The sequence below is a fragment of the Ischnura elegans genome, chromosome 2 (genome assembly GCF_921293095.1).
Source record: "Ischnura elegans chromosome 2, ioIscEleg1.1, whole genome shotgun sequence".
NCBI lineage: Eukaryota > Metazoa > Arthropoda > Insecta > Odonata > Coenagrionidae > Ischnura > Ischnura elegans.
In genome coordinates this window covers 9,528,199-9,645,162 of record NC_060247.1, presented here as the reverse complement: position 1 = coordinate 9,645,162, position 116,964 = coordinate 9,528,199, and the positions used below count along the sequence as shown (strand labels likewise).

At 39.1% G+C, this 116,964-nt stretch overlaps 1 protein-coding gene across 1 annotated transcript; it reads right to left on the bottom strand.

Moving 5' to 3' along the window:
- Positions 1–32,931: 32,931 nt before the first annotated feature.
- On the bottom strand, positions 32,932–96,952 carry LOC124173966. The gene is made up of 7 exons (XM_046553129.1): positions 96,887–96,952; positions 91,897–92,004; positions 43,769–43,918; positions 40,119–40,399; positions 36,942–37,027; positions 35,936–36,028; positions 32,932–34,435 (listed from the first exon to the last, which is right to left on the bottom strand). The coding sequence occupies exons 1-7, from the start codon at positions 96,950–96,952 to the stop codon at positions 34,299–34,301; spliced, it is 921 nt and encodes a 306-aa protein (XP_046409085.1). The 3' UTR covers positions 32,932–34,298.
- Positions 96,953–116,964: the final 20,012 nt, after the last annotated feature.

Sequence of the window (116,964 nt, the reverse complement as noted above, 5' to 3'; positions counted from 1 at the left end):
TAACACCCCCTGCCACACGCCTTTTAGGCGACTTGCGGGGTATTATGTAGATGAGGTTGAGTATCTATTTCGTAAAAATTCAAAAATTAAGGGAAAGGAAAAATCTGATGCTTCATTATGTTGAAAAAGCATCGGGTTCTATACTGTGCGCAGAAGTTCAAGATTTTCGAAGTTTTTGAAAACATACGAGCCTCCAATGGAAGTTTATTTCGTCATTGAGCGGAGTACATCTCACCATATTGGTCCTAAGGATGTAGTAGAGTGCATTAGATAAAAAGCAACTGGCACACTTCAGGAATTATCAATGGTTATTATACTTGGAGGGACTTTTTTTGCCCTCGAACAAATTTTTTTTGCATTCCATGAGGAATTTTCACTTAAGTTTCTGCTACTAAAGTTAAATACTACCCTTTATCACATAAAAAATATGCAATAACGGGTTGTTACTTTAGGTTTGAGAAAAAGAATTCATTTCAGAGCCAGTCCTACCAGAACTACCCCAATTTCTACCCCTGATAACAACAGCATAAAATGTGCGAATGCCGTGTAGTAGCGAATAAATAAGGTTAGTCGAATACTGAAAGTGAGAACAACATTTTTTATCGTTAGTTTAGAAATATCTTGCGTCCTTTTATGCCCCGTTTAAACTAAGTTTGAGAATATTTCTCTCTTTCTAACCTTAAGAAATGGCTGAATATAACATTGCTTTCAATATGCAGAAGCCATACATCTAGTACGTAGTAAATGCCTCTGCTATAAAGGCCGTTTTACACGGGGCACGGAATTGCGCAGGTTAGAACAGCATTAATTTCTAAAATGGCGTGGAATTGTGCGAATGCATGAACGAAATTAGAACAGGGGCTATTTTGCCATCTCACGTGAACGTGAACGCATTCTTGCATGTTTTCCAGTAATTCACCGCTTTACACGACGCAATTTTGACTGCGCCTTTGTACACACGTCAGATTGTGCAAGTACGTGCCGTGTGTAAAACGGCCTTAAGAAAAGAGAACCTAATGTTCTCAAAAATAAGGTTGAAAATACGATCCAATAATTGTAGTCCGGTGTTAGAAACAAAGAGATATGGAAAAATAACGAACATATGCGTGGGCGGAATGAAATAGGAAGAAGCTGGAGAGTCCTGATAATTTTGTAGTACCTACAATGGAGAATCATAACATTTGCTCCTCCGAGGTCAAAAAAGTATAGCGTTAGCCAAGAAAATATGTACTATGGGGGGAAAAAAGTATCCCAACAAAGTTAGTGCCGCCACTATCGCTCCGTGGGATAGTGGGTTTCCTTTCCAGTGGGTTGTTATTCTTTGGTCAGCGAGGTAAATTCAAACAAGGCAAACAATTTCCTATCTTCGTCGTCCGAATACGTGACCGACTACTGAGTCTCCCGCAACCCAGAGCTTGACTCGCGATGAACTCCGTGGAATTGAGGCGCATTCGACGGCATCATGTGCGCACATTGGGAACGCTCCTCTGAATTGTCCTTCGCCTATCTCAACGAAACGACAAAAATCACTACGGACTATAGCAAGCCTTCTCTTACGGTAAACAAGACAGTAAACGAGAAATTTCTATGGGCCACGTATTTGAATGCAGTTGATTTTGAGGGAGTTTCAGCTTTTCCGGAAGGACCGACGAGAACATTTCCAGAACGCGTTTTTCTTTCGATCGAGAAGGATATGTTCCTATCTTGATTTAAGATGCCTTTGTCAGCAGACGAAAGTGGGAAAAATAGTCAGCTTGTTGGAGGCAGGCTTAACAGTGGCGGAAACATAGCGAAGGATGAATAAAAATTGAAGTACCGTGTACTACCATAGCCACCTAGAATACAAAGCCTGTTCACTAGCCTCTCAAATTGTGATGACGTCACGTACGGAAGTGCTATCGTTGCTACCACGCCATTGCGAGTTTGTTTGGTTTGTTGAGACGCCCACAGGCAGAAAACTTGTGTGTTTGGTTGTGTTGGTGGAGTTTTTGCATAATTATAGTGACGATATTGGTTTGTGGATTATTTTATTCATCTTATAAACCAATATTCTACTCTACGATAAAATGCCTAATACTTGCGTCGTGCCTGGATGCAAGGGCAATTATCGGAGTGGGCCAAAAGTGCAAGTGTTCAGCTTTCCGAAAGACCCTGAGCTACACAGAAAGTGGCTGCATGCAATAAGAAAAAAGGATTTCACATCTACCAAAAATAATAAGGTATGTATTATTTATTCCTAGTTTCCCCGAACGTAATTATGAATGATATTTTCCACTGAAAAGCTACGGATGGACTCATCAACAAGTTATTCCTAATGTGTATCATTTTTGTGACGGTATTGATATATTTACCTTCAATTGTCGTAATTAATATAATTACTAGGCTTATTTCTGAGCAAATCTCATTTCCGAGTGGACATTACAAAATGATTTTTTAAATATAAGTTTTAATTACACCACTACTAGTTATCCAAGTAGCAAAATCTTATGTAAAAATTATTTTAAAATATATTGCGAGGACATTTTAAAATGATTTTAACATAATTTTGAAAACATATTAGCTTTCTCTGTTTCAACGTTACAAATCTTTTTTTCGCCATTTCAAAATGATTTTAACATAAGTTTAAAATATGTTTACTCTTGTATGAGCTATGAAATATAGATTTTAAAATATGTTGTAACTAATTCAGCCTCTTTTAAAAATGATTAATTGCTATGTTAATATGATATAAGTAAACACTTGTTTGAAATTTCGAACTGTGCCAGGAACAGTAAAAAAAATTTCCCACCTAACAATTATCCTAGCGTCAACAGACATGAATTTTTTTAAGGAAGTGGTACATGCATCGTGAGAATTACAGAATCTACTTATCTGCGTGCTTTCACGGAGATCCCTCCATTGCCATGAATATCTTCACATCTTAGAAATCAGATGTCAGAGTTTGGATTAGAAACTAACCTATGTTTAGAATCCACATACTCAGACCTTATCCGTTTTTACTATGCAATAAAGCACATATTGAGAGTGTTTTCAGGTGTTCCTTGATTGCATTCTCGGATCGTTCAATGTCCATGTTTTGATGATATGCCTTCATTTTGGGATAATTTTTCCAGAAATTCATTATTTTAAATTTCTAGAAATATTACGGAAAACTGCCAAAAAATACAGTTTTGTGGATTTCAAGATGGCGAAATTCAAACTCACTTTTGAAAAAAGGGATTCATTTTTGGTAGACAAAGTCTCCAAAATCATCTGTATTAGGTACTTGTTTTATGTAAAGCTACTTGTCAGTTATCCACAATCACCTCCAAGGAATGAGAATTTTAATACTGGTTTATTTTATCACACTGGTATGACTAAGATTATATGTACCAATGAAAATTTATATGAGCGTTTTAAAATGATTTCAAAATAATGACCTAATTATTTCAAAATTATGTTAAAATGATTTTACCATTATGTTAAAATGATTAGAAAATAATTATCAAATTATTTCAAAATTATTTTATAATGTCTGTAAAATAATTTTGAAATAGTTTTAAAATAATGTTCACATAATTATTTTTCTGCGAAATTAAAAAAGGAACATTTTTGGCAAAAATAAGCCATTACTTCCTGCATATCCAAGAATATACTATCAACAAAATGAGATCAAATGGTATAAGCCTTAAAAAGAGCAACGCCTAATACATTATTTTAAAATTATTTTAAAATCTTGAAAAAGTCATGAATTTAGCCATCTTATGATATTTTGATTTTAAAATCATTTGAAATAATTTTAAAATCATTTTTCAATATTCTTTTGCTACTTGGGAACGTTACATTCAGTATCTCTATATATGCAATAGAAAGTCAAAAATCCTGTTAGTTAAAACACTTATAACTCGAAAACGGCTGCTCCGATTTTAATGTTATTAGGTTCTTTGGTCTCGTCTCAGTCCCGGATAACATATAGAACATTAAAAATAGGAAAAGTCCGCTAAAGAATTTCATCTTTTTCTTAGGGATATGCTTTTAGGAGATAGTAACACAGCAATAATTGATAAGTTGGTCAAAAGTACTAATTAAATTATTTGTTTTGTTTCTACCATTTTAATAGCTGAACTTCGTAAGTGTTTGTAAACAAATATCCGAGCAATTGTTGACAATCGGTAATGTCCGTGTTCCTGACGTGGAATCGAGCAGTTTCATATCACTTCCTCGTAATTTTTTGCAAATTAGTCTCATCGGAAGGTGAGCTCATAATTATTTAAAGCCCTTGGATGTACCTGGCTTGCCAAGGCACGGCTTACAGCTAAATGTAGGTTCTTTGTTCATGATCTTTCGAAACCTAAACCAACAAAAACTATCCAGTGGAACACGTTTGGTGATTAGAAAAATTGAAAATGAATATGATTCACGCGACTTTGCTCAAAGGAAAACTCAAAGATGAGGAAGTTGTCATTCCGAAGATTCCATAATCCTAAATTATATGCCCTTTTGAGCTTAAGCGTATTCAATTTCCAATTCGTGTTGCATTCGTGATAACGATTTACAAATCGCAAGGCCAGTCTTTCAGTTTTTATGATGTTTGTACTCATGTGTTAATGAAAACCCATGATTTTCTCATGGCCAATTAAATGTGGTATGTTTACGAGTCGGTAACCCATCCGCTGTATTTCTTCCTTCGCCTCAAGGGCGCAGTTAGGAATTAAGGATAGGGGGGGTTTTAGGCGCAGCTAATACTGGGGGTCTGTAGGGTACAGAAAACCCGCCAAGGTAAGAGAGAAGTGTGAGGGCCCTCCCTCAGGCATTTTTTAGGATAAATGGTTCAAAATGGTGCGTTTTGCGGCGTGTGAATAGTTAAATTTGTTTTGTTTGTGACTGAACCGCCCCCCTAATATTGGTAACAAAATTTTTTATAAAAAATTCTCTGAGCTCTTGGGGAGGTTTTATCCCCAAAAACCCTCCTCGCTGCGTCACAGCTTTTCTTCGCTATATTTCTTTAGCTTTATCCGTTTTATCTTACGCCTGATAATAAAACAAAAACTGTTGTTTATCAGAAGGTGCTTGACGCAAGACATTAAACCCGAATGTGTAGGGCACACCGTGGTGCGTTTACGCATGCAAAACGTTTACGCAGTGCATTTTTTCCAAACAGAGATACTATAACTGGCGCGCCTAAAGTCATTTGATACGAATGCTGCTTCATAGGGGCTTTTCCTACACGATTTTGTGCATAAGTAAAGCGTCAGTCTATCGTTGAGTTAACCTGCCCCGTGAACGGGCCAAGTTTACGCAACATACTTAGGCCTAAAAACATTTTTTACAGTTAATAACACAAATAGCTAACAACTAAATGCGTGTAATTTTTATTTCATTAACTGCTTTATAAAACCACAATTCCCAAAATGTCTTCAATTAAAACGTTAGAAATTCATTGAAAATAATCCGCGTAAACGTGCTCAGATTCACCCTATGTAGATTCAATAAAGAAAATGTCTTTTTGACAAGCAATTTTGATACTCATTTAGGTAGTTTTGTTGAAATTGTATTCTTCTTTTATTGTAATAAATCAAATATGATTAAAATAGCTCAGCCGCTCTTGGTTTATAAATGGTGTAACTGAACTGTAAGTTCATTGATTGTTAGGCGGAACGAAGTTCGCCGGGTCAGTTAGTTTAATGTTTTGTGCTAAATAGCTCTTACGATTCCCAAAACCATTGAAAGTCATGCGGGAAATACTTTAGAATCACGTAACCTCGCTAAAAATGTTTGCTCTCCACTCGATATTCACCCTGCTATTATTGATTTCTCTCTGATGTATAAATTCTTATCCATGAAACGCCATTTCCAGTACATGTATTCACGAGAGTAATGTTCATTTAATGCCTAAAACAAGCGCTTTCGCCGGCGCCGTGATTGGTTGTGAGATGGATCACATAGGCCTAAAATTGGCAATTATTTGTAATTTTCCTGTCTAAAGGCCTGGTTACACGGTACATTAGAATGTACAAGAATCTGTACATTTTTCTGAATGGTTTTCTGAACAGATTCTTGTACATTCTCATGGACAAGATCCACGAGTAGGTGGTTACACGGTACATTTTTTCGGACATTTTTTAATGCGCAACAAATTATTTCAACTTCAAATATAAACCAATGGGGAACATGCAAACTTTTTTAAAAGTACTAGAATAATAAGATCCTTACCTCAAATGTACTTGCCGAAAATTTCGCGGATGAATAATGTTTTATAGCTGAGATATGAGTCTTTAAAAATAATCTTCATCGACTGTTTGAAAACACGTGACGGAGCGTGCGCGCGTTACATCACGGCCTGGAATCCACTGATGACAGACTGAGGAAGTGGATAGAAAAACTGTCTATTTAGGGACTCAAACGCAAATTTGGCGAATATAATTGCTGCTTTAACGTCAAACTTCGGATTGTGAATATATTGGGTTGCCAAGGCGTCGTTGAAATAAATAAAGGCGATTGTTTGGGGAGCTTTGGAAAGATTAAATTAAAATAAGTTGATTGCAGATTGTGATCTACGTTACACACCTACATCATTTGCTTAATGCAGTAAGTATATTGTAGCATGGACCTTCAATAGAAAAACGTGTGAAAACCATATAAATAGTGTATCCTATAAAACCATATAAAGTGCCCCGACGTCTAGTACCTCTATTTACTCGCCGGAGAAGTTTTTTGCTTGTGTTCAAAGGGACAAAAATAAGAGTAATGAGTGGTTGATGATCCACAGAATGGAGTCAAATACATTTTCTATATTGTCAACGGGATATCCTCAACGTAAGTACACTATTAAATCAGGGTTACCGCAGGATTTTATCAAGTTACGTATTTCACTTTGTAAACAACTCTATAAATGTACCTATCATTCTACCCATTGTAGGATCAAATTATAAGGAAAGTGGCTGTTTACGAGAATAAATACTGATTACGGTGAAAAATAAGGAATGTAATGGGCGGCCGGCCTCTCGTCACAAGGAGCCCCTAACAAGGAATATTCTCAAAGTGTCTTTCGCCGATATCGTTAAAATTTTGTTGGATAGTAGTGTTCCATAATAAAAGCACATTTTCAAAATTTCTCGTGCCCTTAAGCCTTGTGATATAATAAACAGGACATAATAAAGGCAGTTGAATTTTAGATTTGAAAGCGAGTGTGTCGTGATTTCTCTCCATCCTTCTCCTGTGAATCGGCGCACGCTACAGGAATATACGAGAAATATGAGGCTTTTGGCAAGGTAAATTCAATATTTATTACTGCGATGCCCATAACGTTCGCTGCATGTCAACGCAACACCTAAAATTTCGACTCGCTTTGCAGTCGGTCTCGATTCAAAAACAGGAACTTGAGTAAATACAGCGTAAATAGTACTTGAATCTTATTTCTTTTCCTATCACATGCTTTTTATGACCTTTTAACGATCATTTGGATCTCAATCTTGGACAATTCTCGCGGTTCATACATTCAGCGCCTTTCCATCTGATCCTTCATTTTACCCATCCCCTTTTCTTGTGATCCATTCTTTCGCTACCTATATCCAATCAGTGAGATATCCAAGTCAAGCAAGATCATATCAAATCGAAATAACTATCGGGGCCGTACGTAAACAAAGAAGTCGCCTATACAAGCCAGATGAAATGAATGTGTCGTTTTCGTATTCTGCCACCAGGTGACTCTGAGTTCAAATTGTATGATTGTCTGAATGAAATTAGAGCAGGCGTTCAGAAATTCATACATGCTTACATTTTGCGTGGTTACACGGTGCATTTTCGCGTTCATTCTGAGATTCAGACATTCTCACATTTCCTTGTACATTCTCATGTACCGTGTAACCAGGCCTTTATAATATATTTTGCATGTAATCTAGGCAATGTGTAAAGCGTGAGCAATGTTGTGTTAATCGTCAGCGGCACGCCCACCTGAGCCTCGGCTTCATCCCACTTATTGTTTTCACCAGGTAGCTCGCTTTAACGCCACCCCTACCGTCATGTGCTTGCTGACAGCCCGAGACGTTCTCCAATATTCACGCTCATCATTCCCAGATGCTTTTCTTCATATTAAATTATTTTCAGACAATCTTTTAAAGTACTCACTTGTTTCTTCGGAAGGGCCTTGGTCCTAAGACGGATAAAAGTAAAACCAATGAAAATGAAACCTGGCTTTATTAAACCCACACGGAAAACACTCGCTAATTTGAATTCAACCCACCCTGGAAAGTACGGAACCACTCGTGCAAGGTGAAGTTAGGAACTGATGCTATCGCGTGCGTCTTCCGCAAAACATACTGTAGATGGTAAAGCATAAACATATGTCTGTCCTAAAGAGAAGACAACTAACAAATTCTCTTCTAATTTGTGTAGCGCCAAATGGGTAAATGAATTCGGAGTGTTAGTAGAGAGAAACAAAATATCCTGAGAAGATATGCCTTGCTCAGTAACTCTGACAAGTGAGACTCATAGTATAACATAGTATATATGACACAACACTATGGAGCCTCGGCAGAATTTCATAAAAATGCTTAAGTTCAACGTTCTACCTTTTTTGCGCCGATAGTAGTTGGTTTCAGTTCCCATCCCTAAAGATTCACTCTTGTAATTTATTTTATGTGATTCAAATACGCCAATTAACTGGACGGCTATATAATTATTACACTATTCACGGCAAAGGCAAGTTCATGAGTAATAATTTAGGTAAAAGTTGGCGTTCTATTGGCTGGAGACAGCTGAATGCCCAGCGCAGGACGACTTCCCGTCCGAGTACCGTAGCAACTTCCCTGGCACTTCTCTGAGTGACGTCACAAAGCAGTGAACAGGCCTTGTATTCTAGGTGGCTATGGTACTACTCGGAGAAACGCAACAGGGAGGGTAATGAGGCATTGAAAAATCGGAAAAGACCTCCACCTGATCTCCATCTGAGAAGTGACCGATTAGGACCGAGGTGTACAACCGGAGATGTAGATACCGATGTGTAATACATCGAAGTGCAGCTGACATTTCGAGTTTAATAAAGGAGGAGGAGAGATATTGTACCAAGTGAAGTGTGAATTCATTGGAGTATATTTTTCGTCCTTTTTTCCTCCATTATTTTTTTCCACAACACAGATGTTTATTTTACCCTTAAATATTGCCACAAGTATTTAGACTGCAAAATGTCATGCATTGTTTTTATTTTACAAAATTTGTTTTAAAATAAATCGGAAAGAAAGTGAGATATCAAATTGCAGAAAATAAATGTTTTTTCCACTGGCTAGGAAGAAATTAAATTTTAATTTTGTTTTATGATTTATGGAACTTACCTCGAAAAATTGTGTGTCGTCAATTAAATTTGTAGCAATCATGTGCATATCATTGTGAAAATTTTCAGCCGCAATTGACGCACTAAAACCTTTAAAATTGATAATTGTTTAGGTATCACTGGTCAACATAGATTTAGTTCAAGTGACGTTGTTGAGTGATCTTCGACGTATTTTTCCCCGTGTAGCATATTTGAGCCCGAAGGTCTTTTTTTTAGAGTAGAGAGTAGGAAAGGATGTAGATATAATGGCGGGTTGATAAATAAAAGGGTAAATTCAGATGATTTCACAGGCAAAAGTTCTTCCAGAAATGAGAATAGAGTGAAAGAAAGAAAAATCAGTCTTTCATAATCAGTATTACCAATTTATAATAATACAGATTATAACTTTAAGCATGAGAAACGTCAGTTGAGTCATAATTTCAAAGGCAGCAAGGTTAAAGTAGGGTAGACAATAAAATCTGCAGTTCCATGAAGTAGGGATATAGAGCCTAAGAATAGCTTAATCGACAAAAGCGAATCAGAAATAGTCCCGAATCGCAATAATACTAGTTAATAATAGTTAGTAATAACCTTGGCATTAGTTAATGGCCATAGTTTAAGGAATTAAAGTCGCGAATTCTACCATTTTATTCATGGAACGAAGTTAAATGTTAATATGGGAACAAATAGTTGACTAACAGATGAAGATTTAGACGGTCAAATCTTCCCAAAATCGTTCAAAGTTTATCGAAAGGATTGAATTAATCGAACTGGAGTATTTATAGCTGTAAAGAATTCAATCGTCTGATAAGCGGAAACCTTAACTGAGACCAGCGTCCAATCTGTGTGGTGTACAATTGAATATCTTAAATCTAAAAATATATTAGTAGCTAGTACTAAAGAGCATCCAACACAGATTTTACATCAAAGTTAGATTTTGAAACCCAAATAAACAGCATAGCATCCAAGTATCCTGAAAGAAACTTGATTTTAGGTGGAGATTTCAACGCACCTTCTAAGGATTAGGAGATGTATAGCTTCATTCCTGGTGGGGGGATTAATTGATTTGCGAGGCGTCATTACACGTTTTTATATAAAATTTATTGTTACAAATAGCATCCGTACCCAACAGAGGAGACAGTATTCTTGATTTATTAGCGACAAGTATACCTCATCAGGTAATAAACGTGAGAACCGCCGAAGGAATAAGTGACCATAGGGTAGTAACTTCAAAGGTTTCTCTAAATTCCACTGAAATGTTCAAGAAAGAACATAAAGTTTTCCTTTTTAAGAGCTGATTCTGATGGGTTTTTAGAGTCATCTGAAAAATGCTTTCCCCGCGTTATAAGTAATTACTTGAACCTAAGATTATTACAATTACAAAATTTTACGATTTCATTAGTAGCTTCCTATCCAGAATAGCGTAAAAATATTATGTGACAATAAATGAAGGCATTAGAGAAAATTAGTATTAGAGAGAGATAGGGTAGGATTTTGTGGAAAGGTTAATCGGAAAGGTTATTTTTGAGCCTTATTTATATCAGTGCAGCGTCAAGGAAAGCATTTTCTAGATATATGAGAGAACTTCACTGCAATTTAAAATTTACAAGCTTTACACCTGACATTCTCACTTTTCACAGTATTTTTTTATTATGAAAATCTAATTTTCATTGACTTTTATCTTGTTTTTAAAAGCCAGAATTGAGAAAAAAAATCTATTTCCGTGCATGCAATTTCCTAAAAATTTTCGAAGAGGACTACAGAATTCTCCGGTAAGGACTGCCCCACCATCTCAGCCCTTCTCAAGGGCTCCCCAATCTACCCAGACCGCCCCTGGATTCGTCAAGCTTTCTTGGAAATATTTGTGGATGGCATAGCAAGAGAGAGGTACTACTCCGCATACGAAATGCCATACCCTTAATGTGTAACGAGTATATAAGATTCGGCGCAGAAATACTGTGTACGTTAAATTAATAGAATACAAATAAAATCCGCGCAGTTAAAAAATACTGCTAAATCCGTAGCGAAAGCGATATACAAATTATCACAAATAAATTAGAATTGAAGCCGTTAGAGATTCAAAGGCTACGCTAATGGCTTATATTGTTTGAGCAATTAAAAATAAATATCATTTAGAGTAACATAAAGAACATAAAAAAAACCTCTTTATCATTTCATGACCAAGAGAAACCATAAACGAAGAAAGATGTTTTGCCTAGCGGAAAGGTGTAATAATTAGTTTTTTCCCGAGTTAAAAAGGACTAAAATAGGTGATAGGTGGTACTTTGTACACACATTTGGGGTCATGCGCCGCTATCGGCGACGCATGTTGATAACCGGGGCAATATGGATATTCTTGATCTCTGTGTGACAAAAAATATCCACCGACTTTCTACTCCCAAAGTAATTGATGATCTTTCAAGCGACCACTTCCCGATCCAAACGCATATTTGGGTGCACCTGAAGAGTTCTTTCCCTCACCTTCAGAGAAAACCAATTGGCAATTTTTTGTCAGTCATTCAAATGATTCCTTCTCCAAAATTCCTATCCCAACCAAAGCCACCCCTGATGCAATTGACGCGCATGTCAAGTTAATTACATCAAAACTCCAAGACGCTCATGCCCTGGCTTCCCTTCCGTACTTCCGTCCACCGGACAATCCAAATACCTTACCGCAACATATCCTAGAACTCATGAAGGAACGCAATCGAATGCGTAGACGATGGATTCGGAGACATGACGTTACTGACAGAAGACTTTACAATTTCCTTCCGCTCGCGTGAGGCAAGAAATTGGCCGACATCGTAGGGAATTATGGATGAACAAAATTAATTCTCTTTCTGTTGACGACAACTCCATTTAGAAGTTGGCGCGTTCCCTGACAAAAAAAGGGCCTATTCAGGTTCCTTTGCGACAAAATGACATGTTCATCCATGACGCTAAAGACAAAGCAGAGATCTTAGCTGACGCCTTTCAGGCCACAATGACGCTAAAAGCTGATTGGTCGGTGACTGACGACGACCAAGAAGTAGAAATAGAGTATTCTGCACTTGCAAATACTCCTACTCGTCCATTCATTCGTGCGACTGAGACTGAGGGCCGTATTCTTAGTCGACCCTACATATCCGTCCCTACATAACAAAAGGCCCCTACATGCGTTTCTCAGTCGACCCTACATAAGTGGTGGGGGGTGATTCCGTCGTCAACTTCTCTGAGATGACGAATTCTCATTGAAATTCAAAATCAATTGAAGTCAACAGAAAAAGCGCGCGTAACGCATTCAGAAATGTATGAGATAATTCTTTAGGAAATATCGTGGCTGAAAATTATCATGATCTGGTGGCTAATCTAATTAAATCGTTCCAAAAAATGGGCTGCAATATAAATTTAAAAATTTATTTTCTCGACTCACACCTTGCCTTTTTCCACCAAAACTCAGCGCTGTTAGAGATGAACACAGCGTTTCAACCAAGATATTTTACATTTGGAAAAATAGCACCAAGGAAATTTCAGCAACATGTTAGCAGATTACTAATGGAAACTGAATAGGGACTTACCAGATGCTAAATATACGAGAAAATCCTATGAAAGTACAATTTTTTCACATTTTTTTAAAATCACGATATATTTGCTTAAATATCCTTGAACCCTTATTTAATTCGGTTTTCCTAAAGAAACTAGACGTGATATAAAACATCTGAGCCCAAATTTGGAATCAGGACGAAAAGCACCTCTAGGATCACCCAACAACATCTCTAGGACAGAAGAAAGAGTTTTTTTGTTGACCAGTTTATTTAGATTAATTCCTGATGATCAAAATCGCTCCTCGCCATTGCTGCCTTGCAGATTACGTCTATCGAATATTTACCCCGTAAATTTTCAGAGAAGAGAAAACGAGGAAGTGGAGATGGCCTTTAAGTGAATTTTATTATGAGTGCAAGAGTAGTTGCAAAGAAGGAACGGAAAGGAGGGTTAGAGGGAGATAGCGGGTAAAAGGAAGGCAAAATTCCTTAGGATATCGAATGCGCCAACATTCTAGAGAGGAGTACGAAATACGCTCGGGCCTCGGTTGGAGGCAGGCAAATTCACCGTCACGACCTTGGTGGCTGAAAAAAGACCGTATTTGAATTTCCCTCGTCTTATTCCAAGGATTATATACCGTTAGAAAGGGAATCCATTCTTCTGCGAAGCGATGGTGGCGGCACAAACTTTGTTGGGATACTTTTTTCCCCCATAGTACATTTAAGAAAACTCTTGTAGTAAACATCAGCGGTAGGCAATGTTGAAAGGAGGAAGAATTTCCTGAAACATTTTAAATGCCGTGTGCCGACGCATGGGTGCGAGATACTTAGGAAGAGTGAAATGGCCTAACTATAAGCAGACATCTATAGAAAGAACCTTCTCACTACACTGAATCCTCAACTGATTTTCTAACTAAATGCATTCGGAACAAGTGAACGATTACGTAAGCAGCCGCGACTACAACTTAAACCATACTATATATACCAATGCAAAAACACGTCCACCGCTGTTGGCGATGCGAACTCATCGAAGGTTAATAGCTTTTCAGCAAAATTCTGCAAGACAAGCCCATTAAGAGTATTTTATAAGGTTAAAAGTTAACGAATAATTGCACGATAATAAAAAATAAGTAACATTGAGACAGAAATGTGTTAGTTTTACAAATGAACGAACCTCTTGCCCCAAAAATTAACAGTAGCGAAATGATTAAGGACAACCATTAACTAAGTGCCAACGTACCTAGAAGATCGCTCGTCAGGCATATTCAGAAGATGCTATTAACTCATAACAAATACTCTAGTGTGAGTAAAATTCTAGAAGCTACTAAGAGGTCAAATGGAAATTTTTGAAACATAAAATAATAACGTGCAAGGGAAATTTTTTAAATATCTTACTCAAAACATCTAAACGCACGAAGGTCTCAGTATCTTCTCTGGTATTTGATTTTTAATAATAAAATTCTCGGAGGAACAACCCAAGAAAAATAAAATTGTTTCGCCGTTGACTTAAGTATTCAGCCCCGTGTATTTAAAAAAATTGTTTCGATTTGAAGTAAAGATTAAGGATACCCTTTTCTATGGCAAAAACATTTTGGGATTTAACAAAACAGAGTGTTGTATAGTATTGAAATAAAGAAATTAGCTTACCATCCATTCCGCACGATCTCCTCCCAATGTAGAAGAATCCCAAGATATGTCACTCGTAAAATGGCACGCCTTTTTCACCCGGACTCGATTTACTGAGATGAAGAAAAAGACACACATCAATATAAAGCTTTCAACACGCAAAAGGCGAGAGTAGAAAATCCATAAAAGCTGAATAACGAAATGTTATCATAGCAGCATTCGGCTCTAACGATGACTACATTAGAAGTGAAATTGGTGAAATGTGATAGTTCATCCACTTGCTAATTCATTCATATGTTCTTATTGATTGACGATTACTAAGGCCAAATAAGTCAACAGCCAAGAAGGGAAAATTAAAGAAGGAATAAAGTCTTGGTTGGTTGAAGTCAGAGGGAGTGGCCGAATAATTGTGAAGTAAGCACTTGCTGACTACACCGAGGACAGGCGTCTATTTCAACTCTCAAAGCGAAATATTAACAAAGGAGTCACGGTACTCCCTGCATAACATCGTGTGACTGGTAAAACCCAGGTAGGGCAATATGCGGTCAAATGGTTTCACGAAAGGTGAAACTTTTATCTTGGTGACAAGGCCCCGAAAAATGACATCAGAATATTCTCGCGGCAATGGTTACGAAGACGCGAAAACTTGATCGCAATCGCTTTCAACCAGGGGCCGTATTCTGTATTTCGTCGGTGCCGCACCGGTCGGTTTCCCTTTCAAGCCCACCGACTGGACATCAAACCGTACCGACAACGGATTCCGCACCGACGACGACACTTTCAGCGATTCTGTAAGGTCGTCGGTTTCAAACCAGTCGGTACGGTTCCCCTTCCTTCCCAAACAGGGAAAATCCGAATATATCCGAAGTTTCACGTGTCTCCACCAATGAAAGAAGGGTAAAGACAAGTGAAGACTCATTGGCACAGTTTGTTGTCGTCATTCTCAATCTTTTTATTTGCGGAAATTACGACTTATTGCTAGATTAAGATAAACGATATTGGATAAGTTGTTGACAATGCTTATATAATGTGTGGTAGTAATGCTGTACCTACAGAATCGAAGGAAACAATATTACAACATCACAATAAAGTTTGTATGTGATGGAGATTGTTGTTGCTGGAATGAATTATTGAAACTATCCTTGAGATCGTAGTTTCTTTTTTTAAATATTGGTTCCGTATAATGCTATTTATTCATGATTTGGTAATATAGTTGTCATTAAGTAAGTTCCGTATAAATGTTATCAACGGAATGTTATGCCATTGGCACCGTAGCAGACGAAAATATGGAACGTGAACGTAGGATTCAAATGCAAATGTAATATTAGAGGAACAAGTTAGGAAATTGTTATAAAAATATGGAGCTGGGTGCAATTAAAAGAAGTGTAATGACGAGGAAGTAAATAAATTGTGATTGGGTGAAATACATATGTATAAGTTGCGCATTCCAAGTGAGAGAAAATGATAATATTGCGGTAAACCTCATACTTATTAACAAATATCTTCTTTTATCGTCAAGGGAATCAATGGCTGACGATGAAATGAAATATAGTTGCCCGTTACAAATGAAAGAAACTGATACCGTTGTGGCAAACTTCATACTTAAATAAAAAGATCTTATTTCTATGCCGAGAGAAACGCCAAATTGATGATTGAGTGAAATAACAGTCGCCTATTCAGAGTGATATAAAGTGATAACATTGCGGCAAAACTCATATTTAATCAAAAATATCTTTTTTATGTCAAAGGAGCAAAAAAATGATGATAGAGAGAAATAAAGCCTATTACAAGCGAGTGAAAAGTGCGGTAACATAAATGAGAGAAAGTCATTATATGTTAGCAAACCTCATTTTTATTAACCATTATCTTATATTTCTGTCAAGGTAATTAATATAGATGATGACACAGTGAATTATAGAGGCGTATTCGGAGGGGCAGGAAAAGATAACATTGGAGAAAACCTCATTATTTACTCGGTGATGAGGTAAAAACAAAATAAAACGTACAATGCGCACCGGGGAATTCATGAAACCCACTAGTCGGTGGCCGTACCGACACCTCTTTGCTGTCGGTACGGCTACCGACGATCTCCCGTCCTCTCGTCGGTGCCGCACCGACCGGGTTCGTACAGAATCGCACGACTTCTTATCGGGAGTCGGTGTGACGTCGCACCCGACGAATCGGTGCCGCACCGATCGGTTTGGAGTTACAGAATACGGCCCCAGCACCGGAATAGAAATCAATGTATGTTAGCTGTTCTCAAATCTCTTGAGAAATCACCCAAGTTGCACGTTCGAATGGCCTTGCGGAAAGCACTTCGTCGACGGTTCACAAATACTCAAATCAAGTAAAATTAATTAGAATCCACCGTAGTGACAAAATGACTAATGGATTGCGTCAAGGGACAATTCGCCATCATCTGATAACGTGCGGCATACTGATAATATTAATATTAATAGATTACCAGGCATCGTATTCGTATTTCGTTTCACAATTACAATCGAACTCGTGGTTAAGGGACGTATTGTAAAAATATCCCCATTACCCTCGTATATTCGGCAGGAATAATGATGATATCACAAAAACACTTCCTTCAAACCTTGAGGCTCTTTGTAAAGGGTAAAACAAGGTCTTGGGCAGAATAGAGCTCGATAAATTGGTGAACTACCGAAAATTATCGAGATTAATTGCAGCAAAATTACTGACATGACAAACATCAAAATGAAGCAGTAACGACATAGATATGAAACAGGGACACGATTACTTATACAAAGCGATTACTTACCTCGTGACTATAAGCCGGCTAACAACGAACTGAGAGAGATCGAAAGTCCCGAATATTTGAAAACTTTAAAAGTCATGTGATTGGATATCGCCTTTGACGTCACTAAAAATAAGTCCGATATGTTTCTATGTAAACAATAAAAATAGAGTTTCAGTATTAAATGAATAAGTATAATTTCATTGAAATTAATTTTAAAATGTTGTGTTTTATATAATTTGATTTTTAATAATTATTTTTTTCAAACAGCTATTTTCAGGTTGCGCGGCAAAACTGGAACGCCACCTGCTGTCAGGAGACCATGACTCATTCTCTTGTGCTGTTTGGAAGCGTTAAGCGTAACAAATTCTACTATACCTAGAGACCACCGTCCGTAACTTCGTCAACATCGGTGTGAAGCCCAAAGGATAAACGGTTTAGGGTGTGACTATTTTGTGCTGGCGAAATTTGAAAGGAGTGAAAAAATGTGTGCCTGTGGGATTTGAGTTAGATCACCTGGTGCAAACAGAAGCTTCCTCGGACTAATTTCAAGTGATTTGAGTGAGTGAGTAAAGTATTGTTAATGTGCATTTTTATTGCCACCATGGTTTTCGTTCGATTACTCAGTGCGAAGGTTGTCGGCAAATTGTCATAAAAGTGCAACAATATGATAGATTGAGGGGCATTTTATGATGCAGTTTCACTAAGTAAGCAATTGTCTAAAATATTCCTCAAGATGTTAGGTCGGTGAAAACTAATATTCCTTCAAACTTTGGGACTCTCCGATTAGGGGCTAAATCAGGGGGAGGGGGGCGGGGGTATTGTAGAGCACGACCCACAGGGTCAGGGGGGTTTGAATCTCCCTCAGGGAAAATATGAGCATTTTTATCTGTAGAAATCACATTTTATGCTTATTTTGAAATCGAAATTATGCAATCGATGGGTCGTCGGGAAACTGGTTTTGCTAAAAAAATATTGATAGAGTAGAATGAATTTTTTTTTCGGTTAATATTTTTTCTAAAACTAATTGGCTTGTGGGGCATGCACCTCCTGAGCCCCCCCTGGCTACACCACTGTATCCGATACATTCTGAGGAATTAAAAAAAAATCTTTTCAGTGTCTCTCACGTATTATGTGTATTTTACATCAAACCACTTCTATGCCGTTTTACCGTGCAATTATCCTAAGGTACTTACATTCAGGGGCGCAGCTAGGAATTAAGGCTGGGGGGGGGGGGGGGGTTTAGGTGCAACTAATACCGGGGTGTGTGGGGGCATGGAATACCCACCAGGATGAACAGTAGGTGCAAGATTGATAAATTGCGGAATTTTAAGATAAATGGTTCAAAATGATGTGTTTTACATCTTTCTGATGGGTATTTTATCAATTCTTACGCTATTATATTAGTAAAATCAATCCAATTAAGTAAAATGGATTAAACTTAAAATTTATTTGAGCTCTGGGGGGGGGGGGTTTATCCCCCAAAACCCCCCTCGCTGCGCCACTGCTTGCATTGGCTCTGCTTTGCTGCTTAAAGAGAATAAAAGGGGGAGATCTGGTGCGGACGTGCGTACGGAGCAGAAATCGTGATTAATAAGTGAGTGTACAACTCCTATGAATTATAAGTACCGTCATCTTAAATCAGCAATTCGAAGGTTGGTTTCACGCATTTGACTTCGCTCTCCCATCAGCAATTCTTTCCATATTTACATCTATATCCGATCCAACCATGGTGTCGAGGCATTGAGTCAGTGATGACATTAATTATACTCGTATTTTCGTAAACCCCACTCACTCACTCCTGTGGCCATTCGAAACCTAGAAGGTCTTTGGCCTCACCTACTAGGCGCCTCCACATTCTACGCTCGCCTGCCACATCCAGCTGGCCTCCTATCTTTCTCACATCCTTCTTAACTGCATCGCCCTAGCGCATTCTTGGTCTTCTTACCGGTCTTTTGCCTTCCAGAACTTGTTTCACCGTAGTGTCCTCGCTTCTTCTATGGAGGTGGCCCAGCCATCTTATTCTCTTGCTTTTAATTAGTCCCACGATATCTGGTCCTTTGTATAGGTTTCTCAACTCTTATTCTTCCTAATTCTCCATCTTTCTCCTTCCTTCATTGGGCCGAATATTCTTCTTAATACCTTGTTTTAAAAAATTATGAGCTTCTTTTGTGCAACTTTTGTAAACGCCCATGCTTCAGAGCCATATAATCATATTGGCATGACTATGGTTTTATATATTCCAAGTTTTGTTTTATTTGACAAGATTTTATTTTTAAAATAGTTTTTACCGGAAATGGAAGATTTTCAAATTATGCATAAAAATGTTGCTGTGTGACGTCTCAGAATAGCCAGCTATGACATACTATGCCTCGGGATTTGTACCTTTTCACTTTCAAGAACGCCTAACCTTCCTTTTCCCTTTCCTCTTGGTCGAAAACATCCTGGTTCTACTTCCATAATATATAAGAGCACGGTGGAGACGCTATGGACACACTCACTCGCTGGACTCTACTCAGTCACCAGTAGACTCGCCAAAGGTCAGTCAATAATGTAGCCGTCAGTTGGGGTAGAAGCGCGGGCCGTATGGCCCGTGCGACCGAAGCGCCTCGCTATCCACCCGTGTCATCACCAGCAGATCCTCTCCTTCCCGAGACTTTTGGTAATATCCTAAATTTGAGCAATTCTGGACGCACAAATTCATCATTACTTCGTGCCTTTTGCTTGAATGTATTTGGAAACTGGGATTTTAAAGTAGAATAAACTTTGGGTAAAAACCTTTAAACATTTGTGTGTGATTACTCGCTTCCCGACACCGAGGGCAAGAACCCACGCAATTTAAAGCGATCCGCGACTTCGAGGTGGCGGGCCGTACTACCTATTACACAGCGACTATCCGACCGATTTTCATCCTGCCACGACCTTAAGTTCTCCGAAGTCATTCATGAGGAGCAGTTTGAGCCCCCACCTCCAAACTTTTCTTTAAACCTACATTAACCGACGACCGCAACCCTGAATGAATAACCTTATCTCCAATCCTCTCTATTTTTCGAGCCGATTACATTTGTTTAAACTACCATAGAGCATCGCCAATTCGAATTGTTACGGGACCAAGTCCACATTATCAAAAACCATGGATATACAAATAGAGCCGAAAGAGATCGTTTGATACCTTTGAATACAAAAAAAAACTTTGAAAAAAGAAATTTAATTTCGCTACGGTTCTTTCGTTGCACTATTTTGTCAGGTTATTTTCCTTTCAGCCATTTCATACAGACTTGTTCCACAGTATTTCATTGAATATTACTATATCGGTATGTAGGCATGTACTTTAAAGTCACTTCACTTTATGTTCCGCTATATTGGAATCCAATCCAGTTTCAACAGTCTTATGTTTTGACATCCAGATGAATAATGCTCCACACTAATTCTTACCCTGAAGGTGTAGTTACTAAAATAGAAATTAAGAAATCTCCTGGTGGTTTCCTTCAAAGAAAACGAAAGGCATTGATTGCGATTCCTTACCCACCATTAGTGTATTCATAATATACAAATTATTTGGTTTTATAATTCCCAGTTTAAACGAATGTTAATGGTCAATTTTGACCTCATTTGAAAAAAGGCCAGATTGAAGGTCATGTGATGCCACTCCACGTGACATCACAGGGACCTAGATTCTATACGAGTAGACAGGAGTTTTACATCGTGTGAGATTACCAATGCATGCATGAGGCACAGAGATCAGGAAAACATTTCTTAATAATCACCTATTAAAACTGCCTATGGTCGGAAAGTTTCCTTCGCTTGGTAGGGTATTAATAATCCTTATTTAAGCCAAGCGCTTCCTGCTAGCTGGGTACTCTACGCTACCGCCATTCTCGGCAGCAAGTAGCCAGCATCGCAGCAGCGTTCATAGCCTCGCACCTAGGTAGCCTCACACAGCAACAGCCAGACGTCACACGGGATTTTCCCAGCATTCAAACTTAGCCGTCTCGTTTTCGCGCGCTTGAAAATTTTCACTTTTCATTTAATCGCGAAAAATAGATATCGTAATTTATAAATCTAAATGCGTGAAATACGAACTCCAGGAGTAATAATCTTTCGATTTAGGCAAAAAAAATAGTAGGAAACCAACTTATTGGCGAAGCAACCTTCGAACACTACATTATACATTTTAGATTTTTATATTTATAACACGAAATTTGAAACTTTTAGGTTGGGTTTAGTTTTAGTTGGTTTTAGGAGTGTTGATGCCATATTTCCTATTATTTTACGCCGGCCTCGGTGGCGGTGGGGTCTTCGCATGCCAAACCGAGGGTCGCGGGTTCGAGTCCCACCTGAGTGGGCTGCCCCTGTCATGGGTGTTTGTGATCGTCCGACATTGTTGTTTGTTAAATTCCCCCGCTGCGCTGAAAGGGCTTTAAATGCGCTTTTTTCGGGGTTTTGAAGATATTATATACGCCTTATAATTATAGGATATATAGAAAAAATTTATCAACAATACTCAACTACTATCAACAATTTTCAGCCTGCTGAATACGATTAGAATTTGATCGAAACCAACCCATCATGCATTAGAAGAATTTCATTTGGTAAAATCCACATATTCTGTATTTAGGACAGTGCTTCGTATTATTCCCCTGTTATAAAGTCGCGACAAAAATTCAAATGCTTTTTACCATTTAAATAATCTACTACATCTTGTAAACATCACCAGATATTGACGAACAAGAAAAAAAATTATGAAATTTGTTTGCTTCAATGAATGCTTCAAAAGACTTTCCGATGCTGCGAAATTTCCGCGTTACTATCCGCGATTTCTCCCAACATACTTCCATTTCTTTCAATGAGAGACCAGACCTAGATCGCAAGTTTAAAATTACCTTAAGAAAGTTATAGAAAAGAACCCTTAGCACCTGTCCATCACATGGCAGCTTAGAACCAGCAATTTGTTTCTCAAAATGACCAATTAAGAATATTTGGTCGGTGTTTCTAGTTTCCATTTCCAAATCCTATCCAGCAGTCCACTCCACTCCAAGCTCCACCTTAGCAGCCGCCTTCAAATCCAAGTAAATCTCTGGATCTTATACTGTAAACGTACATACAAACTGTCCGGTTTGCATAAAACATCTCCTGTGCCCATTATAATGTTTACTTCATTTACAGCTTATTGCCCTAATAACATCATTTGAATCTATTACTGAACAGTTCTAACTAGATAATGCTTTTTTATCTTGTTCTGCGCTGAAGTGTTTCATTGTTATCGGCAAGTTGGATTTCTCGTAATATTCAATTTTTCCTAAAGCCATTACTTTGTTTCACTCCTTGGTTTAACGTCCTAGTTTTTCGTTCTTATGATAACATGAATTCAGGAGGAAATTTTTGCTTCTACTCTGCCAACCGAATTGTAAGCAAGTGTATCGTAGGACCTTAAGGTGGACAGAAAATATCCCACTAAAAACCGTCAAAGGCTCCGCTCCGCGGCGTCATACAACGACCTTTTTCGCATTCGAATCCTTGGGGTTATGCATCGCAATGTAAAGAAGTTATACCGATCTTAGCTGGTATCTTTATAAGAGGTCTTTGTGTATGAGTCTCAGGAAAATAACTCACTTTTTCGAGTTTTGAACTCTTTTAATAAAAGCATGGTCCCCGATCGTATCCAAAGAAAACTAAATTAACTCCAATGAAACGTGCACTTACCTCGCATGGAAATCTTCCATTTTCTTTACCATAGAGCCTTTGAGGATCGATGTCTTGAAGTACAGCTTAAAAACGGCGAATGCTGAGCGTTAAAATCCATACAGTTTCTATGTATTATTATCTCCTTTCACCATAAAAATAACTCCTATTTTATTTAATTACACTCTAAATGGTACTTCACTCACAAGAACACAGGTTCTTAAAGACTTAGGTTTTTTTCTTGACCAGTCACTTACTTTTAACTATCATATAAGGGAAATTGCATCCAAGCCTTTTCGTATGCTTGGTTTCATTGTTCGACTGGCAAAAAAGACTAAGGATATTAGCATATTAAGGACCCTATATTCTTCCGTAATACAACCTACCCTTGAATTTAACTCTATTATCTGGTCTCCCTGTATAAAAAACCAAATTAACCATGTAGACAGAGTTCAAAAGAAGTTCCTAAGGGTAGTCAATTTTTATGCTGGTCTTCCTACTATTGGTGTTCCATATAAGCAGACACTGGAAATTTTAGACTTGCACCCATTAAGAGTCCGCCGCTAGCTTGCTGATCTACTATTTCTCTACAGACTATGTAATAACAAAATCAATAGTCCATTCCTTATACATCTTTTATCCTTCGATACTACCCTCAATTTCACGAGGAAAACCAAACTTTCTATTTAAAAATTTTCTGTAGAAACTTCACATTCAATGCACTCATTATCAGACTTCTGCGCACATATAACTTACTTAGTGGAACCAGTAGTAGATATTCACTTTGACTCTGTTTTTATCTTTAAAAAAATGTCTGGCTAAATTGATGTCTTAATATTCCATCTCTTTTAGTTAAATAATTTGAGTGTATTTTTTATCCATGCTCTTGATCATTTTTTGGTAATGATATATTTTATATTTCCTAACGTGATTTTAATCATATGCTATTTTATAATTTTTATATTGATCTCATGTTACCTTTTGCTACCCTTTACTTTTTTAACGTGTTAAATAATGCTTATTAATGTTTATATGCTTCTTACACATACTTAATTATGTAACACTATGCCTATATGCTTATTAATGTAACTTATATAATGTATATGCTTTTTCTGTACATTGGGTTAACACCCGTAAGAACAAACAATTATGACTATGATAACCTTACCGCGTCGCGGCTAATCCAGCTCCCGATGCGCGGAGACGAACCCTGCTGCGCGATCGAAAAATCAATTTAATATCCGGCGTCGCTAACTTTTTTCGAAGTGAAACTGTATATATACCTCGAAAACTCTTCAACTAATTCTCTGATATAAGATACTTCACGTGACCTTGCCGAAAACCCATTTGAAACTCTAAATAAACATTAAATTTTGTCGAAAAACAGTGTCCGACATTTTGTAACTACATGGTAAGAATTTATCGAATATATTCGTTAAGATTACGGAAACTAAAAGAAAAAATGCCATAATAACAGGTTATATATTTTTTTATTCCGTAAGAATCCACCTTTAACTAATCACCATCTACTTCATTTGGAAGATTTTCAGAGAAAATAGAAGATGGGCATTTTTATGGAAATTTGCTCACGTTTTTCCATCTCTGTAACGAGTCAGAATCATGTCAAATCAGGTAAATTTCCATAAATTTCGATAATGCTTGAGTTAAAATGCGTAATTTCAAATTTCTATCTCAAAAACAGCCATTTTGCAATTTTGTCCGGCTTTTTTTGTATTGCCGCCCAGTGTGCGTTGTCGGAAAAAATGAGAGCGTTATTAGGAAGCCTGAGAAGAACGTTCTCAAGCAGGGGCGCAGCTAGGAATTAAGGTTGGGGGGGTTTGTGTGCAGCTAATACCGGGGTGTGTGAGGGTATGGAGTACCCACCAGGAGAAGCGGTAGGTGCGAGATTAATAAATTGCGGAATTGGTTCAAAATGGTGAGTTTTACGGCTTTATGAGGGATATTTTATTAATCCTTACACTATTCTATTAGTAATATCAATACAATTAAGTAAAATGGATTAAACTTAAAAATTTCTCGGAGCTCTAGGGGGGGGGGCGGGTTTATCCCCCAAAACCCCCCCTCGCTGCGCCACTGCTCTCAAGGCCTAATCAATAGGGTGGTTTCCAATTATTGTTTTATTGCCTAAATCGAAAGATTATTCCTGTAGTACGCATTTCACACTTTTAGATTTTTAAATGACGATATCTATTTTTTCGCGATTAAATGAAAAGTGAAAATTTTCAAGCCCGCGAAAACGGGACGGCTAAGTATGAATGCCGGGAAAAACCCGTGTGACGTCATTCTAGTTCCGGCTGCCGCCGTGTGAGGTCACCTAGGTGAGAGGCTATGAGCGCCGCTACGATGCAGGGTGCTAACAGGTAGCGCTTGGCTTAAATGAGGATTATTAATATCCTTTCAAACGAAAGAAACTTTCCGTCCATAGGCAATTTTAATAGGTGATTATCAAGGTTCTTAGACGGTAAGGTTGCCTCATTCGTAACTGCGCATGCGCCAGCAGAAGTCCCGTTACGTCACTGTAGACCCTGCATCCCAGCAGATCCTAGCCATTTCATTGTTTGCACGCTAGAAATTGAGAGAGAATATGTTCCTGAGACCTTGCGCCGCCTTGTGTTTAACGCGAATCTGAACACATTTCCTGCAATTTCACTGGAAATCGTCTTTGTAATCCACTACTCATAAGACGAACTTTTTGTGGGTGAAGAGCGCCATTAATCGTCGGATATGCCAGGCTGCCGTTGCACTGAGGCAACGTCCCTAGTAGCACAAAAAGGATTATATCTGTATATTTTTAAGATTTCGAAATACATCCGTATACATATTTGCAAATCTGTATATCATACATATTTTATACATGTCTGATGATCCATGGTTACACCATAAGGATATTAATTGTATATTTTAAAGATTCTGGTATACATCATATACAGATACACATATCTGTATTATATATATATTTATCATATATTTTAAAATCTCTGCTTCTCTTTCAAACATCCCCACACAGCACAAGAACTCGCGTACATAATGTATTTACCAAGGAAATTGATGTATACTATACATAATGTATTTTGTAACGTATTATTGCTGTATTACAGCGTTATTATATGTAGGGATTTACATTATGTATATTGGTGTATCCATACCGGCATAAACCTTTGAGTTCATATTAGCGACTAAAAATATTAATGTAACATATAGATGAGTATACTGCCGAGGAAAATTATATTTGTGGATTAATATTCACTCTGAAAACCAATAATTGCCTAGTTGCACATTATCGGTTTTAATGAGTCCACTCATAAGATCATCTTTGAGCGAAGTAGTGATATCCTTGAAACTCCTACGTTGTTTACGAGTGTATTTACGTTACGTTTCACCACTTTATAGGGATTTTTGTGGTGTAAGTTGTTGAAAATTGAAGTTTCTGAGGATAGTGAATTTTCCTTTATTCTTGAATTTCATTCGCTGGGCTTAAGAAACGTGTGTTTGTGAGACATTTTTGTTAAAAACGCCTTTCATGTGTTCAGTACCGGGGTGCGAAGAAAACTCCAGAGTGGACCCAAAGTTTAAGGTTTTAGCTTTCCAAAATATCTTGAGTTGGAGATCAAGTGGATTCGGGCGATCAGAAGAGACAATTTCACCTCCACGAAAAACAGTAAGGTATGTACCCTTTCACGCTGTAATTATTTGGATGTAATTTCTAGCTAGATGTGGCTTGGGGATGTTGATGAATGTCTCCAATACTAAAAGTGGTGGTTTAAAATATTGTAGCGGCAATTCGACTGAAAATTCTTCTATTTTAGTTGTTTTTTGTATTATTTCGTTCAGTAAACGTGTGGTTGAAGGAGTTAGTTGGAATTATAATTCAGCAGCCAAGTTTATGGTATCGAATATTATTTCTTAGCTTGCCCTTTGGTGTGTTATGCGTCTGAAACTCAGTACTCAGTTAAAAATACTTATTTAACTTAGATTTGAAAAGCTGTTTGAATTATTTACGCCCTAAGTTATATACTAGGGTATTTTCGATGAGGCTTCCTGAGTCATTGTATTTTTGGCGTAGTACCGTATATTACGGGGGAAAGCACATACCTTTTAAGGTATTCATGCTTTCGAATTAATTTGAGCTTATGTATCATTTCGCAAGACCAGTGATACTCAATTAATAAGTTGCATGGAAAGCAATGCTGAGACATTCATTGAGTCTCGTCAGAAACTTCTATACTATTAGTGTGTATGAACCGCCGTGAATGGAAATATGCGTTTTTCTCTTACAATCGTGAGTGGTGCAATGAACCGGAATTTAACTGTGTCCGGCTTTTATCAGCTCAAATTATCTTATGCTTATATCTAGTTTTTTTATAAAAAAATCATTGAGGTATATAGTTATCTCCTGTATTTACCAGCCAAGTCATTAGATATATTTCTCATTCAGAAATGCCTTAAATTGAAAATGAAATGACTAAGTAATTTACTTGGTATTCTCTTATTTATTAATTTTAGGTGTGTGAGCTGCACTTCACATCGATTGATATCAGAAAAGAATCTGTGGCCTTGCACGAGAAGATGGGGAGATAATTCGTGTTGAATTAAAGGTGCCGAGACTGGAGGAAGGTGCCATTTCTTCAGTTACCAAACTATCATTCAGAAGACAGAAAGACAGTGGTATTAGTGACGTATAGAACTATGGTGGATGTGGATTTTTTTTAAGTGGATGATGTGACAATAGACATTCGTTGGAGAAACTATTGAAGATAGTATGGCTTCTGTCAATGCACTTAAAAATAATTTTTGTTCAAAGAGAATGACAGTATTTGTTTCAGCAAAGTATTTCATGGTAACAAGAGAGGATTGCAGCTATTATTGTGATTGAATAATGAAAATAAAAAATATGTATTTTAATTGTTTTTTTCTTTCCTGCCACTAAAATTCATTATGGTGATGTCCTCATGCATGCTAAGAGCTGAGAGATTAAGAGACATCATATTCTTTTTACATATTTTTATGCTGGTGGTTTGGCAGGACTTTCAAATTTTTATTAGATTGATACATCTACTGAAGTGACATTGAAACTTTTGCTCATCCCATACAATATTTCAAATACATATCCGCCTGGGACTGGTACGTTTTAGTAGCTGAGGTTGGACTAGTAGTTGAGGTTTGGATTGATCTTTGCTTTTGCTGGCATAGTGGAAGTACAATCCTTTCAGACATATTTAGTTGAAAATATTATTTTTCTCGCGAATTTTACATTGTCAATAGTTCTTTGTGGCAAGTATAGTCTCTCTCTATTATCTCGTAGGTATATGGAGGGTTAATATATATTATCTTATTATATTATGGATTATATTTTGAATATATATTATGGAGGGTTATATTATGTCGCATATTTAATCTGTATAAAATCCATATTATTGCAGCAGATATAATACGTATAATATCTAGATATTATATGCGTGGGAGAGGACATTTGCATGGATTTTATACAGATATAATCTGTATACAGTGTATACAATGATACGTATTATATCTAGATATAATCCTTTTTGTGCTACTAGGGGTGCTCCAACAGCTTGTCGAAAACGAAGAAAGCTGGACGGAATGTCTCATATCACAGGCGGATGCTTAAATTGAAAAGTCTTTTTATTGTATATATTAACTAATCGAATCATTGACCGTGTCTCGCCCCCCACACATGTGAAGAAAGTGTTGAAAGTGAATCGGTCAGACAAACTAAGTGGATATGCTAAAGAGTTCGTAATCAAGAACTTAGATGCCCCTATTGCATTGGAAAATCTGGACTTCTTCCCTTTTAAGGCAAATTGAACTTAATATTTTGCGCACTCATTCATGCAGGGACTATTTTGCAAATTCATTGTTTAACTCGTATGCTATGAGTAACATCGTGTACCAATGGTAAGATATCAGGTAAACAAATTTCTAGTACTAAGTCTATAAATTTGAGTCCTTTCGCATGCCTTTGAGACCTAAGAATAGTCATCTTGGTCAATGAAATTCAGACTTTTTTCTATCTCGATTTTTTAAACATTGAAACCCCATGAGGCAAATTGAAATTTTTGGTTTGGACCCGCATTGTGAGGTCAAAAGGTCAAAATTGTAAAATTTTGCTTACACTCAACAAAACTTAGGACCTTTTCCCATAAGTACATATGCCAATTTTCATGAACATTGCTCGATGAAAAGTTACTAAAATTACAGGTCAAAAATGACACACGACCCTTGGGACAATCTGTATTTTCAAAGCCCGGCGAGGAATGAAAACGAGCATAATTTCTATTTAAAAAGTTGCAGAACTGTAATTTTTTGAAGCAACTAATTTGGTTTTTGTGTATTTTCCTCCAAGCCATATTAATCTAAGTTTAAATTATAATGCGGAAGTAGCAAGGAAAACAGTGTTTTGAGAGTTACAGGAAGGAAGTGTGGACACGGAATCAACTCGCACACCTTCCCATTTCATCACTTCATCAGGAAATTATGGCGTCTGAATACACGAATTTATCTTTTTTTAAATCTTATCATCATTATTTTCATAAATCGGCCTTCAATTTCAAATTCGGCTAATAGTGTTCGATAGAGGGTAAATTCAAGAACTCGCTGCGGTAAGCAGTTACGCCCGCGGAAAGGCTAGAATTTGAAATGGCGCTGGAAGTTGGGTCTTCAGTGGCGTCAAGCCAATGGGAGCCCGAGTCGCGAATGAGGCAACCTTTACTCTAAGAACCTTGGGTGATTATTATGATTTGTTTCCCTGAGATCTTTGCCTCATGCATGCATTTGTAATCTCAGACGATGTAAAACTCCTGACTGCTCGTATAGCATCTGGGTCCCTACGACGTCATGTGGAGTGGCATCGCTTGGGCGCCAATCCGGCCTTTTTCAAATGAGGTTGAAATTGACCATTGTCATTCGTCTAAACTGGGATTTCTAAAACCAAATAATTTGTATGTTATGAATACTGTAATGGTGCGTAATGAATCGCAATCAATGCCTTTCGTTTTCTTTGATGGAGGAAACTACCCCATTACGTTAACAATATATATGGCGGCACTAGCGTAATCAGAGCTCGTAGGAGAAATAGTTACTCTTGGGCATCCTAAAAGTTAGAGTTCAGATATCTCATCGGTGGAAATAATTTCCTTGTCATTCATTCAATGCATCGCATAGAAGTGCGGAACGAAATTCCCGCTATTGCGACCGTTTTTTATGCCCCCTCGGGGCATTAGATCCTCTTTTATTAAAAAAATGCTGTCATCTGCGCTTCTTATTTCTTCCTTATCCTTGGTTGTTATTGCGTGTGGCCGTCACCTCTTAGTTGTACGGTTGATATGGGGCGATGGTTATCTGCTAGGGATCTTTTGCTAAATAAAGACGATTTACGGAATATTTGCCGGAAATCCCGTGATTTGTGGGGCAAAATCCTTTCTTATGGATAAAACGAAATCCCGTTTATAACAGAATAGAGAGAGGGATCCCTGACATTCGATATAAGCGAGTTTTACTGTATTGTGTATTAATTGCGTCATTTCGAACTACTTAAAGGCATAAAAAATTTTAGGAGCCACAGAAATATGTTCAGTATTTTTTCAGTCGTTGGCAAGTTTTTTACTTACAGCCTCAGACCCGTATCGTAAATGCCTCTCATAAATATAGTAAATATATCTATGCATGATCAATAGAAAAACCAAGCGCTTATTGAAAAAAGAAAGTAAGCTCCATTGAAGCAGCCTCTCGAGAAAGGCATGCAGTTTTCCCGATGTTCCTTAAATAACCGATGAAGTATCTTGTAATCGTTCTTCGATACGCATAATGGAAATTCTAAGTTCCGTTAAAGAAAATTGGGAATAGTATTGATTCAGCAACCTAGTCCTCTGGAAGTGAGGCGTTAGCAAGCCACTACCGCTTGTCTTTTCAAGGTCCTTTCCTTAGCCGTACAGGATTGAATGGTTTTTGGGAAGAGGAGGAAGGGGCAACCCATTATAAATATCGCAACTCAAAACGGCCTTTTCCGACGGCTTCAGAACTTTTTTTGAAAGGCATGCTGGGAAGAAGGCCCTGGCTAAACGCCCGCAGTCAGTGGCGTAACTCTGGGGGGGGGGGGGGGGGGGGAGGGATGAGGGGATAGTACCCCCCAAAGCATCAGAGAAATAAAAAAGTTTTTTAAAAATATTGCCTCGTTTTGAAATATAATAATTGCATCTGCTTAAATTTAAATTTTTAGTGCCAAAATGATGTAAAATGTATATTCAGGCTTGTCATTTTTCAAAAACTTTCCCGCCCCAGGCCATCTCATCCCCCCCAAAGCATATTCCCAGTTACACCACTGCCCAGTCGAGTCTTTGTTGTCCTTTTTCAGCGGAGTCATGGTTCTGTGGCATTGCCTAATTGGCATCAATTCAGGACTTCAAAAAATTCTGGCTCCTGGGTGCTAAAATTTTTCTGTCTAGGACTATCCATTCTATACACGGACGATCAAAGGACGGGATGCTTTCGACATCCGATTTGATAGCGCACAGTGGGGCATTTCACATGCTCCTCAAGGGGTAGAGATCAACCGTCAAGACTCCCCGATATGAGGGAATGACAGCACTTGCTCGAGTATATTCAGTTTTCGAACCATTCGCAAAGATGGGAAGGAAGGCTGGGTAATAGCAAAGAACTACCCAAATGAGGCATTGATTGCAGGGGTGGATTTGGGGTGGAGGGTCATGACCAACAGTGGTTTTCTGAACCCCCCTGGACCCAGTTCATGACTCCCCCTGAAATTTGATGCTGAATCTGCCCTTGATGGATTGTTGGTAAACTGGACTGGTTGCTTTGGATTGCTCACACCAGGTATCGACCAAATATGCATGTGCAAAATACACTCGGTGCTGTATGGGAATGCAAGAAAATACATAATAACTATGGATGGTCGGATCGGATACCTTGGATCCAAATATTCGCGGATATTGCCCTTCATCAGATACATCGGATCCAAAGTCGCAGAGGACATTGGATCTGGATTCGAGGTTACGTAGCAGAATTTCAGCCGTGGAAAATAAAAAAAGGCAAAATACGACTGACACATAGTGTGACTCTTTCCAAGAGATTGAGCAATCATTGGGGAAATCTCAGTGTCGTAGGATAATAACTACAAAAAAATTAATTACGCCGCAGATTTCAGAAAACCACCCTCAGCCGTCCATCAGCCCGTGCTTTTGTTGTTCTTTTTCCAAAATCACACAGACCATAAATCATTGTCTTCATTAGGTGGGGGTCCAAAACCAGGGGGGGAATTTTTAAACAACAGAGTACAAAGTAGAGGGTTTCAAACTAATTTTAACACCCTTCATAATCGAAAAAACTTCATTTTTCAAAAATCTATTGTAAATTCATGATTTTTCAATATTTTGATTCCTTTTATGAAGGAAAGTACTTGAATAATTATGTACTTCGTATAATAGCAGAAATATGAAAATGCATTAGAATCTGAAAATATTCAATCCGAAAGATCCGGCTCCAAAAATCAAGGATCCAATCCGAATCCGGATCCGAAAAAAATCCTGTATCAGTCCATCCCTAATAATAACATTTTCAGTCTCAGCTCCTTTAGATAACGTCGCCCATGTTATATAGCTAGAATAGCTAGAATATTCTCCGTCCGTGGTCACCGAAGTTTGATACTTTGTTCCATTAAGCCTCTCCAACTGTTTCGGCTAGCCGTATTTCAGTTGATGTGATGCATCAGGGGAGAAATAGTGTGTAAGTCGATTCTGTGCTTAAAGTTCCCAGACGATGGGTGTATTAAGTATTTTGGCACAAAATTGTTCATGAAGAGAAATTTTAATCGTGATATGGGCTCTCGTAAGAACTTGCAAGGAATACAATATCCCATTTGTGGAGGGAAAAAAATCCTATTCAGAGGCAGTGAACCAGGTACGTATGATGCACAACTTTTAAGTGTACATAAGGAAAAATAACTGTAAAAATATTTCCCTAGGTTTCTCATGGTATGTTATGTCTGCATTAACAGAGAATTACTTTCAAAATTTTTATTATGCATTTGTTACAGGCATTGGTTTTCATCAATTTCATTCGCCTATAAGCTTTAATGGCAAGGGATAATTAATTTGTCTACGAGGCTAGTGCCCGCAGAATGGGCAAATTTCCCTTGCATACAGAAGATGAGTTAAAAGAAAAAAGTTGTGGGTCCCTAGAATGGCATGTTGAGACCGTAGGCACCAAATTTGCACTTGGTTTGACAAATAATTAAAAATTTGCTTGGTTATAATCAAGTAACAGCAGCAGAGAACCAACAAATGAATATTATCACTTCAACAAATCTCAGAACAAATTTTAAGGCTGTAATCGGCTTAATTTAGTTGGTGAGCACAACAGATTCAAGGGGGTGTTGATTTAATGGGCTAGCTATCAAAGCTCTCCAAGCATGTCCAAAAGATTTTTCCACAGCGTAATACTCAATCCAATAAAAAATGCAAGGTCCAAAGGTTTAGACCATGTACTTAAACTTTTCTTGGGTTTCCGCATGGGTAAGATATTCAAAGAGTGCCGACGGTTTGGGTTCCGACTTGTCACTCATTCCCTAGGCTACATAGGTACCATGAGAACCATACCGTGCAATAGGTTTAGACCATGCATCACATATATGGATGAGAAAAGAGGTAGATGTAGAGTATGCAAAACATCTGCCACTCTGATGAATTTTACAAAGTGCAAGGAATACCTATTTAAGAAATTAAGAAAATACTTCCAAGACTTTCATAAAAAATAAAAAGTATAAATTTCCTGTCTTTGATGCTATTACAAGATATGTAATAACTAAATGCAATTTTGAACCTTCAAAGAGACATACTGAAATTAAGTCATAATTAATCTCACACACCATTTCTTCATAGATAATGTGCAAATTTACGTGGAAATATTTATGCAGGCGAAGAGAGAAAAAAAGAAGACAACTTTCAACATAGATTATTCCAGAAGATGAGTTTGGAAAGTAATAATTTTGACATAACAGCATTAAGATGCAATACATGTACTACCTACATACTTTTAAGATGAGAAAAATTAAAAAGAGTTTTTTGTTTTACTGCTCACCATTCTTTCTCACCAATGAATGGTGAGTTGTGGTCTGGGAGTCATGACTTCTTCATCACATTCGTATGACATGTAATTAATAGACATCAACTTTCCATAAATAACTTATTATTATAAGTTCACAGTCACTGATCCACAAGTATGAAAATTCTGGCCATTAAAATTACATTATATTTTTCAATGCCATAGAACTTCCAGGCTGCCACCTTTGGAAAGTCTCTTGCAGTGTTTCCTGCAGGTTACTCATTAGAAATTCCCCGGTGGAAGCAGCAACAGAGGTGTAGAAGTCCTAGCTAGTTGTGCACTTTGACTGATTTGTCCTCTTTAGAAAGACTTTAGGAAGGTCATTTCTTCTTATGCTATCCAAAGCATATTCCAACGTTCTTTTAGATGGTACACGGTTAGCAGTAAGAACCAAAATTTGCACTGGAAATAAAAACATACATTTAAGATATAAATGTTTACTCCATCATTAATTGCAAAATTGAAATAGCATAAGTCACAATAGCACTGAATTACATTGCATACTCAGGTCCCTATTGAACAAAATTCAAGATTTGATTTAAAACAAGGAGTTGAAGGAGTCATTTAGATTCTTCGGTAAAAGCCAGTTTGTACACAATTTGAGGTAAGTTATCTAATACCTGCCTGTGGATAACCAATAAGTCAAAGGAAATAAGTTGGTGTTCTAGATTGGTATCATGTTCTGCAAGTATATATATGTATTGTGAATCAGTTTTTTGCTACTATGGGAGCCACAGAGGATTACAAGAAACTTAAATACCCAGGTATGCAAAGTGTAGGAAAACTGGTCTGGAAGAGGTGATGAAGGACAAAAAAGAGAGGTCAGCAATATGCATACAAGGAAAGATGACGAGGGTAGGATTCCCAAAGCACAATTGGAACATCCATTAGATATGACTCTCGGCTGAATTACATATTGTGAAGTGAAGCAAAGTGAAAGTAGAAAAATACATACAGTACATAGTGATCTCATGAGAAAAGTCTATTCTATGTAGATACTTCACAGGGGCATAGCCAGGAATTTCGTTCGGGGGGTGGAGTTCCAAAACAAGGGGGGAAAAGTTTTGAAAAATGGGGTAATAAGTAATGGGTTTTAAACTAATTTTAACCCTTTTCATATTCGAAAAAAACTAATTTGTTAAATATTTTGTAAATTCAGGATTTTTCAGTATTTTTTTTATGAGGAAAAATTATGTATTGAGAATTATATTTTGGGGGGGGTCTGGACCCCCTGAACCCCCCCCCCCTGGCTATGCCACTGGTACTTCAAATGGTGGTGACCAGAATATATTGACTTTTGCTTATTGACTAACGTGCATTCTCTTCCTCCACAGCATTTGCATACAGACAGCAAACACAACAACCATGGTTGTTGCAACCACAACAGACCGAAAAATAAGTACATACACAGATTAGTATGTGGTGGTGTAAATGATGGCGGTCCTCCTTGCTTCAGCATATGTGCAAAAAATGCTCAGGGTTTTGGAGTGGGGGTCCAGAGTCAGGGAAGAGTTAAGACTTCATTAATTGGAGTGGGTAAATGGTGCTGGTGGAACAACTCAGTTGCAGTGACTGCAGCAGAATGCCAAGGTCTTATGAAAGTGAAATTATGTCACTGCACTGAGATGTTATGTCAATATCCTCCTCTAACAAACATGCTGGAGCTGCCACGGGCACAATTGAAAACCAAAAACATTCAGTCGTAGTAATTATTTAAATAGACTTTAACGCATTAGATCATCAACAATCTGTAATTGATCTATCTCACTTCACTCCGTTTGAAATTTCAGTTCCAAAAATGTTATGCAAATTCTTTAAATGCAAAATCACTAGGTTTTAATTTGGTTAGTACCATACATCTAATTTTATGTGTATGTATAATAAACTAAGGTAAGTACTCACTTATGTGAAAAAATCCATAGTTGGTACATGAATACAACACCATCCATCTGTTGCGTTTATAGCCAATTATGATGAAGTTGTTGGGGAAAAATTCTGAAAATGAAAGTAAGTTTTGATAAAGTGCATGAAATGTGGATTGTCAAGAGCTCTGCATGCTTTAAGAGTAAAATCTGAACAGCAATAGCACAAGCTCGTAAATTGATAAAAATTTCTGAAAAGTCAAATAAGTAAAAAATATGACTCTTGGCTGAATTGTTATGAAGAATTAGAGCAGAGTAAAAGTTGAAAAAAATGGTAAATTCAGAATAAGAAATACGTGCTGACATTTTTATTATTTTTGTATAAAATCACTCAAAATATGTACGTACTTAAATTTATACATGCTGAATTCATACAAAAAATCACGTGATTATTAATGAATTTTTAAAGTAATAATTGAATTGATAGGATGACACAAAAGACAAGGGGATAATACAAAGAGATGATAAATCACAGTTAACAAGCTGCTAATATTAATTTAATATTTTTTTAATGCCTGCACCAATGTATATGGAAGGCTGTTAAAATTTAATGACTGTGAAGATTAGAGGGAGTTTATTCAGCCCATAGTCTAGTGCACTCAATCAAGTAGACTCATGATAAACAGCAGCAATTCAATTAATTCAGTCCTGTTAATGTCAACAACTTACACTTTTCATCCAATTGATAAAGAAAGAGATTTTTCTTGTTGCTTCATGCCAAGAATATTATTGAAGACAAGGGTCTTCCAAGATCCAAAATAATATGAACTCAAATGACTGTTTCTCAGAATTAAGAATTACAATTACAGAGGTTAAATTTTGCTCAAGAATACATGTTGTCATTAAAAATATATGGCCTGTAGGTGCAGAATAATGTACAAACTCCTCATAATCACCTATTCTCTCCTTTATTTAATTTTATGATGGCAGTTAACAAATTTATTTCTTGGTAACTTATAGTCATAGAAATAATGCAATGTACTTACTTAAATTAGGATAGTCAACACTTATTACCGAGAATGTTGATTCAGCAAATGCAAAACTACCATGTAACGCTGTAATTTTTCCAGTCCTGAAAGAAAGTATTTTTAAATAAAAAAAATTACAATGACAGAAAATATCACAATTTTACGTCTCAGAGTTGCGCTCATCATTTCTTCACCCTTCCAACCATCAATAATCCTAACCTCAGGTGAATTTATACTTAGAGGCAGAAGTTAGATCAACACATTTTTCTCCAAATTTACATAAATTTAGCATTTCCCTCACTTAACAAGGCAGAGCCAATTCTTTTTTATTTTTATAACTCAAACATAATTCCGGTAATCAATAGAAACTTCCAAAAGTTTCAACTATGACCTTTTGGAAAATACGAGGATAAAATGTGGTCTGCTGGCTTGCAGAAGGAAAATCCAGAGCGATTATGAGCTCAAGTCAAAGGAATGAAACACACTAAGAATCCAAATGAAGCATTACATTCACACAAAAAGGGTTGGTAAACAGAATACTTTACAAACACCATGTGCCACCAGATCGCTCTATCCAGTAGAACTAAATCATACCCTGCAAAATTTTAATCCCATCCCATTTTCTAAGTTTGAAAAAAATGTGTTTTGGATGTTTTTTATTTATGATAAATCTTCAGCAGCTCATTACATACTACTTTGCGGTTTTTTTTTATAGTGAATACTAAGTTTAAAATTATCCAAAGCTGAGAATGATAGACAATGCAAGGTGTTCCCTCCACTATATACAGTAAAATTCGGTTATAACGCGGGTCTAGGGGGACATAGTTTACACCCGCGTTATCGGACAACCGCGTTATTACGGGAATCTGCGTGGGAAGCAATAAAAAAACCCTTAAAGGTAATTTTTATAGCCAATTTATCTGCGTAATACATTATTAAAATATTTATTTTATGATTTAGACGCTCTACTTTAACGGGAGTTACTTAAGTACTCGGATATTTTCTTTTGCCGCGATAGTTGATGGCGTTTCTTTGTCACGTAATTTTTTATGCTTTGCAAGTGCAACAGATGAATACTATCGCAATCACTTTGTCCCTCCAACCAATTCATCAATTCACTTATATTATGTAATAAATGGCCAATTTTTGGCATCTCGACCTCACTTTCGTCTTCTTCATTCTCGCTCTCATCTTCCGACGATGCAGCTGTTTTTGCGCGGCTCTGGACTGCAGCCACAATTTCTTCGTCACTCTTATAAGCAGATACATGAGTTTCCTCATCTTCGCGAACCCAGGCCTCGAGATCACTCACAAATAGTTTATTACGAAGAACATCTGAAGCTTCACGTGCGTCCTCTTCCGTGAAACCCAAAAACTCGTCTTCGTCTTCCATGCTATCGCCCGCTGTATACTCGCACTTTGACCAGCAATTTAGGATTGTAGCTGAAGTTATTTTCTTCCATGCCAAACCAATATTATAAGCCATGTTCTTCAGGGTGACTGTTTTCAGATATTCTTGTACCTGCAGTTCTGAATTTATGACACTAGTGAGCAATTCCCGCCGATAGTGGGCTTTAAATGCTCTGATTATCCCTTGGTCCATGGGCTGAATAAGAGCTGTCGTATTTTCTGGTAAAAACGAAGCCACTATTTTGCCATCCCTCGATATCAAGAGCTCAGAAGACGGATGTGCCGGACAGTTATCTAACAGAAGTAGTGCCTTCTCTTCTAACTTTTTTGATCTTAACCGATGGAACAAAATCTTCATTGAACCAAGATAAAAAAATGTCTCGAGTCATCCAGGCATTCTGACTGTTTTTGTAATTTATGGGTAGTGCTGTCACATTAACGTGCTTGAAGCACCGAGGACTTCGATTTTTACCAATACACAGAGGTTTTAACTTGTGACTTCCTGATTTGTTCGCGCACAGTAATAAAGTCACTCTTTCTTTGCTCATTTTTATTCCGGATTTATTTGCCGACTTCTTAATATCAAGTGATTTTGTTGGAAGCAATCTGTAGTAAAGAGCGGTTTCATCGCAGTTATACAATTGCTCTTCAGTGTACTCACCCTCATCAATCATCTTGCGTTAAGTCCCACAGAATTCTCTAGCTGCTTCACTGTCACTGGAACGAGATTCTCGAGGATCCTTGCATGTTAACTTGCGCTATCCCGTGGCGAATTTTCCACCTCGATAGCCAGCCAGCAGAAGCAACAAAATCATGAGCACCACCTATTTGTTTATTTAATTTAATTGCCTGTGCTTGTAAAAGTGGACCGGATAATGGAACACCTTCACTGCGCTTCTGAACAAACCAAGTAAACAAACATTCATCCACATCACCCGCAGCACTCAATCTAGCCTTTTTTCTATCAAGTCCTATTTCGTCATCCACTTGATCAACAAATGATCGTAATTTATCTTCTTCTTTCATCCAACCACGAATAGTTCCTTCAGGAACACCAAACTCCCTGAATAAACTTGATTTTGAATCACCGCGTTTCACTCTGTCGATTATGCCCAACTTTTCTTTAATTGTGTAAGTTTTCCTTTTAGCAGACATCGTTTTAACCCTAAAATCAATGAAAATTTTCGTGAAAAAGTAATTTTCATATTCATATTAAGCCTAAGACAAAGGTAAAACAGCCTATTCATCATTAAATGCTCGAAGCCTGTGAGCATTGAGTACCTACCTTGGTTTGAGCGCCGCGGTGCGAACGTACGAATGAGAATTATCTCAATCTCCCAGAATCTCGAAAATTATTATAGCCATGCAACACACTTTTCAGCTCGAGTTCACAAGACACAATGACCGATCAGGCATTACCGAGTTTTTTTTTATGGCTACGAAACAATGTATGGAATACGTCGCCAACCTCGTTAATACAGTCGCTTGAAGTTGCGACGCGTCGGTAGTCACGCCGAGATAAAATTCGCCACAAAGTTACCTACCTCAAAAAAAAAGGTCAATGTAATCATCTCGGGGGACATGGTGAGACCCGCGGTATATCCGAAACCGCGGTAAAGTGAGGCGCGTAATAACCGGAATTTACTGTACTACTGAACTGAGCAACTGCAGCCCTAAGCCTTATTTTGATAATGAAATATGATGAGACATCCTTCATTCATGGCAATTTTTCAGGATGACTTTAGAGAATATATCTTCGCCATTCGATGAGTAAGATATACTTACAATTTGTGAACTCCGATAATAGCTGATGGTAGTGAAGGCCCCACAACATTTAGCGAAACACCTTGTCTGGGGATATCTAGAGTGTCTTCAAGATCCCAATAGAAATCTTGTTGCCTATTACGGACTCTGAACCGTCTGTGGTGTGGTTTATGATGGCTGTTTTGTTGATTGCCTGATGGCCGACCTGCAAGGGAGTTTGGTCCAAAGGAGTACACCAGGCAGTTGTACCGGATCTCTCTCGGGGAAATGAACTTCAACTGCTCATACCAGTCTCCTTGGATCTGCAAATTTGGATGGAGGAGAATACATTCAGAGGCCCCATTAAAAAATGATTGCATGATATGCACTTATAGTGGCCCAGCGAGGGGGGGGGGGGGGGGGAGGTTTGGGGGATAAACAACCCCCCATCCCCAGAGCTCATAGAAATTTTTTAAGTTTCATCCATTTTATTTAATTGGATTGACATTACTAATAGAATAGGGTTAGGATTATTTAATATTCCTCAGAAAGCAGCAGTAAAACTCACCATTTTGAACAATTTACCTTAAAATTCCGCAATTTATTAACCTCGCACCTACTTATACTTATCCTGGGGGGTATTCCATACCCTCACACACACCCCTATTAGTTGCACCTAAACGCCCTCCAGCCTTAATTCCTAGCTGCCCCCCTGTGCACTTGAGTAATGTAAAGTTACTGCACTCACAGTCATATTGTGTCTTATAAAGTGTAAAATCCAACATAAGTATTATCATGACCAAGAAGGTAAAACAATATACTTTCATGACTCTATTTGACAATTCTGGCTTAGCGTGTAGGAACCACCCAAGCAGCATTCAATATCTGAACAACATCCAGAAATAATTGTCGGTGTTAACATATGACATCCTTGCAATGTCCATGTTAACCCTTCCGAGATGGTGGAGTTCTCTCCTCAGCATTTCTGCAGGACTGAGCCCAAAGAGACTCTTCCGTCCCCTCCGTACGGTGCATTTTTGCAGGTCATTCGTTAAGAAGGGTCTTGCAGATAATCACACACTCTCAGGACCAACCTTTTTCAACCCTTACTAATGGGGACTCTGCTTAATATCGGAGTCCAAGGGTAGTTGGGCTCCTTCCTTTTGTGGTTTATAACCCTACCAGCGGCATTGGTTTTCGGTCATTCATGCTTTGTTTATATGAATTAGTCATATGGATAACTGTTGCTAGCATGTAAATTGCTGACTTTGAATTGAATTCCTTGTTTTATACTAAGAATTGTTAAATTTTGTACAAAGCTCTACCGTCGATATTAACTCTTAATTTCCATGTCGATGTTTATTCTGAAACTGGGATATAAGTTAATATTAATCGTAGAAATTCCTTTAAAAATTGTAAACACTGTTCAAAAGACAAAAAATTCAATTCTTATAGTTAATATCTCTTGAGAAAAGAACAAATATTTATTTCGAAAGCTGACTGAATGAACAATTGAATGACCGTGGTCCCTTACCACAAAGAGGGGTAATATAAGACGAAGGGTCCGGGTACCTGCTCCCGGATTTCGAGGGCATGGCCCAAGTCCCGCTTTGTTAGTCCCGAAACTAACCCATGACTTTGTGAACTGGCGACAGTCATAAAAGGGGGAGAGCAAGGAAACATATTTTCGGCATTTGTTTGCCTCCAAGGAAAATTTGCTGCTTTCGTCTCATGGGTCAAGGAACATCCTGCCCATAGGCGGATCCAGGGGGGGGCACGGGGGCACGTGCCCCCCCCCAGACCCTCAAAAATATGCAAGATTTTTTATACCGTCCCATCATCATTGCGTTCGTTTTGTATTACGAGGTATCCTTGTGCCCCACCCAGAACAAAATCCTGGATACGGCCTTGCTTGTGCCCCTCCCAGAAAAAAATTCTGGATCCGCCCCTGATCCTGCCACATATTTTCTTTATTGGTAGGGAAAAGGTAAATTCAGTTAACATTGTATGGATACCTGTAAAATATCCAAAGGACCCACCAGTGGTGTAGCCACGGGGGGGATGAGGGGGAGTGGTTTACAAGTTAAAACCACCCATTGAGCCAATTCATATACTTTATTTTAGTAGATACTCGTACAAAATTATTGTTTTTGAGTCCAAAAAAGTCACATTCTCAGCATCAAAAATCCAAAAACTTCTCCGGAGAGGGGCCTGAGGATCCCCCTTTGCCCTGGGGTGTTTTCTACACTTCCCAGAAGGGCCCCAAAATCTCCGGTAAGCCCCCCCCCCCATTTGAAATTCCTGGCTACACCACTAGGACCCACCAAGCAATGTTGCAGTGATTTGCAACAGTGGACACAGAGGTCCAAATTGCATTATCTTCACAACATCTAATGAGTAGATATGTAGTGGGTGTTCTTACTATGGTACTTGGTCATCCTCAAACATAGCAACAAAACATTTGTGCTCTTGAATTCTATAGGAATTACAGAGGTGAAAAGAAAATCGAAGGCGGCGCAGCAAGGCATCGAGCAAGAAACGACGAGTACTAAAGGTGTTTCACGTAGTGGAAAAAAGGTTTTAACCAATGTATCAGTGTAAATGGAGAGTACTTCAAAAGTGACAAACTAAATTAACACAAAAATTTAAATTTTGAATTTTTTAAAAATTGTGTCCAGTTATTTTTGGGTCCCCCCTCGTGTGCTGCTTATGGACACAGTTTGGAATAACAACTTTTTAACATTACTGATATTACAACTTGGATATCTATGTGATGTTATTTTTACAACTTGCATGGATGTTACAAATAAGATTGGTGTATATGTAACGTTGTAAAAATATCCATCCTGTAATGCTGTGATGTGTTTTGGATACATCAACCTTATTTATATATCTGATAGATATCGTCTGCTGCTTGGGCATGATATAAGTAAGTAAAATCCACTTTTATGATTCCACACTGGCCATATCCGTTTGATCACACCACCATTATATTATGATTCAGGTTGGGATTCGAAGTATCACAGTGTGCCATGGTTCAATTAATACGGACATACCAGAGTTAACTCTTAAACTTATGAGTGGGCTTCACATTATTGATTTCATCTTGAATGGATATGTTAAACAAGGTTAAGGCTTCCATCACCAATTTCAAAAACTGTTTCTGATATGTGACAGCCAGCAAATCAATTACCCTAGCAAATGCATTTTATTTACAAGTACAAGAGTACAGTCTTTCTTGATCCTTTGCTGTAACGGGTGATGCAGATCATACACATAAACCAATCAATCCATTAAAGAATTAAGAAAAGCAACAATCATGGATGATTTCTCTCTTAAAATTCCACGGTGAATTGAATCACCAAAACACACAAGACATTTTTCCATTAATGACTGAATATTCATGAAGATTTTTACCCTAGAGCTTTATTGACTAAAATAATTGGAGAACTTAATGGAAATCATGGTATGATAACTCACAAAATTGTCATTTTTTTCAATATCTCTATAAAGCATTGCAAGTATAAACATAATAGTCCTATTTTTCCCGTGAGTACATATAAGAGGCAAACAGAATATGAGATACATGTAAATATGATACAATGATTGATAAATAGAAAGCATAAAATTTGCACTTATACCTCTACACATAAAAGGAGGAATCATTGCTGCCAACTAGTAAATAAACTCACTGATTTGAATGTGGTTTTACGTGCAGGGCGGACCAATGGACATGTACCGAGGCCAACAAGCTGTCCCCCAGAAGTTGCAAACAACAAGGGAATCAGTATCACAGTGACCAGTAAACCCGCCATCACTTCAGGTGGTCCCCATGTATCCTCCTGTAGCAAGCACAAGCAAAACAAATTCATCCCTATACTAAGCAAAAGTTGAGTGGCAACTTAATTAATATATATTGCATTGCCTGTGATATGGATAGCAATTAAACATTATTAATCTCAAATATCAAATAAAATTAGTAAATTCCTTAGGGAATGACAATAAAAATGAATGAATGAATATTTATTATTCTCTGGTAAAAACCGATAAGAGCAGAGAAAATAAAATACATAAAACGTTCTGCTCTGAAACATAATATCATTTTGACAAAATATTCCATATCAATGATACATAAATAAATATATGGCTTTGAAGAAATCATAGCAAGGCTTAACCAGAAAAAACATGTTTGTACAAGAACAAAATAAAATATTCAATGTCAATAACACAAAAATATAATTTTTAACACAAATTATAATAAAAACATACCTAAACTGAAAGTTTTGATAGCAACAAAGAATAAGAATGATAAAAAACTTAAATCCTGGTTTTCAAGTAAGAGTACAGTCTTCCTTTAAATTATTTAAGTGGTTGATGTTTTCATATCTGGCAGTGGGGAATTCTATAATCTAGATGCAGTAAGTTGATATATATTGGGGCAGGCTTGGGGAATTTGAAGGTCAAAATCATAACGATGACATAATGCTAACGATTATGTAATGGGCACGGAGATTTGGGAGTTACAAAAATATTCAGGTAAAGTTATAGAGAATATGATATTTGTTTGAGCTAGAAATAAGATCCATAGATGCTTATATGATACTCATCGAGATACCTGTTTTCCTTCAAGGTTAATGTTAATTGGTGACAAAGAATAAAGTTGAAATGAAGAACACATTAAAATTGAGATTTGGAAACCTGAAGGCTCACCCAACCTCATAACCTTACAATCCATATAATCCTACCTTAAATAATATAGCACTAAAAATGATAAATTTACCATTCCACCATGACTAGCTTTTTGGGGTCATAAAAAATGCTGATTTTTAATTCTTTTAGTTTATAACTCCAGTTTTTTTAAACCTCACTCATCTTCCATCCTTATTTAAATTTCTACACGCTATTACTTGTACTGAGTGCCTCTTTTGACCCTTTATTTTAATATACTAATTTTTTTGATTCCCCCTCTAGGAATTTTTCATTGTCTGAACCATGAAACCCTTCCCCACGCACGTGGGAAATCCTTGTGCACCAATCACTCGTTGTGTCCAATTTATGCTGCTGTATCATTTAAGTCTAAGGAGATGTTTATCAAATATAAATGCTCACGCGACCATAATGCAAGTCTTGTAAGCTCCATGGGCGGATCTAGGGAGGAGGGGGTCACGGGGGCATGTGCCCCCCCCCAGACCCTTAAAAAATATGCAAGACTTTTTTTATATGCTCCCATTATCATTGTGTTTGTTTTGTATTACGAGGTATCCTTGTCCCCTCCTTAGAAAGAAATTCAGGATCCGCACTTGGTAAGCTCATAGTAAACATTTATTTTACAGAGATATTTTAGCGTTCAATAGCCAATTTCAATGGCTACATTGCAATTGCCTGAAAATATGAAGTACGACCAAAAAGCCTTGGAAACTCACTGAATGGGACCCGTCCATAAAGGGCGACTGTCATTCATGGCAGCGAGGTCGGCAATGTACTAAAGGTTGTCAGCATGCAAAACCGTAACAGAGTATTATCAGCTGCAGCATTCAAGAAAGAAGACCAAGAAGATGGAGGAAATTAATGCAGCAGCAAATGTTGGGTGTAGCGTTCAAATCATTGCGTGCTATCACCGAAAGGCAGCACCTCCTGGAGGGAGACAGGCGGAGGACCCTTGGCGCCGGCAGGGTAACGGTACCCTGAGGATTTGGCACCCTTCTCCGAGGAGTAGCGTCCATGAGCCCACGCGAGAGAGACCTGCGAAGCCATAGCACGGAACTGCAACTGAATCCGCGGACATCGCAATTCACTGATTCCCGGAGTGCGACTCGAGTGTATCCGTGGCGAAATAAATTTATATACTGTTCATTGTTACTTAGGGCTTAGTTATTTTGCACAAAAATAACCCTTAGAGACCCTAAATTGGGTTATAGAATGTGAAGACAATGGTGAGGGCAAGAAAGCTAAAAAATATCTAATGGTAAACGAAATATGAGAATTTGGATTAGGAATTTAGAACGTCTGGGGAGAGAAAAGAGTGGAATTTTGCAGAAGAAACAAGTCATTCATAACAAACACATGGTTCAATCAACATAAAGGGTGTGGATACATATGGAAAAGTTCAGGAGATACAGGGGGGATATTAGATAGTTTACATCATGGTAAGACAGGTTTAGGAATAGTGTGAAAAATTCGCCCAGCTTCCCTGCTGCACATGTGGATTTACAAGAAACCTAGTGCAGTGGCACAGCGAGGGGGGGGTTTGGGGTAAAAAACCCCTCCCCAGAGCTCAGAGAAATGTTTAAGTTCAATCCATTTAACTTACATTGGATCAGTATTACTTATAGAATAGTGTTAAGATTAATCAAATATCTCTCTTAAAGCGGCAAAGCATTTTGAACCATTAATCTTAAAATTTTCTGGAGGAGGGCCCCCGTAACTCCCGCTTACCCCGGAGGGTATGCAATACCCTCACTCTCCAAAGTATTAATTGCGTCTAAAACACCCCTTAGCATTAGCTGCGCCCCTGACCTAGTGCATATGAAATGCAACGAAATATTGAAAAGACTTACAAAAATTATGAAGGCCGATAACCGAGGGAATGGTAAAAGGAATGGAGGTGAGAAGGAAGTGGAAGAACGTGGGCCCAGAGCAGGGCATAAAACTGGGGTAGGATTGGTAGGAAAGACTGTGAGGAAATTAAAAAGTTTCAAAAGGGAGAATTATGCCCATTGTACAATTGTAGTGCAACGCGCTTAATTCTCCCTTTTGAAAATTTAAGCTTAAAAAAAAACTTAAGTTTAAGTCGGCATCAGTCGGCAAAAGAGGGAAACTAAAGAGTCACGTCCAAAATTAAGGCAAAAGATGGAAGGATGCTTAACCGAGGGAGAGGAGGTCCAGAGTAGATCAGTGGCGGAGCCAGGGGGGGGGTCCCGGAATAAAAAAACACAATTATTTTCCTTCATAAATGAAACCAAATATTGAAAAATCATTAATTTACTAAATACTTCTATAACAAATTAGGTTTTTTCGATTATGAAAAGTGTTAAAATTAGTTAAAAACACAGTACTTAGTACACTGTTTTTAAAAAAATTTCCACCCTGGTTTTGGACCCCCCCCCCCCCCCTCACCGAACGAAATCCCTGGCTACGGCACTGGAGTAGATAGAAGGAATATGTGGAAGACCTGTATAACAGAAACTGTGAACAGGCCGGAAAGAATGAATTTAGAGGAGGAAAGTGCAGTGGAGGAGGATAATCTTGGGCCGGGGATCTTAAAAGCGGAAATTGAGAGAGTCCTTTGTGGCATTTTTTAGTGTCTCCCCCCCCCCCCCCCCCCCAAAAAAAAATTTCTCTCCCGCAAAGGACTTTTCGCGGTAAGGTTTTTCGCGCAAAGGATTTTCGCGCAAAGGCCCCGTAGCAAAAGGCCCTGTCTCGCAAAATCCTGTCTCCGGAAAATCCTGCCTCCGGAAAGCAGCATCCGAAAGCAGCATCCGAAAGCAGCACCGAAACCAGCCCCGAAACCAGCCTACCTGCAATCCAAGACTTATATAGGACTACTGCGGAGGAATACTTACTCCTTGGCAAGCAAGGGGAAATCGGTGCTAAGTCCATAGTATTGCACTTTGGAGTGAGAAGTTTTACCATAGTCTTATCACAACTCTCTCTCCCTCCAACACCTCACCCCACTATGTCTCTCCCCTCCTTGTGTTCCAATGAATATCCCTCTGATTCGACTGATGTCTCCAACCCAGAAGTTTGAGGGGCTGGCTGATATGTTGTTAACTCCAACCCAGGGACGAGGTTTAGCGGCGCAGCCTGTCAACAGGGGCAGTGGCGCAGCGGATGAATTCGCCCTGGCTACCCCTCCGCTGCTTGGAAAAACCCCTCCCCTCAAAATCCTGTCTCGTCTTGTAATAGGAAAGCTCTCTTCTGCTCGAGCCCTGGTAGTGGACGCATGGCTAGTGAGAAATGGCAAATTTAGAGAAATTATACTGCTGGTATTTAGCTGGTAATGTTTCCTATGGGATCATGAATTACTATCATTGTTTTTTGTAATACTTCTGATTTTGAATACTAATTGGAATAGATTTTGAACGAAAATACTCGTAAATTTTTGGAAATCTTTTCTTGTGAGCTGATTTTCTTGTTTGTGGAGTCTTTCCCTGATCCAGCTTGTGACCGACGGTTGGAGTTTTTCCTATGTCTTGGCTTACGTGAACAATCGACCAGATTTAGCGACGTAACGCCACACCTTTGTGACATGAAGGCTAGGAAAGCGGTTGGCACGGACAATAATCCATGTGAGCTTCCGAAGAATTTAGTAAGAAAGGGTTTTTCGAACTAGTTAGCAGGATCTAGGAGGAGGGATGTTGGCTGGAGCATTTCGTGAAAACTTTTCTAATTCCGCTACAAAAAAAAGAAAGCTGTAGAATGCGGAGGTCATACGACTATTAGGGCCCCCGCGCACTGGCAACTTTTACAGAGCAACTATTTAGTTGCTTTGAGGAAGTCCGTATGAAACACACGGCAGTTGCAGCAACTAAAAAGTCGCCTGTGCGCGGGGCCACAATCAATTCCGTGTGTTTCATTTGAACTTCCACAGAGCAACTAAATTGTTGCTTTGTAAAAGTTGCCAGTGCGCGGGGGCCCATAGGGACTTCCTCAAAGCAACTATTTTGTTGCTTTGAGGAAGTCCCTATGGAACACACGGCAGTTGCGGCAACTAAAAAGTTGCCCGTGCGCGGGGCCACAGTCAATTTCGTGTGTTTCATTTGAACATCCACAAAGCAACTAAATAGTTGCTTTGTAAAAGTTGCCAGTGCAAGGGGGCCCTTAGACTAGTATCGCACGCAGCGAGCGTGGTACTGAGGATATCAAACAGACAAATCGAGGCGAGGGCAAGCGAATATTTGATTTTTAGAGAAGATCAGTTTGGTTTCAGAAAATGAAAGTCAACTCGTGACGCAATAGCGATAATGAGGCAAAGAGAAACCTAGAGTATGATCAGGAGCCCTATCCAGTAATTACGTCCCCTCGTTTCCGAAATTTCGGAATGAAACTTTCCGTCTCCGATTCGCTTGCCGCCACTAGGAAGCGCATTTGTGCTATCCGTAATTCTAAACGCACTGCATTATTGAAAAGCGATAATGCTTATAAAGCCATAAACGCTTTCAACTGTTTTCGCCTGTAACTTTATTTAATTCCTAATTCAGATCGGATCCTTGATTTTCGATCCTGGATCTTTCGGATCGGATATTTTCGGATCCAAATGTATTTTACTGCAGTTCTTGCTTTGAACGAAGTAATTATTCAAGTTTATTCTGGGTACGTACAATCGAAGGAATGCTTTTTAAATTTTCATACATATTTAAATATTTTTATAAATTAAAAATCATTTTTATTCGCTTTCAAGTTGTTTTTTTAAACATCTTTACATGCTCTGGACCGAAACTGTTACGCTTGGGTTTGGAAATGAAAATAGGAAAAATCTTCGGATAAACCACTGACCAATGGCGTAGGACAATAATCGCATGCGACAGCACATTCGAAGAGAGAATCGGAACTCTTTCCACCCTTATGGGGCGTTGCATTCACTGAAGCTATTATTAAAAATTCCCGATCCAGATCCGATGTCTTCCGCGACTTTGGATCCAATGTATCCGATGAAGGGCAATATCCGCGGATATTTGAATCCGAGGTATCCGATCCGACCATCCCTAATTTTTAGTAAACATACTTTGCCAGTATGGCAAATTACTTGTAACTTCTTACCAGCTTTTGCAGTACAACTTTCGCGGTAAAAGTATTCCATAACTTACCAGCTGCGGCACATCTTTTTCGGATTCCGAGAAAAAGAAAGTCATTTTCCGAGACCCTCCTTCTCATCGGGCGTCCTCGGAAGAGTTTCCTTTACGGAAAAAAAGGCATCGATTGGAGGGATAGGCGACTCATTCGTAAACTGTACAATGTACATGGCCAAGACTGCGCAAGTGAGGGTAGCGGACGGAGAATCTGGGTGGGCAAGCATTGACCGAGGAGTGAGGCAATGTTGCCCACTATCACCGTCGCTTTTTAACGTGTACGCTGAGGAGATGGTAAGAGAGGCGTGGGATGAGTTGGAAGCTGAAGTAAAAGTAGGGAAAATGATGTTTATATCAATGTTGTTCGCGGATGATCAGGCATTGATTAGCCAGTCAGCGAGAGGACTGCAGCCTCTAGTGGATGCGTTATACGAGCGGTGCGAGGAGTATGGGATGATGATTAATCTCAAGAAGACCAAGGTTATGCGGTTTCGTATAGTATCCAGAGGCAGATAAAAATGGGGGTAACGGGGGGCGCGCTTCCCCTTTTCAGGGCCGCCCGCATTGCCGAACATTGCAGAACCGCAATAGTAACTTTTCTATATCATAATATGGTATCATCTTTTATGTGTGTATAATCAGTTTTGATAAAACTTTCTTAAACTTTGCATGCGACTTGATTATTTTTTATGACGATAAAAGTAAAGGTGGCTCAAAATATCTTTCGTGCCCCCTACCCCATTAAGTTCCTTTCTGTATCCGCTGCTGAAGGTATTGCGAGCAAAGAATGCGAGACTGAAGGTAAAAGTGGGAGGGTAAAAATTTGATCACGTGCAGCAATTCAGCTACATATTTGGGAAGCACAGTATAGGAAAACTGATACAGTAGGAAGGACATCAGGAAGAGAATTGCGTTAGCAAAGGAGGCGTTCGTGGACAGGAAGGAGCTCATGAGAGGATCGTTGTGTAAGAGTTAAAAGAAAAGGTTAGAGATGAGTCTAATCTGGATTGCAGCGCATAGCAGCGCGGTAACATGGAAACTTAAAAAGGAGGACGAGAAAAGACTCGAGGCGTTGGAGATGTTGGTTTGGAGAAGAATTGAGAAGGTGAGGATGAGGAACGACGAAGTGCTGGACATGGTGGTTTAAGAGAGGCAGCTTCTAGATGAGATACGGAAGAGACAAATATTATGGATGGAACGTGTAGGTACTTGACGTGACGGGACGGGATGTTGAAAACAGCGTTAGAGGGTAAAATGTTGGGTAAACGAGAGACAGGAAGAAAGAGAATAGGTCTTTCAAATAGAATAAAAGGGAATAGCTCTTATTGTGAATTGATGAGGGAAGTTCACGAAGTGCGGGGATACTCCCAGAATAGTTCTTTAGTATTCCATGGAAACCTCCCTAAATTGGTAGAGTACTTCAATAATAATAACAACGTTGTGTTAGAATCTTAGACGGCTGTTTTTTGCATTTAAAGGGTGTGACCCAATTACCAAGTACCAGTAATTTTATAATATTATGGTCACTAAGGTTCGTTTTACTTCCAAAGCCTTCGGGAATAGCCCCTCATCATAGGCCTCTCATGATTATCAAATAGCATTTCCCGCGTCAGGTCAAACTCATAAGAAATTGCTGGACCTTCGCTGGGAAATTCAGCTAAGAATTCCTGAAGTTGATGGACATTAAAAGGGTGCACGAGCGAATGGATTGCCGTTTTTTTTGTACCCGGAAGGTAAATGGATGGTTTACTATATACCCGCCACTTTATGACGAGAAAAATCCTCCTTCAATTTCGGTTTCTTTGCTTAAGTGGCCGAGGAATCTCTAATACCGTGCAGTGCCCCCGAGTCACCAGGTGTGGGGGTCAAGTGGTCACTAAAACATTACCTCAGTCATTGGCTTTCCTCAACTGGTTGATTCTCTATAGCGGAAACCTGAGGAGTTTGTTTATCGGTTCGTATTTCATGGCAAAGTCATTTTATCGTAAATCACCTCCATAACCTCAGACCGGGAGACGCACTTGCACGGTTGATTTCCATAACGGAATTAAAAAAAAACACTCCCCAAGGTCTCGACCCAGAGTCGTCAACGATTTTGGGTTTGCTGAAAACATTAAATGCATGACATCAGCCGACCTCATTTCAGCCGTTAGTATCACTGCCACCATTTCAGTCAGGGACCTTCATTCCCGAGCCTGTTTCCAAATCACGAAGATATGAGAAAATCCCTCCCATTTATAGCATTATTTTTTGTATCATAAATTAATACTAAATGACATTTTTAACTGGCTAGTCAATTACTTTTCGCCCGTACAAAAATCGATAGCGCTACCCATAAAACAATAAATTTCCTCATACACTATCGCGACACACAGCTTAAAATCAAGAGAAGGCATCACTCCTTCTAGAATAATCGAATTCTGCATTTTTGCGACAAATTACTCGCATAGGATTTTTCTTACGATCTTATATTGAGTAGAAATTTGCCAGCACATCGGAAAAAACTGGGGTAAAATTTTCCAATTTTGTGATCCAAAACATTTCAATACGATTGCGTAATTTTTAAACTAAATTATAACAATGTTTACTACGGGTGTTACAATTTTTATATCAATCAAAATTATACATTTTATTACGGGTGTTTACCCATTAAAATAATTAAAATGAAAAAAATTATTTGAAAATAAAATACTACTTACTTAGTACATTATTGCATGGCTAGGACAATTATCGAGGACAAATAAATAAAGTATGAAGCATAAGAACTAAATTCATAAATAATACGAATATGTAGTCTGAATTGGTTGCATTGGAGTATATTCTGTGTTAATTCAATTGGAGATATTACAGACATTCCCGGAAACATCCATTAATTTAGCCCTTGTGAGTTTCTCGCGATAGGTCAGTGATGTCTGATTCCATTTATCAAATCGGTATTCAAGTGATTAGCTTGATGAACACTCTGTTTCTTTACCGCAGCTTCAGCGATGTCTTTCGGCTTGTTATCTTTTCTTGAGAAATGACGTTGCCGCGATATTAAATTGTTCAGCATCAATCCGTTTGAAATTTTTGAGCAGCGGAAATACTGGAATATCCGATTATGGTACTAGTATATTCGTACCACATTTCGGATAATATGAGTAAATTTGAAAGACGCGCGAACGCAGAATATGGAAATGGCATCCTGGATTGTGGTCTCATTTCAATCGAAGGAGATAAGAGTATCATCGAAAAAACTACAAGAAGTATTTTTTCCTGCATTATACTCTAAGGAATGAACCAATTCTAATGATCAAATTAGTAATAAATAAGGTGTCTTGCCGATAGTTCCGAATGGACTTTGGTGTTTCGTGCTTAACCTTCATCGGAAGTTTCTTAACTGAAGCACCAACGTCAACTATGTTACATTAGAGTGACTGCAAATATAAACTTTTCAAAATGTTTTCAAGTATCTTACCTACTTGTCTACTCTTATAATGGACATCAAACAAAGATATTTTAATCAAATCAATAGTGCGCCACAATGAGAAGAAAACAGAAAATAATTACTCGAAAAGCACTAGCATTTACCCAAACGTTTTCCCAAGGGTCATTATACAGCATAGATATACCTAAAACAAGCTACGATTAATATTAACGATAACGAAGCATGAGCGACGGCTTTCTCAGCTAACCCATAGGCTCAGTCTATGTTTAGACTGTGCTTAGGCTGTGCCATAGGTCCATTCTTTAGGCAATGTTAAGGCACCTGGGAGTAGAGCAATCGAGCAATCCCATGCCACCGTAATCTAGCAAGCAAGCTGCATGCGGCCAATTCACTAAATAAATTAACTTTGCGCTGGTAAGTGGGCCACGCCGAGTCTGATCAAAATGATAACGTGAGTCTGTTTATCGTTATTGCGTATAGTCATTAATTAATCTTCATTTTGCATTTAAATTCGATTTGAGCTCAGAATGTAAGTGACCACTTCGCGACGTAATTAGAGACCATCGATACGGAAGCATGCTCACAGTCCCTCGCAATTGAATTCCAAGTTCAGCGCACAGCTCGAGTTGAAGATCGCCTTCTGTGGGAAGGAGGTAATCTGGAGGCCGATACAAATAAAAACGAGTAGAGATGTGCTGAAGGTTGTTGTTCTAGGGACGGGCGATATCATGGCGGTGCCTTTATTGATCATGGGAAGGAGCGGACGGTTCGGTCGGCTCCTTAGTCTTCGCCCACATCTTCGCCCTCTTCCCCGGAATGCTTCCGGATCGCCGCGAGGGGTCTGCGCACAGATGAGAGGATTTTATTCTCGATGTGAATGCTGAGATAACTTTGGATGATGAATGGCAGTCACGGTTTTCGTACGAGGCATTTTAATACGTCAAATACCTGTTGAATGAAACTCGGAGCAGGGAAGCAACGAGGCTTCGACTCTATGACTCAAAGGAATTCCAGTCGGAAGGGCAGAGATCATTCAAAAATATTCTCTCATCCAATCCAGATATGGACCCATATCCATATCTGGATTGGGTGAGAGAATAGTTTTGAATGATCATGAGTCTAGGAGCAACTTCAAAGGCCACACAGTAAATACGATGGTATGATGCTCTGAATAAATGTAAACTAGAGCGCTCATATAAAATCGTATCCGGCTCGATTTTGTGGAAGTTCTTTATATCCATGATAAAAATCCATGATGACACTTACGTGTTGAAACCATGGTCGGTTGCTGAGTTGACATTGAAAGTGTGGACATTACCATTGTGTTATTCTTTTTATCATGGATAGAGCGCTCATGTTGGCTGTGCACTGTGCAGTAAGGCCATTTTAACAAGAAGGATAAGTAATTCAACTCTGATAATTTTTCTAAAAACTGACATACTAAAAAATCGCTATTCACTATTGACATAAACTCAGTTTTGGAGGGCTATCCTGGTTTATACTTTTACTGACGAAATTCTTCCGCTTTAAGCTAATTATCCGAGTTAACCAGAATGCATAGCGCGCCGGCGGCTTCACCAGCCTTAAGGCCGTTTTACACGGTACACGGAATTGCGAAATCTGACGTACCTGCGAAGGCGCAATCAAAATTACGTCGTGTAAAGCGGTGAATTGCTAGAACACATGCGAGAATGCGTGGATGCGAGACGGCAAAATAGCCCCTTTTCTAATTTCGTTCATGCATTCGCGCATTTCCACGCCATTTTAGATATTAATGCAGCTCTGGCCTGCGCAATTCCGTGCCCCTCGTAAAACGGCCTTTAGAAAGTTTCGAGTGACAGTGACGAAGAATTTGAGCATAATTATAGCAGCGAGCAGGGTGCAGATTATTTTGGCATGTGCAATGATGTCCATTACGTCACTCATATCGAAGTGACGAAGGAATCGGCTTAGGCCATTATCACTCTCATTGAGCAAGTCTTGGAATTTTATACAAATAGGTCACGTAATGATAAATACCTATATTAAGTTTTAGAATAAAATCACAGCATTAATGACAAAGAATCACGGTAATTATCTCTTCATGATGTCTATTTACATGTGTCTACCCCGACCTTATGAAATGCTTATGTTGGTGGCGATAACTTCTTGGGTCACGAAAAAGGGATTGAGTGTATTCCCTGGGCTAAAGTAGCGCAATTCTGGTGAGTTTTTTTATTCAAATATCGAGAGTTTTTTCTCGTGATTATTGTCACGCTTCGTGCCGCACTTCGAGTTTTCAACGCCACCTTGAACGAAAACTAACGTATGTAACCATGGGGCCGTCGTATGAGTTACGAGCCAACCTTAACTTAAATTGTGACCAAGGAAGAAACCTTAGCTCTTTTAAGTGTCTTTGGAAACCTCTCGTGTCTATCTAAAGTTTTTACTCCACAGACGCGGTGGATTATAGACAACTGGATTACCGTACGTCCAAAATTGTTCACTCTTTACATATTTTCCCAAAAAGGTTTAATCGTGACTCAAGCTGTTTAAGCTATAAGTAGCATAATAATGTCGAACGTCTTATTTAGCTGTTTTTTATATGCATTATACATATTCGCTCCAGGAATTTGGTCACCGATGACGTAGTTAGGTTTTGAAGTGCCTTTGCAACATCTGCTTCAGAATGATATTGAAAACTTCGGCCAGTATTTTATTCCTCACTTTTATGGCAACCACATCTCTCTGAAATGTATTTCTAAAATCATTAGAAATGATTATCGAGGCTGGTTTCATACTAAAGAATGAATTTCATCAGATTATAGGATAATACTAATTTAGGGAGGAAGTATGAGGGAAGTGCAATAATTGAACACTATAATCCCATATTTCCATCGAACAAATGTAGAATAGAAATGAAGCGATTATGAACTTGCAAATTATGTAACTAACCGTGCTTGCGTTATTGTTTTATTTTTATGTTGATCATGTGCTATCTCTACCGTTTACTTCACATTTCCAGTTATTTATTTTCCAGAAACCAAGCTGTATCACCACTGAGTCAGTTGCTACCCACATTAAGATTTTATGTCACTGGTGGTGATCAGCTAAGTTAAGTAGACTTCTATGCAGTTAGACAGCCAATTGCTCACAGAATAATCCCAAGGGTTAGTTGTTCCATGGATTCTCTACATCCAGCTTACACAGGTATGAAAAATAACCCACAAGCAATCCTGGATACCCAAATGGCGCTTTATGTCATTTCAAGTCTTCCAAAGGCTATGGGAAAAATTGATTGCACGCACATGAGAATAAGATCCTCGGGTATTTTCACAATATGCCATGCTACAGTTTACATCTAGAAGAGTTTACAGTTTTATTGAATAATAAATATGAACGAGTTCAGTTTTAATTTTCCTATCTATGCTGATTTGAGGTGCCCTTCGCCCCGCTTTGGCCCAAAGCCCTGAGAACTGAAAGGGGGTGATAAGATTTTTCCCGTACTTGGGGTATGCGATTTGGGATCAAGTAGGACAAACCTCCCCACATTTCCAGCCCGCTAGAGGCCCACCAGGGCCGGCTAGATCGAAAATACGATTTTCACTCTTTTTTTAATGTCCCAGTCAAGAAGGCATGTTTTTTAATGCAGTTTTGGCATTTGAAACCTTATTTAATGGAGCAGATTTCCAATTGTTTTCAAGAACTTTGAGCAGGACAAGAAGGTATGGCGTTGATTTGAAACTTTCTAACGTATGTTTTTATAAAATAGGGCCAAAAAGAAAAAACGTTTTCTGGAGGTGTTTTTAATACCTTTCGGCTGGCGTATTGAAAAAATAATTTTTAGGTGGTGGAACATCGCGAAAAAAGGCGATTTTGGCCATTTGGCTCTATGCTCTGGCCCTCCATAATACCCCTTTTTATTTATTATAGTATTCTACCGATTAAGGTGCCGATCATATCAGCGCAGTGATGAAAAGATGAGGGATTTCATCAATTCTACGTTTGTCGCACGCCAACGAGCCGACGCACAGTGGGCTGAAATCGAAAAAAGCTGGCCAAAAATGATTTATTTCACTTTTTAATTTGGAAAAAACTATTATATTTTCAAATTATAGAATGATCAGTGACCACATTACTGAAATAATTTTATTTATAACTAATTTTTTTTAAGCAGGAGACATCTGTCAATTTAATGAAAAATGATCGCAAAATTTTTTCCCCATTTTTTGAAAAAATTGACTGAAGTTTTTTTTCTACTGTTGCGTTATTTTTAAAAACGCCTAAATTTAAATCATTATATAATAGAAATTAACATTTTTAGAATCCATTATAGTGAAATTTTTAATTCTAGCGACAATATTTATAAGTTTTATTTAAACAATTAAAATGTCCTATTTTTCATGTATTTTTAACATAATGCAGAGAAAAACTTGATGTTTTTCACTTTGCTTCACGAAGTGTTTAGTACCACATTATAAAACGAAGTGTCAACTTTAGTTATCAATTGAAAAATCCTGCCCCAATTTGCCACCCCGCCTCTCCCATCAAGTTACGTGCATGAATGTCCAACCGCCCGACGCGGTGGTTAGATGCTAACCTTTGTTCAGACTTAGCTGTAGTCGACGATAATTCGCCAAAAGTGAGCCGAAATTACACTTGTCTACACTTATAAACTCTGTATACATTTAGCATGCCATATTAGTCTTATTGTACCAATTTTTCCAAGAGCACATTACGATTTCCTTCATAAGTCATATAATGGACTCAACGATTGCGCCGGCAAGTAATATTCTTGTCCCGGGAAGCGGGCGGCTGCAAATAATTATATATTAATTCTTGGAAAGCCCAATTCTTAACACTATACACTCGCACATTCTGATATCCGTACCTTAGAGTATATAGTTCAACAGAGGTGGCGTGACGTATTCTGGGTGAAGCCAGGCTGAAAATCCTTCCGCCATATTGAGTGTCCGTGGAAACCCTGTATTCCTGAAGAAAACGTGCGACGGGATTACATGAATTTACGGAGATATCTTCAGCTTCCTTGGTTAACTTTAAGTAATAAAGGTAAGTAAAAATATAGTGATTACTTTTAAGAAATATGCAATATCTATAGTGAACAGTAATTTGTGTAATAATGGTGAAAATTCCTCTCTTCTTTCTTTCTCGTAGATGGTCGCCTGCGCTGCCTATGGCTGCAATAATCATAAAGATAAAAAGAAGCCTGGAGTTACGTACCACAAGTAAGTACGATTAGCCTAGAAAAATTAGTAATTTATTTTAATAATTTTCATTTATCGTTGAAAGCTTTGCTGGTAAGGTAATGATCGGAGCACATGGCGTATGATTCAACCATTGATGAAAACCATTCGTGTTGTGTTTTAATAATGTTTTATTGTTATTATTATTTGTTATTGTAACTTTTATTGTTGATTTTATTATTTTTATTGTTGATTGATTAGTTAGTAGTATTAACTTAACAGCACCATTAAGAAGTTACTCAATCCTAGTTTCATAGGGTATTATACTGATAGTTTTGTACTTGTGAGGTCCGATTTCATTGGAATTAATATCAATTGTGGTAACAGTTAACTTCGTGGGTCTTAGTTGAGTGAGCAACTTTTCTTCCGTCTTTCAGGTTTCCAAAAAGAGAGGAAAGGCGAGCAGCATGGGTTAAGGCAGTAAGAAGGGAGAACTGGAGTCCAAGCTCAGCAAGCGTGCTCTGTTCAGAACATTTCCGACCTGAGGATATGGACAGAACATCCTTGTGCTACGTGAGGTTGCGAGAGAATGCGATTCCTTCTATATTCCCTGCCTTCCCATCGTACTTGAAAACTGTAAGTACTGAACTCGTTTGAGAAAATTTGTATAGTATCATGCATTGGTATTTAACAATATCAAATAATAAATAGTACACTACAAGGACTGATTTTTTTGACCTTGGTCCAATTAAAAAAATATTGAGGTTCTATGTTAATTATTGAACTGGTTTTTTCTTTGACACTACCCACTGTCCATAAATCTAAATTCTTTAAACATGTACATTATCATAAAGTATTTAAGTTTTTTAAGTCACTAGCAAATCCCTATACCATTGAGATTGTGTCTTTTATTGACGTTTCCCAAAAATCACAGCTAAAGCCAAAATCTGAAGTAAACCATGAGGTTTTCAGAACTAATACATGAATTCCAGTCATTACTACAAACATCTCTGAATGATTGTTGTCAGCGTTTTATTGGAAGTGATGTTTAGATTTACAGATCTTAAATCCTACCAACTTGAGGGTTCATTAATATGCTGCTCTACAGAAGCATATTTTTGAAGAATTATTCCAGTTGCTTTATTGTTCTGTTATTATTTTAATAAAATAGGTTTGTCATGTTACTTGGTATTTCTAAATGATTGCATATTCAAAGAAAATCCTTATGTTATATTTGCAAACTGGACGTGTTTATCAACTTGCAATTTTTTATATTTATGAATTGTTGTCCTCTTTAGCTAAAGGTCTTGCTGTTTTTTTTAAATTCAGTTCTGTATTTACATATAGTTCAATGAATTATGTTACTACATAGCTTAAAAGTCTTCATGCATGCCAAGAGAAATAAAAGTAACATGGATAATGTAGCCACCATAGTAGCTATTTTCATTCAGTAGTCTTTAGCTCATTTATGCTCATATATAGGATAAGGAGTCATGATTGGATAATCAAAAATAGTTTATTTCCTCCCACAGCCTTCAAAACAGAGGAGACAGGTGACTAGGAGGAAGATTCCAGAGGTTCAGGATAGTCAACCTCCCTCTGATGCAGTGGAGGCAATGCAGATTGATACCCCTGAGGATACACTGGCTCCTGTTGCTGATCCTGCTACTCCCAGCACTTCCCATGATTGCTGCAATGAAGTTGCAAAACTCAGGAGTGAGTTGAAGAGAGTCCAGGCCCTGTATTTAAGTGCCAAGAGGAAGGTAAAAGCCCTTCAACAGTCTAAACGAAGGCATGTTAAGAGACAGGCTAAGCTTTCAAAAGTATTGGCCACTTTAAAAAAGAAAAATTGTGTGAGTGTAGATGGCCTAAATATTTTAGAGAACATTTCAGGTCAATCTAAAGAATTGTTGAACAGGCTTCTTTTGCCTGTAAATGGAAAGCCTCATGCTAAGAAATATGGAGCAGAGCTGAGAGCATTTGCCCTTACTTTAAACTTTTATTCCCCAAGGGCGTACAAATTTGTTCGAAAAACTTTTAATACATGTCTTCCCCACCCTCGTACCATTAGTAAATGGTATAGCTCCATGAATGGGAGTCCCGGAGTCACGATGGAGTCGCTAAATACTCTAAGACTTCAAGTTAACCAATCGAAGTATCCTATTTATTGTACATTGTTAGTTGATGACATGGCTATTAGAAAACATGTTGAGTGGGATGGGTTCAAGTACCATGGTTACGTGAATTTTGGCACTGAATTCAGTGATGATGATATCCCTGTCGCTAAGGAAGCAACTGTTTTCATGATTGTGGGTGTAAATGCCAATTGGAAAATCCCTGTGGCATTTTTTTTGTCAGATGGCATTAGTGGTGAGCAGCGAGCAAACTTGATGCTTCAGGTTTTGCATCAAGTGCATGACACTGGGGCAATAGTAACAGCTGTCACATTCGATGGTGCTGCAAGCAATCTCGCCATGGCAAGAACGCTAGGTTGTCAGTTTGCTCCTCCTGATTATGCAACTTATTTTGCTCACCCTGTGACAAAAAATCCTATTTATGTTTTTTTGGATCCGTCGCACATGATAAAGTTAATCAGAAATACTTTGGGGGAGAAGAAAACTTTAGTCCATGGATCCCATGCTTTAATCAAGTGGGAATTCATTGAAAAGCTAAAAGCATTGCAAGACTCAGAGGGCTTGCATCTTGCTAACAAGCTGAAGAATGCTCATGTTCATTGGCAAAAACAGAAGATGAAGGTTAAGCTTGCAACACAGCTGATAAGTAACTCTGTAGCTGATGCAATTGAATTTTGTAGTGAGCTTGGTGTGGATGAATTCCAAGGGTCAGCTCCATTGTGCCAATTCCTGAGGGTATTCAATAGACTATTTGATATTTTTAATTCCAGAAATATCCTTCAGAAGGGGTGGAAGAAACCCCTGTGCGCCTTCAATTCCCGTGAGGTGTTTGATTTTTTAACTTACGCTGACAAATATATCTCTGATATTAAAGATGATAAAGGGGTAAATATAACAATGTCAAATAGAAAAGTTGGGTTCATGGGATTCATGATAAATATAAAAAGCCTTCTTGGTTTGTACTCATCCCTTGCAGAAGGCAGTCAACCCCCCCTTAAATATATTCCAACCTACAAATTGAGTCAGGACCATATAGAAATATTTTTCTCCTGCATTAGGTCCCAAGGGGGATTCAATAATAACCCAACAGCTAGGCAGTTTTCCTCAGCATACAAAAAATTGCTGGTTCAATGCCAGGTGTCGGGCATTAGTCAAGGTAATTGCCTTCCTTTAGAGGAACTAAAGATTTTAAATGTTGGGAGTGGCAGTGGATGCAACTCTCTAGGCATTTTGAATGGCACGGCTTGTCATGGAAGTGCTGCCATTGAGGAAGATCCTACATCCCATGACCATTGCTACTTTCTTCCCCATCCCCATGATTTGTCTGAGGTAGCAGACAGTATTGTTGCCTATATTGCTGGATTTGTTGTCAGAACACTGGAGAAGAAGGTAAAGTGTGGCACTTGCTGTGCAGTATTGAGGGGTGATGGCAATGAGGCATGTGGGCTTATCCAGAAGAAGGATAGGGGTGGCCTTGTAATGCCATCTCACGATGTCGTGAAAATATGCAGACATGCAGAGAGACTTGTTCGAGCCTCTCTGCACAGTGTGAAAGTGAATATATTGTACATTGTATCCTCTGTGTTGAAGATGTTTGGAGGGAGTAATGTGTTCCATGCATTAAAGGACCATGCTCTGGAACAGGAGCCAGAAAATAATCATTGGGTTCACCTTATAAGATCTGTTTGCCACGAGTATGTGAATATAAGGCTTCACTATGTAGCAAAATGCAGGACCGAGTCCCTCCAAGCTGGCAAGATACGCCAAAAATTGAACAAAATTGTTCTTTTTAGGGGTCAATGATTATATTATGTATGTAATTATATGTAATGTATAATGTAATTATGCACATCGTGTAAATAAAATTGCTTTTGTCCAATTAAATTATTGTTTTTTTTTTTTCAATTGAATGTTAACCCAAACTGTAATTTCTCACCACATCTTCATCAGGCTATTTGGCAGGCATCAGTGTACTTTTTATCTGCATGGACTCTTCACTGTTAATCTTAGAGGTAGGTTGTGAGGCAACTCGTACTAGAATTTTGTGTTCACCCTGCTTCATTAAAGGTTTTACACGAGAGTGGCAATAAATTTACTTGAGCTAAGTTAGTACATTGTTTTTAATAAATTCTTGAATGCAAGTTTGTCCATGATGTTGGTATTTGCTGTTTCCTCATTTTTTCCTTCATAAATGACTGCTATGTCCATATATTGGGCAACCTAGTGAGATGAATTGTCCATCAATTTGAAGTCCCACTATTTTGTAAGTTATCTAGGGGAAACTTAACAGGCAATCATCAGAGAAATACCTTTGAGCACACTTAAGGATCCCATTTGTATCCTTAGTTTCATAATTAACAATAAAAATCTTTTACATCCCAGGAGTTTGGTTAGTGATGTAGCATGAAATTTAGTCCACTTAGGTCCACTTTCTCTTTGCCAATGACTAATTGTTGCTCTTGCTTTGTTCAGTGTTAGATAATTGGTAATTTTCTTGAGGTAATGTGAATCTTAAGCCGAGTATGATCATTTTTCAAATACTTTAAATTGTTGTTGGGCTGGTATTAATCTGTTGCTATCTTTGGATCATCTGTTACTCAATTCAAGCAGCTGTATCTGTTGTTTGTCTAAATTTGATGCTGAATGTGCATATACTGTGGTACTATTATTAGTATACAGAACTAGTATAAATAGATGCAGGGGTGGATCCAGGATTTCATTTTGAGGGGGCACAAGCATGATCGTATCCAAGATTTTGTTCTGGGGGGGGGGGGGGTTACAGGCAACAATATTCCAATGGCTGAATTAACTGTAGGACTGTTCAATTACCAACTCAGGAGGTCAGTGGCGTAACTATGGGGGGGGATAAGGGAGATAGATCCCCCCCAAAGCCTTGGAGAAAAAAATATGAAACTATTGCCTAGTTTTGATATACAATGACTGCATCTACTTAGAGGTAAATTTTAAGTACCAAAATGATGTAAAATGCATATCCGGTCAATTTTCATGGACCCCGATTTCTTGGGGAAGTCGCCCCCTTGGCCACTCATCCTCCCCAAAGCATATTCCTAGTTACGCCACTGCAGAAGGTAATAATTGGAAATTAAATGTGACATCTGTTGAAATTTAGGTAAATATAATATGTCAGAAGTCATGAAAATACCCAACAGCATGTTTTAGTTTGGATCCAAAGTGAGTGATTGAAGCTCTCGTGGACATGCAACTTCCTGTTTAAGTTCACTGTTTATGCCAAGGTTAGTCAATAATGTGTAAGGTCATGCAATTCCACTCTTCCTCCACATATGATTATGGGATTTCATTGCATGAGTGGCCATGTGTGCTTCAGGATTTGTGTATATATCTTTTAATAACTTGTGTCATTGCCAGAATTTTTCAGGGTTCCCAGAAGCACATACCATAATTTTCTGTATTGCCTGTGTGGAAGTAATTATTACAGCCGTTTACAACTGGCATTTGTACTCGGTAGATTATTATTGGCAGTATTTTAAAGTGCTGCGCAAACATTACCACAGAGTTGATGTATATTGTTCTTCAATGGCAAATGAAAACAGGATTTATGCGCGAAATTGTCCGTAATTATACGATTATACCTAAATAATATCAATGTCCGACAGCGTATAGGGGAGTTTTCCGTCGTTTTACTATCATTCGTGTGTCTGTTCGGAATTTAATGTTCACTAAGTTTTATTTACTTTTCGCAGAAAATGACACGAACATCTACGGAAGTCTTCTTCTCCTCATTAGAAGCTCCGCTCGTTCCCTTAGTGTACGCTTTTACCTTTCGAACAGTGAATTTAATAATTCATACTTATCTGAATTGATTTAAATCCTCCAGTCATTCTTTTAAATTTCCAAGGCCCCTTCACGAGCAGACGATATTCCTTCTTTTATTCCTACACGCTAATTTACCGCTGTGATACGTCGTATAAAATGAAAATGTGCCACATTATCCATATTACCGATAATATCCACATTTCTCAGTAATTCAACATCTTATGAATACAAAAATTGTGAATATACAGCTTCTGGCCTATTACGCCAATGTAAAACCACGGACTCTCAATATGGCGGACGGTTACGCCCACTCGGCTTCACCCTCGCTTACAGCCGAGCATAGGGAGCGCCATCTCTTGTCCTTTAATAACTCTATGATCCGTACTCTCCTAGGCCAGCTACCATCAGCTCAAACACTGGAAAGGGCACACGTGTGGCGGAGCGCCGCCCGCGCAGTGGCGGCGGGCACTAACCTGCCGACCACGTTAATCCCTATTGTACCCGAAAACCCAACCACCGTGTTATGATTCTTATCTGGCGTTAAAGAAGTTCTGTACTCGTTTCATAACTGTCCCTTTGTAGAAATGCCGCTTATTGCTTTATTGCCTCGATCTATGAAAGGGTTATTGCACTGTTGAGGATCGCTTCCCTTCGCACGGGGTTTTCCACAAATGCTTTTCTCCAATTGGTTGAAAACTATTCTCTTCCACAATTTTACCGAGAAAATTAGTCAGTTGGTCTTCGTGAGTGCAAAAGGATGTGCGTGCTTGTGCTATGGAAGCAAAGAACGAGGATTTCTTTCCCTATATCGTGAAATTTCAGCGTTGAGGCCGAACTACCATTAGTGAAGGATATCTCAGAACGATAAAAAGGTACGTTTTCCAAGTAAAATATCTCTGTGACTGTGTGTATTATTGAGGAAAATATGTTCTAATTTCGCTTTCTTTACGCAGAGATTTATATTGTTAATATTTCGGACGAGATAAAATGGAGCGCACGAAAGTAACCCGCAAAGAAATACATGACGTTATTGTTAGTGAAAGTGGAAATTCGCTGTCGTCAAAACGTGAATTGGCCCTTCAATATCTTTAAGATAAGTTAAAATTGGGGAAAGACGAGAAGACAAAGGAAATGTTGAAGAATGTCATAGATAAATACGTTTTCAATGGATATATCCAGATATGGAAAGAATGAAGGAGAACCAGTGTCAGGTTTGTAGTAAAATTTCAATGTTGTTAAGAGAAGGATATACCGCTCCCGTCAGATGCATGAATCTCTTCTTGAGACTCCTTGTTAAAGCATGGTCAAGGCACGACTAATGATGGGAACACTGCCCGACTTTTTTTTTCTGAACCTAGGCTAACATCAGAAATTACCGGTATGTTTACCATCAAAAATTCATATCATATAGATTTTTATTTATTAATTCCAAAATTTGTTATGAATATTTAAAATTTTTTGGAAAAAGGATTTGGTAAGGACTTTTTTTCCTTTTTAAATAGGCATTAGCGAGCAACTCATCTCGAGGTTTGCCTCTATTTTAAAAGCTCTGATATCTGGACTGGAGATAGATTACGCCAATTTCAGCGAGTACTGCTCAGAAACTGTATCCCTTTTGTTGATATGTATCCGTGATACTACACGCCTCCCACGGTGCACAAAGTGCAGTCTCATGGAGCATCACTTGCCAAGGCAGCAGTGCTTCCAATTGGCCAATTTTCTTAGGATGCTTTGGAATCTCTCCGCAAAGATATCAGAAGATTCGGAGCCCACCACACGCGAAACATTTTGCGCTTAGAAGAAATGGGAGATCTTTTCCGAAGGCTCCTCCTTACTTCGGATTATCTAATATCCAATAGTTATGTGTGTACAAATGCTAAAAGAAATGTTTCAAAGGATATAGGAACTTACTTGTATTAGAGGAGCCAACTTCTGATGAGGACAGTGACGGCTGGGAATCCGATGAAAACTGGTAGTGGGCTGGTAAATTTATCCCTAATGTTTTCTTATTTTTTATATATTTATGTTAATATATTATGGTTCATAAATAATTTTATGTGGCATTTTGGTTTATGGTATATATTTTTTGCTAGGTGATTTCTTATGTGTGTCCTTTCAGACAAAATGCTAACGCAAAATTAGTTGACTAAATCAATAATAATGTTTAAAAAATAATTTATGTATTTTATATGAACATTTTTATTTAAATTATTAAATTTAATGCTAAACTACTTAATTTTTTATTCCTAACTATTAATTTCAATTAAAAGTTCCCTCTTAACTGAAGCGGTCCAAATAGTCGATTTTTTGGTTTTTTTCCGTCCCCGCGAATTTGTTTAAAAAATTTCCCAGGATGAATTTTTCGGCAAAATGTTTTTATATTCATGTTAAATAATCCAAATATGAATAGTAGGAAAAATTTCGTCGAGCTAATTATAAAAATATGGAAGATATGATTTTTGGCCAGCTTTTTTCGATTTCAGCCCACTGTGGCGACGGTCGCTCACGTTTTCATTTACTCTGAGTTAAGAGGACCCTTCCCTCAGATTCCCGGACAGTTTCCCTGATCCCAATTCCCTAACGACCATTTTCCCTCAAAGACTTTTTATCGAAAACATTTTTTCCTAAGTGATTTACCCGAATGACCATTTTCCCTAATTTAATATTTCCCTGATGTATTTTCTTTCGGGGGATCGGGTTGGTGTGGTGGCTAGAGTGTTGGCTTCCCACACCATGGCCTCGGGTTCAAATCCCGGTGGTAGCAAAGAATTTTCAGAGACTGCCTTATCGCCTTGTCCCCTTGGCGCCTTTCGTTAAGAGCAGGCTAATGCCGACGCCGGGTTTCTCTCCACCCTTCCTTCCATATCCTTCCGTCATGGCGCAAATGACCTAAGCTGTCGGTCGCCTCCTCCAAATACCATACCATATTTTCTTTCGAATGGAAAAGTTTCATGGTTATGGTTGTTTATTTATTCGGTTATATGTTTCGGTTCGGTTATTTTTATTTCTTATTTGGTTTAGTTTACTTTACATTATATTACGGCTCATGTGGAAGTGGAGAAATCGATCGTGCATGCATCATCGATGGCTTTATATATCAGCGGGCAAGAGTTGAAGGTGGTCGAGCCTAATGGGAGTGCAAGCGCCATCAATTGAAAGAGCGTCATGCTCGAGAAATAACAGCTGGCAATGGATACTCGTCAAGGGTACCACTGAATCACCACACTCACATCCACCTAAGCAGGAAGAACCTGTGGAGGAGAAAAAAAATTATTCCCTGAACAAACTGCAGCAGGTCATCCAGAGTTGAGATCTACACAAAGTTTGCGTACGGCCTAGGGATGCCAGGGTCTCATGTCAACCACCAGGCCGCGATAATCGGACGAAATATCTGAGACGTGTGCGTCGTTTAAAAACATCCAAAAACCACATCTTCCATCGGCGAACTTGATGATGTTCCGGAAATTTTTACCAAAACGTTGACGGGAGATCGTTTTTTACTATTGGTGTTTATTGAAAAAAATACAATTAATAGTAGCGGGCGTAACTTGTTGGAAATCCATAATCGGAGGAATAGAAGGATCAACAACTTTGCTATTTCCACATGGTAATTTATTGAGACCGACCATGGTTTCGTTACAGAGTAACATTATCAAGGTAAATAAGGCAGGTAAATTGACAGTATATATGTATGCATCTATCCATGGCCGGTCTCAATAAATTGATCCTTCTATTCCTGCGAAAGCAAGTACATTGAGATTTTTTAAACATTCGGAAAATAGACTACTAGAGAAAAGAGAAGAAGTTCTCGGGATCGCCTCCGAGTCAGGAACTGCCGACGTTTCGATGCCCGACTTCACTCAGTCTATTCGTCGGGAAAGCACGATATCTTTCTTTACTCGGGAAAAGAATAGGGTTGTCGACCAATTTGTTTTACTGTCTTAAATGAAAGTACACACCGAGGGGATACCGGCGGCAGTTTCAGCGCTTTTCTATTAAAAATTTAATCCTAAAAAGGCTGAGCGAAAAGTGTGGAATACGAGGGCCGGCTCAAACGCTCTGAAAGCGCACTATGGTTGCCGAAGGTACACTGACGTCACACACAGCGAACTTCTCGCGGAACCCGTCAACCCCGTCAACAAACCTGTGATCCTGCGTCAGCGAAGAAACAACGAGGGTGAAAATGGAGGAAATTAGGAAGAAGGCGTGTATACTATATTGCTTTCTACCGCTTTGTAATTCTACCACAATAAGAAATCCGGGAAAACGTTTTATTGCTGTGCCTCTAAATTCTCGTTTGCGAAGGAAATGGTTAACTGCAGCAATGCGAGATGACCAAAAGATCAAGACAATCAAGACATCAATCGGCATGACATATTATTAATGCTGTGAAGATTATTTTAATGTTAGTATTAAATTTATACTAAATGCCAGCATTACAACGTCAGTTAACGTGATTTACAGTTTTAATTGCGGTCTTCCAAAATAAGTCGAACGGACGAAAACAGTTTTAATTTTTTAAGCCTCCGTAATAATTTTAATTTAAGTTATTTGAAGGGATTAGGGAAAATGTCCGGTAACGCTTCCCTCAACGGTGCAAATGAGCGAAAAAGCTGTCCCTCGATTCCTCCGAACACGATACTCTAGGTGACCCGATGGTCCATGGTGGCGTGATCCGGACGCTGTCTCTAGGTTCTAAGGCCAAGCGAGAATACCTGCAGGGGTCAATCTCCGCCCGGAAGAGCAAGCTCCCTCGTAAAAACGGGCCCTCAGCCTTTTGATGGAGGCCGCATTTCGTACAAAACTCCTACTACGTTGCCTCAGTGGAATTTTCCGAGGAAACGAGCATTTTTTTCTAGCTTGTTTCCCTAAAATCTCCCCAGTGAGTTCTGGCGCTCAAGGCGGTACTGGCCAAGACGGGAATCAGTGAAAATATGTTAGGCATGCTTGGTGGCATTAAGTGGATGTGTGTGAAAAGTAACTATCGACCATCTCAACCGCAAAAATTGTTCATTACAGGAAATTGGTGAAAAGGCAATGAACAATCGACCGTTACCACTAGTGATCAAGTAACAAAGATTCGCCTCGTACTTATATTCAACCTATTTACGTATTTCCAATTTCGCGGATTTTACACCGTCATGGCATGCCGGCGTATAATCTTCAAACAGTCGTTTATCTGTAAAAATATTCTCTCAGACCTTTCACCAAGACATCATGCTGCATTTCTTACATGACAAATAAATAAATGATTTTAAATATATGATTCAGCACATATTTTTAAAGTAATGGAAACAATAATTTCAATAATTTCAATTTATTGACAGTCAAATATGGGTAGTAGATGAATTGAAAATCTATATTAGAACCAAGGAGTACGTCGAAAGTCATGAATACGAATGGGCACCTCAAATTGCGAGTGAAATATTAGAAGTTTAATGAGGATTTTTGGCACAGTCAGTTGCCAATACTTGGAACAGGGATATAACTTGGGACGAAAGGGTATTTAATTTTTCAAGTTGGCTACCATGATGTAAATAATGAAAAGGCTCTCGGCGGCATATATTTTTCCATAATCGTACTGTCTGCAAAGAGTTAACTATTAGAATTTTTCTTAAGTTCAATCGTTAATTGCAGGTAAAATTTGTCACTGTTAAATGTAAAAAAAATACCTACTACTGTTTCCCAAGTTAGAGCATTTTAGTTTCCGCGCGGTACAGGCATTAGAAAACAAAGGCATCCCAAGTAAGGGAGAGGGTAACCCTATCTTGGGGCAACATAAAAAAGCATAATTAAAGTAAATAAAAATGAATGGTGGGTTTAGCATTCCTTATTTTCTATTGCAAGGACTCTTTAGAGTTTTGATTATCACTTATAATTTGTGGTGATTTCCTACAGTATTTTTATTTATGTTTTAACATAAAATCCGTCCCAGGTATGGACACCTGACTGTACCGTGGGCAGGCGACTTGACTGCTTAGATGGGAAAATTCCTCGCTGCAGACGCCCACAACGGCAAGGTTTAAAATCTTTCAATGATGTAAAGGACGCTTACGAGTTTCATTACAGCGGAGGAGCTGCTTAAAACCTTTCCCGCTGGGCCGACTGTTTTGTCTGCATTCGTTGACGTATCAATTGTTTGAAATTTCAGTTATGATCTAAAACTTTTAACGCTATGAACATTAAACTTCAGCCAATTATCACCAGCATCTCAATTAAGAAAAGTTTACCTCAGAATCTGATCTGATGTGCAAAAGGAAAACTTAACTTCCTGAAGGAAATGTTCCCACACCAGGCGTGGTATTTAATGACCTCTGAGGTACTTTGTAGGTACCACTTCGGCATCATGACTTCATTACTACTCGCTTCACGATGATGGATGGATATCTTCCGTTCTAATCCGAAGTATTCACACATTTTTCCCGGGCGGATTTAAGAGAACATTTAAGAGTAGATGCCCGTTCAGATGATTTCTTACCTAGCAGTTCAATCTTTCAACTTCAGCTTCGTCTTCAATCATGTTCCATACGATTTATCTCAATTAAATTTTCTGATGGACTGGTTCCATGGTTCACTATATTCTGCGAGGCCGAGTTTCAGACGAAAGGCACCTTCGGAGGAAATATCGAACTTATGGAGAAAAAATGCTGAGAGATATGGCACAAGGTACCTTAAGTATCCTTCATCGAGGCGATGATTCGTTTGGAATCTGTTTGCGGCTCATTTTAACGGTTTATTTTTATGGCGGTGAGAACAGCTTTAACGGTATTCAAAGTGTGTATATTTAATGGTCGGAATCGCCTTTTTAATTTCATGAGATAGATGGAAAGTGACAAATACTTTTGGGAAACTTAATGCGCTTGATTCACGAAATGCACAACGCCGATGTACATAATATTTGCAGTTGATACATTCACAACAATTGACCCTATGTACCTTTCCGGCGTTGTGTGAATCATATAGTCCCAATATTATTTGTCACTTTTTTTCTCCCTTTAGTGACTTGGTTTTAAATAACAGTTACACTTGCGATGATTATTAAAGTATAAAATAATTATTAAAGTGTAATGCCGAAAATATTGTCGCCATTTTGGTGCCAATTCATGCCACTTCTGCGGCTTTTTTGTAATAAAATTGGAGTTAACGATACTCTTCCTGGGAATAGGCATGAGGATAATATATGTAAAAGGTATTTTGAAAGGCGATAGAGCATAGGAACACAATATATGCTCGCTAAAATCACTCATAATTTACTTGGTAATGATGAAAGATTTTACTAAAATAGCATTAACTAGAAATAGCATTTAAAAAAAAGCAAAGAAAGCATTTACTGAAATACAAAATTGAATTGTAGGGCTCATGATAATTCAGTTTATTAAAACAACTTGTCTGTTTCCACACTATTTTATTTTCACCGACCATGGTTTCGGCAACTTATGCCATTGTCAAGGTGCCTTGACAATGGCATATTATGCAAGCAAGCATAATATGGCAAGTTGTTTTAATAAGCTGAATATCAAAGATTTCCACCGCATCACGCCGGACACTGTATCTTTTACTCATAATAATTCGGTAAGATATCTATTTTATCACTTAAAGCCGCTAAAAATATTCAATTTTAATGAAGAATAATTTTCATATCTACAATCGAATAATGATTAATGCAAATTTGACTGTAATTTATCTACGGAGATGAAAGTTCATCAATGATTTGTGGCACGGATATGGTTGAAACTCTTAATGCTGATAAAATCAGGCACTGCACAACATTTCTACAGAATTCATATCCTACCTTAGTCTTTTTACCTACCTATAAAATTAACTCTGAGTAAATATCGTGCAATGTTTATTTACTCAATAAATTAAAATTTCTAGCGTAAAATATACTAATTAAATAAATAATCAACCGGGATATTCATGGAAAAAAGAGACATTTTCCATAATAGTGGGTTACTTGTGTTACAATGTGCATACAGGTGCTTCCTTCAAGTACGCACGAAATCTATAGAAAACTGATGATATTGAATGAGTTTCTGAACTCCACAGAATGTAAAAATAAATCTATAACTAACAAAGGAGCCTAAAAGGACAGCACTGACACTCTCACACATTTTGACGTAATCAATTCCAAGCTGAAATGCTGCTCTGGCGAATGGTTAACAATTTCACCGCGAATGACGAGGATAATAATTAAGAATTGCTTCTGTACTTCATGATATTTCTCGGAAAATTTAACATTGAACTTTAGAGCAGGGGCACGATCAGTCCTGCGAACTGTGAAAGGCTTCTTTTCTGTGGAAAGATAAATACCGTCATAATAGTTGTACTCTCACCACTGACACTCGTTCATTTTACTTACCTCCACCGGAGCGACAGGTGATTAGAGTCGACATAATCACCGCCCAATTAGTGAAGGCGTCTTGTCACTATTAACCAAGCCGTTAAGCACGGCACGCAGCGAGATTCATTGGATTGAGTAAGGAGGCACTCGGCATAAGACGGGGTGGTTCATTTTTTTTTTCTCGACTCCTTCGGATTTCCGGAGGCCAAATCCATTTGCATAACTGCTAATTTAATCGACGGCCCCGAGGATGGAGGAAGTATCCGATAACCCGATAGAATACGGTGTAGCTGGATCCATTAAATGTGGGCCTCGTTTAGTATTCTACCACGATGAGAACGGTGCGTGCTTTTCAACGTTCACAATTTATGAAGGCACGATTAGGAAACGATCCGTTGGCGGGCATGAGAAGTCGTACAGGAACTATTCGGGAGAAGAAAGCTGTTAGCGTGAAAACAATCCAATCGACTGGCCGACAATTGCTCACGATCCAAGAGAAATATTTAAACGAGAAAGAGAAGAGCATCGGTTGGATAAAAGTACTCAAACTATACGACAACACATTTACAAAAATTAGCAATCATTGATGGTGGACATTTTAAGCATTTAAAAACCCCTTATTCTTCGCCTCAAATTTCGGGAATTTAACTCAGAACATGTAATATTATTGAAAATAACGTTTAACATTCATTTCTTATGCATAATGAGGTATTTAGTACAAACTGCATTGGAATTAAAATATAACGTATTTTCGGGGATTCGAACCAAAGCTGAACCGACGAAAAAAATAAGATAAGCTCTTCCGTTATTTTTTTACCCAACTGGTTCGACTTCGAAACTGCCGTGGCTAATCCCACGGCACTTTGAAAGTTTCAAAGCAATTTTCGGAAAGGATGGTTGGAGGGGGGAGACTGCACTCCGAACCACGGAAACTACATTCAAGGATTCCATCTTTTGTCATTGAATGTGTATTTAGATTACTAATTACCCAACGTGCGTAACAAAGGATTTACATAAGTCAACACTCGCGTCCCTGACGGTGGATCGATTCGAATCTCGCGGAGGAATAACTGTAAATATACCTACGGACCGAAATTTATATTCGATATGTATGACATAATATCGAATTTATATTCATTCAATGCACTTCATCTCGATTTTTAAAAGTGCATTGAAAACATTAAGAATAATATTTTGAGCGTGGTGGTCTGGTGAGTGTAGAGAGCACTTGGAAGGTGATCGGGGGGTCCTTGGGTTCAAATCCCGTGAGATGCCTTCGGCCACCGTGAATCAAAAATCCTACAATTAAGAGATGGCCCGGGAACCCTCCACCCTGAATGAGTAAAGCTCACGCGCCTTTGGTTTAGCCCGGGGTGAGCTCTATCCTCACATACCCATAGCCTTTTTTAGACTTTTTAAAGAATTTTTTAAAGCCTTTTCGAGTGAGTGATTGAGTGAGTGAACAAATGCATCGATCTGCTATCATCGCCGAACACTTTAAAACACGCCTTTGGCTTAGTCCGGGTTGCGATCTACCCTAACCTAGCATTAATATTGTTGAGGCGTATGTCTTTTAGAATTTTTTAACCTTTTTGGGAGAGTTATTGAGAACAAATGCATCGCTCTGCTGTCTATGCCGCACACTTTAAAACACGCTTTTTGGTTTAGCACGGGTTGAGCTCTACCCTAACCTAGCATTAATATTGTTGAGGCGTATGTCTTCCAGAATTTTTTAACCTTTTTTGGAGAGTGATTGAGGATAATGTATCGCTCCTCAGTCATCGCCCCTCGGATCGCCCATTAGAAATCCATTTATAGTGCGCCATAAACGGCAACATTAATCAAGCTCCAATGGTACGGCCTAATGTCCGTCTCCACCAAGTGCCCTTGCCATGTTTCCTTCCCGTCGAATCGCCGTTCCACAGCGCGGTGTAATACCGGGTGTTTCTAAGTGAATATCGGGGTTTTGGCGTTTTCTAACATTGATTACACTTAGCTTACAGGTATAAATCATGCATCAAATGAAAGAGCTACTCAAACAGTTTTCTATGATAGCCTACAAATGTTCAATGTGTGATCTATTCGTCGCATGGCACACATCAAGACGAAATGCGAGTTCCTCCCAAGCGTATCTCGAGTAATTGTTGCAACAGGTGCTTCAATCATGTTTCATTAATTCGGAATGGTCAGCTTGCAGTCGAGGCACGGGTTTTATTATCACCTGGAGAATCTCAACCGAAATTAGTATGTGACACATTGCACAATAACTAGAGATTCCATATTTGCAAACTGTAAAACACAAAAACCTTAGTGTTCATTTGTCGCCATCTTCGCTACTAGCGCTTTCTAACAGATGGCGGCGGAAAAAGTGACTGCACATGCACATTGTTATCAACAAACAAAACTGTTTGAGTAGCTCTTTTATTTGATACATCATTTATAGGTTTAAGGTTAGTGTAATAAATATTATAAACCGTGAAAACACCGATATTCATTTAGAAACACCCGGTGTATACTCTGCATGGACGAGTGTACCTACCGCGAGGGCTCAGTCAATTACTCAACTTCTAATGTATGAGTACACGATTTTCGAATCGTGTACTCATACATTAGAATCGAATATAACTGGGATTTTTGATGAGATGTGGATAAACCGTTCCATCATAAATGAAAGAGATTTTTCCGGTTCCACTTACAAACTTTATCCACTGCACTACACGACCCGCTTCGATACTTTCACATCATTTTGAAAGTGGAGACTGAAAAATCTCTTAATTTTTTTATACAGTAGCCGAATAATGAACCAAAAGTAGATCCCTAATGCGAGCCCCAAGAATTTAATCTGTTTTATTGTATTTCCCATTGCTACTACGATGCATGAACTTTTATATTTAACCCGTATATATTATTAAATATATTTTATATTTAACCCCTATTTGTGTTTTTAAATTTAGAGAATTTTAGGGACCCATTGATCTATGCAATAAGTGGTTAATCAATGATGAACTCAAGTGTTTCCCTTTACATGAGGAAAAGTGAATACTGAATTAAAAGGACAAGAATAGTGAGGTGGCGTGTGTATAGAGGAGAATGGAGGAGGAGGAGCGATGAAGTGCTGAACATGGTTGGCGATGAGACGAAACTTCCAAAGGAGATGTGGAGGAGATAGAGAATCTGCATTGATTGAATACTAATAAGAGGGAGAATAAAATAAGTGGGAGTAGTTATTAAAGGCCGCGTCAAAGGAATGGAAGTCATGCAAACGGGGAAGGGTAAGGAAGAGAAGATGATTTAGAACTATACTATGGAAGGGAATAGGTGTCACGAGGAATCGAAAAGGAGGGTCAATTCAAGGAAGGGGGACAGGCGAGCTGATTCGCAAAATGCTCCACGTAAACCTACTTTAAACGATAGAAAGCCTTTTAAAATCTGCCATTGCACCTCGCGGTACAGCGCGTTCAAATTTGAAAACAAAATGCTTTCCTTAAACGCTTTGTACTGTATAAAACGTCATAGCCTCGACCGTACTAAAGCGGAGCGTCAACTTCCCGAATCGGAGAACCCACCACTAAGGTTGAGCTCCAGAACGGACGTCTCGGCACATTCCAGGCGCACCAGATTGGAGCAATTGAGATACGAGACACTCCGCTTCGATATCAAGCTTATTTTAGCAATCACCTCATGAAATTCCTATCTGAATACTAATGAGGAATTCAATTACTACAAAAAAACTAATTGAGAATTTTGCCTCGTGTTTTTTGAACTGATTGCATTATGACTGAGGCGCCGATAACGGAAGTAGTATCCGAAAGGTGGAATAATGATAACGAATAAAAGATACAGTGCCCGACGTGATTTGGTGGAAATATTTGGTATTTAACATAATGAAGGTTCTTGTCTATCTCCACACTTCTTTATTTCTACCTAGTTTATGAAAGTACTATCATTATGTTAAATTATGATAACGGAGTTATGAACTATAAATTCCCACTCTCATGATCAATTTGTTTCTGAAAGTAATGAATTCAGGTCGATACATTTGATATTCTGGAAAAGTTCCTGTTCGGTGAGGACCACAAGCCGCAGAGATTACTAAGTAAACGGCAATTTAGATAATTGCAGGAATAAAAATGTCAACGAAATGACGTTGGGTGAGAGGCGAAAATTATAACCCACAGTAAACGATGGAATCGCTTTGATTGAATTATTTTCAATCTTTTAAACGCGGAAGTTCATCGCAGTGCGAGAGAGCGACGATGAAAGACGCCGCGAGGACGAATTCAAGGTCACGAGAATATAGTTTCAATTTCACCGCCTCATGTGCCTCTTCACATCAAATAATATTTAGATTCGATGCCATCGAATAAAATTAATAGAATTGGTATGGCCTATCCAGGCTTGTTCAGGTGATAAGAAAGCAACGGTTTAAAAGCGTTTCGTCCTCAATGACGAGGATGAAAACTTCCTTCCCTCGAATCAGTTGAACAACACAACCCCTACACAACACTAAGCATTTTGAAAAGGAGCCGTGAATATAGATTTTAGAGCGTGTCTAAACGATTGAATTAAACTATCGCTGACGAGAATTCCACACCATGATCCCAGGAAAAAAATCCAATCTAGCTAAAAAAGGAGACGTGTTGGGCAAAGACAAGACATGGAAATGAGGGACCTCAGCACTCACACACGAAAAGGAAAATTATTGGCCATTGACGCGACTTCCCTGCCATAAAGGAGGTGAAGACTGGATTCCCACCAGAAATCCGTTATCGGATTCAAAGGCCAAAGCGAGCGAGACCTCTTTTTTGCAGTTTTTTGCGTGAATGTGCGTGTTTAAAATAATATGCGAATCATGGCGGAATACATTTTTCTACCTCAACGATTTTCGACTAATGCACGCGAAGGCATTATTTTCTCATGACTACGTATCATGCTGTTAAGTAAAAAAAACGTAACATAAGAGTTTGAAGAGAGAAAAAAGTCCTATTAAATAATTATAGTGTTGCTACCGTGGAGAGGAGGTACTGAAATTATGTATCACGCAATCCTGAGATTGGTTGCCAAGATCCCAAATGTGGGCATAAAATGTGAAGATTAAGGCGATATTGAGTGGCAATTGTTTACATTGGAGTATCAAGACGGAAAATGAGAGAAAATTTACACCTATTTATTCCAATTTTTTTATGGGTACCTATTTGGTTTCATGTACTGTTGAACTTTAAGGTATTTTTTCTCTACCCTAAGTGGCTTTCCTCTGTGTTTTTCCTTCCATAAGGAAGCAATCATTCTTACATTACTCTTATGCTCCAACGGCATATGCATTTGAAAAACTGGACTCTCACCGGCACCTTAAGACAATTTATTCCAATAGATATTCAATGTTTTAAAAAAATTCAGTCCTTACCGGAGATGTATAGGCTGCTGCTGAGTTGCTAATTCATATTTTTCAGATCTCCGGCGTTAATTACAATCATATGGTATTTTCAACGAATCTTAAACCGTCAAATATACCCTAATGAAAGGGGAGGAATCAAATGAAAGTTCAACCCCTAATTATTTCCAATGACGGCAAAAATTCATTCGACTGAGTGTGTTCAGAAAATAAAATCGGTGGTAGGTTTCCTGCCACCCACTGTGAGGTCGTGAGTCGAACCCAACCGGAGGTTATTTCTTTGAGATTGGAATTTCACAGCGTAGGAAGTAGGCATAATTATTATTACACAGCAGCAAATGAAACTGCAATAGTAGATCAAATGAATGCACTTAAAGCACGAATTTTAGGCAATTCGTGGGCAGTAAAACCGTTAGTTTTAAAAACAAACGTTAGTTTTTGTGCCCTTGCCGCGTAACCTAAAGAGTCTCATGAAATGGTTAAATAACATTAAACTGTAAGCATCTGTCTCATTTTTGCTCGTACGTTTACTTTGTTTATGATAAAGTTCATATCGTATCATTATTTATGAGTTTCCACATGTATATGTTTTTTTCATTGCAATGTCATGTATTGACTTGGGTAACACCTATCTATGTTACCATTCGACCGAATGGACGACTTGTAACTTTATTTTTAATAATAATGAATAATAAAGCAAATCAAGGAGGTACGAAAGGAAGAGGTACTGGGATTAATTGCTGGCTGAGAAGCAGAGAAATGGAGCCAATGATAGAAAGGGGATGGCAAGTTTAGGCTTTGGGTGACTTGGTTTAGTGCACGGAGTGAATATACGAAGGAGTCGGACAGAAGACAGAGAAGGTCGACTGGGGACAGGAGTTTGAGAGACAGCCGAACGGGAGCCTCTTCTCGAGTATTTACTCGAATTAATAATACCTCTCTTGAAAATTATCCACTCAATCTCCATCTTCTTTAATGCCCTTGCTTCTACGGGTCATAAATATTGATGATATTACTTTTCCAATGTTCGGGTGATTTTGACCATTTTCATTCTTTTATATCTTCTTCAAAGGACTCACTTCCACAGATTTCTGAAAGAAATAATGTCGAGGTAATACAACTAAGTGTTCAGGCTTTGCCCATGCAAACACGGTGAAATGCGCGTGCAATCTTACTGTCTTGAGGCATTGCATGCATGGTAGCGCATACTATCAAGCGATCAAAAATCAGCAGGGGAAGTTCGAAACGATAATGGTCGAACTACTAGGTGCAAAGTCGGATGATCTTGGTTCAAGTCCAAGTCGGGATAAATTATCTCTTCTTGATAGAATTTTGGTACACCGAGTGACTCAGTTAAAGGCTCACCGCTGGTTACCGATGCCGCAGCTGTTTTATAAAAAATAGTTCTTCATAGTTTGAGAAATCTCCTCCGATTTATTTCTCCGTTTTTCGGCTTTTTACTCCAACGTATTTTTTCTGACTACAGTACACGTAATACGGTTATCGAGTACAAATAGTTTTACAGCCGTATTTTCAGTGGTGCAGCGAAATTATAATCGCCGCAAACTTGCACGCTTGATATGAAAATCAAGATCCATTTCTAAGATCTGCAAAGCGCCGTCTGCACGAATCCACCGACGTTTTTGAAGTCGTGGGGCTAGATTCTTTACTATCCATTGTTTCTTCGACATTGCAAGATTGCCCTTGGCACCCTCGTTCACCTCCTCATCTCCCTTAAACAGACCATTCTGCAGCGTGTCTAGTCCATCAGATAGATCTTCAACGGATTATTTCCACACTTTGCCTTTAACTGCCTGCCCTGTCACGAATTTTCCCGTTATCGTCGTGAAATCGATCGACTTCGCCATCCCTTCCCTACTTCCTCGTATGCGCCCTAGGTATTTCACTTCTACCAGCTTTTATTTGGACATCTTTGATCAACACTTCTTTCGCATTCCTGGAATATTTATTATTATCTTTCACTGTTAATGATAATGTGATGCTGATACACTATGATCGAGGGTATAAACATACAAATAAATGTTTACGAATCAGAAAATAGCTGAATAATGCATGACACTCATTAATGTAGCATAAGCGGATGCTACATGTTGCTACATGTTACGTTACAAATCTCATAATACTTAAAGTAATTTAAAAGCATAATTATTCGTATAAACTTTAAGTAAAATACACATGTTTCCAGAGTCAAGCCGCTACATCGCTACAAAACTCAGAATTCCGGATTTATGAGATTAAAGATATGGAGCTGTTAAAATGAGGGAAGACCACGCAACCAGATGAGCTACAAGTTTCAACATACGATACATTGACTATACCACAATTATATAATTGCCACTCGGTAATTTCCGCATGCTGATTCAGAATTTTTGGTGCAAAATATCAAGTGCAAAATATAAATGTATTTTAAGAATCAGGTGATGTAATAGCCTTGTCAAAACTTTCCAGTGGCAAGCAGTCTGGTGAGGACTCGTCTCCGGAGAAAGATGCATTCCCAGAAGAAGATCATAGATTATCACGGGCATTCGTCCTTATGTTATTTGTTTCATTGGAACCCAATCCAGAGTTTAAAAATTCCCGAGCGGATTTGAGCGATTTTAGCAACATCAAACTTAGATTTTATTCAGCTTGCTGTTTACAAATACTTATGTTCATGGCTACACGAATTCAGGAAAGACTTTTTATTCATGAAAACTATTACGTGAGGTAAAAATTTGTAAAGAACGTATAAGGGAGAAAATAAGGCACTCGGAACTAAAAAAAGTTTTACTAGGCGTAGAAGTTTAAATACATTGCATAGTATTGCATTATTCTTCCCAACAGACCATTTATTTATTTTTCTATGTTAAGTTTATTTCTAGATCATCTCGAGAACAATATTTTCAAAAATACATCATAAACTTCATCAAAGATATGAAGCAACTGATGAAAAGGCTTTTACGCTCCAACGGTATATGCATTTGAAAAATTGTACTCTCACCTACACCTTAGGACAAAATATTCCAAGAGATACTCAATGTTTTAAAACTTTCAAAGACCTTACGGGCTGCTGCTGAGTTGCTAATTCATCCTTTTATAAAACGGAAAAAAATATGAATACGCTCATCTCCGGCGTTAATTGCAATCATATAGTATTTTCAACGAGTCTTAACCCGTCAAGTATACCCTAATGAATGGAGTTGCCCCAATGGAATCAAATTAAAATTCAACCCCTAATCATTTCCAATGATGGCAAACATTCACTCCACTAAGTGTCTTCTGAAAATGAAATCGGAATATCGTTGTAAGAATATTCAATATCACACCGAGTGATCATCTAAATATATTATCAGCAATGCATTTTTCGACCAATTAAAATATTAAGTTTATCGAAATTTGAATTAAAATTCCATCAGTGCTACCACCTTCGAGAAGAAAATAGTACTACATATCAAGGAAATAAACGAGGAAATTTTCGAAATACTCGTCTAGGCTAGGGCTGCCAAATAGTGAGGAATACCAGATCGCACCATTCATGCCAGCCCTCGTGGCATGTCGAATAGAGGACCGACTACTAGGTTGCCTCTCCTCGGGTGGACTGATAGGAATCCAGCAACGAAACCGCTTTCTCGTCTAGTCAAGGAGAACGAGGACGAGAAAGACAAGCGGGAAACACTGACGACGCGCCATTGAATCCTCAGATTACTCGACGCTCTTTTTGAGATTCATGCTCAGAATATCGTCCTAGAATGCTCCGTAAACCTGAGAAATATCGAGGGAAAAAATGAAATTCTTGATCGACATTACGGGATTACGTTGGTAGTTGAGCCTTTAATATTGGACTGTAAATAGAAGTTACTTTGAATGAAGGGAATCTATGATAGCGAATCCTGTTGCTGTCGTAATAAAACACGAAATCCTTCCATTTCTATGACAGTGGAGAAGAAAAGGGTCTGATACTGATCATAAAAAAACGAGCAATCTTACTTAATAATTCCGCCCACCTTGGCTGAGAATGCCTCCCAAGATAAATGGTCCACAGTGGAAATTTCCAACTCATCTTAGGTATCGTATAAGGAAATATCAGTCGATGAGTTCGATCCCCAAGAATACTTATGGAGTCTCATTGCTCCTCAATTTTTTTCATTTTATAACTTCACATGCAAAGGTCACACTTGGCAGTATAACTAAAAAACAATCTCTTCCTTTTGTCTCTCCTCCTGTCGGTGGATTTCTCTAAGATGATGTTTAGAGAGTTCATTGACTCAGGCTCCGCACCCACGGCCTAATTCCCTCCGACGGAACGACCATGGGTTCGGCTAACCTGATCCGCCTGTCCCTTCCCATCCTCCACCCGCCCTGCGCCCGAGAAACACCTCATCTAAAGGAACGGCATTCGTCCTCGGGCTGCACACGAAGTCCTCCCACCGAGACGTTATACCACACGCTCTGAACCGCAGTTGCCCCTAAGAACATAATCCAGGGTGCTGTAGATCATGGTCCATTGCATAATTGCTTCCAGCCTCTATCGCTGAAGAACGAATGGATGAGAAGTGTCGTTAATGAGAATATTTGAAGAGATCGAAGAAGCGACATCAACGAACCGATAAATCATATTCAAACAATAAAAATGTTTGGTACTTTTTCACACAATTTACTAAAGACGACCGGTTTCGTCGCAGAGGCGACATCTTCAGGTACAGAAATCGTTATTTTTATAGTTATTTTGTTGTTTAACTATAAAAATAACGATTTCTGTACCTGAAGATGTCGCCTCTGCGACGAAACCGGTCGTCTTTAGTAAATTGTGTGAAAAAGTACCAAACATTTTTATTGTTTGCAATGGATTTTCACAAAGTGAGGCCTGAAAAAATCGAGTTTTAAATCATATTCATATAGAGCATAAATCAATTACGAATACAATGCCACCTGAAGTGTTTATGGCATGGGGTGAGTTTTAGCCAACATGCATCAAGCTATGCACCTCATCGTTCAGACACAAAAATTTCAAAGATATTCTCATACGAGGGGCTGCTGTGGAATGTAATCCAGCATGTATTGCTCCATGTATTACATTAAACTAAACATTGCATTGAACGGAAAATTGACTGCTTTGTAAGGATAAAATGCCTATAAAAAGTCGGTAATTCAATTGAGTTCAATAACGAAAGGCTGGTGTAGGCAAAATCTAGGCTGATTTTAGAAATACATATTTAAAAAAACACATGAATAGAAATAAACAACTCGTAATGAGATAGAGGAAGACCAGTAATTGTTCAAGGTGTTTTGCGGCTTTTATTACCCGTGAGAGTTCGAGGAAATAATGATAACGTATTTCACTTGGCTCTGCAGCGTAGTTAAGTCCTTCAATGAATCATGAAAAATACTATTATTCCGTCTCTAACTCCATCCATCCAAATATCTGATTTATATTTCATCTAAGAGGAAGTTTTGCTTGCTTTAAGCATTATCACAATAGTGAATAGTTTGCACAATTTGAAATTGAAACGATATTTTGGTTAATTTTGATTTATTTTCACAGAATGGAGAATAAAGGTGAGCCATCAAACGTACCTATATTCCTTTCCGTAAAAATGTGACGCCGAATTAGTGAATTCGCGAAATAGCCACTTTGAAAAGGTTTGTCTTTCAGCTATATTTCCTAATATTGCAACACACTTCAAAAGGTACCTTTTCCTTGGAGAGGCAAACATTTCTAGCAATTTCCACCAAAATCTGAGGTTTCAAGAATCAACGCCGGTCAGAAATGGCGTATAATAACCCCTGGAATGTCAAACTATAAATATTAACGAAGTTTCTACAATATCAAGGATAAATTACTTTCATCAAGGATAAATTACTTACTTCAAGGATAATAGGTCAGAAAATCTTAGTTTTATTTGGTTTACGTTATAATTTTTCAAAACTTCACCTCAGCGAGGCTAGGATAGGCGTTATCTTAGAGACAACCCCATTATCTAGTCCATTGGACAATTTTTGCCAAATCTCCCGGCAAAAAAGAAACTTGATATCTAACGATCCTCCATGGATATTTTAAGCCACATCTCATAACCTGATGTTACAACGACCAAATACACACCAAAACACCAGTCGGTTGCCATTCCAGTTGCCGCACGTGGAAATTAAGCCTCTTTCCACACATTTCTGCAGTGTGGACCGATTGTTAGCTTTTCCTTCCTTGACCACCCTCACCTTCTTCCCGCATATCCTATTGGAACGCTTGGATCGCCAAAGCGTATCGCCATTACCAAGTTCATTCCTTTACTGGAACCCATATTGACCACCCGTGCTCGGATACAGATAATGATAATGAAAATGTGGAAATCTATTCACATAAATGTATTTTTAAGTGCATTCTCATCACATTCTATCACTGGCAACCAATGCGCCGTCACCGTCGTAACTAATTACCTTTAAAAGGAACACAAAAGGCAGTTACGACTAACTTCAGCACTTCAGTCATATTATTTTCAACGAGAGGAACCTAGTTTTGAGAGCGGTTAGTGCAGACTTCATTGCTGTACAACTTTTTGGATTTTCAAGAGACGACTGCAATAAAATTGGAGAAGACGAACGTAAAAATTTTCCTTAAAATTATGATCAACCGTATGTTCAATACCTGAATTATAAATAATAAAAAGAATTACAACAAATGATCAACGATGAGAACCTAAGAGTAGCGGTCACCGATAGCTGTAGTCCACGTGGAGCCCCCCTGTGGTCCACGCCTCCAGAGAAAATTACCGTTGGTCTTAAATGCTGCATTCCTATTTTGGATAATCTATATGATTGCGCAAGAACAGATTCAATACAATTGAAATTATTGATACTTTTGAGCGCGAAAATCTTCCTTTTCAATTTAATTGTCAGATGTTTAGCTTGAATGAATAATTTCATCGAAATCAGGGCTTTTGTCCAAAAATATTTGGGACCGCTGCACAGTGGGCGGAAATCGGAAAAAGCCGGACAAAATTACAAAATGGCTTTTTTTGAGTTATAAACTTGAAACTTCGCAGGTATACTCAAAAATGATTGAAATTTATTAATATGTACTTAATTTGACATAGATCCTACCCGTTACTGAGATACAGAGGCTCAAACGTGAGCAAATTTCCATAAAAACGCCCGTCTTCAATTTTCTCTGAAAATCTTCCAAAGTAAGTGAATGGTGAAGTTATGGGTGGATTTTTGCCGAATAAAAAACCACATAATCTGTTAGCATGGTGTTTTTTCTTTAATTTTCCGTAATCTTAAAGAATACAGCCCATAAATTCTTACCGTGCAGTAACAAAATGGCGGATACTGTTTTTAGACAAAGTTTTACATTTAGGTAGAGTTTCAAATAGGTTTTCGGCAAGGTCGCGCAGAGTAACTTATATGAGAGCATTGCTTGAAGATTTTTTGAGGTCTTTATGCAGTTTTCTATGAAATAAGTTTGCGTCGCCGGAAATTACATTGATTTTTCGATCGCGCGGCAGGGTTCTTCTCCGCGCGTCGGGAGTTGGATTAGCCGCGCCGCGGTAAGGTTATTGAAGCCGTATGGGTTTTAACACTCAAAATTCACCGTTTTTACGTTTTGCTTCAAGACACCGATTCTCAAATGGTCTATGGTGAAGACAGTGGAGGTTGTTCATGCGATGTACTTGCACGTTTCATCGAAGTTCATTTCGTTATCTTTGGATACGATCGAAGACCATGCTTCTATTAAAAGCGTTCAAACCTCGACAAAGTGAGTTGTTTTCCTGGGACTCATACAAAAAGACCTACCAGAAAGATACCAGCTGAGACCCTTATACCTTCTTCAATCACCGATCCCTGACCCTCAGGATTCTAATTTCGAAAACGGTCGTTTTATGACACCCTGAAGCGGAGCCCTTGGCCGTCTTAACGGAGGTATTCTGGGATGGGAACTTCTAGCTTTTTTAAAATGTGCATCACACCCTCAGTTTTACTTTGACATACAGATTACCATGTCTTTACACGTTTACCATACGTTCCTCCCCGTGTACGCATTAGGGCATTGGAACACCATAGGTTCGACAAATTTATTATTTCTAAATTTTACATAGGCTCCATCCGCCATTCCATAGAAAATGCCACCTCACATTATTACATGACTTGATATCTACAAAATAATATTGGAATTGGTAAAAAAATCATTCACTGGGTAAAAAATATTTGCTCCATTATTTATTGCGGAGGCTGAATTTAAGACAAGGCCCTGATGCTCTGAAATTTCTCAATGACTTCCTGACAAAACGCATCCTATGGCCATACCTTAAGAAATGGGTCGAGTTCTCGAAATAATGAATGATTTTTGTGTCGATACAAAAGTTGGCTCGCTGACTCTATAACATTTCCAGAATTTGTTATGCATCACTTTCCCGATACTTCAACGACAGCCGGTTGAGTATTGTATTTTTGTAAACATCTATTCCTCTCAAATTGATTGACTAAATAAAATCCCCCCCGTAGCTTCATGCTACAAAATTCATATTATATTTGCCAGGCATTCCAGGGCGACCAAAAAAATGTCGCACCTATGTGTTAGATCATGCAGAAGAAAATTCAAACTTTTAAAACTACTGCTACTACTGCTGAGCTTGCTCTCGCGGCATCTGTGAGTTTGAGAGAGAGGGGAGACACTGCAGCAGCTCACCTAATTGTAGAAATAACAACTAGGACCCCTACTCGGGCTAAGAGAGTTCTTTCTAAGTGGAGGACGAGTGAAAAGGTCCACCCTGAGATGACAGTGGAAGAGGCACTGTCATTGATGATTGCCTCTGATTTGACCAAGCGTCAACATCGGTCTTTTCGTAGGACAGCTCTGACAATGAGCCATGGACACGAATTGTATTCCAGTTATGATAGAATAGCGATAGCAAAAAAAGGCAGCTTATAACGAAGGAATTAAAATAACTGAGACCATGTGCGAAGTAAACCTTCAAGCACCACTGAACCACACCATATTGGGAACAATAGCCTACTTAGCCACCACTTCCACCTCTCAAGAATTAAAATGTGTGGTGAACTACACATTAATCTCTAAGTACGGTTTTGATGGCAGTTCGGGCCACTCTCAATATAAGCAAATGTGGCAACAAGTGGATGCTTTAGATAAATTCCTATTCATGAGTTCCCTTGTATCTCTTAGTTTGATTAAAAAGCAGCAGGTAACAAAGGCGCTACAGGTAACGACTGAAGTTTCCACTTTCTCTTGGTTAATTACATTTATCTCTAAACTTTTGATAAAGAATTTAAATTGCATCGGAGGCACTTCTCACATATAGGCTCTACAATTTAAGATGATACTATCTGGGAAAATCCACTGCCGACGTCGACACGATTTTGTCATCCCATCCGCTTCAGGTGAAAAAAAGAGACAAAAGAAGCTACAAAATCAGAAAGACATTACCTATATCGAAAGGCAGGTGAATGGCCTTAATGATTTCAACTCTGGATTTTACACGATCAAGTTCTGTTTACTTCTGACCATGATCAACGGAAAAGTAATGCTTACATTGCTTACCTTATTTTCCTAATTTTTTCTTAATCTTAAAACCCATATAATTTATTATCCTACAGGGAAGTATAGTCATTTCGAAATTAAGAAAAACGATAGTTTTTAGTTTGCAACACACTGAAGGACAGCTGAATCATGGGGTTCTAAATCTGCGGTGCAATAGCGTCGGGTATGAATAACTTAGGAGATGTAAAATATCGTTCACCCGATATCGATAAATGTTCTGTTGGTTTGTGTACGCTGCACTGCCACATATGATTTTCTGAATGCATATTGGATATGTCGTATCGATTGGAATTTAAACAGTAGCATTTGATAATTTTGATTTATTTTAGTTAGGAAAGGAATGCTAAGAAAAGTTTCAGCTAAAATTGATAATATAAATTAAATTAACTATTTCGAAAAAGATGTTCGGGGATTTATTCAAAAACGTACTTACAGGCAAGTGGAAGTTTGAAATTTCTACGCTCCACAAGCAAATTAAAATCACTTTAACAAATTCTGCGCACTCAAGAGAACTTAACTTTCCTTCACCACAGTCCAAGTAGAACTGAGGGTATGATACACGTTTTAAAAATCTAGAAGTTCCCGTGGAATTGTCTACCTAAACTACCCTGTCTTCATCGTATCTGCTTCAACAACTTTCTAGTGCTTACTGTCCAGGGCTCCGCTCCAGGGTGTCATAAAACCCATAATCTTCTTAATCTTAAAACCCATATAATTTATTATCCTACAGGGAAGTATAGTCATTTCGAAATTAAGAAAAACGATAGTTTTTAGTTTGCAACACACTGAAGGACAGCTGAATCATGGGGTTCTAAATCTGCGGTGCAATAGCGTCGGGTATGAATAACTTAGGAGATGTAAAATATCGTTCACCCGATATCGATAAATGTTCTGTTGGTTTGTGTACGCTGCACTGCCACATATGATTTTCTGAATGCATATTGGATATGTCGTATCGATTGGAATTTAAACAGTAGCATTTGATAATTTTGATTTATTTTAGTTAGGAAAGGAATGCTAAGAAAAGTTTCAGCTAAAATTGATAATATAAATTAAATTAACTATTTCGAAAAAGATGTTCGGGGATTTATTCAAAAACGTACTTACAGGCAAGTGGAAGTTTGAAATTTCTACGCTCCACAAGCAAATTAAAATCACTTTAACAAATTCTGCGCACTCAAGAGAACTTAACTTTCCTTCACCACAGTCCAAGTAGAACTGAGGGTATGATACACGTTTTAAAAATCTAGAAGTTCCCGTTGAATTGTCTACCTAAACTACCCTGTCTTCATCGTATCTGCTTCAACAACTTTCTAGTGCTTACTGTCCAGGGCTCCGCTCCAGGGTGTCATAAAACGACCGTTTTCGAAATTAGAATCCTGAGGGTCAGGGATCGGTGATTGAAGAAGGTATAAGGGTCTCAGCTGGTATCTTTCTGGTAGGTCTTTTTGTATGAGTCCCAGGAAAACAACTCACTTTGTCGAGGTTTGAACGCTTTTAATAGAAGCATGGTCTTCGATCGTATCCAAAGATAACGAAATGAACTTCGATGAAACGTGCAAGTACATCGCATGAACAACCTCCACTGTCTTCACCATAGACCATTTGAGAATCGGTGTCTTGAAGCAAAACGTAAAAACGGTGAATTTTGAGTGTTAAAACCCATACGGCTTCAATAACCTTACCGCGGCGCGGCTAATCCAACTCCCGACGCGCGGAGAAGAACCCTGCCGCGCGATCGAAAAATCAATGTAATTTCCGGCGACGCAAACTTATTTCATAGAAAACTGCATAAAGACCTCAAAAAATCTTCAAGCAATGCTCTCATATAAGTTACTCTGCGCGACCTTGCCGAAAACCTATTTGAAACTCTACCTAAATGTAAAACTTTGTCTAAAAACAGTATCCGCCATTTTGTTACTGCACGGTAAGAATTTATGGGCTGTATTCTTTAAGATTACGGAAAATTAAAGAAAAAACACCATGCTAACAGATTATGTGGTTTTTTATTCGGCAAAAATCCACCCATAACTTCACCATTCACTTACTTTGGAAGATTTTCAGAGAAAATTGAAGACGGGCGTTTTTATGGAAATTTGCTCACGTTTGAGCCTCTGTATCTCAGTAACGGGTAGGATCTATGTCAAATTAAGTACATATTAATAAATTTCAATCATTTTTGAGTATACCTGCGAAGTTTCAAGTTTATAACTCAAAAAAAGCCATTTTGTAATTTTGTCCGGCTTTTTCCGATTTCCGCCCACTGTGCGCTGGCTTGAAGAAATTATTTGCGACAAAACAATGTCATAATTAAAAAATATAATTTCAGAGATACATCTCATACTATGCTATAACAATATATCAGTAATATTATACTCAACAGCTCAATAAAATTAAGTAAATTGCAATTTAAGTCAGTAAAGCTAAGTATCAGCTATTAATACTATAATGACAGGGCCCTAGTACTTAGGATGGCAACGGTAAAACTTTAATCGGCTTACGTCGGGTTAAGTTGTTTCTTTTTGGAAAATTTTAAAAAGATATGCAATTAAAAGTATGGATACTTTAACGCTTCTCATGTTTTATAGATAATCGTGATTGGGTTGAGATTTTTTTTCAGCTCCGTTTGCCGTTGACGGCGATAGAGAAAAGTTTTACTGGTGAAAAGTCTAAGATATTATCAACTGAGTTTACTACTCATAATTAGCCACATTAGCCACAATTAGCCAACAAGGATTTGCTCCATTTTCTCACCAATCATCGCATCAAATCCAAAGGAATATAAATACCCCTAATTCCATTTGCAAGCTCTTATTTTTCGATGCACTACGTCGAAGAAAAGTTTATTGCATCACATGAATGCAATTTTTTTTTCAATATAACCCCTTCAATATGAAATGAAAAAATAAGGGAAGTTAGACTCCTTATTAAATAAATCCGCAAATTCCGCTTTTGATGAGAAAAATTAAACAGTGAATAATGAAGCCAAAAGCCATCAGTAGTTAGCGAGATAATGCAGAACATGCCTCCTTTCAGAATATACTCTAAAATAACAAGATTTTGAATCTCTAATTCCACTTCGTGACCGATTAAAAATTTGCCTCAGTTACTACTTGTAAATTTTTAAGTGCCAAAAATAAAAATGAGGCAATTGTTGGAGTTGAATCCATTATTTTTATGGAGTTACAAATGTTGACCGTCTGCAAAAAAATTAGCGAACGAAAAGAAACATAAACACATCATTTCATTTCACCTCACGAGATATCACTGGCACGCAACACACGAATTCACAGCGCCGAGTGAAGGGCTAGCAAGCTGGTCACTCGTCTCCATATCCAATTCCGTTCCTTTGTTCTGCCTCGTTCACATTAAGATTGTCCGAGCGTTTGTCCTAACGATAGTTGGCCGAACTAGCCGTGTGAATGCATGTCCTGACCAGTGGCGCAGCGAGGGGGTGAGTTTCGGGGGATAAACCCCCCCCCCCACAGCTCAGAGAAATTTTTAAGTTTAATCTATTCTAATTAATCGGATTGGTATTACTAATAGAATAGTGGAAGGTTTAATAAAATATCCCTCAGAAAGCTGTAAAACTCACAATTTAGAACTATTTACCTGAAAATTCCGCAATTTATTAATCTCGCACATACCGGTTATCCTGGTGGGCATTCCATACCCCCACACACCCCGGTATTAGTTGCACCAAACCCCCCCCCCCCCAGCCTTAATTCCTAGCTGCGCCCCTGGTCCTGACAATACTTCACGTTGCCACTTTACGATGGTTAGTCGCTCGGAGACCGGAAAAGGAAGCGACAAGAGAAAGACGAAAAGTTCGTGAAGCTCTCTTCGCTCTATTTTTTTCATGGATTTGTCCTGGGAAGGAAGAATATGGGCGGATGAAAAATTATTCGGTAAATACGCGTTGAACACAGTAATATCTTGACCCTGCATACCTCAGCAGCTTTGCTAACCGTGAATTTCCCCTTCAATTTAGATTCAGTCAGCACTAGAGGGCAGCACAGGTTTTAACCATCGTCATGTGAATGCACGATGGTCCCGACGATTGCTGGAACAATCGTAATCTGAACGAGGCATTCGCATCCGTAAACAAGTGACTCACAGGGGGTGATCCTCCCCTTCCGATTGATCAACCCCTACCTCAACCCTTACTAAGACGAGAGTCATCGATCCAGCCGACGACCCCCCACTCACCTTCAAGAGCCAATCGAACACGGCGCCAACAGTCCCGCGGAGTGACTTCTTCTTCCTCCTCCTTTGCTCTGATCGATTGTTGGCGCTTCCAAAAATAAATTCCGGCACCTGAAAATGTGAGCCTAGCTTTTATACAACCTCTTAAAGTTGCAGCTCTCGCGCATGCGCAGGAGAAATGTTTTATTTATTATTTTTCGTTTTTTTTACACAGCCGCGGAAGATGAGGGGTATGCTGTGGCCACCAGGCCGATCAGGAGAGGAAGGGAGCAAAACTGCATTCGGAATCTTAAAAGAGAGTCGAAGAGGATCCGGGCGAGAAACGAACAGGTTTTCTTGTTTGGAAAAAAAGGCGTTTTGTTCCCCCTCTCCCATCTGATGATGATTTTCTTCGGGAACCGGATGGCAGGAGAGGGGGAGCGGGAGATGAGGAGGTCCACTCCCACGGGAGAGATTCCTCCTCCGTCTCGGAGAGTGTCTATCATCCCATAGTGGTGAGGCGACTATCACTCCCACCGTCCGACAAAATCTTTGTTCCTCCCTCCCTCTACACCCACACCCTCGCCACCACCCCCTTCCCACCCTCGGCACGTCCCGAGGAAACCCCGGAAGTGTGTCGCCTCATGACAAAACGGTCACCGCGAATTCAAATCCGAGAGAAAATAGGAAACAAAAGAGGATGCGTGAGATGATGAGGAAAAATCACCCTCTCCACAACTATGGCGATTTTTCATGATTCGTTACTTACGCTAATCTAACGCGTTATCAAGTAAAAAATTTTCAAGTTACAGAGAGTATATCTGAACCAGAATTTGCCTTTATCTTAAGTACAACAAGTTTATAGCAGATAAAAAACTGAGATAATATTTTCATATTTGAGATACTTCTGAATGTTGAATAGAGTCTACTACCTTATTATACTTGAGAATTGAGATTTTCAACACGACAGCGTGAGCTTTAAATAAGTAAGACGCCATGAAAAAAAAGGAGGGCTTTAAAGCGAACGAAAGTCAACTGAGTGTTTTTTGGGTCTATTGTCAATATTTTGTGTGCCTTTGAAATAAAGTAAAGACACAAAAGCTGGGATAAGTGAGTGAATTCTGTAATTTGGGAAGCAGAATAATTAGCGATGGAAAAAGCAAGAAAGACATTATCAGTAGAGTTTCCCTGGCGAAGAGAGAATTCCACACACAGACAGATCTACAGAGAGCGAGCATTTTAGGCATAATAGTTAAAAAAGACGTCCATAGGAACTTATACTTGGAGTAAGCATTTAAACGGAAGTGAGGCTCGGAAGCTAAACTGCAAGGCCCTTCGAGAATTCGAGAGCCCTAAAGGGGCCCTCGAAGAGTGGAGAAGAATGATGTAAATCAAATGGATAGACCGAGTAAGCAATGAGAAAGTACTAAGAATAGCAGAAGTGATAAGAAGCCTCGAGAAACGCTTAATTAGTAGGCGGAACAACTTATCAGCTATATTTTACGGCATGTTGGTCTGATAAAGACAAGCGCTGAGAGACAAGTGTACGGAAAGAATTAAAAAGGAAGACCACGAAAATGATGATACAAATGATAACATTGGAATGGTTTCCTTAAAGGAAGGGAATTCCCTTACTCACCACCTTAGGATCAAGCCAGCCTTCGGCAAGAATTTAACTCTAAAACTCCTCCTTCCCCAAATTGAACGGCACGGTGGACATAATGAACCAAATTTGAATTTACAGATTGGGCATAAGGACATCAGGCAGACTTCATTCCAGAGATAGCACACAACAAGAGGGAAAAAGCACCAATGAGGGAAAAAACGCTTATTGGTGATCAACGATATGGAAAAATTAAATGAAAATAATTTCATTGTTAACGTGAATGAACCAATCCTATGTTGTTGATACAAATGCATTAATAATGAAAGATTCGCAGATGAAATCCTCCAGAATCATTTTCTTTCTGCTTTTCGATCAGATCACTTCAGGTTCACGTCCAGTTCACTCTCTGCTTCTCGATTGTCATCTCACTAACCCTAATACCTAATTTTCAGCCTCATCCACGTTCCTCTATTCGATATTCAACATCCTCTTTGATGTGAATGAATCAACCGCACGTATTTAACACAAATAGGTTAATAATGAAAGCTTCGCAGAAGTGCACAAGCTAATATAGCAGTTGGCGGTAATATGGCCTCGAGAAAACTAATACTGATAAGAGAATAAATGGATAAAAGGTTAAATAGATAAGGAAGCAAGGGTGAAAGAGAAGATTACAATCATGCGACTAGAAAAATTTCCGATTAATTATCCTTACCTGGAGCGTATAGATAAGATGAAATAATATGACGAAGGAGGGATTAAAAGTAATTGCGGAAAGAAGGAATTGAGTAAACGAGGAAAAGAAGAAAATGATTTCGAATGACGACAGGCAAAGCGGGGATAAAGAATAAAGCGTAAAACTTTTTCCTCCATAATAGTTAGCTGGAGGCGAGGCTACTGAGAACCTGCTAAAATGCTGGCAACCAATAATGATAATGTGAGCTACCTTTCTCCCTTGGATACTCCTGATTTACCGGCACAATGATCTTTCAAAAGCTATCAACAGACGTATGAGTCACTCTTATGAAGGAGTTGCCCACCCTCCACTTTCCTCTAGAGATTTTCGTTAATATTTACTTCTTAAACGAAATGAGTCGTCGGTTTGGATCTATTTCTACTTTCCGATTATCACTCCATCAATCCAAATTACTAACTGTCAGCCTTATCAACGTTCCTCTATTCGATTTTCAACATTCTCTTCATCGACCAAGTTGGAAAACTTTCATCTCTCGCCTGGTCCTCTTTTTCTAAGGTTTGGCTTCGTTTCTTTTTTTTTTTAATGCGTCGGCAGTTTATAGAGGTCGGTGGCTTGGGGGCCGAAACGATGGGATGATATGCGAGCAATTGGCTGTCAAGAGCCGACCGAGGACCCCGGCATAAAATGCAGACGGGACGAGCCTCCCCTCATCCTCATTCCCTCACACCGCCTTCCCTCACCTGCAAGAACTTCTCACCGCTATTCATATCCTCCACAGTTTGACAAGTGGATCCACGAATTCCTAATTTACGTGCATTAATTAGATATTTAAAAACTTAATCTGTACCACATACTGACCGATTCGCAGATAAATATTAACATAATAAAAATAATAAAATTAAAAACAGCGTTTTTATTCGATCTATTAGATAGAAGAAAATAAATACCCTGCCTATCAGGTCCCATCCATGGCAGTAGGTCCAAGATCCCACATTCAAATTTAACAAAGGATAAAAGACAACAAGTTCAAAAGCAACAACGTGATGCGCATTAGCTTTAAAATTGACGCTGGAGTGATATAAATTCATCATCACATTTTTGAGATTTTAGTTTTAGTATAGAAATGAATATTTACTGAGAAAGAATTTAAGACACTGAAATTAATGCGCAATATAATTTTGCTTTTTGAACACCTAGGCGTATATAGCCGTAAAATTTAATCGTGGGACTTTGAGCCAACGCTGGGTCATCTTTCTAATTTTCATCTTTTCTAATTTTTAAATTAGTTTCTCGATTTACAGTAATATTTCCTTCCTTTTTTAGTTTTATGGAAAACTTGTTTTTCATTAAATTTTTAAAATATTGTAATATAACATCCATGATTTTACTTTAAAAAAGTGTGGCCTATAAGGCTGCCAAGAACTTGTGCATAAAAAGTGCGTAATAGAAAAGTTTACAATGATATTAAAAATCGTTAAAGCATACAAGGAAAGTAACGACCCCTCCAGGATTTCAACCTAGAATCTTCTAAAACGAGGTCAAGCGTTGCACCAGAGGGCACATTTCATATTTAAGAATAATTAAATCATTTAAATGTATGCAGCTGCTGATCGATTAATGTAAAACTAAATTAGCGCAAGAGATGGCTCATATTTCCTACGGAGAACTAGAAATAGCGCGATTACGCTTAAATATTCTCATCTAATTCTGATCCGAACCGAAAATTTTAAACCGCTTCCTCATTCGAAATTGATTGAATTAGAGTTGCAATATTTTGCCCGAAAAGACAAACAAACAGACAAGAAAGTGACAATATAAAAACGTGGAAAGAAGAAACACCATCGGTATTCGATGGTTATCAACCAATACTTTCACAGAATTTCCCAAAATGTATTATTAAAAAAAAACGTGTATCAGGTAAGTATTGCTGTAGAAAAATGCAAAATATGACAGTACGAGACAGATTCCATAAACATTATTTCACTCAAAACTTCAATGACTTCATATCACTAACCATATGATAAATCAATTTGTAAATCATAATCATAGCAAAACAGGGCTTAATTAAATGGTGAACTGTTTAAACTCACAACCCGATGGCCAAACGGTAGAGTATTAATGGCAAACTAATGTTTGTTTTTTTTTAGCGCAAAATTATAACTTTTACAACCAACATGAGAAACAATTTTTTCCAAGGAATTTTCTTTTGCGAATGTTTTCGCGGTAAGGTGACGTTACCTCATGCCACAGCAACTCCGAGCAATCCGCATTGCTACAAACACAGCCTTGCAAAAACCTAATTGCAAGATACAAGATAAAATACAACTTTCATTCAAATTGTGACGGCTGCCCGGTCCTACGCCACTGCGCTCGCCGCTCTTCTTTTGTCATCACTATATTTTCCACCTCCGACCGCGGCGGTGGCGCTTCATTAGGTAGCGAGGAGGTGAGCCAGAGAGGGATACTCGGGGCAGTCGTTCGAAGAAGACCCGAGGGCGAAGCCTGCCCGAATCACTGAGGTTTTAATTTTCGGTAACGTAGTTTTTTTCTTTATGTGGCCGAGTGACCTGCTACCCAGATCCTCGCTTCGAGTAAGCTCTATACCTTAGTTTTTTTTTATCCTGATTACCTTCCCCTAATTCCCAGTGATGAAAAAGGGATAGGTTTGACCGCTAGCACGGTCCCTCCCCAACTTTTACTGAGGGAATTACCTTCCCCAAGTGGGAAGTTGGTATTATTCCGAGTACGGGCGGAATAATTTCACTCTTGCTCGGCATCCCGTACTGGCGCCCAATCGTTCATCACAACGGACCTCGACCCAGAGCTTAACCCGCGGCAGAACTGTCACATTTTGGCGCCCAACGTGGGGCCAGAATTGCATTGGGAGACGTCCATCCGCTTCCACCACGAGGTTCAAGGTTAGTGTTTTCGTTAGGGTCAACGTTGTTTTCCCTATCCCATCGTTGGTTCCTTCCCGTGGTTCACCCTGCCCTGTAGTTTATCCCGACGAACCCCGGGAAAAGAAGATTAGTACCTCATCTCCTTTTTCCTTTTGTTTGTAGCTAGTGATGGAAGGCAAAACAGGTACCTCGTGGATAAATGAGTTATCCAAGACGGAAGCGATCTCTTATTGCACGAGATTCGGTTTACCAACAGAGGGTACTTTAGATCAGATTCGAAGTGCGTTAAGGGAGTATTGTAAAAATCTACCTGCCGCTGAGGCTTCGACCGCGCCTCCCGTTTTTGAGGGGAACTCGGTCGATAGTTTATTGAAACGTTTAGCGGAGGCTACGGTTAGTGTAAATCCGCGTTTAGGACCTATCGATTGGTCGAAATTAGCCGCTAGAAAGGGACTTTCCTTCCGCGGGGATGAAACAGAAAGCGTTGCTTCATTCTTGGAAGCCTGTGAGGAGTTTCAAATATTCAACGAGGCTACCGATACCGTTATGCTGCGACTCGCTCCGGAAGTCTTAAAAGGGCAGGCTTTGAAGTGGTTTCGAGTGAACCGCGAGTCATTTGACTCATTTTCCTGTCTTAGAGATAGACTCCGCGAAGCTTATCTGCCAGCAGATTACGACATGCGGCTGCGGAAAGACATGTTCGTGCGTACGCAAGGGGCGGGTGAGAGAATAAATGCATTTTTAACATGCATGTCCGCCATGAATAGGCGTCTAAGACAACCGCTGGCTGAGAGGGATTTAACTGAGTTGGCGTATGGGAATTTACACCCAGACTACTTAGGACTCAGTTTGTCAAACACATTTTCCAGCATGAGAGAATTGCTTATTTTTGGTCGCGCTGTGGAGGAGCAGAGATCGCGGAAAGAAGCATATAAACCGCCTCCGGAGCAGTCTGATATGGTAGATTCTGAATTTGGTTTTGCCCGCGATAGTGCTGTAGGTTTTGGGTCCGTGCCGGTTCTAAGTTCTGCAGAAAAAGATCGGCCCCCGGCAGTAAAGTGTTGGAATTGCGACTCCCCGAATCACTTCTTTCGCCAATGCGGCAAACCTCTCTCAAAGTTCTGCCACCGCTGTGGTAAAAAGGGACGAGTCGTTAATAATTGCGATTGCTCGGGAAACGAAAGAACGACGCTCTGAATCCAGGCCATGAGCGTCGTAGTGGCCAGTATAGACCTGCAGGCCTGGAAAATAATTGGGAAGATTGGCTTATTACGGTTAGGCATGCCATGTGTCAGCCAAAGCCTTTGGTGTGCTCTGTCTCCGGGCGAATGTTCGTGGAGGTAGAGATCTTTAGTCGTAAATGGCCAGCGCTGATAGATACCGGTGCGACTCAGTCGGTAATTAATGCCTCCGTGGAAAAATGGTTACGCCGGCTAGATATTCCCACACAGGAGCGTAATACCCAACTAGAAATGGCTGACGGGAGCAGGGCTTCCAGCCTAAAATCCGCAGTCCTTCCCGTACTCGCGGGCGATAGAGAAGTTCGGATAGTGGTTGCCATCCTCCCGCGTATGCCCTATTGTGTGGTATTGGGAACGGATTATCTTACGAAAGTCGGTGCGAGACTAGATTTTTCGGAAAACACTGTAAAAATAGGCACCGCGGATATCCCCGTCAATCCTTCTTTTGATTACCCCGCGCGGGACGAGGGGAGCTTGCAGGCACTACGTGCCGACTGTCATCTCAAGCCCGAGGAGGATGACGCCCTTATGCGATTTCTGGACGCAGAGATTAAGCAATTTGACCTTGTTCCGGGACGCACTCGTGTGGTGAAACATAAAATCGTGTTAGACAATGCCACTCCCATCAAACAAAGATACTATCCCGTCTCTCCCGTAATACAAAGCATGATTAACGTCCAGGTGGAAGAGATGTTGAAAAGGGGGATTATCGAACCTTCAAATAGTTCGTGGTCTTCCCCCGTCTTACTGGTCCCCAAAAAGGACGGGACCAGAAGATTTGTTGTGGACTTCAGGAAAGTTAATAGTGTTAGTAGAAAAGACGCATACCCCCTGCCGTATATTGCCAGCATACTCGATAAACTGAGGGCGGGAAAGTATGTCTCTACTTTAGACCTAGAAAAAGGGTATTGGCAAGTGGAATTAGAAGAAGGAAGTCGGGAGGTTACGGCTTTCACCATCCCCGGCCGTGGTTTGTTCCAATTTAAAGTAATGCCCTTCGGTCTACATAGCGCAGGGGCAACTTTCCAACGGCTCATGGACAAGATTATAGGAGCCGAATTAGAACCCCACACGTTTGCTTATTTAGATGATATTGTTATAGTGAGCTCTTCGTTTCGTGATCACTTAAGTCATTTAAGAGAGGTATTTAAACGCCTGAGAAAAGCGGGTTTAAAGATTAACGTAGAAAAATGCCAGTTTGCCAAACCCCGCCTGAAATTTTTGGGATATATCGTGGGCAATGGGGAATTGGAAACCGACCCAGAAAAGATTTCCGCGGTAGCCAAATATCCCCCACCCACAAATGTTACCGAACTCCGGCGGTTTCTAGGATTCGTAGGTTGGTATCGCAGGTTCGTACCCCGTTTTGCGTCCATAGCCGCGCCGCTCACGGACTTGTTGAAAAATAGTCGAAAAAAATTTTATTGGTCAGAGGAACAAGAGGCTTCTTTTATTAAATTGAAAGAGTGTCTCATATCCGCGCCCATTTTAACCTGCCCCAACTTTGGCTTGCCGTTTATTATAGAGTGCGACGCCTCCGGGGTAGGAATAGGAGGCGTTTTGACCCAAAAAGATGAAGGGCGGGACCGCGTCATTGCCTACTGTTCGCGAACCTTAACACCTGCCGAAAGGAACTACAGCACGACCGAGAGGGAATGTTTGGCCGTATTATTTGCCATTAGTAAATTTAAACCCTATGTCGAAGGCTATCGCTTCCTGGTCATCACGGACCATGCCTCCCTCAAGTGGCTTGCAAACTTCAATAACCCCCAGGGCCGCCTCGCGAGATGGATTTCGCAACTCCAGCAGTTTGACTGCGAAATAGTCCACCGCAAAGGGGGATGCCATGTAGTGCCGGACGCATTATCTAGGATCGCCACATTAAAGGGGGATCCCGCGCCTACCCCATCGAACATTGATGACCCGTGGTATTCGAACCTCTTGCGCGACGCGGAAAGTAACTCTTCCGAGGGCGGAAACTTACGTATTGTGGGTGAAAAATTATATTATAGGTGCGGCGACGGTACGTGGAAATGTTTGATTCCAGCAGCTGCCCGGCTGCAGGTTCTCGAAGATAACCATTCTTCTAGTAGGGGTGGCCACCTCGGTTTTTATAAAACCTACCGGAAGGTGAACGAATTTTATTCGTGGCCGTCCCTCCGCAAAGATGTAAGTGATTTCGTCCGTCGCTGTCGAACTTGCCAGCGGTATAAGGTGACGCAGTCGAAACCGGCCGGGATCATGAGACCGCATGGTATGGTGCAGCCCTGGTCGGTCGTCGCTTCGGACATAATTGGCCCCCTGCCGCGATCTCTCAAAGGTAACCGTTATATTTTGGTTTTCCTGGACACGAGTACGCGCTGGCCCATCGCGCTTCCCTTAAGAACGGTAAATACCACCCATGTAGTAAATTATTTGCGTAACGAAGTAGTTAATGTTTGGGGCTGCCCCGAGGTGCTCTTGACTGACAACGGCCCCCAATATGTCAGCCGAACCTTAAAGAAAGTATGCACCCTGTTTGGTATCAAATTGTGCCACACCGCTCCCTATTTGCCGCAGGCGAATCCTTGCGAGAGAACGAACCGGTCCCTCAAAACCATGCTGTCGATCTATTGCGAAGGATGTCAGCGGAAGTGGGACGAAAATCTCTCGGATATCATGTTCGCGCTCAGAACCGCCGTATCAGAGACCACGGGTTTCTCCCCGGCGGAACTAAATTTTGGCAGGCGACTTAGAAAACCCAAGGAATTATATCAAGAGTGTAATTCTGGAGATTTGGAGGAATTCGATCCTCAGACCTATGTGGGGAAATTAAAGGTGTCCCTGACGAAAATGTTTGCGGAGGCCTCGGAGGCCCAGAGAAAGGCGTCGACGCGACAAGCCCACTACTATAATTTGAGGCGTCGACGGGTGCAGTTCCCCAAGGATACGCTGGTGTGGCGTCGGAATTTTCCCCGTTCTGATGCGGCCGAGTTCACGGCGGCCAAACTCGAACCGAGGTTTTTAGGGCCATATGTCGTGAAAGACAGGGTTTCAGAGTCAATCTACCGCTTAATCACCCTCAAGGGCAAAGCCTCTGGCGATTGGCACGTACGAGACTTGAAACCGGTATACTAACCTACTGCGGCGGTCGAGCGCATCGCTGCGGGGTTTTTTTTTGTTTGTTTTCAATTGCACGTTCAGTGTGTTCTTCTGGGGGGGGGGGGGGGGGATGATGTGACGGCTGCCCGGTCCTACGCCACTGCGCTCGCCGCTCTTCTTTTGTCATCACTATATTTTCCACCTCCGACCGCGGCGGTGGCGCTTCATTAGGTAGCGAGGAGGTGAGCCAGAGAGGGATACTCGGGGCAGTCGTTCGAAGAAGACCCGAGGGCGAAGCCTGCCCGAATCACTGAGGTTTTAATTTTCGGTAACGTAGTTTTTTTCTTTATGTGGCCGAGTGACCTGCTACCCAGATCCTCGCTTCGAGTAAGCTCTATACCTTAGTTTTTTTTTATCCTGATTACCTTCCCCTAATTCCCAGTGATGAAAAAGGGATAGGTTTGACCGCTAGCACGGTCCCTCCCCAACTTTTACTGAGGGAATTACCTTCCCCAAGTGGGAAGTTGGTATTATTCCGAGTACGGGCGGAATAATTTCACTCTTGCTCAGCATCCCGTACTGGCGCCCAATCGTTCATCACAACGGACCTCGACCCAGAGCTTAACCCGCGGCAGAACTGTCACAAAATGAATCCACTCAATGAGGATATAATTGAAGCCAATAAAAAGGAAAAGTGTGGAATAGAGAAATCAATAGTTGTAAAAATTTAAGGGGCGAATGGATTGTTAAATGGAGTCGTTTATTTCTTAAGCGCACCTAAAATCAACTGTGGCTGTAATGGATGGGGTTGCACCGTGGAACTTATTTATGACATTGTTTTGAGGACCGGCGCTGGAATTGAGCATGACTTAAAGCTTGCGGTAAGCTCATAAAGAATCCATGTGGCCAGAATTAGCGATGTCGAAGAGGCGCTATGGAATTAATCCGCTGCAGGAAATGCGCCGCGAGGGAATTTTAATTGGAGTCGAGTTCGGTTACTCCTCGCAAAACAAATCTGCCGACGGCAATAGTCACTTATATATTTATGTTTACACGCCCACTATAACGTTATACGATGAAATATTTCAATTTTAATTTGTGCATGACGTGAGGCAGATATAATTTAGGTTCTCAGTCGGCGAACTTCATAGATCACAATCACAACTTCATTAAGAATACTAAAGAAAGAAAAATTATCGGTAAAGGACATAGGAGAAGACCGAGAACTTCATATGTAAAAGTACTGGTGACGGCAATGGGATGCACCACTTATTATGATATAAAGAGACAGGTTGAAGATAGAAATTGCTGGAACTCATGGCTGCAGCAACAAGGGAAGCCTTTAGAAGAAGATGAAGTTTGCCCGCTACGCGAATGTACAATACCGGATATTATGGAGTGCCTCACAATTTATCAAGGGCATCTTATTTGAATGTGATTCTTAGTTGCGGAAACTGTATTAAGTTTATAAATTAGAAGGCTTCTGTTTTTAGAAACAAATATTTCTTATGTATGTTTCCGAAAAATGTAACTAAATCAATTTTGTTGATTTAAATCCAATATTGAGCTAGAGAGTGAGAAAGCCGTTCAGGATGAAAATGATTGACACCGAGTACTGATGACAGCTGAAACTGAGGGAAATAGTATGGAATTTTCCCAAAATCCGTCCGACCCTTTAAATTATATCAATAGTGCACAATACCTCCATTGTTTCATATCCTTCTCGGAGTATTGCTCTTCAGTAAGTGCGTTAACATAAATTTTTGGTCCTCTATAGCTCCAGCAATGGTCAACAGAAGCAGGCAGACTACATATTGTCCTGAAAGCACCAAAACTCTGTAACCATTGCTTGGGTTTCGCTCGATTTCATACAATAAACAGCTGCTTCATTCAAATTTGAGAGATTTTAAGAAAGTGGTTAAAAATTTGCATTATATAAAAACTATAAATGAATGCAATACTCAGTGCACATTTTATTGGCAGAGGAAATCCAAAAAACTGAGTGGGGTATTTCCTGCCTCGATCATTGATATCTCCGACCAGGGCGCCTTCACACTACGCTGCTGAACGGCGCCGCTGAGCAGCGCTGCCCAGCAGCGCCAAAAAATGTACACGCCGCTCGGCAGCGCGTTTGCTGCGGCGCTGCTCAGCAGCGTGGTACCGCTGCAGAGCAGCGCCGCAGAAAATTATTCTAGGTTGGACTTCAGTGTTTGTCCAGTGTCGTAATGGATGTTGACCAAGATGTGTTGCTCCTTGCACTGCTGATAGTGCGACGAAAGAAAACGAAAAAACAGAAGACTCCCAAGCGTTCCTTATGGCCACTCTGTCACTGTAGGAAGCAAGGGAAGAATCCCAAAGCGCTGGTTGATTTTCAATACTTGTTATGAAGCGTTCAGTATCAATGCTATCTACACCTGTTTCCATTTAATGAAAACGCGAGGCAGCGACAACTTCTCTCAGAACACTCGTGCATCAACTGGCGACTGACCGTACGACCTGGATATGTCGACCAGACTGGTAAAATTTTCGCCTGACCTAGGTTTCTAAGTTATCTTGTCTAAAAACTGTTACAAAAGTGTTTATGCTACAAATTAGTTTCAATTTTTACTTATACATTTCTTGTGTTGTATGTTTCAAAAGAAAGGATTTGAAATGAAAGCATTTTCCAATTGTATACACTATACCCCCCCAAAGTAACGTATCCTTGTTGCCCAACTTGACACCCTGACTGCCCCCCTCTTGCCTTGTCTACACTACAGACTTAACTTAAGTGACTCCACTTAAATATAATCTTAAATGTGGTGCGGTAGCTACACTTGAGCTTTAAGTCGACTTCAGCACCGTGATTGTCTATACCGGGAAACAGTTTTGTTGACAGATGAAGGTCTAGGAGAGCAATTAGTGATGCCCCGTTTATTCTTTGATCCAAAGCGACTGTTATTTGAAATAAACTTCCAAACTCCGAGAATTAACCATTTTGGATTTAGAAGGTTAAAAGAAAAGACCGATTTCAGTTCCTGAGGGAACGCTATATGGCGAGAGGTGATGGAGCCAGAGGAATTTAGAATTACTAAGCGTGACTTCGTGGAATGACATATTCATAACATAAACGAAAACACTTATTGCTAGTCAAAATCCACTGCTTTATCAAATCCATTGATGTTAAATTTCAACCTTTAATTCCTCCCACGTCCAATGAAATCGCCATATCTTATCCCCCTCGGCATCCCTAGGACTAAAATTGAAGCCCTATGCAACGGTTTCAATAACAGTGTGTGGGATGTTACTGAGTGCATTCGTTTGCGTTATTTTCGATTAAGACACCATGGAAATTTAACTGTTTCACCGGATCCTCTGCCGTCGTCTCATTGTCAGTCTTAAAATTCCTTAAAACGTTTCTAAGTTTTATAAATCGAGTTCCACCGTGAGCAACAGGCATAGTAATTAGTTTTCACGGAAATAAAACCAACAATAAGATGAGAAACTCCACAAAATAAATTATTCGATTTAATAACCCCAACACTAGAAATTAACTAACGAAATAGAACGCTCAATAACCACATCATAGAATACAGCACAACTTAGAACATAATCAACGGGATGATTCAGGAGTGGGATGGGTATTATGTGCCATGGTGCCATTTACAACACTTGAAGAGCTTCAACCGTGCGGAAACAGTTGCCTACGCAATTTAAGTTGGGTTCTAAGATGACTTAAGTGGAGGTGTACTTAAATGAAGCTGGTGACACCTACACTACCACCTTAAATAGAGAGCCAACTTAAGTAGTCACTTAAGTTACTAATGTAGACCCGGCATCTGGCCAATAATCCTGGCTACGGCCCTGCATGCTGCGGCGCTGCTGTGGCGGCATAGTGTGAAGGGCAACAGAGCCGCTAGCGGTCGCCGCTGGTGGCTACTAGTAGCCGCTAGCAGCAGGTCGCGGCGCCGCACGTTCTGCGGCGCGGCGTAGTGTGAAGTCTCCCATTGCTCTCAATGTAATTCCATCTGCAGCGCCGCTTAGCGGATGCCGCAGATGCCGCTTAGCGGTGCTTAGCGGCGCTGCAGATGGAAAATCAATTTTGAGCTAAATTGAATTCAAAGCAGCAGTTATGGACACGTTAAGCGGTTTTGGGGTCAAAACATGTCACAAATGCAAAAGTATTCATTTATTATATTATGGTTCACATATCTTGCTCAAACATCTAAGGCAATGTGATTAAAATTATCAATGATTATATATTATATTTATTTTCTTGTATTTAAAGAAATTCACAAATATTTTAATTTTTATTCCTATGCAAGCACTTCGAAATCCAAGAAAATACTCGATAAAAATGTTACATATTAGGCATTTCCTTCGGGATGTATTTTATTCACAGTTAGTTTTATTCTTTCTACTCTCTTACTATTATAATAATTCGCTTCATCGCCTGAACCAGGGGAGCTACATTATATGTGGTCTGATATAAACCCTTCGCTGCATTTTGTTTCATATACGATACACTACACTCATTGCCGGTTATTTCTGAAGGGCACAATTCTTCCTCTCAAACACATACTCGTCGTCGTTATACAATGTGGTTCTCGAAGCAGTAAGTAGGTGCCAAAGGTGATCAGCTTCTAATCATGCTGAAGGAAGTCAGCTCCCCGAATGAGAAACAATTAAAAGGATTTAGCCGAGTGGTATCTATCTTCTGTATTATTTCTACTGTATAGATACCTTTCTCTCAACTTATACGCAACCAAACTCTACAAATGAGGTACCAAAATGCACAGAATTTATCAGAGAACATGCGACGGCATATCTTACTTCCTAAATATTGCTATTGTTTCCTAAAATTGGTTTTTAAATAATAAAAAAAAACAAAAAAAAAACAAAAAAACAGTAAATATTCCTGGCGTTAACGGCGCACAAACTGATACATTTGTTCATTTGCAACAATATCTCGCATTCTTTAAATAACTTTTATCAAAATGCGGCTGATTCCACATTCAAGTCCCCCGTTGATGCGTAAGCATGAGTCATCATGTGCGTTTAACAGAGGATAGTGTAATTACTTCCAATGTTGTGTTTAAAGAGGTCCTCTGGCCTCAATTAGTACAGGAACATTCCAATTAAATTTGTACATAATACCCTGCCATTTTTTCCACATTTTAAAATTAGAAACGCGCCTATCCCTCTGTGGACCTGCATTGAAAAGAGCGGGGGAAGCCCGCTGGGAGCGGGCGCAGCACGCTCGTATATGTAATTAGTAAATGCACGGGCGCCAATGCGAGGTTTTCAACGAGTATTTGAGATAAAGACCTTTTGTGGGAAAATGCCAAATACAATCTGTGATACATACCCATTTAATGTAAAAATTGTCTATAACCATAATGTATCATATGTGATACACATTAAAATATTGCCTTAGGAAATTAAAAAAGAGCAGAGAAAGTTATTGAAATGTAGTAATTGAAGCGTTTCTCGATATATTTTATTGAGAAAAAAATGTTTGGCTCGCTTTCAGGAATTCGTGCAGTTCTAATAGTCGACATTTAACACGTAACTGACTTTTTACGCAATAAATCTTACTCATAAGCACCGGTGATTCAAACAAGCATCTCAAACGAAGGAAAGAAAGTGAAAATATCATGACTAAGGGTTGAATCCTTCCGGTTATGCACTAGATAAGGGATCGCCAAAATACGGCCCGCGGCGGGCTTTCATCCGGCCCGCGCACTCGTTTCAAGTAGCGCGCCATTCTCGCTCGTTTAACTAATTGTTCGTAAATAAGAAATACGCCACTGGATTTGCCGATGACTGAAGTATATCGAATACTTCAGTCATCGGCAAATTTGCTATCCGGCACGCGGGTCGATTCGGAACTTGGAATTTGGCCCTCGTGCCCTAGTAAATTGGAGACCCCTGCACTGGATTAATACGCGAAATACAAGCGGAGAACCTCGCGGTCACCCAGGAAACTAAGCTTAGTTACGACATGAACCTGGACGGCCGGGTGAGGGAGGGGTAAATCTAGTTGCTCGGAACTCCCAAGGTTCCACAGGAAAGAGGTCCCAGAGAGTGGCACTCGCTATACCGGATAGGAAAGGGAGGGAATGGTTTGAGAGCGTGAGGGTTGGAGTGAAATCACGACGGAAATGCCAAGGAACGGAAAGCAGACCTCCCTCGGATGGGGCGAGAAGCGTACCAGGAAATTGCCATTGCGAGTGACTGAAACATCCACGCGATTTCAACCCCGTTCCGCCATTGAAATAACGGGAAGTTTTGGGTCAATGGGTACGTAACTATAAACCCTAATTCCTTCGTCCACATACATGTGACAAAAATAACACATCTCTATTCACGCGGGAATAACTCTAAAAATAGGAATAATACGCAATTCGAAATCCAATGAATAAAAACGTTCTCTCTTAATTCCATGAGATCGCGGCACCGAAGGGAATCGTGTATAATCGCATCAAAGCTAGCCTTCAACATTTACTCCCTTGCCACATTGCTTACTTTACATGCGTTGCATAAGGTGCTTAAGATCGAAAACGGTACCTAAACCTTCAGTTTTCTTCGCCTTCCTCGAATCTCCCAACAGAAAAGTATTCATAATGTAAAAAATCATCAGTCGTAAATAAACTGAAGAGGTTGTTGGTAAGACATGGAAAAATCAGAGAGGATTTGCATGTCTATCACTTTTTACATATGGAGCAGTATAGATATGGGTCTGTTCCGGTTCCTGGCCTGTGGAATCGGTATCGAGAACCGATCGAATAAAGTCGGTACTTTGGAACGGTCGCGAGGATTTTAATTGGCGCCATTAGCGAAAATGGTCTGCAACATATTAAAGGCCAAAAAGTGAAAAAAATATTTTAAAAAGCATGTATTACTTTCCGATTGAATGGCGTCCACGTTTTTTTTCTTTTGATTGTTGCTGGCTAACACTCGCATTTAAAGGTCGTCAGTTTGTCGCTCTCGCCAACATTGCAGCGAAGGAAAGTTAAGGCTAGACTGGAAAATTGCAAGAGTTACACCGATATTCAAAAAGAAAAACAGACATGACCCAGGCAGTTATCGTCCAATCTCATTAACATCGATTATAGGCAAGACACTTCAGCATATCGTCGTTCGCAATATCATGACTTTCTTGGAGAGTCGAAACTTCCTCCACGGCTGTCAGCACAAGACTGTCAAAGGTGGATAATGCGAAACAGAGCTCGCGCTCTTTCTTCACGTCGTTTTCAAATCTAGTGAAGACAAGGTGACGCATTATTTCTAGATATTAAGAAAATTTCGACACGGTACCTCACAACAAACCTTCATACAAATGACAATCATGCGGGTTAAACGAAACAGTGGTAAACTGGATACGCGACTTTCTGAATGATCGTAAACAAAAAGTAGTTCTTGACGGAATCAGCTGTGATGTAGTAAAAGTTACATCAGGTGTTCCACAAGGAATCGTAATCGGCCCCCTTTTGTTCATTATATGCATTAATTACCTCTGCTGTAGAATTACTTAGCAGTGAAATACGTTTATTTGCTGACGACGCTGTCATGTATCGCGAAATTGATCAATCTATGAAATTCTATCAACGGATTTAAACTACGTTCATCTGTGGAGCCATGAGTGGGAAGTCGAACTTAATCTGAATAAATGCATGTCGGTGCCTTTTTTGCTGAGTTTGTCCAACTTTAACCATGCTGAAGTATCCAAGGTTTTCCCGGCGAATAGACTGGAGGAAGAGTTCTCGGGTTTCCAGCTGGGTCCAAGGGTTTTTCAGCACCAACGTTTCGAAGGCTAAGTCTGCCATCGTCCTCAAGGTGAATCTAACCATGTTTGTGCTGTGGATGGTATTAACATAAAGGCAGCAGACTCAGTGAAGTACCTGGGAGTTACGATAACCTCGAACCTCTCGTGGGGAACACATATAAGGAATATTTGCGGCATATCCTATAGAATTAGAATTCGTCAAGCGTATTGTGGGAAGATTTTCGGATGAGAAAGTAAAATAAAGGTGCTATTTCACACTCGTCCGACCGCACCTTCAATATGCAGTGAGCGTATGGGATCCGTTGCAGAAAGACTTAATCCGCCAACTGAATAAAATACAAAGAAAGGCTGCATGTTTCGTCAAAAACTGCTACGGGCGTACAGACAGCGTTACCCATATGTTGAGCGAATTAGGCTGGGAGCCGCTGGAGACTCGGAGGCTGCGCGCTATGCTTAGATTGCTTGAACAATTGATAATGGATATCTTTAAGAGCGACACGGAGAACATAATATTAGAGCCGCACTATATTTCTAGGTCCGATAGAAGCGATAAATTAAGAGATATGTTTTGCCGAACGGATAGAAATAGGAATTCGTTTTTCCTTCGAACCATAAAGGACTTTATTTATTTATTTTTTTATTTATTGAATCATTCAAAAACAGCCAAAACAGCCTTTACATTGAATAGACAACTTTAAATCTACAGCTTTAACAAGCATGAACTATAAAAAGGATATAAAAAAAGATTCAGGAGATGGATTTTTGAAGCTACCCCTTGAATGATCTGATGGGCATTGAAAGATCCAGGGAGGGGTGAATAATCGAAATGGTATTGAAAGAGGGTATGTAGGGAGTCTGTAAAAACGTGATCTCTGAGAGAGAGAAATACGGAATTTCGGTTGGTGTAGTAGGTGATTATTACGAAAGGCGCGGGTGGGAATGTAGAGTGAAAAGAAAGGCAGTATTTCTGAGGATCGGAAATTGCCATTTAAGGCGTTGTGAATGAAGGAAAGATCATGGAAATTCCTATGAGAGGATAGTGGGACCAATGATAGGGCAGACATAACTTCAGAGCGAGAAGTATTACAGAGGTGAGGAACACGGTGTCGGACTGCTGAAATAAAGAAATTAACAAGGCGTTCAAGAATTTTAAGGTTGGAGGGACAGGCAGTGGAGTAAATAACGGAGTAGTGCTCGAGGATTGGGTGAACGCAACCAGAGAAAATAGCTCTCATGGCGATAGAGTCGGTGATGAGTCGATAAAGAACTCCTACGACTGACATGGCCTTGGATTTCATTTTGTTGAGGTGCGGAATAAAAGTTAGTTTGGGGTCAATGGTAACAACCAGGTCATTGATGGAGGAATCTATCGGAATAATTTCATTGAAAATAGTGTATTTATGAGGAGTGAGGGTGCGTTTTAAAGAAAAAGTTATGTATTTGATTTGCTTGAATTACTTTTGAGTTGCCACTGAAGGCACCATGGCCTCGAGGGAATGAAGGGAAGACTGCAAAGACTGAGAGTCAGAAGTATTCTCAACTCATTTGAATATTATGCAGTCGTCTGCAAAGCTTTACTTTACTGCAAAACTTAATAAATGCTGGTCGTAATTTCGTTAGAGCATTTCTTTCCGTGTGTAAGTGGCTGGTGTCTTAACACCCCCTGCCACACGCCTTTTAGGCGGCTTGCGGGGTCGTGTGTGTACAGTATGTAGATGTGCATGTAGAAAAATCACTCTCCCCAAGCCCCGATGACATCATCTGTGCCGAAACATCGCTCGAAGCCGTCTATCGCTGAGCTAACGGTACACCAACACAGGTGATTTAAACGTGCCTACTCAACCCAAAGTGAGCCCTATCTCCTGTGACTCCTATATATAATAGATTAGGTAAGCATTTAGTGGTAAACAGTTGATACTTCACGTCTATAGTGAGGAATATGGAGTAAAAATGGTTTAAATCCTGAAATTTCATCTCGATTTTACGGTACTCGCTCCATGCGTCCACCGAACTCCCTAGAATTGTAAGCCAGCGTCACGTATACGAGGGATAAATTAATGTTTAACACCTGGCTGTAGAATTATCTCAATCTGCCTGATAAAATATTTATTAGTTTTCTTAAAAACGCAAGAACGATGATCCCGTAGCTCAGTGCCATTCGCAGAAATCCGGGAGATATTTCGGAGAAAACGGTGGGACTCATCGGTGAAGATCACATCGACGCAAGTATTGCAATATATGAAAAACCATGTGATGAGCCGTCCAAATAGGGATTTGTAGTTAAAAATACTACTGATGTACTTCATATTGTCAAAATGACTTTTTGACACACGTGTTGATTCCCGAATCGATGGAATTTTCTCTGAGACGGCAATTTCAGTTTTTTGGGAAAGACTTAAAATTTGTTATCAAATGAATGAGTTATTTTTGGAAAGTTTATTACGAGGTGCATTCAAGGTCTAATTCCACAATTTATTTTCTTCTCACTGGAAACAAACAGAAACATGTGTATGGATTTAATTGGTAAAGTAATTCAAGAATTGACCCAGAACAATTATTTTGAAAGTAATACGAATAAATACAAAGAAATATTCCCAACCTCCAATTCAATTGACTCACTGTTTTTTGTTCCTACTGATACGAAAGAAATTAGCAGCATTATTAAGGAATTAAAGTCTAAAAAATCTAAAGGTGTTGATAATATTTCCACACAAGTTATAAAAGAAGTAAATGCAAATATTTCGGAGGTCCTTGCCCATATTGCTAATCTAAGTATGTATACTGGAATATTTCCTAAACAATTAAAAACTGCAATAGTGATACCAATTTTTAAAAAAGGTGATAAAATGAACGTAAATAATTACAGACCAATATCCCTATTATCTGTATTTGCTAAAATAATAGAAAAAGTTGTTAAAGTCAGACTTCTTAAATTTCTAAATCAGCATAGTTTTTTCAATAAAAACCAATTTGGATTTATGAGTGGTAAGAGTACAGAGGATGCATTATTAAAATTCTGTTCAGAGCTGAACGACGGACTGAATAAGAACTGTAGAGTTGCTGGCTTATTTGTAGACATTACCAAAGCCTTCGACTCCATTAATCATAACATACTAATGAATCGATTATGGGAAGCGGGTATACGTGGAACCGCATATGATTGGTTTCAAAGTTATCTTTGTGATCGAGATCAATGTGTGCGTCTCAAAAATTGCTACAGTGAAAAGATTCGACTCACCTGTGGTGTCCCACAGGGTTCTGTGTTGGGACCCATACTGTTTTTAATATATGTAAACAATTTATGTGCTGGCAGGTTTAAAGGTCAATTAACGTCATTCGCAGATGACACTGCACTAAGTTACTCTGTTAATAGTGTTGATGATCTATATGAACACATACAAAGTGATCTATTAACACTCAATATGTGGTTTTCGGCTAATTATATGTTGTTAAGTGAAAAAACGAAATATATTATGTTTAGCATGAGTAAATCTACCTCAAACAAAAGTAAACTATACTATCAATGTGCAAATTGTATAAAAGATAATGTTACTTCCTGTGATAAATGTATTTTGATCGAACAGGTTAGTCACATAAAATATTTAGGTATATATTTTGACCAAAATTGTAAATGGAAGTCTCACATAAATAAATTAAAATCAGAAATGATTACTATTGTAAGAAAATTCTACTTCCTCAGATACATATGCCCTGAATCAGTGTTAAAAATGGTATATTATGCTCTCGTTAATTCAAGATTGCAATACGGAATAGCCTGCTGGGGTGGAGCATATTTTATCAACATTAAACCATTGATAGTGGCGCAAAAAAGGGTTATCAGGGTTATAACACGATCGTATAGGAAAAGCCACTCATTTCCTCTATTCAAAAAATTAGATGTCCTCCCACTAAGGCATTTATTCATTTATAAAGTCCTTAGAATATTCTATAACCGTAGTGGTGAAAAGGCCCGACCACAAAACTATGACATTAGAGCTTGGAGAAACTTCCATATACCTAGGCCGACGACCGAAATTTATCGACAGTCATACAATTACTTAGGGCCTAAATTGTTTAGCATGTTGCCGAGTAATGTAGCAAACTCGGAAAAAAGATGGGGATTTAAATCCGCAGTTAAAAAATGGCTTATGATGTGTGAGGAAGTAGAGTTTCTACTAAGAAAGGTGGGTTAAAAAGTTTACAATAAAAGGTATATTGTATATTCTATGTATGTAATTATGCGTTTATATAAGAAAAATAAGAAAAATAGTTATCCTTGTCCAAATATTTGAAATACGTTTTGTAATAATGAATGCAATCGGCAATAGAACAAATAACTGAATACAAAGAAATTTTACTTCTCATGTGTGCTAGCACCAGACCTATGTAAAAAGTTAATGATGGTAGCCCCAAAACTACTAAAAGGGGTACCTATATATTCCAAAATATTTAAGTATGTTCTAAAATGTAATATTTGATTGTAAATGGAATAAATTATATATATTATTCTTTAAAATGAGCGCGCACTATGTCAATACGTGACAGAGATGGCTGAACTGTAGGACTGATAGAACCCTTTCGGCAGCATCAAGAATGAGAACTGTTTTAGTTACCTAATTGAAATGACGACTTCTTCCTAACGCGAACAAGGTGCAATCATTCTTTTTCTAAATTTTCATGGTGTGACGCAATTTTGAAATTCATCGGAAATTGAAGGAGACATGTGGTGATAGGGTTATGGATGTGTCGCAAGTGCGTTCATGGGTGCGACAGTGAAGGCAGAACATCGAGTGAAAACTAATCAAAACTATTTAGGCGATTTTTCCAGTGGTCAAAATAGGCTCCTAAACAAGCCCTCGCGGTGACCATGGCGTTGACATAGTGAAAAATATGTATGTCTGCAGGAAGATTACATCGAGAAGTAATACCAGTGTTATATGTATTGGGAGGGTAGCCATTTAGAAAAAAATCGGAGGCCTTAGCACTTGAATGCTCCTCTTAAAAGTGACACTCTTCTCCATTTCTGAGTAATCCACATTTCTAAATCGTACTAAATAAGCGAAGTAACTTTGTAAATCGTGGTCGTTTCCATGTAAGAGTATTCGTGTTGTAATTGAAAATGTATTGAAGCTGTGATGAAACGCACAATATAGACTTGAAAATGCTTATAACTGTGTTGAACTTTCTTGTTCCTAAGGCAGGAACAAGGGATCCAGGGACCCTGTTGAAACTCTGAAACGTACAATAGCCGATGCATCTAAAAACTTGTTGGCATATAATTCTTGAGACCAATGCCAAATGATTTCAACCAGTGAATCTTTACTTTAAGCACTTTCCGAAGAATTTTCGAATATTGTCAATAAAAGGGTAAAGTAATAAGTGAATTGCACTAGACATAAAACTAGATGAAAATGGAATAAACGGAGTGGTACATGGTTATAAAATGCACCGAGGCATGGAACATCCCAATAAACCGGGAAAAATGAGGCATTCATGCATAATTTAACCGATCGTTATCCTCCAGCATACCCAGTTGCTTTTACGTTGCGATTTTCCGCCGATGTTCAGCAATTATTCGTCATAACAAATTCCTTGAAGGTCGAGGCATCAATTTCAGGTATACTGCCCCGACGAGTGGCAACGTTAACATCCATTTTTTTTGATAGTTGAAATATACGAGGTAAAAAGCTTTTATTTCATGAACCCGATGTCGCATTTTAATATCCCAAGTAATAATCATGGCGCAATCGTAATAGGGAAACTTACCCAAGAATAACAGCTCATAAACAAGTGACGATGAGTGGCTGCAACCACCCTAAAATCAACGTTTACAGAATGCGTTCAGAGTATTTCCCGACTCCAGAAGTCAGTTTAGGCACAGACGAGCTCGGGTGGCTTCGCGCAGTGACATCAGTCTGTATTTCTTGATAAGTGTATTGCACTAGACATAAAACTAGATGAAAATGGAATAAACGGAGTGGTAAATGGTTATAAAATACACCGAGGCATGGAATATCCCAATAAACCGGTAAAACTGAGGCATTCAGGCATAATTTAACCATAATTTAGCCTGTGCAGATACATATAGAAAAGCAACTCCAAGCTACGAAAATAAGCAAAATATTTTTTATGAAGTTTGCTAACTACAAGGGGTTGCCATCTTAAGTTTATGTAATTAAATTAAAACATTATATTTTCAATTTTAAAAATAAAAAAATATTTTCCATATGACATCAGAGACATTTTGCTCGATTTTTAAGTCAATTTTTATTTCTTTTGATGATGAATGGAGACACATTAGGTATTTTTGCGAGGTAATATATCCGTTTTACCCGTTCAAAATAGTTTTTATGGCAATCGACGACCCATTCAAGTTCCCCATTGTAAAACCGGTAATTTTAAAACAATAAGAGTAAAATAATCTCGTAAAGTGATTGAAAAAGGGGAAAATAATCGTGATCCAATGCAACCAAAAGTCAATTTAAGTAAGGGTATCATAAATATATAAATATCCTACTGCGTCTGTTCCTTAGCCCAAGTATAAAGCTGTTAATGTGATTTAATTTTTTCCATATTAGGGTATTTAACTTCTAGTCATGATAAATGCAAAATTAGCTAATTAAGTTATTTTACCAACAATTATGTTCACTTCTAAACCATTGCTTAAGTTTAATGGGACTTTCTCAAATGTCCACATACGACTCCGTTGGGAAGAGCATTGAACTCGGGGTGCGTGGAAAAATATGTATTGCGGCGGATAGATATTTCATGGATTTTAATTTTAAGACCTGAAAATAATTTTGTTCGTAATTTAAATACCTACAATAAAATAGATCATTTGTAAAATGTATTCTTTAAACTAATCAAGGAGTTTGCACTTAGTGGAATTTTTAAAAGGAGTACAGCCTGTGAAGATACGAGGCCATCCAGAAAGTAAGTTACGTTTTGGTGTGTAGATCGCTAGAGGCACTTTTTGACAAATGTGGCTACATTGTACAAAAGAGGGGAATCTTCTGAATAGAATGAGAGGGAGATAGGCTCAGTAGCCTTGAAAACAGAGTCACAGTAACTCGTTGAAATGGAGTCCTCGACGTCGCATCCCGCCACCTCGGTGCCGGTTCCGTCTCGAGTTGTTGTGCGCGGAGTGATTCAATTTCTTCATGCCCGTGGTTTCAAATCGGTTGAAATTCATCAACAGCTTGTTTCTGTGTATGGAGAGGGTGTAATGAGTGAATCAATTGTGAGGAGATGGGTTCGTGAATTCAAGGCGGGAAGACATTCACTTGAGGCCGAAAGTGGAAGAGGCAGACCCTCAGTAGTCACGGAAGAACTTGTGGCAAAAGTCGACAGTGCTGTACGCGAAGATCGCCGTTCCACTGTGGACGAACTCCATGAGTGTTTCCCTGAGATCTCACGATCCATCGTTCATGAGATTGTCTCGGAAAAACTCGATTTTTGAAAAGTTTGCGCCCGACGGGTTCCGAGAGAGCTGACGCCCGAACACAAGTCACAACGACTGGCTGCAGCTCGTTAATTTTTGGGCCGCTACAGAATGGAAGGGATCCTTTTCTCAAGTCCATAGTCACTGGAGATTTAACCGGGTGTCGCACTATACCCTGGAGAACAAAAGACAATCCATGCAGTGGAAACACACCACCTCCCCAAGTGCGAAAAAATTCAAGTTGTCAAGTCCACCAGGAAGATCATGGCCTCTGTTTTCTGGGACCAAAAAGGGATCCTCCTGATTGATTTCTTGCCTCAAGGAGAAACAATTAACGCCTCCCGGTATTGTGAGACTC

What these genes read in the sequence shown, in the direction of transcription:
- LOC124173966 (XM_046553129.1), bottom strand. Translation starts at nt 96,952, where the DNA reads ATGCCGAGCAAGAGTGAAATTATTCCGCCCGTACTCGGAATAATACCA. An exon ending in CAACTTCCCACTTGGGGAAG is followed by an intron (nt 92,005 to 96,886) that starts GTAATTCCCTCA and finishes TCACATTTTCAG; the next exon opens with GTGCCGGAATTTATTTTTGG. An exon ending in TGTTCGATTGGCTCTTGAAG is followed by an intron (nt 43,919 to 91,896) that starts GTGAGTGGGGGG and finishes TGCTTGCTACAG; the next exon opens with GAGGATACATGGGGACCACC.